General features: G+C 44.2%; 4 protein-coding genes across 11 annotated transcripts; 2 read left to right on the top strand and 2 right to left on the bottom strand.

Annotated features, from left to right (window-relative positions):
• Positions 1-68,463: 68,463 nt before the first annotated feature.
• AASDHPPT (aminoadipate-semialdehyde dehydrogenase-phosphopantetheinyl transferase) lies at positions 68,464-97,436 on the bottom strand. 4 transcript variants are annotated; one of them, XM_084842704.1, is made up of 7 exons: positions 97,261-97,436; positions 95,637-96,026; positions 93,552-93,777; positions 78,352-78,473; positions 73,640-73,801; positions 72,157-72,234; positions 68,464-68,926 (listed from the first exon to the last, which is right to left on the bottom strand). In XM_084842704.1, exons 2-7 carry the CDS (start codon positions 95,817-95,819, stop codon positions 68,768-68,770), a joined length of 930 nt encoding a protein of 309 aa, XP_084698830.1. In that variant the 5' UTR covers positions 95,820-96,026; positions 97,261-97,436; the 3' UTR covers positions 68,464-68,767. The 4 variants fall into 4 exon arrangements, with proteins under 4 accessions (XP_084698830.1, XP_084698828.1, XP_084698829.1 ...); XM_084842702.1 differs by lacking the exon at positions 97,261-97,436 and adding an exon at positions 96,794-97,094; XM_084842703.1 differs by lacking the exon at positions 97,261-97,436 and adding an exon at positions 96,689-96,922.
• A 295-nt stretch (positions 97,437-97,731) lies between these two features.
• KBTBD3 (kelch repeat and BTB domain containing 3) lies at positions 97,732-106,710 on the top strand. The gene is made up of 3 exons (XM_084842701.1): positions 97,732-97,801; positions 102,426-102,673; positions 103,737-106,710. Exons 2-3 carry the CDS (start codon positions 102,450-102,452, stop codon positions 105,328-105,330), a joined length of 1,818 nt encoding a protein of 605 aa, XP_084698827.1. The 5' UTR covers positions 97,732-97,801; positions 102,426-102,449; the 3' UTR covers positions 105,331-106,710.
• Positions 106,711-113,566: 6,856 nt separating this feature from the next.
• LOC146349464 (uncharacterized) lies at positions 113,567-116,029 on the bottom strand. Its single transcript, XM_084842706.1, has 4 exons — positions 115,785-116,029; positions 115,110-115,160; positions 114,855-114,994; positions 113,567-114,432 (listed from the first exon to the last, which is right to left on the bottom strand). Exons 1-4 carry the CDS (start codon positions 115,813-115,815, stop codon positions 114,220-114,222), a joined length of 435 nt encoding a protein of 144 aa, XP_084698832.1. The 5' UTR covers positions 115,816-116,029; the 3' UTR covers positions 113,567-114,219.
• A 145-nt stretch (positions 116,030-116,174) lies between these two features.
• Positions 116,175-129,639, top strand: MSANTD4 (Myb/SANT DNA binding domain containing 4 with coiled-coils). Of its 5 annotated transcripts, none has more exons than XM_084842700.1 (3): positions 116,175-116,312; positions 124,591-125,082; positions 126,495-129,639. In XM_084842700.1, the coding sequence occupies exons 2-3, from the start codon at positions 124,618-124,620 to the stop codon at positions 127,068-127,070; spliced, it is 1,041 nt and encodes a 346-aa protein (XP_084698826.1). In that variant the 5' UTR covers positions 116,175-116,312; positions 124,591-124,617; the 3' UTR covers positions 127,071-129,639. The 5 variants fall into 5 exon arrangements, with proteins under 5 accessions (XP_084698826.1, XP_084698823.1, XP_084698824.1 ...); XM_084842697.1 differs by lacking the exon at positions 116,175-116,312 and adding an exon at positions 116,349-116,390; XM_084842698.1 differs by lacking the exon at positions 116,175-116,312 and adding an exon at positions 116,349-123,605.
• The last annotated feature ends 14,540 nt before the right edge of the window (positions 129,640-144,179 follow it).

Here is a 144,179-nt window from a genome sequence, read left to right as displayed (position 1 = left end):
GCAGAGAGCATTATGGATCTCTAAGCCTCTTTAAATTACTGTTAGCTTGTTTACAGGCCTGGGGCCTTACAAATATGGAACCTACTTTTCATTTCTCATCTTGTTTATTATTTTCACCTTTACTTACTCCCTTATTCACTCACTCTGGCTATGTCCTGTCACCTTCACCTTCTGCTTCCTTCTGACTTTCTCCTTCCCTCTCCAAAACCTGATCTTGACATTGCTGGAGCAACCCACCTTAAGTTACATCCTGATACAGTTTTGGGTTCACAATGTTGTGGGCTCACAACCAATAACTTCAACAGCACTGGTCACCTGGCTGGGATGGATGGGGGCCTGAATACATACCTCCATCTTTGTCGCCACCTTGTATAGTAAATGGGATGGGGAACTGGATTCAGTCTCTTGTACTCCCAACCAGTGCTAGGAACTGTATCCCTTTTTTGCACTGTTCCCAACCCAACAGGTATGAATTGTGGTCACTGTGTATTTAAGAATAAAAATATATACAATGAAGCAAAGAAAAGACTGAAGTCATATAGGACTTGGCTCTGACAAGGAGCTCTTCATCTTCAAAGCTCTTTGGATGGAAATGAATCAATTAATTCTATAGTAATTCAAGAATTCAAACTTACAGTATAGCAGTAGTCAGAAACTTTATATTAATAATGTTACCAATCCACTGAACTTCCAAGCTATGCTAAAAAGGAAGATGTCTTCTGTCAGGAACAAGCTGCTGCTGAAGTATTAGGATAGCAGAGAATGAAAAATTTTAAAAATGAAAAATGAAAAATTATGCATAATAATGTTGTTCAAAGATACATTAAAGGTCAGGTTAAAATTTTGGGAAGTATACTCTCCTGAGCATTCCTTCTTTGAAGAGTTATTGCAAGTTCTTTTGAGGTCTGGGCTTTAAATATTTTTGTCTTTCTGAGTTTCTTTGCCGTGACAATTGTGTTACTTCAGTTTTCTCTGTAGTCACGATGATTTGGTTCAGGGTTTAACTACACAATATAAGGGTTCTATGACTGCCACTCACTTGTGTCACCTTTCCTCCTCCACCATGTGTCTTCCTGGTACCTCTATTAAAAGGCACACACGATGTTGATCAGCTTAGGTTGATATATCAGCTGTGACCCTATGGAAGGAGATAGCCTGGGGACAGTTATCCATGCTCTGGTAACTTCCTGTTTGGCTTACTGCAATGTGTTGTACATGAACAGAAACTTCAGTTAGTTTAAAATAAAGCTGCTAAGTTACTAACTGGGAATGGCTGATATGATCATGTGATGTCAGTGCTTCTGGCTTCCAGATTCCAGTCCATTTTTTAGTCCAATTCAAAGTGTTGCTGTTGACCTTTAAAGCCCTAAACAGCTTAGGACCAGAGTATCTAAAGGCATGTCTCCTCCTGCATGTATTGCTCAGACCCTTAGGTCATCTTCAGAGGTCCTTCTTTGGGTGTTCCCATCAAAGGAAGCTATGCAGGTGGCTAGAAGAGCCAGGGCCTTCTCAGTGATGGCACCCCACTTATGGAATAAACTCCCCAAAGAGGTTCACCTGGCGCCTATGTTGTTTGTTTGTTTATTTATTTTATTAATCACCCATTTGGCTGGTCACCCTGCCACTCTGGGCAATGTACAAAGTATATAATAAAACAGTTTAAAATAATAAAATTCTACAGTAAAAACATTTTCTAAAATACCCTAAGCCATCCCAAATGCCTGCCTGAACAACCACATTTTCAATGCACGGTGGAAGCTCATTAAAGAGGGGGCATGGCGGAGTTCCCTAGGGAGGGAGTTCCACAGAGTGGGGGCCACCACAGAAAAGGCCCTCTCCCTTGTCCCCATCAGTCTAGCTGTCCTTGCTGATGGGACACAGAGAAAGCCATCCGAGGCTGATCTTGTTAGGCACCCTGTCTGCTGTTGCTGGAGGCGCTCCTTAAGATAGGCTGGGCCAGAACCATATAGGGTTTTAAAGGTCAAAACCAACACCTTGAATTTGGCCCGGAAAACAATTGGTAACCAGTCCAACTCCTTCAGCACTGGAGTGATGTGATCTTGCCGGCAGCCACCTTTAATCAGGCAAGCAGCCGCCCTCTGTACCAGCTGCAGCTTCCGAACCGTCTTCAAGGGTAACCCCACGTAGAGCGCATTACAGTAGTCTAAATGAGAGGAGACCAGGGCATGTACTACCGATGGGAGCAGATGGTCAGGAAGGTAGGGGCGCAGCCGCTGTATCAGATGGAGTTGGTACAGCGCTGTCTGGCTCACAGCTGACACCTGAGCCTCCATGGACAGCTGGGAGTCCAAAATGACCCCCAGGCTGTGGACCTGGTCTTTCAAGGGTAGCCGTGCCCCATTCAACACCAGGTCAACATCCCCCAGCCTCCTCTTGTCTCCCACGAAAAGTACCTCGGTCTTGTCAGGGTTCAGCTTCAGCTTGTTCCTCCCCATCCAGCCACTCACTGTCTCCAGACATTTGGACAGGGATTCTACAGCCAACCTTGGTGAAGATTTGAACGAGAGGTAGAGCTGTGTGTCATCCGCATATTGATGACACCGACACCGCACCCGAAACCTCCTGATGATAGTCCCCAGTGGTTTCTTTTCTGTTCTCTTTTCGACGCCAGGCAAAGATATTTCTTTTCTCCCAGGCTTTTAGAGACCGAGTTCTATGTTATTATGGCTGTTTTATAGATTCCTGTGCTGTTTATTGTTTTGCATTAAGTTTGTATTTTATTTGCTTAATTCTTTGTATTGTATTTTGTATTTTTGAGGGTGCAGTCTTATTACTTCTGCATCTGATGCTTGTAAGCCTCCAAACTCAGAGGCTTACAAGCATCCAGTGCAGAGCTGGAGGAGCAGCAGAGGCAATCTTTGCCTCCGCTGCTCCTCCTGCTCTGCATTTCAGCTGGATGGGCTGTTTTTCCTATCTACCTGGGGTGAGTTGGAGGGGGAGGGAAGGAGATTCATTGGAGAGGCCTTGGGATAGCTTGTATCCCAGCCTCTCCAGTCCCGTGCCTGCCTGCTGGAATGCTCCCTCTACCCCCTCTCCGAGATTGTGCTCCCAACCTTGGAGAGACAGACAGCTGGTGCAGTTCTATAGTTGTATGGGGGAAAGGGTGGGGATTCCCATTTCCGAGGTCCGAGCTCTGTCTCCAACCTTGGATCTGGGAATCCAAGGTATCCTATGGCCCCCCAGATGCTGTCTAGAGGCCATAGGACTGCTCGCTGACTGTTCTATGGCATTTTAGTTTTTTAACCGTTTGTAAACCGCTCAGAGAACATTAATTATTGGGCAGATTAGAAATCTAATAAATACATAAATTAATATGTGATGTCATTGCAATCAGTGGTTCCTACCCCTTACAAACAACCAATGTACAGGATCAGGGGCAGGGAAATGCTGAATGCCATCATTCATTCATTCATACATACACACATTTTAAATATTTTCATCCAAAGGAATTCCAGGGTGGTGTACAAAGGCATGAATAAAGTTAATTATGGTAATACAAATGCAATACAATAAAATATCAATAACAATTAGTACAAACAAGAAGCAGCTAAAACTATAAAAACCATAGAGCATGCAGAGGCAAATTTCATTTATTTTTTTCAACTGAATTGATTTCTGTGTATTTTTTTGCCTTGCTGGTTGAAGAGTTGTTTTAATTGTCCTTTTATATTGGACTTGTTTGTTTGTTTGTTCGCTCATTTGTTTTAGTGTTGTGTATATGCCTGATGGATGATGGGTGCTTTATAAATTTTAAAAATAAAATTTAAATTTAAAATTTAAATTTATAAAAATAAATCAATATTACCATTTAAAATGCATTGGCAAATTAAAAAAAAAACTCTTAATCTAGCACCAACAAGACTGTAACGTACTTAAGAACATAAGAACGTAAGAAGAGCCAGGCTGGATCAGACCAAGGGTCTATCTAGACCAGCATTATGTTCACACAGGGCCAACCAGCTGTCGACCAAGAACCCACAAGCAGCACATGAGTGCAAGAGCACCCCCTGCCCATGTTCCCTAGCAATTGGTGTACATAAGCTTACTGCCTCTAGTCCTGGAAGTAGCACATAGCCATCAGGACTAGGAGCCATTGATAGCCTTCTCCAGGTATTTGTCCAACCCTCCTTTAAAGCCATCCAACTTGGTGGCCATCACTACATCCAAAGTCATGGCTCCACCGCAGAAAAGGGCCTCTCGTTTGCAGATATATAACGTACATTCCTTAAGGAAGGTACTCAGAGAAAGGCCTCTGTAGAAGATTGTGAGGAATGCTTCAATGCTTCTTTAACTAGACTAAGGAGATGTATGGGGAACCTTGGTCTGCAGCAGCAGCCATGCATTCCCCTGAACATCTAATGTAGGGGTGCTGAGGGTCAAATTCCAATTCCAAGAAGCTCTCAGGGGCCACATTCCAGTGGTGGATGATGCTGAAGCCAAAAGGGTCTGGGCCAAGGCAAAAGGGGCAGGGTCCAAAATGCCCCCCCCCCAGCATATTTTAGCTTAAAGCTCTTGCTGCCTTAGGCAAAGCATATAAGAATTGGGGGGGGGGGGCTTACAAAAGCTGGGAAACCACCAAGAGATGGGTGGTTGGTGGAAAGGTAGTGGGGCCAGAGGAAGGGGGCGTGGCCTTCTGGGGAACGCTGGAGGGCCAGATTGAGGCCCTAGGTGGGCTGGATTTTAGGGATGTATAGATTGTGTAAAATCTGTTCCATCTGTGTTTCATGGATTGTCAGGCACCTTTCGTTCTGCAGCCTGCCCATCAATCAAATCAGATTTTTTTTAGTTCCTGAATTTGCACTAATGTGCATTTGCACTAATGTGCATTTGTGCAAATTCACGTGTGCAAAAATGCACCAATTCCCCCTAAATGCGCAAATGCCCCAGAATGTGTGTTTTCATGCTTTACCCTATGGGAAAAGGCACATCTTTGCTGCTTTTAAATTTTTGCGTATTTTACCATAACAAAATTTGCACAAAACTGGGAAAGTTAGAAAAATGGTCTTCAAGCCAGCAGAATCCACCCCACAGAGGAAAAGCTGATCTGCTGCAGAATCTGCTGGTCAGATTCATCAAAATCCAAACTCATTTGGGTCCATTGCAGATTTCTCCGACATCCCTACTGGGTTCAGCTCCCAGCCCTGAGGTTCTGCACCTCTGATGTAATGGGACCCTTACTTTGGGTTCAAACCCACTTTCTTGGTGAGATACTCCAGTCCTCAGAGCATTCTTATGATATTGGGAAGATTGCTTCATCCTGACACTTGCACACATTGCCTTGAAATAAGTGAAAATGAAGTAAAATCAGCATGTAAATGTGAAGGCAATGGTGTAGATGAAGAGGATGGACCATTAACACATTCAGTTTAATAAATCCATAGGCCTGTAGCTTGAAAGGCAAGAATCTATTAAACAGAACTGGGAAGCAGACCATTTGCTGGGAAGAAAGCAGAAAGAGAACAGAAGACAATACTGAACATATGATGTGATTGCTGATTTTCAGAGTCACATTCCTATGCATTGGTTGAATGTTATTTGCACAATATATTGAGGCTTCTAAACCTGAGTGGAGGCTGAGGTAATGTACATAAACCAAACTGCCGCATATGAATACATAGGAGACAGAACCTGAAATATTATACACTTATTAAACTGGTTTCAGGTCATGCCTTTTTCTTATCAAGGTGCTGCCCAAAGCCAAAACATGCTTAATTTTAATTTCAAGGTAGAACCCTTTGTTAGAGACAATGTGATCGTTCCTATCTAAGTTGCCTGAATCTGTATTCCCCTCTGTCTCTCTTTGATGAGGCAGAAGAAGAAATGGACATGAGTGGATTGTGCCCAATAATTAAAAATGCAGAATACAGGACTGAAGAACTAATGTGGAAATAGATGGAGAGCCTGTAGGGCAGGATGGTGAAGATGAGTTCTCTTACAGAAAGATACTGATCCTGCATGTGGGTATGTGGAAAAACGTTACTGTGAACATCTGGTAAGAGAGGCAGCCAGTGGTCACCATGTCTGTAGTTAAAAAGTAGAGCCTTGATAGCACAAATGATAATTCAGGGGGTCCAGGGGCCATTTTCACACACACCCCAGACCTCCCCATAGGCTGCACGCTGTGGGGAATTCAGAAAAACAAAAAACAGAAAATGGCTGTGTTACCACTATGGAGCACTGAATGGGCCAAATTTAGCTTGTTTCGCAATTTGTCCCATATAGAACTCCATAGCGGCTATGGAGCACTATACAGGTCAAATTTCACTTCAAAGCAAACTAAATTTGCTTTGTGTGTTGCCCAGCCCTGATGTAGAGGAATATAGAACAGCCTTTCCCAAGCTGGGACCCTTCAGATGTTTTGGATGAGAACTCTCATCATCTCCAGCCACCATGGACAATGATTGTGGTGATGGGAGTTGTAGTCCAAAACATCTGGAGGATTAAATAAATTTTTCACATGCATATTCAAAGCAGCCTGACTGGCCTGACTGCTGGTCCCAAATGTGCAGATTCTCATTTTATATTCTGAGCTGGAGAAAAACTTTTCAGGGAACATTTGGGGAATATCTGTACTCCCTTCCTTCCCTCCCCCATGTCTCTTTCTGGGTGACAATGACAATAGATTACAATTTTTTTATTCTTATATAGCCTTTGACTATTTTACATGATGGCCCGATGGAAGAAAGTTACTTTTTCCAGACCTGGCCACAACTCCGTTGGGTGTCAGGAAAATTCTACCATCATTTTTAACAGAGGCATCTGTGGTTTGTGCGAGATACATATATATATATATATAGAGAGAGAGAGAGAGAGAGTGTTTGTGCCTTCCTGTTCGACCAGGCTTTTCTCTTTCCTTTGCGAGTTTTGATGTTTTATTAATACCTCTGAGAGTTCTTGTAATGCGAGCATCTGAACAGTCCTTTGTGGGAAACCTGCCCAAAGTAACCAATAAAATATGAAGTTTTTATCTTCTTGCTGTCATCTTTAGCTTTAATCATATTTCATTTTGTTCTCGGATTCTGACCTACGCTATTTAGAGAGTCAGCCAGGCTCTTGAGCTGAGCTTCTCTCCCCATTTATATTTCTCTTGGTACTGTAAGATTCCAAGAATGTTGTACTTTAGGGAGGGGGGAAACCCTTATCTGCACGTACGTGACGGAATGCATAGATAAGCAGAGTGGTCAATGGGAATCTTGAGCGAGATGGAGTGTGCTCTGGATTATATATCTAAGATTTTGGTTAAACTGGAGAAGCTAGATCCTGACGTACATCGAACAAAAGGTTATGGTCCATTGACAGTGCAAGGCAGAAAGGCCAAATAAGGCCTGGCATTAGCATCCTCAGGCAGCTGTGCTGATACTTGCCCCCTCAATCCTGCTGTCCTGATCCCCCTGCACCAGGAAGGGTTGAGTGCCATTTTAACCTCCTGCAGTGGCCACAATGTAGCTAGGGTGGCCACTTATGAATCATGGGGGGGATTCATTGCCCCCTCCCCCCCCCCAGAATGAGGACAGCAATTTGCTTAAAAGACACACATGCTATTTTATATGCATATATGCAAATTTAGAAATATTTATTTATTTATTTATTACATTTCTGAACCCACCCCACCCTCTCCTGTGCTGCCTCACAGGCAGCGCAGATAGGCCCTCCACTCTGCATTCATAAGAGTAGTGCAGAGCAGCGAAAACAGGGTGTTCCCAGGGGTGGGCCGGGGCCGGGAGGTTGGAAATGCTGGTATGACACATCCTATGTGTCATCCGGCCACCGCTTCCCGCACTCGGAGGTCCTGCAGCTAGACAGCTGAATCGGCTGTCTAGCTGCCAAATCAGGGCTGGGGGAGTGAAGAGGAGATCCACTCCTCACCACTCCTCCCGCCCTGCACTGGATAGGCGGTCGCCCCTGGGGTCAGAGGCGACTGTCGATCCAAATAGGGTCGCTCCCTCCAATGCCTGGGAAAATAAAAAGGTTTTCACCTGGTGCCAGAAAGAGCACAACATAGGTGCCAGGCAAGCTCTGGGAAGCTCATTCCACAACCAGGGTGCCACAGCAGAAAAGGCCCTCTTCTTCGTAGCCACCCACCTCACTTCCTTTGGCATGGGTTCCCAGAGAACGACTGCTAAAGATCATCTTAGGGCTCAGGCAGGTACCTATGGGAGGAGATGATCTTTATTGAAATACAGTACATCTCACCATAGTGGGGAAGACTGTGACCAGGTAACCTGCCTGTTCAGTCTAACTACTGATGGACAACAGTTGTTATAGTTCTTTAGTTTAAAAACGGAATTGGGCTGGATAGAGGATGGTGCTCTGTAAAAGAGGACACATGGCCACCCTAAGTAGCATTGCTCCGACCTCCACAGCACTGTGGGAAATTTACACCAGGGGCCCTGATCTTTGTCTGGATCCTGGCTGGGGAGGGGATAAACCTCCCCTCTCCATACGCTGCAGTCCCAATGGGAACCAAGACCAGCTGCACCTGTAGTTAATTAAAGAAAAACCTAAGATGTAGCTGCATGCTACATATTTAGCAGCAGATTGACCCTGTGTGTACACAGTTAATGGCAGCCCACGAAGCTAGGACCCGCTTAGGGAGGCAGATTCTCTGACATTGTGGTCTTGAACGTAGCTAAATAATTGTTGGAATTCTTCTCCAGAAGACTTCCAAGCAAAGGAATTATTCCTTAGTATTCTAATCATTCCTAAGAATGCCTCATATTTTGTTAGCTCCATAAGAGCTGTTAATGAAATGCACCCCCATCCTGTTGACTGAATCGACAATACTGCTGTACTAAAATGTTCCATAGAGACATTTTTGATCAATGGCATGGGAGGGGGTGGATTTTATCCAGAAACTGAAACCTTGTTTATACATTTTATTTCCATACAGAGACCTTTTATTCCATAGTACAGGCCCTCATTATTTTTGTTGGTTCTAATCAGATGACTTATTTAAAGAAGAAGCAGAAGAAAGAATAGCCCACAGAGCCTTAATTGCATGGGCTCAGCCCACACTTTGGATGATTCTTACATTCCTTTTTATGAACAAGAAGATTCATTCTCTTGCACAAAAACACCACAACTGTAAACTAATGTAAGATGTTTTACATTATATTTACATGTATAACTCTGTTTTGGCTTCAGTATTACAAAAGAAGCCTTAGAATTAAAATATAAGCATAACTGTTCTTTATCTTACACATGCTTCTTTGTACACAGTTATCAGTATTTGCAGACATGTGTAAAACTTGTCTATTTCCACAGCTATATATACCTTCCCTGATGGCATTGCATTTTGGGACACTCATCTTGCAAAATTCCATTATGGAATTCAAGGCAGCATATACAGGGTTCCTGTCAATGTCCCAATCAGGTATTGACCTCCAATAGGGGTGGGGGAGAAATGCTTTCAGTTCACATTTTAATGCGAGTTAAACTCACTTCGCACTTTTGAACCTCGACGCAAACCAAAACTCAGTTCTTCTCCAAAATTCACCCTTTTCTGAAGTTTGCACTGGAGTCCTCCAATCAAAAAATGTGTCCAGAAATGTATATTAGAAAAAATAATGCGTAGAGAAAATATACAATATATTTGGGAAATTGCTTGCAAAAACTGCACATTAGGCAAAAATGCATATAAAATGCATGTATTGGGAAACATATGCACAAAAATGCTTATATACTGTATTTTCAAGAAAACTTTTTAAAGAATTCTCAATGTTCAGGACGAACTGAACATAAGCTTGCAGAAATTCTAAAGTTAGGGATGAATCAAAAGTAAATTTGGACAAGTGACCTCCAGTGAGTGAGGGCCAGGCACAGGCTACTCTAGAACAATCAGAAAGCTAGACACAAAAAGGAAAACAGGCTATGGAAGGACAAGACTGTCCAGTGGTGGTGACCTGCAAGGTGTGTGCCATGTTTGTTTTCTTGCCTGAGAACAACATGGCCTACACGTACAACAAGTACAAATTGATCACACTGCTGGAAGAAAAAGTAAGAGGACTGGAGCAGCGAGTGTTGACCCTCCAGGGAATAAGAGAACACGAAGAGTTCTTGGACAGAATGGTGGAACTACAGCAGCAAAGCAAAGTACAGGAGGTAGAAGAGCAACAGCAAGCTGAGGCAGAAGAGGGAAATGCTGAGGTGAGGAGAAATGAAGTAGAGGATACTCCTTGGAAATGGGTGACAGGAGCAGAAGAACTAGACGCCACTCTGCACCAGTGGAGGCAGTGGAACTAGGGAACTGTTTCCAAGTACTTGAGGATGAGACTGGAAGACAGCCTGCAGAGGAAGAATCACAGGGGAACCTGCATGAGAGCGAGCAAGAGGCTGAAGGTCAGTCAAGCAGAGGTGATGAAACCAAGGCCTACAACAAGAAGAGAAGAGTAGTAGTAGTAGAAGTCTCCTTGCTGCATGGGATCGAAACCCAAGTATGTCGCGAAGACACGTGGACTCACCAGGTATGCTGTCTCCCAGGAGGATGGATTAGAGACGTGACTGAAAGGTTGCCTGCACTCATAAAGCCCACTGACAGGTATCCCTTTCTTCTCATCCATGTGGGAACAAATGATACCGCCAAACAGAGCTATAAAGAAATCACATCAGACTTTGAAGGAAACTCAAGAATTTTGAGGCCCAGATAGTTTTCTCGTCCATCCTTCCAGTAGTCAGAAGAGGGATAGAAAGGGAAAGAAAAATACTCCAGGTGAATGACTGGCTATGAAGGTGGTGCCGACGAGAGAGATTTGGATTCTGGAACTACGGGCTATACTTCCTGGAAGATGGACTGTTGGCAAGGGACGGTTTGCACTTCACAAAGGCTGAGAAGGATGTGTTTGGCCACAGCATGAAGAACTTTATCAGGAGGGCTTTAAACTGAATCCTACGGGGAAGGGAGATGTAATGTTGGGGTTAATAATAGACAAAGGCTCATGCACCACAATGGAGAAAACAGCTCTAATAGTGCCCAATAATACTCACAAACATGTAGGAAGAAAGCCAGACCATGAAGCACATGGTCTTCATTGTCTATATACTAATGCTCAGAGTATGGGAAACAAACAGAACGAACTTGAACTCTTAATACAAGAGGGAAATCATGACTTGATAGGTGTAACTGAGACTTGGTGGGATGACTCTTATGACTGGAATACAGCAATTGAAGGATATAACTTGTTCAAAAAGAGCAGGAGGAACAGAAAGGGAGGTGGGGTTGCACTGTATGTGAAAAATACATATCTCTGCACAGAAATACAGGAGATGAGCTTGGTAGCCCCATCGAGAGCATCTGGATCAAAATAAATGGAGCAAAGAATAAAAGGAACATGGTGGTCAGAGAGTCTACTACCGGCCACCCAATCAAGGAGAATACAAGGATGAAATGTTTGAAAAGCAAGTAGCCAATGTTTCAAGGAAGCATGATGTAGTAGTAATGGGGGACTTCAATTTCCCCCATATTTGTTGGGAGACAAATTCTGCAAAACGTGGCCCCTCCAGGAAATTCCTGACTTGTGTTGCTGATAACTTCATCCTACAGAAAGTAGAGGTAGGAACTAGAGGATTGGCTATCCTTGACTTGATCCTAACCAACAGAGATGACTTAGTGGATAAAGTAGCAGTTACAGGAACTCTGGGGGAAAGCGACCATGTTATACTTGAGTTCTTGGTTCTAAAGGAAGCAAAAGCTGAGTGTAGCCAAACGCGTACCCTGGATTTTAGGAAAGCTGATTTTAATAAACTCAGAACAATAAACTCAGAACTCAGAAGCAAGGTCTCATGGCAAGCGACTCTAACGAGAAAAGGAGTCCAAGATGGGTGGGAGTTTTTAAAACAGGAAATTCTCAAGGCACAATTACAAACCATTCCAACAAGAAAAAAAGGTGGAAGACAACAGAAGAAGCCAGTGTGGCTTCACAGAAAACTTAGGGATGATCTGAAAACAAAAAAGGACACATATAGGAAGTGGAAAGAAGGCCAAGTAACAAAGGAAGAGTACAGGCAGGTAGCACAGAATTGCAGGGATGACGTCAGGAAGGCTAAAGCTGAGAATGAGCTGAGGTTAGCAAGGGATGCTAAAAGCAACAAAAAAGCTTTCTTCAGCTACGTGCATAGTAAAAGACAGAGGAAAGAAATGGTGGTTCAGCTATTAAATAAGGATGGCAAAACAATAACAGATGACAAAGAAAAGGCAGAGGTGCTCAATTCCTACTTTGGCTCAGTCTTCTCCCAAAAGAGGGTCTATGACCTCCCTGGCAAAGGCAAAGTACAGGCTGAAGGGGCAGGATTGCAGCTTGAGATCGATAGGCATATGGTCAAGGAACACCTAATTACTTTGAATGAGTTCAAATCTCCAGGGCCAGATGAACTGCATCCTAGAGTAATGAAGGAACTGGCAGAAGAACTCTCAGAGCCACTGTCTATTATCTTTGAGAAATCATGGAGGACGGGTGAAGTGCCAGATGACTGGAGGAGGGCTAATGCTGTCCCTACCTTCAAAAAGGGTAAAAAGGAGGAACCTGGGAACTACAGACCAGTCAGTCTGACATCAATCCCTGGGAAAATTCTGGAGCAGATGATAAAGCACCTTGAAAACAATGCAGTGATTACTCAAAGCCATCATGGATTTGTCAAGAACAAATCCTGCCAGACAAATCTGATCTCATTTTTTGATCAAGTAACCTCCCTTGTGGACTGTGGGAATGCTGTGGACATAATTTACCTTGACTTCAGCAAAGCTTTCAACAAAGTGACCCATGATATCCTAATGACCAAACTAGCTCAAAGTGGGCTAGATGAAACAACGATCAGGTGGATCCACAGTTGGCTACAGAACTGGACTCAAAGAGTGCTTATCAATGGGATCTTCTCCAACTGGGGAGAGGTAACGAGCGGGGTACCGCAGGGCTCAGTCTTGGGCCCAGTGCTCTTCAACATTTGTATTAATGACATGGAGGAGGAGGTGCAGGGAACCCTTATCACATTTGCAGATGACACAAAATTGGGCAGGATAGCTAATACTTTGGAAGACAGAAACAAAATTCAAAGTGATCTGGATAGACTGGAGCGCTGGGGAGAAAACAACAGAATGACATTTAATAGGGATAAATGCCAAGTTCTGCACCTAGGAAAAAGAAACCAAATGCACAGTTATAAGATGGGGGATATGTGGCTCAACAAGTGAGAAGGATCTTGGAATTGTTGTCTATCACAAGCCGAATATGAACCAACAATGCGATGTGGCTGCAAAAAAGGCCAATGCTATTTTGGACTGCATTAATAGAAGTATAGCTTCCAAATCCCAGGAAGTACAAGTTCCCCTCTACTCAGCACTGGTTAGGCCTCATCTGGAGTACTGTATCCAGTTCTGGGCACCGCACTTGAAGAAGGATGCAGACAAACTGGAGAGGGTTCAGAGGACGGCAGTAAAGATGATCAGGGGACTGGAAACAAAGTCCTATGAAAAGAGACTGAAAGAACTGGGCATGTTTAGCCTTGAGAAGACTGAGGGGAGATATGATAGCGCCCTTCAAGTACTTGAAAGGTTGTCACAGAGAGGAAGGCCAGGATCTCTTCTCGATCATCCCAGAGTGCAGGATACGGAATCATGGGGTCAAGTTACAGGAAGCCAGATTCTGGCTGAACATCAGGAGAAACGTCCTGACTGTTAGAGCAGTGCGACAATGGAGCCAATTACCTAGGGAGGTGGTGGGCTCTCCCACTTTGGCGGCATTCAAGATGAGGCTGTACAGCCATCTGTCAGGGATGCTCTGACTTGGATTCCTGCACTGAGCAGGGGGTTGGACTCGATGGTCTTGTAGGCCACTTCCAACCTTATTATTCTATGATTCTATCTAAGGCAGCTTCCTATGTTCCTCATATTGTCATATTGCCAATGGTTCTTGCTATGTCAGAACTGAGAGGGGATCCCACATCCAATGCAAGGGACTGTGATGGTCTTATGAACCCTGCTGCAGCCCCTCAGCTCGTGGAACCAATTCGTTAGAAGTTTCTGAAATCATGCATACAAATCGCCTGATTGGACCCTGCTGAAGCCCCCTCCTCCTTGCACTCCTCCATTCTATATAAATGTAGATTACCTCTCACAGGTGCTGAAAGGTAATTTAATTCCAGCTACATTATCTGAATGTTCTCTTATATGTTATGAAAGCCCAGGGCCGCAACAAGACATGATCTCTAATAAAAATAATCCCCTGTGGTGCAACAGTCCATCACAAGTTTCTCTCAGGTGCCCGGCTGCCATCCTTTTTATACACCACAGAACATTATCGCAGCCTGAAGGATTGGGGAGGGGAGTCTGCAAAGCTGAACGATGCCCTCAGTGTTTTGGATCTGGATTTCATTTTTAACAGAAGATTATTCTTTAAGCTGAGGGTTTCAGGCACCACATCACAGAACTTCAAGGGCTGAAATGCCTTCTATCACATTCTATGCAATTGAGAAATAAGATGTTAAGCATGGAAAATAAACTGCACAGAAAGCCATAAACACAGACAATACTCATCATATTCCTTTCTATTTCCTCTTATCCCCCCAAATCATAGCTAGCTGTCTTGGACCCGCAGAAAAAAATGCAAAAGCTACAATAGGGTAATACTTTTATTAAGACCAAAGCAAAAGTCACAAAACAGTAAGCTTCTTCATAACATTTATTTTTTTTTAGGCTGTATGTTAAAAAAATGGAGGTGGGGGTGGAGATGGCTGGCCTTACCCCCCATGACCGCCCCCACATCTTCCCGCTCTCTATTTCCTCAGTATTCATCTTCAGCTTCTTCCTTCACCCCAGATGAGTAGGGATGCAAAGGTGTCATAATGCCATTTTTATATTTTTCATCCCAACTCTCCTGTCAAGTTTGGCTCAAAGTTCCCAGGGGAGCCAATCTGAAGCCGTTGTACTTAGTAGAAAGATGAGGCAGAGTCCAGTCCAGCTATGCAGAAAGGCCAGAACCCTGGACAGATCTATGCTGGCTGGACCTCACTGAGGAGGAGCTGTTGTCTCAGCCATATGCAGAGGCCATATGAAGGCTGGAAAGATTTGGATATGTTGTTAATTGTGCCCCCTTCGAGGAGCTTCCTACTTCTTAAAGGGCCACCGTCAGATTCTGCAGCCTCTGGCTCCTACAGCATGGAGGTGGTGAGAAATGCCTCAAAGGGGTGCCCTCTGAGTCTGGTAAAGTCATGTCATGTAGTGTGGAAGGTCCTGGAATGGCAGATGATTGGTAACTGGTCTGTTGGGTTGGGTGTTGTAAATGTTGGTGTGTTGTTATAGTTATTTAATTAATGTCTACACCACCCAGTAGCTGAAGCTCTCTGGGCAGTTCACAAGAATTAAAACCACAAAGTACAGCATAAAACAATATCAAATATGAAAGCTTAAAACCACAACGTAACAATACAACCAGAATAAAACCTACAGCAATGCAGAGATTTAAAATACAGATTTATTTGTATTTATATGTGTTCTAATATATTCGTTTTATTATTCTATTAACTACAATTTATTTATTTTTTTTACGATTGTTAGCTGCCTTGAACACCATTTTCCTGATGGAAAGGGAGGATGTAAATTGAATAAATAAATACAAATTAATTAAAATAACTGGATGAAGCCTCTTCCCCCTGCGTCCACCTCTGAGTTAGAGGGGGGACTGAAGCCAGAGAATGACACCAACAACCTCTTTCGTCTGCCCCTCACCTCATCCCCTCATCCTTCACCCTCAGAGGTTTGGTTGCTGGTACACAAGAGATAGCCTTCTCTATGGTGGTGGCCAGACTTAGAATTCTTTATCATGGGCAATGCTTTTTGTCTGTCCTTGATGACTTTTCATTTCCAGGCTAAAATTATTTTATTTCAGTGAGTCTTTGAGCTCAGCTGAATTTCTGTTTTTGATATCAATGCCCAGAGCGGTAGCCATGCTAGTTTGCTGCAGCAAAAACAGCAACAAGTCTTGAAGCACCTTGAAGACTAACAAGTTTATTGTGTGACATAAGCTGTCATGCAGAGTCTACTTCATCAGAGGCATCTCATAAGGTGGATTCTAGTCTATGAATGCTTATGTTATAATAAATCTGTTAGCCTTTCAGCTTCAAAGTGTAAGGCGCTGCCAGACTCCTTGTTGTTTTTGATAAGATCACCTAGTTTTTTAAAATGTTGCTATCTTAGTTTATTCTATGTACTTAATGTATTATGTTGTTTTATTTTCCTAGTTATAATGCTCCTTGGGTAGGAATATCATGAGGAATAAAATAGGGGCGTTCACAAAAGTGAGTAACCCTGTTTGATTCCTCATGGGTAGGGTCAAGGTAAACAGCTCAGCCTGACCCATGAGTAGCTCCTCCTCCCGTCCCTACACACACACTGCAGCTACCCCCTTTCCCCTGCCCATCGTAGATCCCACCAACCTTACCTGGGACAGTCAAAGCAGAGGTAGCAGTGGAAGTGGTGGATGCAATGGTGCAGATTCTGGAGCATCAATTCCCTGTTTGGCAGGAAATGAGGCTCATAGGAACATCAGAAGCTGCCTTGAGAATAAAACTGCCAAAATCATGCTGCCCCTATGCAAATCTATGGTGTGGCCACACTTGGAATACTGTGTACACTTCTGGTCACCACACCTAAAAAAAAGATATTGTAGAGCTGGAAAAAGTGCAGAAAAGGGCAACTAAAATGCTCAGAGGAGCATCTCCCCTACGAGGGGAGGTTACAACAGCTGGGATTGTTTAGCTTGGAAAAAAGGAGGGTAAGGGGAGGCATGATAGAGGTCTACAAATTTATGCATGGTGTGGAGAATGTGGGTAGGGAGACATTTTTCTCCCTTTCTCAAAATATTAGAACCTGGGTCATCCTATGAAGCTGATTGGCGGGAGATTCAGGGCAGATAAAGGAAGGGCTTCTTCACACAGCGTATAGTTAAACTATGGAATTGGCTACCACAGGATGCAGCGATGGCCACCCGTTTGGATGGCTTTAAAAGGGGGTTGGACAAATACATGGAGGAGAAGGCTATCGATGGCTACTAGTCCTGATGGCTATGTGCTACCTCCAGTACCAGAGGCCGTGAGCCTGTGTACACCGGTTGCTGGGGAACGTGGGTGGGAGGGTGCTGTTGCTCTCATGCCCTGCTTGTGGGTTCCTGGTCGGCAGCTGGCTGGCCACTGTGTGAACAGAATGCTGGACCAGATGGACCCTGGGTCTGATCCAGGGCGGCTCTTCTGATGTTCTTATGCCTTATTCTGAGTCAGGCTGTTGGTCCGTCTAGCCCAGTATTGACTGTCAACGGCTCTCCGGGGTTCCAGGCAGGAGTTTTTTCTGCCCTCCCTGGAGATGCCAGGGATCGAACCTGGGGCCTTCTGCATACAAACAGGTGCTCTACGACAGAGCCACAGTCCCATGGGCCAAATTTGACCCACCAGGCCGACCTGTGTAGTCCACAGGGCTGAACCCGTTCCATCAGAAGGGAGAGGGGTTTGGAGAGCAACTGAGTTGAATCTCAGGGAAGGTGGTCATTCATTCATTCATTCATTCATTCTTACATTTCTATTCCGGCCCATACCTGAGGATCTCTGGGCAGTTTACAAAGATTAAAAACATTAAATATTAAATTACAGTAAAAATATTAAAACACAGTGTAAAAGTTTTAAAACCATTTACATAAAGTACACAACAAACAGTATACACCAAGACAACATAGAACAGTGAGCCTGTGTACACCAGGTGCTGGGGAACATGGGTGGGAGGGTGCTGTTGTGCTCATGCCCTGCTTGTGGGTTCCTGGTCGACAGCTGGTTGTCCCTGTGTGAACAGAATGCTGGACTACATGGACCCTTGGTCTGCCCCAGCTGAGCTCTTCTTATGTTCTTATGTTCTTATCTAAAAGAGGGATGGATGGACTTACTGGAGTCTGTGCTCGGTGGGCACTTGAGCGAGTCAGGCTGCACAAGCCCTTGGGGCCTGTCTGGGAGTGCACTGCAGCTGCCTGCTCCTCCATGCACGTCGCCATCTTTTACGCAAGGTGGGGCTCTATATTCTGTATATTTACCCGTAAAGGGCCATTTCTAGAATGTTAGAGGCCTTCGCAACTGCTGTTGTGTGCAATGGTAAATATATGAAAATATAGAGCCCGATGGCGACTTGAAAGGAGGATGGGTGGCTGCTGGGTGTGAGTGGGTCCAGTAAGTCCCAGCTGCTCGCACGGCTCAGAGGGCAGCGGTAAAAGCTTTCTAGGTGGATTGTGTGGGGGAAAGCGTTGGGGCAGAAAGCGTTGGGGGGAGTCCGATAGACCCCTGGACCAAGTTGGGCACTCGCACCATCCCTAATCTAAAAATAACATTGAGCAATCAGCCATAAGTTGTGATGGAGCAGGAACCTGCAGGAAAAGCAGCAGAGGAGTAAAGCTGGCTGTGCAGAGCCTGCATAGAGCACCCTCCTGACATCACGGATGATGTCCGCTGACATCATCCAGCCCATGGCGGGGGGAGAGTCCATGGGCAATCTGGCCCCCAGACCCTTAATGGTTCCCTGCTTGTGCTGTATGGGGAAGGGCACTGAGACTATATGTCCCCCATGTAGGGAAAGGCTCATTTTGAACTGTTGGTAACACATTAGAAGACAATGGGTTTCCCCCGCTCCATAGCCTATCTTTAACCAAAAGAACAAATAAACGTATTTGTTTATTTATAGCTGCATGGCAGGCTATTGCAGATTCAATACAGTGTGTGTGCAGTAGGCAGAGAAGAGTCTCCAGGAAATGTATAATAGTGAAGGGCTGCATTCACATTTCTGCTTTTATGTCAGAAAGAAACATATACGCAATATAGGCAGCTTAGATGCCAATGGCATTTGGGGCTTCTTTTTTCTGTGTCTCTGCCAGCACTACTTAGAGTACTCCACTCAGTGGTAGAGCCCTGACATCAATATGCTACATATAGGATAGATTTTCCAGAGGTGCCACAAGACTAGGGATGTTGGAGGAATCTGTCTAGGGGGTGGAGCTCACAAGCTTTCATTAGCTCAGCCCCCCTGGACGTCAGCTCATTTCTTCATAAGCTGGGCCAATTCGATCTGCATCAAGTTGGGTCAGTTTGTGGATTTTCCATTTTTAAAAATTTTTCAAAATAGAAATTTGCATACATTTCAGTTGTGAGTTTTGCAACTTTCAGCCATAATTTGCTTGCATTGCAGCTGCAATTTGTGCAAATCATGCAAATTATGGTTGAAATTTGCACAAATTTCTATTTACAAAAAAAAGGGTTCCTGGATTTTGGGGAAAACCCTCGGTCCAGCTCACACATGCTAGCCGAGCCAGAGGTGCTGTGGTAATCCAGCGAGCCCAAAAAAGGCCATATATCCTGGCCACAGACATTCCTACATGAGATGTGTTGCTTTTGCTGCAACAGACTAACATGCCTAGGCCAGCCCTCTGGCCGGCTGTCTGTAAGCAAGAACAGGCCTATCACCTGCCTGTAAGAGGGCAGTATCATGTCCAGGATGGACTGCAGATGCTTGATGCTTTTAACTGGGGCCTCTAGGGCTGTGTCGAATTTGGCACTGGCACTAACATGAATTACATTGCACTCATGTAAGTGACCTCGAATGCCATGGCAATAGCATGAGATGGCATAACAGAATTCCCCAGAAAACCCATCACATCAGCAAACACTATTGGCATTGTGCTAGAGGTTCCTTATGCGAGCGCAGCATAACTTATGTTGGTGCTATTGAGAAATTGTATACTTCCCACAGGTGACAACAAGTGGTGTTCCATCCCTTTCTCTTCTGTGCCTGTCCTGTATGTATGTATGTATGTATTTATTCATTGATTCATTCATCCATCCATCCATTTCATTTCATTTCTATACCACCCAACAGCCGAAGCTCTCTGGGCGGTTCACAAAAATTAAAACCAAAGAGCACACAATAAAACAATATAAAATATATAAAACATTAAAACAACAGTATAACAATACAACCAGAATAAAACCTAGCAGCAATGCAGGGATTTAAAATACAGATTTAAAACAGCAAAGCTCAAGGTCTAGAAAGCTAAAATGCTAAAATGCCTGGGAAAATAAAAAGGTCTTCACCTGGCGCTGGAAGGCATACAATGTAGGTGCCAGGCGAACCTCACTAGGGAGCTCATTCCACAGCAGGGGTGCCACAGCAGAAAAGGCCCTCCTCCTAGTAGCCACCCACCTCACTTCCTTTGGCAGGGGCTCATGGAGAAGGGCCGCTGAAGATGATCTTAAGGTCTGGGCAGGTACATATGGGAGGAGGTGATCCTTCAGATAACCTGTAGTCGATTATTCCTGCATACCACTCTGACTAATGAAATGGGATGTAGTACATGAAAGCTTATGCCATAATAAAGTGTGTTAGTCTTTAACACGCCACAAGAATCTTTGTTGTTATATATGATATACGTATCGGCAAACACATGCTTATCACATTCACACTCTATGTTTCTAGATGTACTCCCTCTGCCTAATGGTAGAGATGGCCCTATGAAGGGCTGTCCAGTCCAAGTCCAGTTGAAAGATAAATAAGTATAAAAAAAAATAAAATAGGGGCCTTGAAGTTGCCCATCCACAGTTATCACGTGGAAAAGGAGACTGACTAGGCGCACAGGTCATGGACCTCCCCACTCTCATGAGAGGCATCATATTTCTATTTAAATTGCAGGGATAGTTTCTAAATTTACATCTAAACGTATATAAACTAGCACACAATTTTTATGTGAATTGGTGTCCTCTTTTGGGGGGTGATGCATGAGTGGCCACCCGTCCTTGGGGGGAAGGGTTACCCCCAATAAAAGCATGCCTGGAACAGCAAGGCCTTGAAGTGGAGAGAAATAACAGCAGGAGGGTGCTGTTTAGAAGGATTAAAATAGGCGGAGTCTAGTGCAATGAAGTTACATGTTTTCTCTTCTGAGAATACTGTTTGGAGAGAATAGCCATGCTACTTGTGATTAAAGGGATGCAAATAAGTTAGGAAACAGAACCCTCTGAGAGGTGAACTCTCCAACTTGTCTATTGTGATATAAATAAATCATGCATAAATTAGAACTTAATTCCTCCTATTTGCATTTTCTAATAAACTGAGGCAGATGTTTCTTGTACACCGTTAGCCATACATTTGGAAACTCAATACAGTTCAAGATGCCTTCTCTCAGGGGTCATAATCTTCACAGAACAACGTCTTCATTTCTGGCTGTTCTCTGGTATGAAAATATAAAGAGGCTCCCCGCCCCCCCGCCCTCCTCTCCACATCAGACTCGGAATGTCAGTCCAAGAACACTGGAGAAATCACTCCAATTGCTTTATTGCCATCAGTTATTTTGACATGCCAAAAAGGAATAAGAACTTGGTATGAATATTCTGTGGAGTGAGCCTCAATCTATTGCACAAAATGCTCTATAGGTAGGCCAGTTCTCACTTCAATATGCTATGACGGGTCATAGTGTGCAAGAACAATTAAGAAAGAGACAGGAAAGGAAGAAATGTTATTATGATTGAGGGAGCACCATTTTGCCACCATTAAAAGTGGGAGAAAATATTACTATTCAAAAAGAGGGAGTGTGGCAACTGCAAAAGTAATTGAATGTCATCAAACTCCCAGATCATATCTAGGCTGACCATACGTACCGTTTTAAATGGGACAGTACCATTTTTTTTCATATTTCCCGACCGCCCCGTCATTTTAATATAAATGTGAATTTTGTCCCGTTTTAAATTTTTTGTAAAAAACTGAACACATTTATCAGAAGGCTCTATGCTAATCAATGCGTGCAGTAAAACTACTAGCATGACAAAAGAGGAAGGTCTTTTTACTTTATCCAGTGTGGGCCAGGCTTCTTGAGCTAGCAACAATCAGATGCCGCCCCCTGGCTTGTCTGCAGTGGCAGGGAATTCAAGAGGCGGTCGCTAAGCCCCATTCAGCATTAGGGGTGAACGAAAGTCACTTACCTTTTCTCGCAGCTTTTTCGCGGTGGGGGGGAGCGCTTCGCTGCTCCCCCCGCGAAGTTCAGGCTGGGGGGGGGAGGCTTCCCGCCTCGCCCGGCCGAAATTCAGGCCGGGGGGGGAGGCTTCCCGCCTCGCCCGGCCGAAATTCAGGCCGGGGAGGAGGCTTCCCGCCTCGCCCGGCCGCGAACACGAAAGTAACAAAAAAAAACAAAACACGTCCCCTGATAGGCTACGTGACGATTCACGTAGCCTATCATGGCTAGATCTGGAAAGTCAGCCATGATAGGCTACGTGAATCGTCACGTAGCCTATCACGGGTGACTTTAAAAAAAAAAAATAAAGCGCGTACGCGAATGGCGGCCCCCATAGGGAGCCGCCATTCGCGTTCCTTATTTAGTTGCTGTAGTCTACATCAATGTTTACGTAGACTACGGTGAAAATAAGGGCAACGCAAATAGCGTTGCCCTTATTTTCGCCATAGTCTATGTAAACATTGACGTAGACTACAGCGACCAAATAAGGAAGGGGAATGGCGGCTCCCTATGGGGGCCGCCATTATCCGTTCACACTTTTTTTTTTTTTTAAGTCACCCGTGATAGGCTACGTGACGATTCACGTAGCCTATCACGGCTGACTTTGCAAATCTAGCCGTGATAGGCTACGTGAATCGTCACGTAGCCTATCAGGGGACGTGGTTTTTTTTTTTTCTTTCATTGCAATGGCGGGGGCGGCAGCCGGTCGAAAGAAGGAAGGTAAGTCCCGTCCCGGGGGGGGGGTGCGGGGTGCGGGGGGGTGCGGAGGATTTCTCCCCGAAACTTGTTCGGGGGGCCGAACACGTTGGCGCTCGGCCCCCCGAAGTTTCGGGGAGAAATTCTCCGCCATCCCTATTCAGCATGTGGGAGCCAGGAGGGTGAGTCTTATTGTTGTTTCTACCATCATTCCGCCGATAGAGATTCTTTCTGCCCTACATTCAGTTTGATTTGGACTTTTCAGACTCATATTTTGGTTCAACAGGCTGTAAGCTATTTTTTTATTACAGCAGAACTCTCTGGTGGGACATTACATAGCCCCATCCCGTTTTTGTCATCCCAATATCCCATTTTTGTCTCAAGGAAATATGGTCAGCCTATGTGGCGGAAACCCAGGATGCAAGGTTGTACAGGAGAAACAGAAAGGTTTGCATAGGACTGAAAGCATGCCTGAGGAAAGTCATGACAGGGAGACTGGGAAGGAAGATAGTGGAAGTTTGAATATAGAACAGAATGATTTTAGAAAGATGGAGCTGGAAGAGACACCAATAATTACACCTAGAGGAAGAATGGTGAGAAAACCTCTAAGATATGGATATGGAGAATGAGAGAAAAAAAGGGAGATGTAATGATATGTATTTGTATCTGGTTGTGTTGTGTGGGGGGACTCAGTTGAGTGTTATACTGATTGGTATAAAGGATTCACCTGATACTGTAAGGGGGGAATGTAAGTTTGTATTGTGACTCACTCAGTAAAAGCTGTCTTTGCAACCTCATATTTGGAGTGTTCTGTATATGCAAGAACACCAAACATTACAGGTGGGTAAGAACCACAGGCTGCCCAGTTATCTCCTGTCTGCTCCCATCCTGTTGGGTGCAACATTTCAGTGGCATCCACACTTAGACTTTCGCCATGGGCTCTGTACTGATCTGTGTATGGTTCTGCACCCATGACCTTTACAGATCTACTTGGACTGGAGAAAGGCTAACATTTTCAAAAGAGTTGAATGCAATGTTAGGCGGCAAGCCAGAATGGTGTAATAGGAACAGGGAGAACAGGGCTGGCACTAAACCAAATGGTACCCTAAGCAAGGAAATTCTTTGGCACCTCCTTATTTATTTATTTATTTATTTATTTATTTCTATGCCGCCCAATAGCCGAAGCTCTCTGTTTTATAGTCAGTTTTGAATACTTTAATTGTTTCATTGTCTTTGTAGCCTGTTCCATGTCTTTGACTCACCAATGTGCATTAGAGCTGTGCCAAACATTTATATTCAAGCCATTTGGAGTGGGGTGGAAAAGCAAAAAATACTATATTTTTAAAGACTGCCTCAGCATTCTCAGCCAGCAACTGAGCTGTATGTGAGATGATATGTTTAGGGAGCGTGGGACCAGCAAGGGCCAGGAAATGTCAAAGCAGGAGGGAAAGTGTTTCTGCAAATATCCAAATCATAGAATTTTCAAGTTTGAAAGGATTCTGGAGGTCATCTAGTCCCTCCCGCCTCATGCAGGATCGACAATGCAGGATGCAACTACAACATCCCTGAGAGGTGCTGTCCAGCCTCTGCTTAAATACCTCCAGCAAAGGAAAGCCCTTTCTCATCAAGCAGCTTGTAGCAATAGGAAGTTTCATCTTCTCCTATCGTTTGAGTACCAGTCTGCAGCCACAGAAAGCTGGAAAAACATGAGCATTCACAGTATAGACAATGATGGCTTCTATAGGCATAGCTCCCTTAGAGTTCTGACTGGATCTGACTGAAACCCGGAGTGGACTCACTGCCCCACTGGCATCGGAGCCACCAGCCTCCACTACCTTCAACTCCCTGGGGAAAATACACATGCACACACAGAATGAGAGAGAGAGAGAGAGAGAGAGAGAGAGAGAGAGAGATTTATCTGCCTCTAGCCTAAGAGATAGGAAGGCAACAGCCCTGCTTTGCTTGCTTGCTTGCTTGCTTGCTTGCTTATTTTTTTATTTATTTATTTATCAATCACCCATCTGGCTGGTCACCCAGCCACTCTGGGCGATGTACAGAATATATAATAAAACAGTTTAAAACAATAAAATTCCATAGTAAAAACATCATTTTTCTAAAAATACGCTAACCCACCCCAAATGCCTGCCTGAACAACCACGTTCTTAATGCGCGGCAGAAGATCATTAAAGAGGGGGCATAGCAGGGTTCCCTAGGGAGGAAGTTCCACAGAGTGGGGGCCACCACAGAGAAGGCCCTCTCCCTTGTCCCCACCAGTCTAGCTGTCCTGGCTGATGGGACGGAGAGAAGGCCATCCAAGATTGCCAAGACTGGCTCCTTCCAACCCGCACCATGCAAACTATTGATCGGTTAACTACATCTGAAGAAATCCTCTTTACCATGCAGCTGTCGGCATAAGATAAGAAGGCTCCCTGCTTCTTGGACCAGAGAGGGAGGGAGTCTTGAGAAGAGATGGAGGATGGAAGTGGAGAAGCAGCAGTGGAAAGAAGCTGCAAGAAACCAGAGCAAGCTGAAAAGGAGCTACGGCCATCCCTTTCACTTTGCCTTCGTTGTTTTGCTTCCACCTGACTGACGTTGGTTTTGCCCTTGGATGTTTGCAAGAACAGCCCACTTTCCCTCCTGTTTTAACATTTCCTGCCACTCGCTGGTCCCACGCTCCCTCAACATATAATCTCACATGCAGCTCAGTTGCTCTGTGGTCGAGAGAATGACTGAGACCATCAGGCCCCTCTCCAAGGCTATTTTCCAGGGTAAACAAAATAGCAACTTGTAAAGATTACTGATGAACTCTGTCTTCCTCTGGAGACAGTGTATTATCTCAGAGCCAGGCTGTTAGTGTCACCACCTCCCCCTTAACATCACCCCCCCCATGAATTTCCAGGCCAGCCAAGCAGAGCCCCCCTCGCCCCGGTAACAGTACACAAGCTTCTTTGTGCCTGCCGAACACATGGGGAATATCCTTGATTGGAACTGTTTGTTTATTTATTCAGAGCATTTTTATCCTGCCTTCCCTTCAGCCAAAATTCTTTGAAAGCTAAGAAATAAGACAGTCCCTGCCCACCAGCTTGAAATCTAAAAGACATGACACAGAAGGAAAGGGGACTGGGAGGGAGGAGGGGAAAAAAAGTAAATTCGGGCACTAGATTCTTAGTTGCAGAACTGTTGATGGAGACTATTCTCTCTAGAACTGTGAAACCTGCCTCAGAGGGCTGCCAGATTCCAACTAGCAGAGGGTTTCTGTGCCTTTCACACCTGTGTGGCTTTGTCCAGCATTGCAGCATTGTGATGTAAGGTGCACCTATCGCAGCCAACCAGAGGAGCAGGCCTTAGAGCACATCAGACGCTTGTCCATCTCACCTAGTATCTCTAATAGGCAGCAGCTCCCCAGCTTTTCAGGTAGGGAGAGGTCTGTTCCATAACCTGCTATGTGAGCCTTTCAACTGCTGGGGCCAAGGATACAAAGCACATGCTCTATCCCTGAGCTATGGGTACCGGCGGTCTTATTGCTTCCTGCAATGTGACCTTGCCCGGGTTCTGAAGCAGGCACTCCGTCCCAACCAACATTCTACACTCTCTTTTGACAGTGTTGGCTGTGCAATTAAATTTTGTTTGGGAGGATTGGATGGTTGGGTTTTGTTCAGGTTCAGGTTCTGCCTAGTCACTGTTTTCAGGTGTGTATAGAAAGAATTTTAGGTCTTGTTCACTCTGCCATCATTTCTCATGTTGATGGTAGCAGTCATCTCCAACTTGGTCTTCCTGATCTTCTCTACATGCTCTCATTGTGATCATGTTAGCCCTGTTCTCTACATGTTGATCTAAAATAAGTGGTGCTCGGTGCAGGAGGAAGATTCACCAGATATAGGGTTAATTCACTTAAAAACTGACAGAGAGAATAATAACATATGCTAACCAGATCCACTGTCTCCATTGGGTTCCTCCAGTTCCCCTACATATAACAAATCCCAGTCCCTCCAAAATTCTGGATGTTGTGAGAAGCTATGAATATTCTTAAATCTACATTGCCACAGAATTCTCCTTTCAACAAGAGCTTTTCTATATAAGACATTTATTATGCCCTTGTCATTCCTTACTCATGGTTGTTTATGGGTTCTTTAGAAGATGGTGTGACCCTGCAGTTTTGCTTTTTTTTTTTTAAGAGCACTTTCCCAGGTTTTTTTTAGAGTAGGGAAAATAGTATTATTTGTGAAAGCGGAAGGAAACATATTTTCCTATTTGTGTAATTGCCCAATTCCACTATAGCACAGTGCCACCTAAAGGTAATGTAGCAGAAAAGCAAGAAAGGAAAAGCTCTTTGTCTAGAGTTCAGATCTCAGTTCTATGACGAAACCTAAACTAGATATAATGGATTAACAGCCTTGTGTAGAAAAGCTCCAAGTTATCCCTCTGCACAGTGCAATCCTATGCATGTCTACTCAGAAGTAAGTCACACTGAGTTCAATGGGAGTTAGTCCAGGGTAAATGTGTACAGGACCGAAACAGCAATGTCCTGTACAAATTTATCCTAGCAGTTAACAACGTTTCTCAGTTAATCTATAGAACTCTTCACACATTACAATGATCGCATGTAGAAGGGCATATAGGATCATGCCCACTGACCTTGCTCCTGCCTCCTATATTCATTCAGCATATGGTGAGTTTGAGGAAGCTGGAAATCCTTGGGAATATAAGACTAGAAGGAAAATGAAAGTAATAACAGAAAGTGGTGATACACCAAATCTGTATGCAGCTGTCCAAAGTCACTCTCTCTGACCTTTTTAGTGAGTTTCTTATTTCCAGCTCCAAATTGAATTTAGCAGAGTGAGTGCAACTGAGTAGAAGTTGCCTGCCACCCAAGGCTGGCTTTGGTATTATTGATGCATATCATAGCCCAGCAGGTCTACAGAGACTACAGCTTGCAGTGTGGGTCAGGCCCTCCTCTCCACACCCGAAGAGTCATCTAGGAAGGGGGAACCTGATCCGTGCCATGCATACTGCAGACCGCCTGAAGGCCTTGGATGACCATCTCCTACATGATTGGGTCATAGCAGCCTCCCAGAGGGACAAAACAGACAGTACTTCAAATTAAAGCTGTGTTTAGCAGCTACACCTTTTTCATTTTTGCTCTAGAGTAGGTGCAGTGCACCAAGTCCAGATATTAAGAACCCGCTGTCTCCCATGCTAGAGACCCAGTGTGGATTAGGCCCCCTGAAGCTACTCCAGAGTAAAAATGGGTGTGTGTGTGGGGGGAGAGATGTAGCTGCTATAAAATGTTGGGCCAGTTCACATGACACGACAACTCACTGTGGGTTAATTTACTGACAAGGAGCTGCGGTGCATGCCTGCCACCATCATGAATTTGCAAGCCCCAGGCATCTGAACCCAGGTGGCGGGGGTTATTTGAGGGTTAAACAACCCTTGGATAACCTTAAAACAGACCGTGGATTATATGAGGGTTGTTAATATCTTCAAGTAACTCCCACCACCCAGGTTCACACAACACGACAAGCTGCGGCAAACCCCACCTGGGGCTTACATATTCATAATGGTGAAGGGCATGTGGCATGGCACCCAAGGGGTTAATTAACCCACAGTGGGTTGATGTGTTGTCCCAACCAGGTCGATGTCTGTTTTGTCCCTAAATTTAACCAAATATGAATAAATTACTTAGGCAGTTCGACGGAATTGGATTCTGTCTCAGCATACTCCAGCAGTCGGGTAGGGATGGTGCGGGTGTCCAATTCCGTGTGGGAATCTGGTGGAACCCCCACCCCCATCCACCCTCACCCCCAGGCCATGCTCACTGAGCTGCCTGCACACACCCAGGCAGTGGCGGCGAGCTCCTTGATTGCTGTCACGAAGAAAGCAGGAATTTGCATATATGCAGAATGGAGCTGGAAACCACCCATACAGGCAAGATTACAGGTCTTTGCTTGCCTGTAATCTTGCCAATATGGGCCATTCGCAGCCCCATTTTGTGTATATGCAAAGTGCACATTTTGGAAAATGTGCATGTTGTCATATGCACAAATATATGCATTTCTTCAAATGTGCACATTTGCGTATATACAAAATGGGGCCATGGATGTCCCATATAGGCAAGATTACAGGCAAGCAAATGCCTGTAATCTTGCCTATATGGACACAACTCCATTTCGCATGTATGCAAATATTCGCTTTTTCGTGATCTCCATTTTATTTTTCAAAAAATGGTGAACCCGGAGCTCGGTGAGGCCGCCTGCATGAACGTGAGCAGCTCAGTGAGCAGCAGGGAGCTCAAGCATGGGTCTGGGTGCACATGAGCAGGGGCAGGGGCTGGGTGGGCACCCGGAGAACCTGACCGGGTGGGGGGAGCCCGCCCTTCCCTGTTGTTGTTCAGTCGTTCAGTCGTGTCCGACTCTTCGTGACCCCATGGACCATAGCACGCCAGGCCTTCCTGTCCTGCGCTCTCTCCCGGAGCGTGCTCAAGTTCATATTCATTGCATCCGTGATGCTATCTAGCCATCTCATCCTCTGCCGTCCCCTTCTCCTTTTGCCTTCAGTCTTTCCCAGCATCAGGGTCTTTTCCAGGGAGTTTTCTCTTCGCATTAGGTGGCCAAAATATTGGAGCTTCAGCTTCATTATCTGTCCTTCCAATGAGCACTCAGGGTTGATTTCCTTTAGGATGGACTGATTTGACCTCCTTGCAGTCCAGGGGACTCGTAAGAGTCTTCTCCAGCACCACAGTTCGAAAGCATCAATTCTTCGGCGCTCAGCCTTCCTTACAGTCCAGCTCTCACAGCCATACATTACTACTGGGAAAACCATAGCTTTGATTAGACGGACCTTTGTCGGCAAGGTGATGTCTCTGCTTCTTACTATGCTGTCTAGGTTGGCCATAGCTTTCCTCCCAAGGAGCAAGCGTCTTTTAATTTCATGGCTACAGTCACCATCTGCGGTGATCTTGGAGCCCAAGAAAGTAAAATCTGTCACTGCTTCCATTTCTTCCCCTTCTATATGCCAGGAAGTGATGGGGCCAGATGCCATGATCTTAGTTTTTTTAATGTTGAGTTTCAAACCAGCTTTTGCACTCTCCTCTTTCACCCTCAACAAGAGGCTCTTGAGATCCTCTTCGCTTTCTGCCATTAGGGTGGTATCGTCTGCATATCGGAGGTTGTTGATAATTCTCCCAGCAATCTTAATTCCGACCTCTGATTCATCCAACCCGGCATTTCTCATGATGTACTCTGCATATAAGTTAAATAAGCAGGGTGACAATATGCAGCCTTGTCGTACTCCTTTCCCAATTTTGAACCAATCGGTTGTTCCATGTCTGGTTCTTACTGTTGCTTCTTGACCCTCGTACAGGTTTCTCAGGAGACAGGTAAGGTGGTCTGGTACTCCCATCACTTTAAGAATTTGCCACAGTTTGTTGTGATCCACACAATCAAAGGCTTTAGCGTAGTCAATGAAGCAGAAATAGACGTTTTTCTGGAATTCTCTTGCTTTCTCCATGATGCAGCGAATGTTGGCGATTTGATCTCTAGTTCCTCTGCCTCTTCTAAACCCAGCTTGTACTTCCGGTAGTTCTCGGTTCACATACTGCTGAAGCCTAGCTTGTAGGATTTTGAGCATCACCTTGCTGGCATGTGAAATGAGCGCAATTGTGCGGTAGTTTGAACACTCTTTGGCGCTGCCCTTCTTTGGAATTGGAATGTAAACTGACCTTTTCCAGTCTTGTGGCCACTGTTGAGTGTTCCAGATTTGTTGGCATATTGAATGCAGCACTTTAACAGCATCATCTTTTAGGATTTTAAATAGCTCGGCTGGAATACTGTCATCTCCGCTAGCTTTGTTGTTACTAATGCTTCCTAAGGCCCACTTGACTTCACTCTCGAGGATGTCCGGCTCAAGTTCAGTGACCGCACTATCATGGCTATCAGGGACATTCAGATCTTTCCTGTATAGTTCTTCTGTGTATTCTTGCCACCTCTTCTTAATCTCATCTGCTTCTGTTAGGTCCCTGCCTTCTTTGTCCTTGATCATGCCCGTCTTTGCACAAAACGTTCCCTTGAGATCTCCAATTTTCTTGAAGAGATCTCTAGTCTTTCCCATTCTGTTGTTTTCCTCGATTTCTTTGCATTGTTCATTTAAGAAGGCCTTCTTGTCTCTCCTTGCTATTCTCTGGAACTCTGCATTCAGTTGGGTATATCTTCCCCTTTCTCCCTTGCTTTTTGCTTCCCTTCTTTCGTGAGCTACTTGTAAAGCCTCATCAGACAGCCACTTTGCTTTCTTGCATTTCTTTTTCTTTGGGATGGATTTCGTTGCTGCCTCCTGAACAATGTTACGGACCTCCGTCCATAGTTCCTCAGGCACTCTGTCTATCAGGTCTAATCCCTGAAATCTATTCCTCACCTCCACTGTATATTCATCAGGGATATGATTTAGGTCATACCTGAATGGTTTAGTGGTTTTCCCGACGTTCTTCAATTTAAGCCGAAATTTTGCAAGAAGCAGCTCATGATCTGAGCCACAGTCAGCTCCAGGTCTTGTTTTTACTGACTGTATGGAGCTTCTCCATCTTTGGCTGCAAAGGACATAATCAATCTGATTTCGATATTGACCATCTGGTGATGTCCATGTGTAGAGTCGCCTCTTGTGCTGTTGGAAAAGAATGTTTGCTATGATCAGTGTGTTCTCTTGGCAAAACTCTATTAGCTTTTGTCCTGCTTCATTTTGTACACCAAGGCCATGCCTGCCTGTTATCCCGGTGATTTCTTGACTTCCTACTTTAGCATTCCAATCCCCTATGATGAAGAGGACATCTTTTTTTGGTGTTAGTTCTAGAAGGTGTTGTAGGTCTTCATAGAACCGATCAACCTCAGCTTCTTCGGCCTCAGTGGTTGGGGCATAGACTTGAATTGCTGTGATGTTGAATGGTTTGCCTTAGATTCGTACTGAGATCATTCTATCATTTTTAAGATTGTACCCCTGTACTGCTTTTCCCACCCTTTTATTGACTATGAGTGCTACTCCATTTCTTCTAAGGGATTCTTGCCCACAATAGTAGATATGATAGTCACCTGAATTAAATTCGCCCATGCCTGTCCATTTTAGTTCGCTGATTCCCAAGATGTCGATGTTCAGTCTTGCCATCTCATGTTTGACCACCTCCAGCTTACCTTGATTCATTGATCTGACATTCCAGGTTCCTAAACAATATTGTTCTTTACAGCATCGGATTTTCTTTTCACCACCAGACACATCCACAGCTGAGTGTCCTTTCGGCTTTGGCCCAGCCGCTTCACTCTTTCTGGCGCTACTTGGAAATACCCTCTGCTCTTCCCCAGTAGCATATTGGACACCTTCCGACCTGAGGGGCTCATCTTCCGGCGTCATCTCTTTTAGCCTTGTGATACGTTCCATGGGGTTTTCTTGGCAAGAATACTGGAGTGGGTTGCCATTTCCTTCTCCAGTGGACCACATTTTGTCAGAACTCTCTGCCATGACCTGTCCGTCTTGGGTGGCCCTGCACGGCATAGCTTATGGCTTCATTGAGTTACGCAAGCCCCTTCGCCACAACAAGGCAGTGATCCATGAAGGGGATCATGCCCTTCCCTAGCCCTTCCCTAGTAAGGGTTATATTCTGCATCCTCATTACATGTGTTATATACATTTCATGCCTGGCACTTGTTCCCTATGCTTGGCGCCTTAGCAAAATTTATGTTATTCGTGTTTTGCACTCCTACTCTCAAGATGGGTGTGAAAGATGGTTGGACTCACCCCAACAACCCTGCAAGGTAGGACAGGCCCAGCTCAGCCACAAGTTCTCCCAAGATTACCCAGTAGCTACCCTTCCAGGCCAATAGGCACTGTATTTAGCACTGAAGTTATACAGGACACACCACACCAACTGGAAGTTGGATAGAAGTTTATTAGGGGAAAGGAACAATGAGGGAGGGAAAGGAGAGAGGTGGTAGGTTGTACAGGAAATTACAAGCAAGATTAGAGTACTCAAAAGCCAGAAACACCAATCACCTGGACACCCATTCCCAGGAGCAAAACAATAAAGCTAGCTAGTCTATCCTATATACATACTCAAGTATGGGCCTCTCAGGACAGCCATCAAGCAGCAACACACCCCAGTACCATCAGGGCAAAAGAAGAGACACCCCCCCCCACTGGCCCCCTTTTTATTGCCCAGCCCTAGCAATTCGAGGCAGATTTGAAACACCCTGTCATAGCCCAGTTCCAGGACACTCACTCCACCCTCCAAGGAGGCGGGATCTTCCCACCAGACATGGCTGTTATCACTTTCCCAATTGGCAGGAACAGAGTGTGGCCTTGAGCTGCCGGGCTGAGAAATGACCAAATAACAATCAGCTTCCAGGTGACTACTTTGTATGTGACAACCCGATCAGCCATCATGGCTTCTACTACCCTCATCATGGCTTCTACTACCCTCATTCTTGGCAATGGGTTTTGTTGTTATCGCTTGGATTAGATATTTGGGGGGGGGGGTTCTCCCCATTTGGATTCTTCCTACTTCTTCTCCCATCATAAGGATGTAAGAAGAGCCATGCTGGATCAGACCCTGTTGGGAATGTTGTGACCTTGACTGCAAGTTCCTGGAAGGGGGCAGTGTTGCAGTTAGTTAATTCATGGGAATTTTGACCACAGCTAGCCCTAAGGTCTCTATAGCCTTCAGTGTGGTTTCCTGTGATTTCTTCCTTTTGCCCCTTCCTTCCTTCCCTCCCTACCTCCCCCGACCCTGACCTCCTCCATTCCTGGAAGCACATATGTTTGCTGTCTTGCTCCTGCTGGAACACAAAATGAACTGAACAAACTCTTTTTTTGTACCTGCATTGTATATACAACAATATTTGTAGTAAAACTGTTTTCTTCACTAAAGAATGCTGTGGTCCCTATCTAGTCCAGCATTCTACTCCCACAGTGGCCAACCAGGTGCTTATGAGTGTAATGTCCCTGGGGCGGGGTGATTGGGGGGGCTGAGCTTACCTGCTCAGTTTATCTGCAGTCCCCCCACTAGGCTCTGCTCTCCAGGCAGCACACTTCAGAGCCAGGAAATCTCGCAACAGGAACCTCCGTTATTATATATACGAGAGAAGACTAACTCCCGAGTTGCACACCAAATTGCCTTCTCAGTCCACTTTATTTATCTGATGATGTAGCTTTCTGTCCAATTAAGCTCATGCCATAATAAACTAGAAAGCTTCTAAGGCTCCACAACACACGGGTCTTTTTGCAGCTACTGACAAACATAGTGACTCTTCCGGAATTTATCGACGAGATTTGTCTAGGGGCCTTTGTTAGTTTTGATAAAAGGTTTGCAGCGCATGCCTCTCGAGTTTATTCCAACTGTGACTGCATTTATTTCCATCTGCAAACAAGCGTTTAATGAAATTAATCCAGCTATAGAAGTTGTACGATGCCACCAAAGCCATTTCCTACCCCCTTCCAATCGCTCTCTAGTTTACACAATGAATTACATGCACCCAGACTTTTCAGAATAATTCTCTAAGCCAACAAAAGGCACAGTAGGCTTTTGCCATGTGTATCCAATGTATTTGCAGAATGCAACCAGAGATAATGCAGAGACTCTGCAAAGAGAAATATCCCTTGATCTCCTGAATACAAAGGCTTTGAAGGTATATCAAAGCAAAGAGGTATAAAAAGAGAGGCAGAATCTTGGAAGGAAAAGTTAGTTGGAAAAAGAATTAGGGATAGATTAGTCATGGCTCCCAAATGGCTCTATATTTAAATTTTAAACACAGAATTTTAGAAGGAGCACAGGAAGTTAATACATAGGGAGGTCACTCATAATAGCCCCCAGAGATTATTTATTTATTTATTTATTTATTACATTTCTGTGGTGCCCAATAGCCGAAGCTCTCTGGGCAGTTCACAACAGTTAAAACCATAAAATACAACATGATAAAAGATAATATAAAACTTTTAAATGTTTAAAACCAAAGGAAAAAACAGCAGCAGTTTAAAGATCTAAAAATACAACAAAACTTTTAAAAACAACAAAATCTGAAAGACTAACATGCCTGGTGCTGAAAAGACCACAACATAGGTTCCAGGTGAGCATCTCTGGTGAGGACATTCCACATGACCCAAAAGGCCCATTTTTCACCAAAAGAAGAGGATGCCAAATTGCATAAAATTTGCATATGTTAATTTATATTTATAGATACAAATTTAAAAATAATTATTGTAATTTAAATAAAAAGTACATCTTACCATAGTGCAGAAGATTGTGATCAGGAGACCTGTGTGCCTTGCTCAGTCTGCTGTCCAGTTGCTAACTGTTAAAGGGCAAGAGTTCTTATGGTACATTTTATCTTTAAACTGGAACCGGACAGCACAGGCCTTTAAGCAGAGGACACATTCAAATAGAGATCTGTCTTCTTCTGTAAAAGAGGACCCATAGATCTGGCTCACAAGATCACCGCAGCCCACCATAGCTAATTTAAGCCATGACAATCTGTGGTGCGTGCAGACACTAGGTTGCCTATTCAAGTCCCAGTCACAGCTTGTCGTGTCATCTGAACCTATGTGGTAGGGGTTATTTGAGGGATAAACAACCCACAAATAACCCATTGTCTGTTGTAGGGTTATTTGAGGGTTGTTTAACCCTCAAACAACCCCTGCTGCACGGGTTCGGGTAACACAACAAACCATGGCAACTCCCTGCCAGGATTTGAATATTCAAAATTGCTGTCTGCACAAATCACAATCTACCATGGCTGAAACAAGCCAAGATGGGCTGTGGTGATTATGCGAACTGGACCATAGTTACCCTACCTCAAGCAGTAGCAAGAGAAAAAAAAGAAGAAGAAAACAGTGAAGAAACAAAGGCACTGAAAGCAAATCTAGGTACTGAAAATGAATGTGATCTTAACAATGAAATGGCAGTGGAGGCTGGTGGCTCTGATTTCAGTAGGACTGTGATTCCATTCTGGATTGTAGTCAGAACCAGCCAGAGCTCTAAAGCAGCTATCCAAGGTGCTGAACCCTGTTCCCAAAATGGGTTCATAACCTTGGATAGCTCCTTTAGAGATCTGGCTGGTTCTGACTGAAACCCAAAGTGGAACCACAGCTCCACCACAATCAGAGCCACAGGCCTCCACTGTGAAATGGATATGATTTTAATAGACAAACAATGACACAAATGACATTATTTAAAATGCTACAGAACAACGAAAAGAAAAACAAATTACAGACTCCTATCTTGCCATTCTTGGCAGCCCCACAAAGCAGGCAAACAAAATGCTTCAAGGTTAAGCTTTTTTACATTCCTCATAGCTTTTCTCTTTTTTAAAAAAATTGACCATACCTGCATGTGATCCAGCAAAAGGCACAAAGAAAAGTTGTAAAATCTGTACATACTTACTTTCAGAGAGAAAGCTTGGGCTTCATGGTGCACATTCTTTTTCCAAGCCACTTTTTCCCCTTTTGCAATATAAATGGATCTGTAAAAAGTAGAACAAAAAGATCCTTAAATGGAAGTCAATGGAATTTTGCTATTAAGAAGAATTGACACAACATCTTCATTTTCTTCCTAGCAACCATCTTCTTGCTCATGAACCGGCTTGGCTCTTGTTTTGTTTTTAATGGCCACATTGCATTCTGCTTAGTAAAATGCTTACAGCTTCCCATGAAATCTAAGCAATTTCCTTTTAAAATAGACACTGAAATATACAATTGCTGCAGTGGAAGTGAATGAAAACTGACATCTCGATTAATTCTTTTTGAGGCAGCCAAGCATTTGCTCATTCACCGGAAATGGCCAGAGACAGGCTGTTCATCAACTTGTAAGGACATGACAGTGTCTTGTGGTACAGTAAGATATTACCTTTGATTCTGAGATGAGATAGTTGTGTGGATTGGGATTTCACGGAGCTTTTTTCTGGAGAGGGAAGGTGAGGAGAAAAAGGACAAAACATTTTTAGACTCCTTCCATTGTTTTATCCCTCCAGAAGGGCACCAGATCCCCACCTTCAAACAATGCTGCTCAACAGCTGAGCAAATGGCCTCACAAGTGACCACTAACCCTTATGATAAATCCATCCTAGGGATGAACAAACCAGCCATTTTTGAGCTCACTTAAATTCTCCAAAAATCACCACAAAGCTCATTTTGGCTCATTCCTGTTTTCATTTTTGGCCTGTTTTTCAGCTAATTCAAATTGGGAAAGTGCACGTTTCAAATAGGAAAAGTGCACATTTCTATGCATATTTTTCAGAAGTGCACACTTTTTCCCCATTAACTAAAGTGTGAAAATGCATATTTTTAAAAAATGAGCATTAAAAAAATTTTTTTTTTCAAAATACAATCACAAATTTGGGAATTTGCAAACATTTTGCGGGGAAAAAAGTGTTTCCGTTCGTGTTTCTGTTCGGGATTGTGAACAGGACATGTTCACATGATTTGTGAACAGAAATTAAATTGTCATACATCTCTACCCAATCCATTTCTAACCCACTAGACCATTGCGTTGGGGACAAAGAGAACAAGCAATCATCCAGCAATCATTTAATTGAAACCTAACCAGTCCTTTTAAATGCATAACACCTGAAAGCTCCACTAATGCCTGGTAAAACAACAAAACTACAGGAGCAGCATTTGTAAGCTTCCTTTTGTAGCAGCCATATCGGGGGTCAGACTAAGTAGCCTCATGCAGTCTCATGCTTCATGTTCTTGCTGAGCTCTTTCTCCCTTGAATATATTGTTGTAAGCTGACGAGACACAGGAATTCCTTATCTTGTCAAAGGTCATACAATTGTATATCTTGTTCTCGGCTGTTCTCTTCTGTTCTCTCCTTATCATGGCTACCCTATAACCCAGTTCTTGTATTATAAACAATGGTGCTAGGAGGAGAAATGTTGAGGACTGCAACCCCACACGGGAGGGGGAGGAGGAGCCGTTTCATATGTGTCACAATGTCTATAAAAACAATGTGCTGATGTATTTCAGGGCTTCTGGCTCTTTGGAAATGATTCCAGCCTTAAGCCCGCACATTAAATAAAGAATCTCTTTTTCCTTCACTCCGTGGTCTCTCTGACTCTGGGTTCTGCAACACTTTAAGAAACCTCCCTGCAAATGTATGAGAATTGCTCTTTCTGAAACAACATTTGTCTCCAGACTTACATTAAACTTATATTAATGAACACGTTTTGTACAGTAAAGCAGCCAAGCAGGCACAGAGCATCACTCTTGCCCCAGATCAATGGTTAAGCTCATATCTGCTTTTCCTTCCTGTCTGAGTTCAGCAAGCCAAGGCATGGTGTGTGTGTTTGGAACTACTATATATATAAAAGGAGAATAGCACAATTACCTTGACAGGGGCAAAACAACAGGCTGACACCTGCTTATTTTTTTCCTGAGAAACGTCCCTCTTCCCTTCCATCTAACAAAGATTATCTATACCAAGTAATTTTTTCTCTCTCAGTCCGCAAACCCTGTGCAGGGGGTTACAGTTTCAAAAATAAATGGCTTTGATCAATTGCAATCCCTCTTCCCCTGCCACTGAAGAGAACAGCAACCAACTCAGCAAATTCCAAAAGACTATTAATAGGGATGGGGGGAGAAAACTTGCCACATCATACCTTCCTCATATCTGGCACAGCTTCCCACAGTTTTTGTTTCATGCTAATCTATCTATCTATCTATCTATCTATCTATCTATCTATCTATCTATCTCTACACCATTTCAGAGCTTTAAAACCTTTTAAAATGTGCAACCAGATATAAAATGTGCTGCTCGAGGAAAAAAATGTGCAATTCTAAAAGAACATTTGTGCAATTCAAAATTCAAGTCATGCAAAAGTTGTATTATGTTAGCTGATGGAAAGGTGACTGATTATGTGAAAGGAAAGTGAGTAGTCCAGGCTCTTCTAGAACCCCAGACCCTGATCAATTATATTAATTTCTCCCCCCTCTGCCAAAGACAATCCCCACAGACTCTGTCTGTCTGTCTGTCTGTCTGAAATTATTTCTAGGATAAATTTAAGGATGGAACCCTCTCAAGGTGGCATACAATATGAAAACTACACATAGTGGATGCAATAAAACATTCATAAAAACAAAAGATCCCACTGTTATTCTCCACATAGCGTTCACCAATGTTTCCAATGTGGAGTAAACCATTCTAGCACATGAGGACTCCTTTTCCTGACAAGTCACATGAAATTGTCAGTGTTATAAGGGCAGCTCAAACTTTTCCTTAAACAACAACAACAACAACAAAATCTCTGGACAGATTGCAACATTAATTATAGAAAAGATTTAAAATAGAACTACCTCAACGATAAAACAAAGAAAAATTTGATGCAGGATCAAATTCAAACAGCAGGAAATGAAAAGCAGACTACAGAAATTTGCTAGGATACAACAGATTTAACAGGCTATAACAGATTTTAAAAGGGCAAAGAAAATAAAAATGTCTTCACTGAGCACCACGCAGCGCATAGGAAGCCTTGTAAAGAGGCTTCCATGGTCTCCTTTCCTCCCCATCCCAGGACCACCTCCTTTTCTCCATCTCTGTGCTGTGTTTCTGAGCATGGAAACAGGGAAGAACCGTACTGGCTACAAGGGGTAGGGGAGCGCGGTTTCTGGGAAATGAGCTCGGAGCCTTGGCTCTGACCTCAGTTCCTAGAAATCAAAGAATCCTATGGCTCTCTAGACAGTGTCTAGTACTTAATTCATGTATTTCTGAAATGTGGTGGTCGAGGCAATTTACATTAAAACAATCAAAACAATAAAGTACAACAATTCCAAACAAAACTAAACTAAACTAAAACAAAACTGATAAAATACATATATTACAATAGAACAGGAGAGCCTACTAAAGTCAAAGTGTGCCATTAATTAGTAACAGCTCAGCAGAACAGTATAGTTTTTGCAAGCTGCCTAAAGATCAATAACAAGGGAGCCAGCTTAACCTTCCTGGGAAGGGAGTTCATAGAATAGTCATAGAATAGTAGGGTTGGAAGGGGCCTACAAGGCCATTGAGTCCAACCCCCAGTTCCACTAAGTTCCACAATAGCGATCTCCATAACTTCCACTTCTACTTTGTGTTAACAAATGTCCTTGTGCACATGGGTGCTTGACAAGCTCAGAGATATAGTAATCTTTTGCAGACACATGGCGCAGAATCCAATGGGGCACTTACCACCCCACTGATTCTTTTCTGCCCTGCTGATTCCTTTCTATAAGTGGTGAGTCCTCCCGAATGCACTGTGCAAGCAGGACCTACCGCTTATGCATGGGAGATGTAGTGCTTCCTAGGGGAAGCCCTGAAACCAGCAGAAATGCTCATGTTTGGAAGGAGGCAGGTTGGCGGAGGTTCCTCATGTGAGCCACCTCCTTCCAGAAATGAGTGTTTCCATCATTTTGGGTTGCCCCCCAAAGCGCTAAATCGCCATTGCACAAGCTGTGGGGGCCACTTGCACAATGCAGTTGGAGGGGTGGAAGGGAGGTGGTTGCATAAGTGCCCCGTTGGATTCTGCCCATGCAGCAGATCATGCACTGTACCCTGTTAGATTAGTATACCAACCCACTAGTACTACACTGGCAGATGATTTCAACTAGTACTACCAGAGATCAAGAAAGATGGAGGCAGGAATGAGAGTTCTCCAAATAAGGAGCTGGGAGGGGTAGGGAGATGATGAGACAGGGTGTAGAAGGTTATATCTAACAGGAGTATCTTTCCTGGTGGTGGCACAGGGTGGGACACACAAGGGACAGTAGGGTAAATTTACAGCAATTTTAGGAGGAAGAGGAAAAATAGGGTCAATGCAGGTATATTTACTTTGTTTCGGAGTAAGGGGAATCCAGAAGACATCACTTCCTGGTTGGTCACTGGTACATGGGAACTCACAGTGAGCACAGGCTACCCTCTGGTCTACACACTTTGGGTCACAAATTAATTTGGTTGCAAACATAGACTTTGGAATGGAGAGCCTAAAAATGAGGTCTCTCCTTGGATCCTGACTAATCTGAGGAAAATTTTAAAAGATAGAGGCGAGGTAAACTAAGGGAAGGAGAGCTAGGTAAGAGTGTGGGTATGTGGTTGTGTTTGCCATGAGACCCTGAAAAACCTATGCACAATGCCCTAGGCTCTCAGCTTGCCCACAAGTAAGCCACAAGTAAGCCACAAGAATCAGCAACTCATAAACAGTGACATAGCCCACTGAAAGACAATGTTCCCCAGGATTCTAAGAGGCCCACCAAAGAACAGCACCCCCAAGACTGTGGCTGCATACCCAGAATTGGGGGCTTATGAAGGTCCTAGGCAGAGGGACCGAGCGGAAAATATGACTGGGCTGTGCCACTGAGGGCATCTCTGCACCAGCCTAAAATCCTGCATTTAAAATGGGGCTTTCTGCTTCCGTTTTAAATGCAGGATCACGACGACTCCCTTTTTCACGTGCTGCCTTTTCCCTCACCCACTTCCCCCTCGTTCTCCCCGTATCTAAGGATGCATGTATTTATTTATTGCATTTATATCCCACCTTTTTTCCTCTTGCAAGGAACCTATGAAGTCTTCCATTATCTTTCATTGTTCTTGCTCCTCTTCTTGCCACTTTCCCTCTTTTCATGGAGGAAATTGATGCAGAACACAAGGGGGTAGCGATGTCAAAGAATTCCGCAACGGATCTCGGTGAGGCTGAATGCCAGTGCATTTGGCCTCCCAAAATCCATGGCGGAATGGCCTGCCACCCCCCCGCCCCCTGCGGATCCCCCCCGGGACGAGACTTACCTGGGGCAGATGTTCCGGATGACAGCGGCGGCTCCAGCAGTGGCTTCGGTGGCTGGTCTTCCAACTGGCTGCCGCCGCCGCCATTTGCAGTCTGTGTTTTTTTCTTTTTTTCCCCCATAGACGTGATAGGGGGAAAAATAAGGAACGCAAATGGCGGCAGCCATAGCCGCCGCCATTTGCATACGCGTTTTTTTTTTAAACCCAGATGTGATAGGCTACGTAAGTCTTTACGTAGCCTATCACATCTGGGTTTTAAAAAAAAACGCGTATGCAAATGGCGGCGGCTATGGCTGCCGCCATTTGCGTTCCTTATTTTTCACCGTCTTAGTCTACGTCAATATTGATGTAGACTAAGACGAAGAATAGAAAGGGGAATGCAAATAGCGCCCACCACGCTATTTGCGTTCTCCTTTCTTTTCTTCGTCTTAGTCTACGTCAATATTGACGTAGACTAAGACGGCGAAAAATAAGGAATGCAAATGGCGGCGGCCGTAGCCGCCATTTGTGTACGCGTTGTTTTGTTTTGTTTTTACCCAGAGCCCTCCGCGGCCAGAAATCCAGCTGCAGATGGCCCTGGCCTGAGCCTGGCCAGCTGCTCCACGGAGCCGCCACGGAGCACAGCCGGCCATCGAGGATTCCGGGGGGGAGGACCGGATTGCCTCCCCGCCGTCGAGGATTCCGGGGGAAGGGACGGAACGCCTCCCCCCCCACCATGAACAGAATCCGTGAAAAGATAAGGCACTTTCGTACATCCCTACAAGGGGGTAATATGATAGCTCATTATCTGTGATCTATTTAAAAATGGAGCAAAGGGCATGTAGTGCAGGAGTCGCCTTGAATGATCATGGCGTCATGTAAAGAGCCCGCAAACGTCCATGAAGGAGCAATCTCAATCGCAGGATAAAAGTTCAGTGTGAAGGAGCCCTGAATGGAAGCCAGCTAGAAAGCTTCCACAAGAGGTGAAGTTCTATTTGGGATTACAAGGCAGCGAAGTGGTTCAAGCAAGGAGAGCAGAAAAAAATCCTGGGCCTGGAACTGGGCTAGGTATCAGGGTAGGAGAAAGACCGTGTTAAGAAGGATCGTGCCAAATGGACTGTGAGCCAAGTGAACCCTGGGCAATGACTGGAACTGCACAATAGTCTGTCCATGCTGACTGAGTCCCACCATCAAGAAGAGTACTAGGGATGTCAGAGAATTCCTCCACGGACCCCAGTGAGGCTGGATTCTTTTGAATCCGGCCTCTGGAGTCTGTGGAGGAATGGAGTACTTACCTCCACCTCCCTGAGGAATCCTCCCCAGCTGGATCCTCCTCGCCGTCGGCTCCAGAGCACCAGCGATACGGCCGCCATTGCCTTATCGCTGGCTGAGGCTGACTGACTCCTGATGCAAATGGTGTCCACTATGCCATTTGCAGCTGTAAAGTCCTTAGTTTAAGCTAAATGCAGCCATTTACAGGTGCATTTAGCTTATTTTAGGCCTTTACAGCCGCAAATGGCATAGCGGATGCCATTTGCATCCAGAGACAGTCAGTCTTAGCCAGCGATATGGCAATGGCGGCTGTATCACTGGTGCTCCGGAGCTCGCCAGTGGCTCTGCAGAATTGCCGCGGAGCGGAGCTAACCAGCAAGGATTTTGGGGGGAAGGACGGATCACTTCCCCCCAAGGGCAGATTCCCTGGAGGACCAGCAGGTAGGGAATCCACCCATCCCAAAAGAGTACTGGGTGCCAGAACTCGAGGGCAGTTATTGACTCCAAACTGGGAAGACAAAGGGGACAATGACTTTGGGGCAATTCAGGATGGTGTAGAACAAAGGGACCAATAGCTTGACTTTGGGGAATGAAAGGAAACTCAAGGAGGTCCCTGGCTACCTGATGGAAGTAAAACGAGCTGGTGAAACATGACAAAAGCTATGCTTCCAAAAGGCAGGTAGAGGTATGCAGAACAAAAGAGATACCACAAGGAGTGCTCAGGCGATGCTATCTTGGGCTGAGTATGGTTCAGGATTGGATCATGTTTCCCACCAAGGCTCTGGTCTGACCAATGTAAAGATACTCTGGTGGGTTATCCGGCTGGGGTGGCAACTTGGTCGTCAGGAAGGCATTTGCATTTAGTTGCAGGGCAACTCCTTTAATTCAATTACAATGGAGGACGCACAAGGCAATGAATTACACATTACAAAAAAGTCAGGCAGCTGGCATACTACTGACAGGATTCTTTTGCCCCTAGCTGCCAGGGGATGCCTGTCCATGCAGCCTTTCCCAGGACATAAGAAATATTAGACAAGGTGCTAGGGGGTGCCAACAACATACAAAACACCAACTACATGTCAACGAGCGCCATCATGGCTGAGCTGCTAAGTAACAGTTGGATGAAGAATAACTTGAGGCCTGGGCATGGACTGAGGTTTGCTGACATCAGAGGTGGAGTCAGTGTGCATGAACTTACTTGCCCTTCCATGCATTCACTGAATGTGTGGAGGGGAAAATGAATCCCCCCCCTTGTTCAAAATGAACAAGGCTACAGCCAATGCAATAAGTGCAAACATATCTGTTGAGCCACATGTACAAGTGATGTGCTCACTAGGAAGCCATGCCTAATAATGTCCTTCTTATTGCATGCATATGCAGCAAACAAGGCATATTCATTAATTCATTAATTCATTATATTTATATCCCGCCTTTTCTTCCTCCTTAAGGAACTAAAGGCAGCGTACATAATCCTCCTCTCCATTTTAGCCTCACAACAACAACCCTGTGAGGTAGGTTGGGCTGAGAGTCTGTGACTGGCCCAAAGACATCCAGTGAGCTTCCATGGCAGAGTGGGGACTAGAATCTGGATCTTCTGACTCCCAGTCCAGCACTCTAGCCACTACACCACACTGGCTCTCAGTGTGAATAACAATGTACATGATTTTCTTTCCTGCACAGCATCTCCATGATGAAAACTGGTGCATAAAGAATAACTTTCAGTCTTGGCACCACTGCATCTGTTCCCCTCCCCCATTTAGTATCATATACCGTAATATCTAAGTTTTTTTGTCGTTTGTCATTACATTTATTTTATGACTCAGAAATTGTTTCTTACAAGCTGATGATGTTAGAAATCCAGGAAGTGTTCTAACCTCACAGGCAATTCCCCCCCCCCAATATTGGATTATGCAAATCCTGTTTACAAGTCAGCAAATTCAATTTGGTTGGGTAAATTAGGCATTACTTTTAATCACATTCTACAATTTGTTTTCGGCTGCCCTTTTCACACTCATCATTGCATTAACTTCCTAGAAGTTGCTGTTCGAAGGGAGGAGGACAGTTATCTCAAGATGATGTTGCTGGCAACCATCCATTTTCACAAGATGATTGGTTTGTAGCATTCCTCTGGCTGAAAGCAAGGGTAACATGTCCTTTCTCTTGTCTGCTGCACAAGTATGGGCAGTGATCTTGCAATTCAAAGTTGCGCAGGATCTGAGTCCTCTCTTGCATAAAGAAGGGCAGCTGCCAACATATCTGGAGCCAGCTTGGTCAGAAGAGTTTGGTGGAAAGTGTTCACCTACAGCTTGAATGGGCCCAAGCCCAACATTTTTTCTGGATGGACACTGATGTTCCTGTCTCCGGGTTATTCTCCCTCCTGTTTCCACACACTCAAAACTGAAAAATAACCCAACATCTTCCTCAGCTTTGGCCAGTTGTCCACACTGAATCTTAAAGCTTCGGCCCTTTTACCTTGGGTCAAGGAATCTACTAGGTTAACTGATTTCCTTTAACCTATATAGGAGTAGTAACAGGAAAATAGATTTTTCTAATTTGGTAGCATTAACAAATCAAGCTGACACGGGGAATAATACAAATAATAAAACAAATATTTTTTATTATTTACAAGAAAGTTTATAAAGGTTATTATTTAATCATCTTAGGGCACAACAACCCTATCGGGATAGTTGGCTGAGGCGACTGACTATCCAATGTAGGGCGGGCAGAGCACGGATGGGATCTTCTCGTCCGTGCTCCAGCCGCCCTGCATTTGCAGCTAGATAGCTGATTTCAGCTGTCTAGCCATGGCGCCTCGGAGCAGGGATGGGGGGAGGCCAGACGGTGCATAGGAAGCATCATAATGGCACTTTGGCTGCCCCTCCCCTCCGTACCCCCAGGAATGCCCCTTTTTCGGCTGGTCCACACTGCTCTTATGAACACAGAGCTGGGGAAGAACCATGCCATCTACAAGGGGGTGGGGGTGGGGAGGTGGTTTTCTGGGACCCGACTTCGGAGCACTGGCTCCGAGGTCGGTCCCCAGAAATTGAAAAGTTTTATGGCCATCTAGATGCTGTCTAGCGGCCATAGGATTGCGCCCTTATACGTATTCCTAACCTACCTACCCCTTCTAAACCCATCACCCAAACCAATCTCACTGGATGTACATTAACTCGATCCCTAAACCTTATCTGACCATTAAACTGTCAAGTCTTTCTTTTTAAAACCCCTTAGAATTCCATTCACAAGCCCCCCACCCTTCGCTCACACACCAACATTCCATTAACTCTAACTTACCTGGAAAACATCCTATAACTCAAAGGCACACATTTATATCACCATGCATATGTTACAGACTCCCTTTGCCTTAATCTTTCCTGATTTAGCTCACGAAGAAATAGGAACATCACATCATGTGCTTATTTATGGCATCCTGCACTTATCATGTCACAGTGCCATCACAGAATGATATGGGGTTGTTGGAAGCTAAGACATTTTTATTTCAAGGCAAGCGGCCATATGAAGCTGTCATAAGGTTTTGCTTACGTAGAAGAGCAGCATAAGTGGTATATGATAGTTACAGGATGGGATAGCTAAAAGAACCAAAGATGACTAGGCCTGGTGAAATATTGGTACAGTAGATGTAGTTTGTATCAGAGCAAAATTTCAGGAACTATTTGTATGGGGTGGTAGAGTCATTTGTCATTTGGAAAAGAAGTTTAAGAGAACAATTTGTAGTTAATGTACCTTTAGATATGTTGCCAACCACAAGGTACAGAGACAGGATACTTAAGGAGAAATTAGGGACTTTTCAAGTTTCTCTGGAATTAGTCAAAACGTCAGTAAAGACGTTTTCAGAAGGCAGCCACTTAGATTTAGACTAAGGGGGGTTAAATGCCACTGGACTACCTAATAATAACCAGTGAGTAACCTTATAACATAATGGATACCAAGTATGATATAAGATAAAGGGCTGGCAGAGGACTTACAGGCATAAACGTTTTAGCCGATGGGCAAAGTTCCTGCCTTCTATCCCGACTATCAAAACTTCTTTTTGGTGGGAGAGGGGACAGAGCTTCTGCCAGCAGAATCGTTCTAAGTCTATGTCTGTCCTTTCTATTTCTGTATTAAGTGTGGAAGTTGTGTGTGTGAATGAATCTTTATAATAAAAAGTACTTTATTTCACTCTTAACTGGTTGTATGTGTAAATAATATATTTGAATACGAACTCAGAACTTTATTGCGTCAAGACAGTCATATCTCCTAGCCCATGTCAAATTCTAGTAGACAGGAAATAAAATCTTGTCTTGATTCTAATTGCTTTCAGGATGACATTTTTTGTGGTGGCACCTGAACTTCAGAACACCTCCCTGAAGGCAGTAAGACTGGTTCCGACATTGTATCACTTTCGGCACCAAGTCTGAACACTGTTTTTTGTCCAGGCATTTTAAACTTATCATATTGTTTTAGCTGGTTGATTTGTTTGTTTGTTTTTTTACTACCACCTCTCAAATTTTATTATGCTATATTGGATTTTATTGTTGTTTTAATCTTTTATTGATGGGGGGATTTTTTATTTATTAAGCCCTGGGATATGTATCTGGATGGAGGTGTGGTTTAGAAAAAAAAATTAAATAAAATAGGATGCAAGCCTATACCCACTTACCTGGGGCTGAGCTGAATGGGGCTTACTTCTGAGTAAATATGCATAGGATTGCACTGCTAGTTAAATTGTTGGGGTTGACTTTGAAGACAGTCTGGAAGCTTCAGTTTGTTCAAAAGCGACAGCCAGGGTTTTAAGTGGGGCTTGGAGATTACATCAAATAGCTCTGATCTTACAGCATCTCCATTGAATGTTTCCAGGTTCAGTTTGAAGTATTGGTGTTAACAGTTAAAGTCCTAGCAGTGTAATCCTATACATATTTACTCAGATGCAAGTCCAATTGGGTTAAATGGTGCTTACATGTAGGGCCTTTTCTATGGTGGCACCTAAATTGTGAAATGTCATTCAAAAGAAGATCCACCAAACTTGAGTTTAGATGGGCACTTAAGTCCCATCTTTTCCAGCAGGCTTTTTACTATTGACAGTTGCTGCATTTTAATTTTATCTGACTTAGGGAGCAATCCTATGGTCGCTAGTCAGCAGCTAGATGGCCATAGGATATGTCGGTTTCTGGGAACTGACCATGGAGCCTGCGCTCCAAGGTTGGTTCCCAGACAACCAACCTTCCCCTGTCCTGCACTGTGCCACAGGCAGCTCAGAACAGCCCCATGCACTGTGCTTGGAAGAGGAGCACGGAGCGGCCAAAACAGGGCCAAGGTGGAAATGCCGGTACAACACATCCTATGTGTTGTCCGGCAACCACTTCCCCTGCTCTGCCTTCCCACGGCTAGACAGCTGAAATCAGCTGTCTAGCCACAAATGTAGGGCAGCTGAAGCGTGGAGGGGATGATCCCCTCCATGCTTCTCCTGCCTTGCATGGATAGGCGGTCACCTCCGAGTTCGGAGGTGGCTGCCTATCCCAATAGGATTGTGCCCTTATTGACCTGTTTGAGTTTGTTATTTTATAAGTTTTAATGGGGATTTCCCATAAACTTCAGAATCCTGTATGTTGTTATTCAACCTTTGCTTGTCAATAGCTATAGGAAGAAAAGAATCACCACTCTAGCTGTTATACTTTTCATTAAAAAAAAAAAAGCACTTTAAAGTAGCTGAAAATGGCAATCCTGGAAAGAGACTGTAAACATCCCTCCACTGTTTGGCATGATTATGTCGTCAAGTATCGGCACATAGGTGGGTCTTCTTGGGAGTGGCACCCACCCTCTGGAACGCTCTCCCATGTATGGGCTGAGGCAGAAACGGCAGCGAACTTTAGATGACTCTTGAATACCAGTTTACTCAGGTGTTCCTTTATGCGCAGTTGCACTGCTCTGTTTTACTGTTTCTGAAACGTTTTTAATGTATCTATTATTGTATATTGTTTTTATATTGGTATAGAAGTAGTTTAAATAATAAATAAATATATAACTAAAGTCTTCTGCTTCCCCAGCAACTGTGGACATGGCATACATGAGTACAGGTTAGTTTATTGGATGGGCTGCTGCTCTCTTTACTGACTCTTGGGAGGGCTCTATTGTCACCTGTCAGGCACCCCAAATCCTGTCAGTTTCTTAAGGGGAGCAAGTTGAAGTTTTTTAGAGGGGAGGGAGATGCAGGCTCTGTTTTTCTAGATGTGTTGTTGTTCAGTCGTTAAGTCGTGTCTGACTCTTTGTTTTTCTAGATACCGAGCTGGAATTCAGCCTGTCTAGCTCCTGCCTTTCCTGATCAATCCACCACTGTCACTTTTTGTAGGCTAGGAAAATGTTATATTCGACACAGGAGGGCTTTTGAGGAGGAAAAGCTTGCAGCCATTGTAGGGTGGCCGCTTATGCATTTGCAAAAAAAGATAAATTGGATCACCAAAAAGAGGACAAAGGGGTCACCAATTTGCGTCACATTTGCATATTATCTAAAATAATAACAGAGGATGTGTGTGTGTGTGTGTGTGTGTGTGTGTGTGTCTGTCCATCCATCAGCACCATAGTGCCAAGATCATGACACCTAGACCCCTGATACTTGGCATGCATACTAACGGGTGCCCCTTACTATGCACCTCATGGTTATTTTGATTTTAAAAACACATTAATTAATTGTAATGTGCCCATGGGATTGAAGCCTGCAGTAGCAACTTCAGCATCAGACTTCCCTAAGCAGCACACTGCGTTGCAGTCCGTATGGGGGAGATTAGTAGGCTGATAGAGTTATATGCCTGCCCCTTCCCCCTGCTGTTGGGCAGCCCCCCTCAGGGGAATGGAGTGGACAGCCCCTTCCCAGGGGGCTATGGGTGTGTACCATCATAGGGACTGTGCTTAGGGGTGCCATAACGTGTCCAGCCGACAGCTGTGTCCACAGATGTTGGGATAGCAGAGAGCTGATCTCACAATCTTGTCAGGCAATGAAGGGTGGTGGTGGTAGGGAGACATTTTCAGTCTTTGCTGTTGCTAGGCTATGCTTCAAGTACATTTTCTTGTAAACTATAATAGTTAAAACAACAGTTCTTGCTCCTGTGCCTATTTAGTATGTAATTAAATGCAATTATGGACTGATACTGAAACCTGAGAGTTAATGAAAATCCCCATTGTGGTATTTCATTGATGTTTTATTATGGGTTTTATTCAGATGGTTGTTAACTACTTTGGATACACTTGGTAGCAGCACAGCTTTATCCCAGACTTCAAGACGGAAATGTTTTAATGTATATAATTTACACGTGTAGTGATGCATTGTGCCCCTGTATCCCTAAAAGTGTGGGGATTTAGGGTAGAGATTCACTGCCAGCACAGCTGGAAAAGCCAGTAAGGACATTTTGAACCAGGGGCGTTGTTAGATTCTTAAAAGATCTGGGGCACAGGCCCATAACACACACACACACACACACACACACACACACGTCTAAGCATATGTCTAATGTGTGTGTGTACGGGGTGTGTGTGTGCATGCAGTGTGCTTGCATGTGTGTATAGATTACATACATACATAAGAAGTGTGCGCTGACCCCCCAACTCCACTTCAACTCAGACCCCAGTTCAGCATTTTGGAAAACATTCCGCTTCTGCTCTGGCCAATTTGTAGTCAGACCACTTCAGCTCAGCACCAAACCTGAGTCAATGTTTGGAAAAATGAATCTTTATGCTTCCTGTTGACTACCATGGGAAATTAGAAAAAAAACTGTAACCTTTTTCTCTTGATCAGAAATGGATGATAATTTCAGGCATAGTAGCCCCCTAGAAGGGGATTATACCTGCCCAATGTCAGAAAAATGGGTGCAGGGTTTATATTCTGATTTTCTTTTAAAGGGAACTGCCAATAACATTTTAATTCCTTGGAAGAATTGGGTAAAAATTTCAGGATTCATAGCCCCATCAGAGGATATCGTGTCTGCCAAATTTCAGAATGCTACCCACAATTTTTTTTGTGCAAGGGTGGCCTTGACATTTTGAGGTCTCCAAAACAGGACATACTTATCCCCCGATGTTCCTTGTGGAACATTGTTCTGAAAATTACAGACAGCCTACAGTTGTCCCTAAGTAAGAAACCAGAAACGTTTCAGAAGATTTAGGTACAGCGGTTCATGTGGAAGGGAAGTTCTCCAGTTTGGGGGAGGGAGTGATTTGCTTTCCCTTCCATTCACCCCTTCCCGGATAGTTTTTGGGTAATTTTGTATGAAAATGCACAGGTCATTAGAGGTGTCCCCCAGGCAAGAAACTCAACATTAAAATATAGAAGGGGAAGAAATGGAAGCAGTGACAGATTTTATTTTCTTGGGTCCAAGATCACCGCAGACAGTGACTGCAGCCATGAAATTAAAAGACGCTTGCTCCTTGGGAGGAAAGCTATGGCAAACCTAGACAGCATAGTAGGAAGCAGAGACATCACCTTGCCAACAAAGGTCTGTCTAATCAAAGCTATGGTTTTCCCAGTAGTAATGTATGGCTATGAGAGCTGGACTATAAGGAAGGCTGAGCGCCGAAGAATTGATGCTTTCGAACTGTGGTGCTGGAGAAGACTCTTACGAGTCCCCTGGACTGCAAAGAGATCAAATCAGCCAATCCTAAAGGAAATCAATCCTGAGTGCTCATTGGAAGGACAGATACTGATACTGAAGCTCAAATATTTTGGCCACCTAATGCGAAGAGAAAACTCCCTGGAAAAGACCCTGATGCTGGGAAAGATTGAAGGCAAAAGGAGAAGGGGACGGCAGAGGATGAGATGGCTAGATAGCATCACCGATGCAATGAATATGAACTTGAGCACACTCTGGGAGAGAGCGGAGGACAGGAAGGCCTGGCGTGCTATGGTCCATGGGGTCACGAAGAGTCGGACACGACTTAAAGACTGAACAACAACATACATGCATTCTAATTTAGAATGACTAGAATTTATTTACATTTTACCAGTGTCAGCAGCAGGGGACCATGGGTGGGAAGGTGCTATTGCACTCATGTCCTGCTTGTGGCTTTCCCATGGGCATCTGGTTGGCCACTGTGTGAACAGAATGCTGGACTAGATGGACCTTGGTCTGATGCACCACTGCTCTTCTTATGTTCTTAGAGAGTGCCTCTGAGCATGTGTAGAATGTTTTTCTTTCACCACTGAGCACTTACATTCTCCCCCTACCAATTCTATTCCCTTCCATGCAACCATCCCTCCTCATCCTACCAGCCTCCAGCAACTCTTCATAAAAACAGATGTCTTGTTTTGTGCAACTGCTCTCTACCTACTCCTTGTTATGCACAGGATCCCATTGTAGCTTCCTCCCCATAACTTCATTTGTGCCAAGACTTCACCAGGATTCAACCAATGAGTCTGTTTTCAAAACTAGGGCTAAGTTATGGAGCAACTCTGAGCATGTACTAAGTGCCTTTCCCTCACCACTGAAGCTAGAGTTCATACAAAAGAAACCCTAAACCCACATGACAAAACACGCATAGGACTGAGCTGAAAGGGTAGTCATTTCATTAGACAGAATTGGGTAAGGACTGTATTAAGCTTGCAGTACCATGCTCACAACTCAGGACTTATTTCTGAGTAAACATGCAGAATATCAAGGTACAAACCTCCCTGCAAAAGTAAGTTGTGCTGGAATCCTATGCACACTTTAATGAGGATAAGCCTCATTAAACATAATGGGACTTCTCAGTAGGCATACATAGGATTGCATAAATTAGCAATATTAATCTCCCCTCCACTTAAAAAACAAACCAAAGACTCCTTTAAAAAAAAATTAGTTTTCTGTTCATAGGAACATAGGAAGCTGCTTTATACTGAGTCCGACCCTAGTCCATCTAGAATTGTTGACGCTAACTGGCAGCAGCGGCTCTCTAGGATTTCAGGCAGGATTCTTTCCTAGCCCTACCTGGAGATTGAACCTGAGACCTTCTCCATGCCAAGCATGCGTTACCACTGAGCTACAGCCCTTCCTATTGCTGGATAATGGCAACTGACAAACAAAACAGCCCCAGATATGTTTCCCTGCAACCATGTGAACCCACTCTTCTCAAAGGCTTGAGTGAGGAGAAGGAGAAAAGCCAACCCTCTTGTCTGTTTGTGTAAAGTCAAATACTGTTCAGAGCTTCTCTTGCCTGCTGAAGAGAATTATCTTTAAGCATTCCTCGAGATATGCTCTGGGTGGAATAAAGAAGAGAAAGAAAGAAAGAAAGAAAGAAAGAAAGAAAGAAAGAAAGAACAGGATGGGGGAAGGAAGAAGAAAAGAAGAATGGTGATTGGAAATGCGGGGGGAGGGAATTCCCTAAGCCAAGTGGCTCCTTTCAGAGGAATTTAGGAGGCTGTGCAGGGTTTGCAAGGATTGCACATAGTTAAAGTAACTTTATGAGGTGAGATGCTGGAGGGCTTTTTCTAGCTTTTTTTAAAACTGTAGAACCTGTTTAAAAGCCTTAGCAGTTCCTTGATCATGATGCCACATAGTCCTAGCCCTCCTTTTGGAATAATTTGAGTTCTACAGCTATTTAGGAGAAATTAAAGTGGAGGGGGAGAAAGAAGTTTGTGGAGGCTGATCGGATCCATTGCTGTACTGAAGCTACTAAACTTCTGCAAACCAAAGGTTCTGCTTTGGGGCAGTAAAATCAAGTGCTGTGTGAAATACCAGTATTTCATAAGGAGTTCTTTCTTCTCTTCCTTCTCCCTCTTCAAAATTTCATTGCAGGCATGCTCCCAACAGTGAGCATGTAAAAACAGAAAAGTAGGGGGGGGAGAGGTTTTTTGCACCTCAAAACAAAACAAAATCCTACATCAGAGATTAGGGATAGTGACCTCCTAATGGTCACCTTAAACACCTTCTGATTAGGATATCTAGTCCCCTGGGTGACTTGACAGTTTTTAACTTGTTTTCGACTTTGAGAAAAGGAAAATTAACGCATGGCTAGCACAAAAGGTACTGGACCTGTCTGAAATTTGGTAGGTTCAGTCAGCTCCATAGGGCCTGCTAGGTCTCCAAATTCCATGAATATATGTGGAAGCACAAAGAAATTATAGCTCTTTACTTTTGACAGATTTTCTTAGAAAAAGCAAATTTTACCTGTGGCTAGCACAAAAGCCACTAGGCCTAACTGTCTGAAATTTGGCAGGCTCAGCCAGCTCTATGGGGGCTGCCAGGTCCCCAAATTCTATGCACATGGAAGCACAAAAAAATTATAGCTTTTTGCTTTGACAGAGTTTCTTGGAAATAGCAAATTTTACCTGTGACTAGCACAATATCCACTGGCTCTAACTGCCTGAAATTTGGCATATTCAATTAGCTCCGTGGGGGCTTCCAAGCCTCCATATTTCATGTATTTATCATACAAACTAAAAAGTTACCGCCATTTTTTTTCCAATGCAAGTCAATGGGAAAATGTAAAAAAAGGAAAAAAAAGGCAATTAGGACAGCTCAAAAGATCCGGCCCGTGCCCAGGTGGGCCTGTTTCCAACGATGCCCCTGTTTTGAACCATTCGAAGGAGACCATACTTCACAGTTGAAAAAATGGCTACAAGGCAAGATCGTTTTTTATAGTGGAGAGAAGAGATGTAAGGGCAGAATTTCATAGGGATGGCAGAGAATTACACCACGGATCTCGGTGAGGCCGAATGCCAGTGCATTCGGCCCCCCGAAATCTGTGGCGGAACGGCCTGCCACCCCCCTGTGGATCCCCCCTGGGACGAGACTTACCTGGGGCGCAACTTCCGGGCGGCGGCGGCTTCGGTGGCGGCTCCAGCTGGTCTTCCAACCCGCTGCCGCCGCCATTTGCAGACTTGTGGGTTGTTTTTTTTTTTTAAGATGTGATAGGGTATGTAAAGTTTTACGTAGCCTATCATGGCTGGGTTAAAAACCAAACCAAACCGCGTACGCAAATGGCAGCGGCTACGACCGCCGCCATTTGCGTTCCTTATTTTTGGTAGGGATGTACAAAAGTTCCGCCACGGATCTCGGGGGGGCCGAATGCCAGCGCATTCGGCCCCCCGAAATCAGTGGCGGAACGGCCCCCCCCCCCCGGGACGGGACTTACCTTGGGCGGATCTTCCTGGTGGCGGCGGCTCCAGCGGCGGCGGTTCAGCGGCGGCCGGTCTTCCGACCGGCTGCTGCTGTCGCCATTTCCAGGTTAAAATAAAAACAAAAACAAAAAAATGTGATAGGCTACATAAAGATTTACGTAGCCTTGTCACGGCTAGGTTTTAAAAAAACACCGTGATAGGCTACGTAAATGTTTACATAGCCTATCACGGCTGACTTAAAAAAAACACAAAAAAACGCATGTACGCAAATGGCGGCGGCCATGGCCGCCGCCATTTGCATTCCTTATTTTGGCACGTCTTAGTGTATGTAAACATTTACGTAGACTGATGGTGAAAATAAGGGGAATGCAAATAGCGTAGCGTCTACGCTATTTGCGTTCCCCTTATTTTCGCCGTCTTAGTCTACTTAAATGTTTACGTAGACTAAGATGTGCCAAATAAGGAACTCAAATGGCGGCGGCCATGGCTGCTGCCATTTGCATACGCGCGTTTTTGTTTTTAGTCAGCCATGATAGGCTACATAAACATTTACGTAGCCTATCACGGCTGACTGCAGGGACGCAAACGGCGGCGGCTATGGCCACCGCCATTTGCGTCCCAGCTAGCCAGCGGCCGGATGTCTGGCTGGTGGAGCAGGCCGGTGGCTCCGCAGAATTGCTGCGGAGCACAGCCGGCCGGCCAGGATTCTGGGGGGAGGGACGGAGCGCCTCCCCCCCTGCCCAGGATTCCGGGGGGAGGGGCGGAGTGCCTCCCCCCCCACCATCAGCATAATCTGCGAAAGGTGATTTTCGTACATCCCTAATTTTTGGTGTCTTAGTCTACGTAAATATTTACGTAGACTAAGACAGCGAAAATAAAGGAAACGCAAATAGCGTAGCGGGCGCTATTTGTGTATGTTTTTGATTCGCCGTTTTAGCCTATGTAAATATTTACATAGGCTAAAATGGTGAATCAAAAAGGGACGCAAATAGCGCCCGCTATGCTATTTGCGTTCCCCTTTATTTTTGCCGTCATAGTCTACGTAAATATTTACGTAGACTAAGACAGCCAAAAATAAGGAACACAAATGGCGGCGGCAGTAGCCGCTGCCATTTGCGTACGCAGGTTGTTGTTTTTTTTTTACCCAGAGCCCTCCGCGGCTGGAAATCTGGCTGCAGACAGCTCTGGCCTGGGCCTGGCCAGCTGCTCTGCGGAGCCGCAGCAGAGCACAGCCGGCCATCGAGGATTCCGGGGGGAGGGACAGAACGCCTCCCCCCACACCATAAACATAATCTGTGGAAAGGTAAGTACATTTCATACATCCCTAGTTCATGAACTAGTATCTCCATGACTAGCATCTCCTTGTGGTTAATGTGAGCTGTTGACGTTAATCTGCAACTTTTTCCTCCCAATGTTGTGATGTGTGCATTTATATAGACACACACACAAGCAATAGGTAGGGATGTACAAAAGTCACTTACCTTTTCGCAGGGGTGCTTCGCGGTGGGGGGGAGGCGCTTCGCTTCTCCCCCCGAAGTTCAGGCAACGGGGGGGAGCTGTCCCGCCTCGCCCGGCCGAAATTCAGGCCGGGGGGGGAGGCTTCCCACCTCGCCCGGCCGAAATTCAGGCCGGGGAGAAGCGCCCCATCTCCCCGGCCGCGAAACAAAGTGTAAAAAAAAAAAAAGAACACCCCGTGATAGGCTACATAACGATTAACGTAGCCTATCACGGCTAGATTTCCAAAGTCAGCCGTGATAGGCTACGTAAATCGTTACGTAGCCTATCACGGGTGACTTTGAAAAAAGAAAAAAAAACGCATACGCAAATGGCGGCGGCATATGGGCACCGCCATTTGCGTTCCTTATTTGGTCCCGGTAGTCTACATAAATCTTTACGTAGACTACCGGGAACAAATAAGGAACGTAAATAGGCCGCCGCCATTTGCGTATGCGTTTTTTTTTCTTTTTTCAAAGTCACCCGTGATAGGCTACATAATGATTTACATAGCCTATCACGGCTGACTTTGGAAATCTAGCCGTGATAGGCTACGTTAATCATTACGTAGCCTACCACGGGTTTTTTTGTTTTTTTTAACACTTTACCTTGTAATGGCGGTGGTGGCGGCAGCCGGTTGGAAGACCGGCTGCCGCCCCCACCCCCGACGAAAGGCCGACGAACCGCTGCCGGGACCCGCCGCCGGGAGGGACATTCGCCAAAGTTAAGTCCCATCCCGGGGGGGGGGGGCGGAGAATTTCACCGCCGATTTCAGGGGGCCGAATGTGTTGGTGCTTGACCCCCTGAAGATTCGGGGAGAAGTTCTCCGCCATCCCTAGCAATAGGTGCATGAAACAGGAAGTGAAGATGTGTGTGTATGTCTGTCTATTCCCTACATATATGTACACAGACAGGGTTGGATCCTTCCTTACATATATGCGCACATGCAGAGTTAGATCCAGACTTGCTCATACTTCAGGTAGACCCACTCTAATCACTGGGACTTAAGTTAGTCATGACTAACTTGTCATTGATTTCAGTGGTTCTATTCTAAATATGACTAAGCCTAGATCCCACCATGCACGCACACGCACACGCACACTTTATTATCCATGATTGATGTGACAGGCTCTTGTCTAACAAGGGATCATAACACAATACACTTGCTAGTCTCCACAGGACTCTGTAGTTTTTGTTGCAACAGATTAATGTGGTTCTCCATTTGGAAATGGTTCCTTAGGGCTCAATGCTTAGTAGCCCTTAGCTCGTTAAGTCTCCTTTGTAGTAGTATTCATTGTCTACAGAAACTATTCAGCTACTGGATGAAACTCTAGTTACAAACTTCATTAAAGCTAGGCAAACCACAAGACTTGGGTTGGAATCTCTCCTGCATTCATTTAATCGAATGGCAACACTTACATTTAGAGGAGATTGATTTTTATAGCTTATCATAGCTACCTCATTTCCACTGTGTCATAGTTTCTACAATAACATTTGTTTCAACTTGATGTGAGCTTCAGCTGCACATCTGGAGTCACATGCCACTTACAATTACGGGATAATAACTTATTTGATATTTTAGAAATTCATTTTTGGAAAGTACTGCATTCAATTCTCTCTTAATTTCTAAAGTACCTTTTATAATAAAATAAATGTATAATAAAGTGCCCTGCATCTAATGAAGTGGATAGTGTCCACAAAAGCTTGCGTCAGAATAATTTTGTTCATTTTTAAAGAACCACAAGACTCTTCATTATTTTTGCTGCAACAGACTCATGCAGTACTGTTCCAGAAACGTTAGAATATTAAATACTATACCAAAATTTACCACCACTGATATTTGGAAGGGAGGGGGACTTACCAGTCCAGTACATGAATTAATTTCCACTCCATTCAGAAACGTTTTGGCAGCTTGGTTAGTGTAGATAATATACATTTCAACAAAAGGTATGTTGAAGTACATTTAAAATGCTTTCTCTGTGATCTCTGACTGAAGCTACTGACCGCTCTGGTAGAAGAGAAAGCACTCACGACACTCACCAATGCACTAACCAACATTGTTCATGATATTAAGTGATGGATGCTGGGATCAGTCAAGGCTACCCAATAGCCTTGGACTTTAGCTCTGGTCACACTGCCCAGCAAAGGGAGGGACTGTAGTTTAATGGTAGAACATATGCTTTGCAGGTAGAAGGTCCCAGGTTCAATCCTTCGTGTCTGCAGTTAATAGGAGCAGGTAACAGGTGATGAGAAGATTCATCTATCTGAGACCCTAGAGAACTGTGGCCTATCAGAGTACACCAGTCTTCCCCAACCCAATGTCCTCTAGATATGTTGCACTGCAACTTCCATAATTCTCAGCCAGCATGGGCATTTGCAGTCCAACTCATTTGTAGAGCACCAGGTTCAGGAAGGCTGGAGTGGATGAGACCAGGCTAGATAGCCAAGTAATCTCACCTGGTATAAAGCAGCTTATGTTTCCATTATTTGACGCAGAGCTTACACCCACAGTGGGCATGGCTGTATAAACCAAAGTGTAGCCTTGCCTACTTGTTATGCTTATGACCTTGCAAGCACAATCCAGACCAAAAGTGAAGACCTACAAGGTGCTGGAATTGAGCCTATGTTTGCATCCATACACAACATTCCCTGCCAAATCACACAGTGGAGGGAGCAATCCTATGGCCCGCACTCCAAGGTCGGTTCCCAGAGAACCGACCTCCTCCCACCCTTCTGCGCTGCCTTGCAGGCAGTGCAGAACAGCCCCGCACTCGGAAGGGGAGCGTGGAGCAGCCAAAACAGGGCATTCTGGGGGGTGTTCCAGGATGGGAAAGGCGAAAATGCCAGTACGACATGTCCTATGTGTTGTCCAGCAGCCTCCTCCCCCACTCCGCCTTCCCATGGCTAGACAGTCGAAATCGGCTGTCTAGCCGCAAATGCAGGGCAGAAGTGCAGAGGGAATGATCCCCTCTGTGCTTCTCCTGCCCTGCATTGGATAAGCAGTCACCTTGGAGTTCGGAGGCGGCCGCCTATCCCCATAGGATTGCACATTTAACTTCATTACACAGCATAGGTTTTCACCCTCCTCCCCCAAGGGTCAAAAATGTATCATCTTAAACAGCCACAGCACAGGCTAGGGAGATACACACATACAGCCGGAGGTGCCTTGCAAATGTTTAGGGCAGCCAATCACCAGTGGATTTTAAATGGAAAAGTGGCTTTCCCCTTCCATCAGGGGATTGGCTGCAGCTAGGGATGTATGAAAGTCATCCCTACCTTTCCGCGGATTATGTTCATGGGGGGGAGGTTTTCCATCTCTCCCCCCGGAATCCTCGACGGGTGGGGAGGCGAAAGCCGGCTGTGCTCCACGGCGGCTCCATGGAGCAGCCAGCCAGGCCCAGGCCAGGGCTGTCCACAGCTGGATTTCCAGCCGCGGAGGGCTCTGGGTAAGGAAAAAAAAAACCACGCGTACGCAAATGGCGGCGTCTACGGCTGCCGCCATTTGCGTTCCTTATTTTTCTTCGTAAAACATAAATATTTACGTAGACTAAGACGAAGAAAAATAAGGAATGCAAATGGCGGCGGCCGCAGCCGCCATTTGCATACGCCTTTTTTTTTTTTTTTACACAGACGTTTTAGGCTACGTAAAAACTTACGTAGCCTATCACGTCTCTGTAAAAAAAAAAAGATAAGACTGCAAATGGCGGCGGCGGCAGCCGGTTGGAAGACCAGCTGCTGCAGCTGCCGCCACCGGAGCCGCCGCCGCCCGGAAGATCCGCCCCAGGTAAGTCTCATCCTGGGGGGATCCGCAGGGGGGCAGGGGGTGGCAGGCCATTCCGCCACAGATTTCGGGGGGCTGAATGCACTGGCATTCGGCCTCACCGAGATCCGTGGCGGAATTCTCTGACATCCTTAGCTGCAGCACACACTTTAAAAATGCCTCTCCCTATCTACTTATTCCAGCCAATAGATTTACTGACAGTGAACTTCAGCTTGGGTGAGTTTGGACTATAACTCCCCAGAGTGAAAAACCTCACCCCCACTGTTCTGGGGTCTGGAGCCAAGACATTTTGCTACCTGTGGCTAAGCCAAGACACAGAGTACCCAAAGCCAGGGAAGGTATCATGGCACGTGAGGCAGAAAATGCCACAAGCACCTCCCTCCATCCGTGGCAGTAAAAAGAAAACAACTAATTAAATAACACAATTTGCTGCCTTTTCATGACACCAGCGATGCAATGCAGCCAGGGCTCATAGGGACGCAGCACTGGCAACTTTTTTTTTTTTATTAGCAGGGATGCTGGTGTCATCTTCCACCACCCCCTTCAGACTTCCCTGCTCCCTCTGAAATACTCACAGTACCTAGAGGGAAATTAATTTTCCCAGCAACCATGTCCTTTGTTCGTTTGTTCCCTGTTGTAATGCAAAGTATTCGCGGGTGGCTTGGCCTTGAATGGGCAATTAAGACCCATTAGCTTTACAAAAGACCTGCTCCTAGTGGAGATAAAACTGCTAGAACTAGTTGTTGATAATGATATGGTCAACAGAGCTTCCTAAATCTTTGGACTCTCGTTGGAGTTGTGGCTATGGGGACGGTCATGATGAGCATCTACACTTCAACACTGACACCCCGAACTGCTACCTGAGTTGGCTGCCTCTCTATCTAATGGTAGGGCTGCCCTGGCTCCAGGTCCCAAAAAGGTTGGCTCCCACTGCTGGCCAGCGCTGCCCTGCTAATTACCCCACCCCCTTTAAAGGAGAGGGTCATCAGATGTTGTAAGGGCTTGCCCAGCACAGGGAAGATTTTGTTTGGCCTCTCCTGAACTGGAAATGACACTCTTGAGTCTGCCAAGGAACATACCCTCACTCCCAACTATGGGAATTGCAAGAGAGGAAAATAAAGTGCGAATTTAGAATTATGACTTCCGTATTACCTGCCCCACCCCATGTCATGCGATTGTGATATTTAGTTCCAAGCAGGGCTTGCATGATAATCTAAGTGACAACCTGTCTGTCAGCAAGTTAATCGTGCATAGAAATAAACAGCTCATTTCAGGTAAATGGAAAGTTGCCCTTTAGCAATCTTGAAAACTCTTATTATCTAAACAGTATTTATAATGTTTATCTAAATGCTAATGAGAACATTAGTGTTCATGTTCATAGTTCTCACCACCATATTGCATTACGTGTTGTGAGGCAAATGTTCACAGATAAATTCCACTCCCGTCAGCTCAGCTTGCAACATGAACTTTCTAAAGAAAGCAGATTGACAATTTCATACATTTAAGCTTTTTAGGTCAAAGATGTAAAATCTTATGCATCTACATAGACTAAAGGGTTGGATCAAGACTTAGTCATACTTATAATAAACCAACTGAGATCAATGGGACTTAAGTGAATCATGACTTAACTTCAAGTATGACTAAATCTGGATCCAGTCCTTAAGTCACAACTGTTTTACTCTATGTATGGCTAAGTCAAGATTCAACCCAATGTTTGCAAATATGTGTATCATACAGGTACATCACTCTGGAAACTCTATTGGTCAGTTTGTTGTGGAGGGTACACTTGATAGCAATCATGGGTTTACTTTTATATAAATGAGTGAAGTGGGCCAGAAAAGATTTGTATCTAGTTAACTTGGTCATTAAACTCCAAATTACAGGATTACTATCCAAGCTTCCATCCATCCGTGGGTGCCATTTCAGGAAGAGAACACCCTGGATTCCACCTCTCTCTCTCTCTCTCACACACACACACCCCTACATTTCTGAGCACATGAAATTAATGCACATGGAATTATCTTTAGAGAGCCAGTGATCTGCCTAGTAATACAGCAAGACACAATCCAGTGGAAAATTCCCTTGAGATTAGAAAGCCCTGCTGAAACAAGTGGGAGAAGCACCAAGACCTAGCCTTTGCCTTCGCTCAGGAGGGTTGGGGACGGGGCAACCTGTGGGACTGGGTCTCAGCTCAAATTATGACACAGTTTCAAAAGTCTTCTGCAAGCAATCTATTTAGACCTCTGGCAAGATTGATCCATCCTCCTGGTAGCCTGCTGGTCAGGGGATAAGAGAGAGAAAGGGGGTTGCAGAGAAAGAACCAGTGGCCCCACCCACTGCTGACCCTGGGCAGTATCCAACAGTGTCATTCTGCAAACTCAAGTAATGCTAGCAGAGCTCTGCCAAATCTTTCCATTGCACAAGCAGCTGCCCATTATGCTTGTGCAACCGGTTGTGCAACCCATTACACAAGAAAGTTCACAAGCTTTGTAATGCACAACCACTTGCACAACTGCTGGTACAAACAAAACTTCCGTTGGATGCACATAGTTCAGCACTTGCGCATAGTTCAGCACCTGGTTTCCTATAGCGCAATGACACAGTTCGATACTGCCCTCTGTCTCCACCAACCACTGGCATGAAGTCCCTTACAGAAAGCCCCTGAGGGAACATGGTCCTTGACAGGACAAAAAAAAAAGCCTCCAGCCCTCCCCCTGCATTAGGTAGTATGCATGGCAAAAGGCAAAAATCCATTTCTATGAAAAAAAGAATGTGACTGTGCTGCTGTGTGAATAGTATTTCTATGGTTATTGTAAGTATTAAATATAATCACAACACTCAAGATGGGCTACTGTTTCTCATTACAAATGTATGCAACAGTGGAACTTTGCAGCTTTGCTGTGCATCCTGTCTGTCCTTTTTGAAACCATTTTAAATAGGGATGGCGGAGAATTTCTGAGAACTTCTCCATGAATCTCGGTGAGGCCGAATGCCAACGCATTCGGCCCCCCGAAATTGGCGGTGAAATTCTCCACCACCACCCCGCCACCCCTCGGATGGGACTTACCTCGTGCGAATGTCCCTCTCGGCGGCGGGTCCCAGCGGCTTTTCGGAGGCGTTTCGGCGGGGGCGGGGGCAGCGGCCAGTCTTCCGACCGGCTGCCGCCGCCGCCATTACAAAATAAAGTAAAAAAAACACAAAACCCCGTGATAGGCTACGTAACGATTAACGTAGCCTATCACGGCTAGATTTCCAAAGTCAACCGTGATAGGATACGTGACAATTATCACGGGTGACTTTGGAACAAAAAAAGAAAAAGCGCGTACGCAAATGGCAGCGGCCCATGGGTGCCGCCATTTGCGTTCCTTATTTTGGCACGTCTAGTCTACGTAAAGATTTACGTAGACTACGGCGAAAATAAGGGCAACGCTATTTGCGTTGCCCTTATTTTCGCCGTAGTCTACGTAAATGTTTACGTAGATGAGACGTGATAAAATAAGGAACGCAAACGCGCTCCCCCCCCCCAAAGTCACCCGTGATAGGCTACGTGACAATTAACGTAGTCTATCACGGCTGACTTTGGAAATCTAGCCGTGATAGGCTACGTTAATTGTTACGTAGCCTATCACGGGGTTTTTTTTCCACTTTTTGTTTCGCAGCCGGGGAGACGGGGCGCTTCTCCCTGGCCTGAAGTTTGGCCGGGTGAGGCGGGGCGCCGCCCCCCCCGGCCTGAATTTCGGCCAGGCGAGGCGGGATGCCTCCCCCCGCCTGAACTTCGGGGGGAGAAGCAAAGCGCCTCCCCCCCACCGCAAAGCCAAGCTGCAAAAAGGTACGTGACTTTCGTACATCCCTATGCTTGACCCTTTTCCTACAGCAATGTGTAAATGGGACCCTTGAATACAAATACAATGCTATTTTTCCTATAAAAGATAGAAAGCTGCAGTAATAGAAACCAGAGTTTTCCCCCCAGTCCAAATCGCCACTGCTGTTCAACTAAAAGGATGAAAAAAAGAAACCCCTAAGGATTTTTTTTAAAAAAACAGAATATTTATTTTCGTTCCAAATACTAAAACCCTTCAATTAGATTAGGACTTTTTGTGTGTGTTTGCATTGAGCAATGTATATGCTGTCATTAAGGATACAACAGGAATTAGCGACATGAACTAAAATGTCACTTCCTCAAGGAACTGAAAGCTTCGCTGTGGATAAATGAGTTGCCACTGAAGTTTAAGCCAGGAAATCTCACAGGGGCTATTCTGCCTTTGTGCAGTCTTGAATTTAGAGTTATTGAATCACCCAGCTTAACCATTCCAGAGTACGAAGAAGAGATTTACAGTTTCAGCGCCTTGTGCTTTAAGTGATCAATGAGTGCAATAACAGAAGATGAACTTCTTAAGGATTTGCAAGAACCAAAGCAGCAGCAGCAGCTCACTGGAAAACCTGGCAAAGAAGGGAACGTTGTTTTTTTTCTGAGAAAGCAGTAACAGCCTCATCTAAAATCTTGTTATGATAAGACACTTCAGGCAACCCATTTAGAAGTCCTACAACTCCCAGCATTCCCCCAGCCAGCCGAGTTGTAGGACTTTTTTTCTGTCTAAACATGCATAGGATTGCACCCTTAGATTGCTACTGTTTAGAAAAAAGTTACACATACAAACATATGGAGCTGTGTTATCAGCCCACTGCCTCATGTAGTCCAGTATTGTCTGCTCCAGTGGTGGGTAGACTTCAGGCTTGCAGGATTTACTTTGGTTTTTACTAGGACTGCAAGATCCAACAATTTAGTTGTGCTAAATTAAGTCCCACTTATTTGAACGAGTCAACTCCAAGCATATGCCAGCAAATTTGGAAAACACAAGAATGGCCACCAGATCGGAAAAAATCAACTTATATCCCCATACCAAAAAAGGGAAGCACCAAAGAATGTTCAGACTATCGAACAGTGGCACTTATTTCACATGCCAATAAGGTAATGCTCAAGATCTTGCAAGGTAGACTCCAGCAATTCATGGAACAAGAATTGCCAGATGTACAAGCTGGGTTTAGAAAAGGCAGAGGAACTAGAGACCAAATTGCCAATATCCACTGGATAATGGAGAAAGCCAGGGAGTTTCAGAAAAACATCTATTTCTGTTTTATTGACTATTCTAAAGCCTTTGACTGTGTGGATCATCACAAATTGTGGCAAGTTCTTGGTGGTATGGGGATACCAAGTCATCTTGTCTGCCTCCTGAGGAATCTGTATAACAACCAAGTAGCAATGGTAAGAACAGACCACGGAACAACGGACTGGTTTAAGATTGGGAAAGGAGTACGGCAGGGTTGTATACTCTCACCCTACCTATTCAACCTGTACGCAGAACACATCATGGGACGTGCTGGGCTTGATGAAGCCAAATAGAGGGAGAAAACGTGGAGGCAGTGACAGACTTTGTCTGTCTAGGTGCAAAGATTACTGCAGACGCTGACTGCAACCAGGAAATCAGAAGACGTTTACTTCTTTGGAGGACAGCAATGACAAATCTTGATAAAATAGTGAAGAGCAGAGACATCACACTGACAACAAAGGTCTGCATAGTGAATGTGTAGCAGCCATATCGGGGGTCAGACTAAGTAGCCTCATGTTACTGCCAAGTTATTGTTTAGCAAAACAAAAATGTGGAAATCTCCTGACTTGTCAGCAAGGCTAAGGTTAAGTCAAATTGCATATCATGTTCCTGTTCTTTGCTTATTGTATATCATGTTCTCTTCTGTTCTCTGCTTATCATGGCTACCCTATAACCCATTTCTTGTATTATAAACAATGGTGCTAGGAGAAGAAATGTTGAGGACTGCAACCCCACACGGGAGGGAGAGGAGGAGCCATTTCCTATGTGTCACAACATCTATAAAAACAATGTGCTGATGTAAATCGGGGCTTCTGGCTGTTTGGAAATGATTCCAGCCTTATGCCCGCGCGTTAAATAAACTCTTTTTCCTTCACTCCGTGGTCTCTCTGACTCTGAGTTCTGCAACAAAAGCAATGGTATTCCCCGTAGTAACCAATGGCTGCAAGAGCTGGACCATAAGGAAGGCTGAGCGAAGGAAGATAGATGCTGTTGAACTGTGGTGGTGGAGGAAAATCCTGAGAGTGCCTTGGACTGCAAGAAGATCAAACCAGTCCATACTACTAGGGATGGACGAAAGTCCCTTACCTGTTATCGAAGCTTGCTTCGCGGTGGGGGGGAGGCGCTTCGGTTCCCCCCCCGAAGTTCAGGCGAGGAGGGGGAGGCGCCCCGCCTCGCCCGGCCGAATTTCAGGCTGGGGGGGAGGCGCCCCATCCCACTCCAGCGAAATTCAGGCCGGGTAGGAGCGCCCCGTCTACCCGGCCGCGAAAAAAAAAGTAAAAAAACACACACACACACACCCGTGATAGGCTACGTGACGATTTACGTAGCCTATCATGGCTGACTTTGGAAATCTAGCCGTGATAGGCTACGTAAATCGTTACGTAGCCTATCACAGGTGTGTGGTTTTTTTTTACTTTACTTTTTTTTTTTGCAATGGTGGCGGTGGCAGCCGGTCGGGAGACCGGCTGCCGCCCCCGCGACCCGCCGCCGAGAGGGACATTCGCCGAAGGTAAGTCCCATCCTGGGGGGGGGGAGAATTTCCCCAACACTTTCGGGGGGCCGAATGCATTGGCGCTCGGCCTCCCGAAGATTCGTGGAGAAATTCTCCGCCAACCCTACATACTACAGGAAATCAAGCCAGACTGCTCACTTGAGGGAACGATATTAAAGGCAAAACTGAAGTACTTTGGCCACATCGTGAGAAGACAGGATACCCTGGAGAAGATGCTGATGCTAGGGAAAGTGGAAGGCAAAAGGAAGATTGGCTGACCAAGGGAAAGGTGGATGGATGATATTCTGGAGGTGACGGACTCGACCTTGGGGGAGCTGGGGGTGGCGACGGCCGACAGGAAGCTCTGGCGTGGGCTGGTCCACGAAGTCACGAAGAGTCAGAAGCGACTGACCAAATAAATAACAACAAAAAGCCCAAAATTGACTACTCTAACTGGCAGTAGCTCTCTGAGGTGCCAGGAAGGGTTCCCCGCCCCCCGCACATCACCTGCTACCTGACCCTTTTAACTGGAGATCAGTTTTGGGACCTAGGGCTCGACGCTCCTTGCTTAGTGACTGCTCTTGCTGGACCCGCTTCCCACAATCCTGGTTTGGCCCTGCCAAGCCTGGGCACATCTCGGGCTCCACTCCAACCCTGACAACAGCAGCATCTCCTAGTTCTCCACATGCACATCCATTTGATCTGTTTTTTAAATAACAAACAACTCCAGGGAAGTGGAGTGTACAACAACCCAGGGCAACCAAATCTTCTCGCCACATCTGTTTTGCTGGAGTTTCTCTCCAACATTCCCTGGAAATATGGAGCTCAGACTCTACTAGCCTTTCTCCATTTCCACTTTTGTATATCCATCTCCAAGCCAAGCCACTCTTTTATTTATATTGACAGACCTGGATCAGGGCCTGGCTGCTACACTGAGGGCCTGGCTGCTACATTTCAGACAACACCATCATTAGCTCTTTGTGTTTATTTCAGTTTTGCGGGAGCCTCTAGAGACCCCTTGTTTTCTTGGTGACGGTAACAAGATTTTAAACATTACCATACACTACGGCAGGGGTAAGAGCTTTGGGGGTCTGTGGGCTCATCTGGCAATTTGAGAAACTGTGCTGGGCACCACCGCTAAATGGGTGTGATGCAGAGGAAAGCTTGGGCCTGCAACCACCTGCCAACTTCATTTCCTACAACTGTTTCTGGGCCCGGCGTGTGGCCCAGGGGCATTCACAGGACCAAAGATGGGAGTTGCTAGAGGGCCCCACGTTGCCTTGAAGTTATCCCATCTGCCAGAAAGAAATTTTGCTATAAAAAATACAGAGGGCTAGGGCACCCAGAAAGGTGTCTGAGGACACCACATTGCCTAACCCTACGTAAGTGAACAAAAAAGGTATTTTCTTTTTCTCATTCATGTCTAGTAGTAGGATGGGGGGGGGGGGGGCAACTGCAGATGCAAAGACGTAAAGCCAAAAATAGCAACTGACTTATCAGAGAAGTAAAGGCCCGGTTCTTCGTCATATATGACTCTAACACTGTGTTCCTTCCTTAGGTGGAGAAGTGAGCACGTGTCCTTCTGCTATGCATCTCCAGAAACTAAACCAGGGTTCTTGGGTACTGCTGAGCACGGGATTGCTCAAAGACCTGGCCAGAGGGCGGGGGAAGGGGCAATTGCATGAACTGGGTTACTACATAAAGAGCCGGGGGAAGGGAGAATCAGATTTAACAGGAGACGCCTGGCAGAGGAGAGGAATGTGCTAACTCCTTTATTATAAGTAGGGACTCAGGACTGATAACTGCATGAACATAGTCCAAATACAGAAAAACCTCCTGTTTTCCTCTTCTAAATCCAGTTTCTCGGGAGATCATGAGTCCATACAGAACAGCCAAAATGAACGCAAAAGGTAATTTTAAGATTTTTCCAAGAATTCCCCCCCTCCTCACACATAGATACACACAAACACGCCCATTAATGGCTGGTAGAGGGGCAGTATGTGGCCTCTGAGTGCTTTCAACTCCTTTACTTGTAAACACAGCCTCTCTTATCTTGGATTAGAACTCTGTCGTGCTGGCGATTCCTGCCTAGAACAAAAGTTATCCCAGCAGGCAGGGTCTTCGGGTGCAAGAGGAACAGCAAAGGCAACTAAATCATCAAAAGTCAGTACTGTAAATGGAGTCTGGGTTACATCGGTAGAGAGCACCTAAGAGAAAACAAACAACACAAAATGATTAGAGTCATGGAAGCATGACCAATATTTCTATGTCTGAAGAACAAGCCTGGGATTTCTTTTTTTTTTTAAGTTACCTATTTTACAGATTAGAAGTATAAGGCAGAGAAAGACAAACATTTCCAAGGCCTTGCAGTATGTTCATACTTTATGTATTCTCCAAGGTTCTGAAGGACCAAGGTAGGAAGGAGCAGACTTCCCCCACTGTGGTCCATTATTGTTCTGCTGGTTGGCTTTGCTCCTCCCCAGAAGAAGTTGCAAGAACTTCTAAAAATTGGCAGATGCACATTGTGCTTTATTTTTCAGGATACAACCTTTCTCTTCCTTACAGGTTACATATATGAATCACAGCGTATGCACATGAATTCACTCACGTTGTAAAAAGGAATCTTTTTATATAAATAACTTCCATTTATTTAATATGGGATGATAATTTGGGATAACACGGCTTGATTCTGTTTTTGCTTACCTATTCTTTTTAAAGGCTTAATATTTTCACTACAGTCTAAGGCAGCCTTCCCAAACCTGGCGCTCCCCAGAGGCATTGGACTGCAGCTCTCATAATTCCCAACCATATTGGAGGGCACCAGGTTGGGGAAGGCTAGTCTAAGGACACATGATGCAGCCAATTTGCTGATGCTAAGCAGGACTGGGTCTGGTCACTGCCTGGATGGGAGACCACCTGGGAACCCTATGCAAGCCACCTGGAGTTCCATGATGGAAGAAAGGCGGGATATAAATAGACTGAGTAACGTACTCCATAAAATAAATAAATATATGTTCTAACAGGTGCTGTAGTTTGAACCCCCCCCCAATATTCTTATTATAAACTTATGAATAGCTCCTCTAACAAATTTTGTATTATACGAAATCGTTTAATACTTCTTTCATATTTTTATTAACAACTTTGTATTGTATGGTTAGCTTATTTAAACTCTAAGAGTGCAATCCTATGCATGTTTAGATGGAAATAAGTCCTACATGGTGGCTGAGGCATGCTGGGAGTTGACTTTTTCTGTCTAAACATGCACAGGGTTGCGCCTTAGGACAACTTGACATCTCTCTTTTCTAGTGTACATAATGTGTCCTTTATGCGTCCTGAGCAGTTTACGACTAACTTTATCAAGACACACCCAACAGTTATACAGCCCTAAACTTGGGGACGTCACCATCTACTAGTCTGATGCACCTCACATGGTGAGGGGGGAAGTATCAAGTTTCTTGGAGCAATGATGAGATATAAATGTAATTTATTCGCGATTTTATTCTAATTAACAGAGCCAGCCTATGTCCCCTAGACAGCATCCGGGGCGTCATAGGATGCTGTGGATCCCCTCCTCCAAGGATGGAGATAGAACTCCGGCCTCGGAGGAAGAGTGCTGATCATGGATCTCCCCACCCCCTCTGCAGCCCCTCCCAACCAACCTCAGGAAAAGAAGGAGGGAGAGGGCGTGCCGATGGGTGGAATGGGAAGGGGAGAAGCTGGGGATCCACTAGATCCAAAGGCCTCTCAGGCCCGAGCCCTGTTCAGATGCCTGTCTAAAAGAACTCTTTACAAAGGAGGATGAAAAGGCTATAAAAGCCTCCGCTGTTCCTCCTGACCTGAATGGCTCTTGGTAGTGGGCCACTGGATAGGTGGTGGGCTCCGATCTCTGAGTCCTCTGTCTAAAGAATGGCAACTCTAAGTCCGCAACCCTATTGGGATGCCTGTCAGCCTCCAAACTCAGAGGGTGATGGGCATCCGAGGCAGTGCAGAGGCCATCTTTGCCTCCATGCTCTTCCCACTCTGCATTTTTGCTAGACACGGGTTTATGACTTGGATGAGGAGGTGCAGGAAATGCTGATAAAATTTGCAGAGGACACAAAATTGGGCAGGATAGCTAATACCCTGGAAGACAGAAACAAAATTCAAAGTGATGTTGATAGGCTGGAGCGCTGGGCAGAAAACAACAGAATGAAATCTAATGGGGATAAATGCCAAGTTCTGCACTTAGAAAAGGAAACCAAAAGCACAGTTACAAGATGGGGGATACTTGGCTCACCAATACAACAAGTGAGAAGGATCTTGGAATTGTTGTAGATCACAAGCTAAATATGAGCCAACAATGTGATGTGGCTGCAAAAAAGGCACATGCTATTTTGGGCTGTGTTAATAGAAGTATAGCTTCCAAATCATGTGAAGTACTAGTTTCCCTCTACTCAGCACTGGTTAGGCCTCATCTTGAATACTGTGTCCAGTTCTGGGCACCACACTTTAAGAAGGATTCAGACAAACTGGAGAGGGTTCAGAGGAGGGCAAAGAAGATGATCAGAAGACTGGAAACAAAGCCCTATGAAGAGAGACTGAAAGAACTGGGCATGTTTAGCCTTGAGAAAAGAAGAATGAGGGGAGGTATGACAGTGCTCTTCAAGTACTTGAAAGGTTGTCACAGAGGGGAAGGCCAGGGTCTTTTCTCGATCATCCCAGACTGCACGACACGGAAGAATGGGCTCAAGTGACAGGAAGCCAGATTCCAGCTGAACATCAGGAAAAAATTCCTGACTGTTAGAGCAATACGACAATGGAACCAATGACTTAGGGAGGTGGTGGGCTCTCCCACTCTGGAGGCATTCAAGATGAAGCTGGACAGCCACTTGTCAGGGATGCTTTGGCTTGGATTCCTGCACTGAGCAGGGGGTTGGACTCAGTGGTCTTATAGGCCCCTGCCAACCCTACGATTCTATGCTCATCTAGCTGGGGCTCTGCAGAGCAGGAGGGAAGGAGGCTGGAGAGGCCAGAGAATTCTTTGGAAGCTGGCCTCCCCAGTCCCATCCTGTCCCCACCCACAGAACCATTCCCTTCCCCTCCTCTCCAAGGCTGCTTTTGCGAGTTTGGAGAGGCAGCCAGGGAAGTTCTCTCTGCATCAGCTGCAGTGAGAAGGGGAAGGGGGAGCGGAGCTTGGATTCCTGGCTCTGAGCCTGGACCGCTGTCTCGAACCTCGGATTCAGGAATCCGAACTATCCTATGGCCCCCCAAACTCTGTCTAGGGGCCATAGGATTGCTCCCTAAATGTGATATATACATTTTAGAATTCAATATTCAGCAATGGCTTTCATCAGACAGAAGACACAATATCACAAAACAACTAACATTTCTGCTTGAGAGCTGCAAGTAATGTTTACACAGTACAGATTTTAAAAACAGTAATACCAGAACGTCTTACCCCAGCATGCTTCTCCTCAAACCCTCCTGTCTTTCCCCGAGCGACTGCAATATGGTGGGAGTCATCTAACCGGGTTTCCTAGACGGCAATTAAAATAGAAATGGTACGCTGAAGGACCTGCAATGTTTCTCAGGTTGTCTATGCTAGGATAGTAATCAACACAGGATAGTAAAAAATAAATACATTACAGATTGACAAACTTTCCTACATGTCCCTATTATTGCTAAAGGCTTCAGAATATCTGATGAAGTGACAGCCTAGACAAACTGATTAGTTGGGATATCAACCCTCTTACATAATAAAAAACCCACTACAGTTAGTTAAAGCACAATTTCTTTTGATGGAGAGGAACACATTTGGAAAAGAAACTGTTCTCTGGGGTTGGCGTCAGCACTTGGCATCCCTGGGCAGCTGCTGAGGCCCTAATGACGCAGCAGGGCTCATGTCTGTGACTTGCCCAGAGATCACATTTTTTAAAAAAAACATTTGCGGCCTGGCACTCTGAGTAGTGCTAAGTGCCTAGGTCTAGCCACCATTTTAATTTCCCACAATGCCCCTTCATTCTAGGGAATTGTAGGATACTTAAATAGTGAGTAGACCTAGCTGCTCAGCACTGCCTGGCAGGGCCAGCCCTTCCATGTGGCGGGGTGAATGCACTACCTCAGGCGGCATATCTTGAAGGGCAGCAGATCCTGTGCCACCACCAGGACAACTATATGCCCTGCATTCCAGGAAGCCATGTTGGCGCCTCTCCTGCTGTAGCAAATGCTGCTAGCACAACTCTCTGGAGCACCATCTGTCCGATGCCTCGCTCTGATGACCCCTCAAAGCATGGCATTGGGAAGGCTGACCCTCTGGGAAGCCCCACTGGCTGCTCAGAAGAGGGACTGGCCAGTGTGGCTCTCCAGAGAGCCTGGTGTAAATGCCTCGCTGGGAGGGGATCATCCTTACAGCAAGGCATCGGTGGAGAGGTGGTCTCGGAGACTGCCTGTGCTGTCACAACACAAGCAGTCTCCAAGGCCACCTCATGGCCAGTGTCTCAATCTGAGGAACGATCCCTCACATCGAGGGAGAGGCATGCCGCGCAGTGGCACCACCGCCATGGGGGAGGAAGGAGGGGGCGGTGGCTGCCGTCAGTAGCGGGGAAGAAGATCAGGCAGCGTTTGGAAACGTTTGGAAACGTTGAATTTCTTTAGGAAAGTTCCCTATTCAACAATCACATAATCATTCCAAAAGTCATGGGCTAAGATCTAAATCCAGGCAGTACTTCATTATTTCTGGCAGAGAACAAAAGTTTTTTATTTGTTTGCTGCTCAACGTATAGCATCACACAAACTCAAAAAGATGAAAGACTTTAGTTGACGGGGAGGGTAGCATTAATAATTCATACATGATAACCAGTTCAAGCATTTACACTAACACAAATATATTTTGTCAGTATATATTACAAACTTAGGGAGCAATTTGTAGGTTGAAGTCTTACCTCGAAAGTCCACTCCTTTTCTTCTTCGCCATCCAAGAGCAGAATTGTCTCATTATATGTTTTTCCCACTTCCAGCTGCACCGGGGAGACGTTAAACTCAATCCTTTGAAGGTCAAAACCTATTCCAACACCAATGGCTTTTATAAAACTCTCTTTTAATGCCTAAAAGTAAACATTCAAACCAAGGTGGTTACCCCATGTATAGTACTTTTTTGTAAAGTGCGTTGAGTGAAATCACAATCACTGTAAAGAAGCCCTCTAAATCTCCATATTTTCCTCCATACAGAAATCAAGGTAGATACACAACTCCCTTCGTGTATACATTTAAAATTCTCTGTGCCTATACTGCTTTGATTATCAAACCAGAACATAATCCCTGGGGTTTTTCTCTCTCTCACCTGTATGTATAGTGAATTTCCATGGCTATATGACGTAAGCACAGAATGACAAGAAGAAACCCTGAACAACAAAGAAGGCCTCTTGCAGATCCCTGAATCGCAAATGTGTTCACTGAATTAATTGGTTACAAAAATCCGAGGGCTGTCAATGGATTTTAGCTGATTAGTCGTATGTTGATGATTTTCTTCTCATAATTCTATCCTATTCTCCCTATGGGAAAATCAGACTGGCTTGTATCTGGATGTTACCCAGTTTCCTCCCCTGGCACCTTACAGAGCCAGACCTGCTTAGTTTTAGCAGTCTAACTGCTTCATTGTCAGGGTGGAAACCGAGCCCATAAAGCCCCAGAGCAGTTCTGATTCTGAGGAGGAACAGCAATCCGTGGGAGAGGAGCTTGCTCATCTCTCACAAGCACAGCAGCTGGCAGAGATTCCTCCTGCCAGCATTCCTGGGATAGATAGTGACCCTGGCAGTGAGAGAGCACTGGAGGGGGGCTTGCTGGATGCTCAGCGCAGACGCAGGGAGCGATGACAGATGGAAGGCGCCGAAAGGAGGCGCTCCGCTCGTTTGGCGCTCAAACAACGGTCGCGTCCCGAGGACCAAAGGGAAACAGGGAGGATCTCTCCATAGCCCATAAGTTCAGAGTCTTCCCATGGTTCTCCCTCAAACGGGGACCAACTGCCTTACCTGGAGCTTAGGCTACTCTGCTATCTACCCCAGTGCAGTCCCTTGCTTAGTCGCTAGTGATTAGTATCTGTAAGAGTCATTAAGTAATAAAGGAATAAAGTCTTGGAAAGAATCCTCGTCATCTGTGTCTTGAGTTGGCTACTGGAGGGGACTGTAAGAGGCAGCTAGGGCGCTCCTGACAATCATGTGTCTTCAGAGCATTCTCTGGGCCTGATTATTAAGAGTACAATCCTAACCGGGGTGTGTGTGTGTGTGGGGGGGGGTATAGCAAAGTGGTGCATTGCCTGCCACTTCCCAAAACCCGCTGTTTCATGCCAGCCAGAGGCGGCCATGGTGGTGATAGGGCAGGCTTGCATCTTTTTTTTTTCTTTATCTCCAGCGCTTTTTGATTGTTTCTCCTCTTGTTGGTCTCAATGAGAAGGAATATGGCACCTCTATCCCATCCCAACCCCCCTGTACAGCCATCTAAGGAGGTTAGAGTTGTTCTGCCAAGATAAGATAGCGCCCTTCAAGTACCTGAAAGGTTGTCACAGAGAGGAAGGCCAGCATCTCTTCTCAATCATCCAGAGTGCAGGACACAGAATAATGGGCTGAAGTGACAGGAAGCCATATTCTGGCTGAACATCAGGAGAAATGTCCTGACTATTAGAGCAATACGACAATGGAACCAATGACCTAGGGAGGTGGTGGGCTCTCCCACACTGGAGGCATTCAAGATGAAGCTGGACAGCCATCTGTCAGGGATGCTCTGACTTGAATTCCTGCATTGAGCAGCGGGTTGGACTCGACAGTCTTATAGGCCCCTTCCAACCCAACTATTCTATAATTCTATGAAATATAAATTAAACCTACATAATACCAAAATCTTATCACACATCCTTTTTGTGATAAGGAAGTGTGAGATAACTTATAACAAACAACAGCCTTTTTTTGTCAGGTCATCATCAGGTTTTAAATATTTTCGTTTCTCCTCCCTGTTACAGCAACACACCAGATGCAAGTAGCTTAGAACAGAATGAAACAACACAAAACAGAAACACAAGGGTGTCTTTAACTCACAGCCCCATTTATTAAAATTGGTTGCTACCAATCAAATTCAGTTGATTAAATCTTTTAGACCTACACATTTCTGTTTAAACAAGCCGGCTGCAGAACACTGAGAATTAGTCTCATTGGCCTCCTAAAGTTTTAAATGCTTAGAACACTGAAAATGTAGACTTGCGAGTTGTAATTTCTACAGTATATAAATTACTTTACAATTTGTATCTCATTTATCACAGTGAAGGTGCTCTCTCATAGCTGTCTATTTTTATTCTGGACTCTACTGCTGAAACAGTACAGCACTATATTCTGCCACCATCCCATCTATAACACAAATGTAGCTTCAATGCACACAGTTATATAAGTGAAACAAATCCATATTACCTGTTCTCAGCCAGTGCACTTTGCTAAACACAATAGTTTTTGAAAAGTTATCAATGCATCACACTAACAACGCAATCCTGTACATGTCTAGTCAGACATGTCGATCAGTTTATTGATCCAGTCAACAGACCTTACAATAAGACCTATATAACAACTGACATGGAAGAATAAAACACAAAAGCCATCACTTAACTTACAGAAGTAAAACCCTAAAACATGGGTCAGATATCCCTATTAATACAAAAAAAAAAAATCAAAATTCAGTCCAGTTAGGTTATATTTTAGATCTCATTGCTCCACCAAATATTTAGCTACAATTTCTGTAATAAACTCTTTGTATCAGGAAGAAGGAGGAGGAGGAAGAGGAGGAGGAGGGGGCGGTGGTGGCGGCGGCGGCACAGTATTCAGACCATCTTCCAGGAAACAGATTAATGGGTTAACTAACTCATTACGGAGATCTCGGTAAAAATTACAGAAAAGAAAAACATGGTTTACTGTTTTGATTTCTTCTGAACAAGGACATAGTCTGTTGGAATAAGTTATCCCCCTAAGTCTCCCATCCAAGAGGGCTGAGGATATCACATTAAAATGTGCAAGAGTAAATGCCCTCGTATACTTTTAGATACTTAATACTAGCAGGTATTTGGCTTGAGAATTAACAGAAGCTGGATGAATGCCAAATGCCAAAGGAGAGCCAGTCTTACTTGCTGCTGTGAGTGAATCTTGGAAATATGGAGCTTTAATATGCTGGATAATGACTGGTCTAAGGTTACCTAGTGAACATCATGGCTCCCTGGGGATCTGAACATGGGTATCTCCACTCCAAGTCCAACACCATACTGGTTCTCTGCTTGTTCCTCTGATGATCTGTTTCTGCTCAACTCCTAAGATCTCAAATAGCTCAATGCCTAAGACTCTAAGGAACAAATGGCACATTTTCTACATACTGCTACTTTGTTCACATGATACGAGGTTACCTCAAGAAATGTCGCCCCTTATAGCAATGCCCCCAGGCCACTACAATCTTCAGGGCAGGTCCTGTTGTCTATGCCATGGACTACAGATAGGCCTTTTCTGCAGTGGCATCCACCCTGTGGAATGATCTCCCTTCTGCTCTAAGTTAGACTGCAATGCTGGCATGTTTTAGGTGTTTATTGAAACTTACTGTTTTTTATTTTGTCTCCCCCCCCGGTTATGGACTGGTTCGAATTCTCTCTGATATTATTCTCTTTCAACTGGATTGTTTTCTTGTTTTGTGGTGGTGTTGTAAACCTCTTCAGGATTTGTGCAAATGAGAAGTGGTATAGAAATATTTCTAATAATCATAATGAAGTTACCATATTAGATAACTATGACTAAACCTTCATCACCTTAGGCTGTAATCCTGTACCCTCTTATCTGGGAACAAAACTCATTGACCTTAGTGAGACTTACTTCTATAGATAATGCGCCTAATGTTGCCATTCAGCGTCTCTTCTATTCTAAAGGGGGCTGCCATATCCCCTCCATCTTTCAAGTTTTCACAGCCAAATCACTTGCTCAGCTTTTATATGGCATTCAAATTTGGGTTTCAAACAACAATTCAGACAATGAAAAAGTCCAAAGGGCAATTTTTGGTGTTCCCAAATGTGTGGCAGCTGTAGTTTTGAGACCTAAGGTAGTCCTGGACTCTATAGAAGCCCAGGCTCAGTCTCTAGCTCTAGCTCTGAAACTTTGAATTTGCTTAACGTTTCCTTTCCTGTTCCTTCATGCAGCTATTTAACATTAGTTCACTTAGATCAGTATATAAGTTTATGGATGAAGATGCTACATTATAAAGTATATGATCTAGGGTTTTCTCCATCGCTGCTTTTCTCATATAGCCCCTAGATCTCGCATTCTCTCTCAACCTAATAATGTTGTTGAGAGAATGAAATGGGAAGAAGCCTGTGTATGCCACCCAGAGCTCCTTGGAGGAAGGCAAGGATGCAAATGTGACAGATAAAGATACCTCTATTGAACTAGCTTGTGGTAAAAGTGAGATTTTGAAGTCTCCCAGAATTCTTCTTTGTAGGTTTAAAAGCCAACATTTTAAAAAAGAGATTGTGATCTAATAAAGATGAGTGTTCTTAAAACAGAAGGTGCTCAACGTTTTGAAAAGAGCCTATGTTTGTTAGATTAAAAACAAAGAGAAATATTTTTTGATAAAAATGAGCAATTACCCAGTGCCTATGAAACATATCCAACTGAAGCCATTCATTACTCCTGGACGTGATTACTCTCCACTCTTCCTTCGTAAACTGCCTCTTCATAATACGAAAGAAGTCGGGAATTGAACCGCTTCCTGAAATTAGAAAATAAAATGACAGTGGCTGGTCACAAAACACTCATGTCCTAGAAGGCAAACAGGCGAGATTAAAAGAAAAGAAATCTGCCTAAGAACCTAAGCACCAGGCAGAGGTGGGGCCCGAGCTTCAAGACACAAAATTATTTTTTGAGCCCATATTTTTCCACTCCAACATCTATTTCACAGAAGGCAAACCAATGAGGCTCAGAGACAAGTAACTTGGCCAGGAAACTGCATAAGAGACAGAGGTGGGGGTCTGATCCCCAAATGCCAATCACATAATGCCATCACAAAGCACAACAAAATACCTATTTCACAGAAGATAAACAGGAGATAGTGATGCGCAGAGAAACACGTGCGCACACAGGCCAAACACGCACCCATACCACAACCCCCCGCAACCCAAAGCAAAACACACACCACACCAAAAACAAATCAGATAACACACACACACGCACACACAGGGAAAACACACACACAGCACAGGTAAGACACCCCCTTGCTTCCTACCCACCCCCCATTTGGGCCCCCAGGATGTCCCTTCCATCTCTTCTAGCCCCCTAGGACAATACCTACCACCTTCAGCTCACCTTTTTGCTTTTTCTTCTGGGAGGCTGGGCCCATGGGAAAAACAAAGCACTGAGCTACAGCCACTCGCCTATCAGATCTTAGGGGAGAACACCCAGGCTTCTGCTGGAGTAAGGGTCGGCATTTATTTCCTTTATGGAAAATACAGAAGCCAGCACTTCACTTTGCTCCATGCCAGCCTCCCAGTTTAAAAATATATATATTTAAAAATAAAATAAAAACCAGGAGCCTGCAAGTGCCCAGAGAAGTGTCCATGGGCACACTGATGTCCATGGATACCATGGTGGAGACCCCAGGCATAATCCTGGGTTAAAGGGCATCCTGGTTAATGGTAGTATCAACAAACCATTAATCACATTCAGGACAGGAAAAAGGCCGTATTTCTTCACATGATGAACAATTAATTTGGTTAGTTACCACGGACCTATGGCCAGATTGGAGTCCAACAGGAGAAGAGCCTTCAGCGTGGTGGCCCCCCTTCTTTGGAATTCCCTGCCCCTGGAAGTCAGGCAGGCACCAATACTGTGCTGTTTCCAGCACCTCCTGAAAACAGCACTGTTCCAGGAGGCATTCCTTAATTGACCAGTCATGGTTTCTACAGGTATTGTTTTTAAAATAGCATAATTTTAATCTGGTGTTTTAATCTTTTTATGCTCTTACTGTTTTATCCTTCGTGTTCACTGCTCTGAAATTTGTTCTAGGTATAGAACGGTATACAAGTATTGTAAATAAATACATAAAATAAATAATTTATGTAATTCAGGGCTGCAAGATGTCATGAAAGCCATGGGCCAGAAAACCACAGAGGAAAGGTCTATCATTAGCTATTAGTCTTGATAGCTTATTTGGAACCACCAGGTTCACAGGCAATATTCCTATGAATAAAAATCAGCTTGGGGGCAACAGATAGGGAGGGCTACAGCTTCGGGCACAGCTTGTGGGCTTCCTGAAAGCATCTGGTTAGACAACTTGTGAAGCACAATGCTGAATTAGATGGACCTTTGGTCTGATCCGCAAGGCTCTCCTTATGATCTTTAAGGAGGGAAGTAAGGAACTTGCTCCAGGGAAGGAAGGGAGCAGGCATTTCCGAGACGGGCTCCTGACAAGTCAACCATAGCAGGGAGCCAGTGTTATATCTGAACCAGCCATAGGACACCTGCTGAACCCTAAGCTAGAGGCCTGAACCCTTAGATCAGCATCCCCCAAGCTGGTGCTCTCCAGATGTTTTGGACATCAGCCCCAGCCTTCATGGCTAAGGGTCAGGAAAGCTGGGAGTTGTAGTCCAAAACATCTGGAAGGCACCAGGTTGGGGAGGGCTGCCTTAGATGAAGAGGTGCAGATTAAGGCAAGTGCAACATCAAATACACAGAAGGAAGGAGACAGTGCAGACTAATGCGTTGATCCATGGCCAGAGTCTGAGGTGGGTTAGCTCAGGCAATTTCCAGAATCCAGGCCCATTAAGGGGCCCATCCATCTTGGCTCATGGTGCTACGCTGCAAATCATCAACCAACTGTTTCCGAAATGCTGCATTATATTACAATCACAGCACAAATTTGCCACTGACACTCATTCCTGTTCCAGGTAGCATTTTTTTTTAACCTCAAGTGCTGCTTTTAAACACGCTTGAATAAGCCTGTTTCAAGTGGGACAGGAAGAAAGATCACAAAGTGCTTGTATTCAGTAGCGTACAGTTTTCAAGTGAGGCGAGATACTATTAACTGACAGCTTCTTTAATGTAGGCCTTTCTCCAACTCAGCCCACGACCTAGCTTCACCGAGTTAAATTATATAGCAAATAGAAAAAACAAAGAGAACTTCTTGGGAAGACTGCAATGTGTTTCAAGACTAATAGTATGCCAAAAGAAATGAACTATCGCTCCACTGGATGTCAAGATTGTGTGTAAAATAGGTGGAGTGAAAGCATTATCATCATCATCATCATCAAAGGAGCTTCACTAGCTTCCACTTTTATTTTACCTATAAAACCTGAAGTAAAAATAAATAAATACAAAAGTTAATATCTGTAGGGTTCACACAAGAGGTACCTGCAAGAGATGCAAGATGCACATTCAAATGGAAGTGCATCACAGTTAACAAAGACATCTTTTGTATCCCTAGAAGTTAAATGATTTGAAGAATATACTTGCGCAAGGCACAGAAGGCTGGAGGCCAATTCTAGTTTTTTATCCCATTAGGTTGAAAGCAATTTTGATTACTGCTCATGGTATGCACAACTTAACCTTCTTCTGCCTGGGAAAACAAGTTTCACAAGTTTCTTGAGTTGCTTTAAAACTTGAAGAACCTCTTTGATAAGTAACTGTAAGACAAAAGAAAGTGTGTGTATAAACCATGGGGAGTAAATCCTCTGTCGGACAACTATCTACTTTATTAAAGATGTCGGTCTTTCTCCATGCAAATTAAAAATGTAGTTATGGCTGTCATGTTCTTTCCTCCTCTCCTTTCGCAATCACTCCAAGATACCAGGCTTCAGGCTCACTACTTTATTGCTTTATTAGTTAACGACCAGGTTCTTTACAAATGCAAATTCTAGGAAACTCTCAGGCTACAAAGGAAACAGCCACTCCACACAATTACCAATACCAATAGAAGAGCCAAAGTGGAAGTTAGAGAAATTGCTGGCAGTTTGAACAAGAACTTCTTGGTTAGACTAGCTTAGAGGGGGATGCCCCTCCCTTCCAGTGGCTCCCGCCTACGTAGGCTATCACGCATAGCCAACCTGGAGGAGTGTCTGAGCTCTACCTCTAACGTTTCCCGCTTCGCTCTGCAACAGACCCTAGCATCCCTGAAGTCACACCCCTCACTCTCCTCCTGCCCCGAGACCTGGGTTCTCATGGAGGAGGGGGCAGGGTTCAGGTTGAGCCATCTGTGCGCCAAGGTCTTGAGAAGAAGGCCTTGCCACATCTGAGCTCGCTAGGGAGGGAGCCTCCCCCGGTTCTGGCTGTTCCTATTCTGAGTCTGAACTGCTAACTATCTCCACATGCTCAGATTCTTTCCTGACATCGGCAGCCTAAACCCAGTTACATATTATGTTCTAAGAATTTGCACTAGTTAGACCTCCTCTGGAGAATTGCATCTAGTTCTGGGTACCACACTTTAAGAAGGATGTAGGCAAATGGGAACAGATTCAGAGGAGGACAACAAAGATGATTAAGGGTATGGAAAACCTGATATATTTAGCCTGGAGAAGAAAAGATTGAGGGGGGACATGATAGGCCTTTTCAAATAACTTAAGGCAAGGGGCGGGCAACAAGCTTGCATGCAGCTCGCCATGGCCATTTGCCATGGACACCTCAGTCCCTGCTACCACCACTGCAGTGATTCTGCTGGGAAACAAAACATGCAGGAATAGCTGATTCTGCGGAGAAACAGAGTGTGCGAGGATGATGTAGTGGGTTGGTTGGTGAGCAGAAAATGTGGACTTCACAGGGTCCTTAAATGCAGAGCCCTGTGTAGTTTAACACAGTTAGTAAAGCTTAGCAGGCTTTAGCTAACAGAAGTAGGCCCCTTGATGAGGTAGGGGTGGTGGTGGCTTCTATAGCCTCTAACATATGTTTAACTGGTATTGAGCATGATGCCTAGTTACCTCACTAGTCTGAGATAGGGAGCGGTATCTCATCTCACTCCTGCGCTGAGAAGCCCACCCTTTATTCCTTGGCTCTGGGGAGCCAATTAAGTTCTCAGGCTGGGATGTTTTGGGTGAGGGAAGCCTCCCTACTCCCTGAGTAGTTGTTGAGAGGGGGAAGAGGCAGTTCTTGCCAACTCCTAAGTTTAGAGAGAGGCCTATAAGACGAGGCCCCTGGACTCCCTATCTCTCGTCTCACTTCAAGGGGAAATACATGTTACCAGCTTGGAGAACCTTTGGCCCAGGATCAGCTTCCCCATCTTTCTTGGGGACTCACATAGACATATCAGCTTGTGACAAGGGTGCCTCCTTTGTCCACTGAGGGGAGGTGTGAACTTTCTTTGTATATATATTCTGCATCTATTTTCTATCAATAAATTGTCATCTTTTTGTTCAAGTGGCTTGACAGTAAGAACAATCTGACAATGGAACCAATTACCTCAAAGGGCTGTGGGGTCTTCCTCACTGGAGGTCTTCAAGCAAAGACTGGAAAGCCATGTGTTGCAGATGCTTTAGCTCTAGCTTTCCTGCATCAAGCAGGACATCTACAAAGCCCCCCCAACTCTGTGATTCTTTGAAAATGTATGCAAATGATGATGACGACAGTGAGGATGTCTATAGATGTTTTTATGGAGCAGTAAGTAGTAAGTAAGTATAGTAAACATCTATAGCAATAGATGTTTTTATAGAGCAGTAAGGAAAAACCAATTAAAAAGCTCCGTAAAAACAAGTAAAAGCTCACTTTTACTTTAAATGCATAAAAATGAAAGAATATACGAACAGTTGCTAGGCAAGGATAATATGGTCTTGAGTGCTGTTTTTCTTGGTAGAAAGACACAGTACAAATCAAATCAATAAATAAAACTATTAGCAAATGTTCAAAATAATGTTATGTGTTTGGGGTCAGTCTATATTACCTCCATAGCTCCCTTACCATTCAGTACAAAGAGACTGAAGATTTTCCCCAATACAGTCTTTAGGGCAAGTTACTCAAAGGTTATCTTGAACTGGTCAACTTTGTTCTACAGGGCCTGAGGGAGTAGGAGGAAATAGATTCACCCCTACCCCAGATCCAAGACAAAAGGAGAGCAGCTTCTGTCTTGCAGAAGAAGATCCCTAGGCAGCTGAGAGGAAGCAGGGATTGTTTGGAGTGGTGAAGCTGTAGGCCTGCATCCTCAGCACAGTGTAAATAAACCTTTATAAAAGAAACACAAGTCTCCAGCGCCCTCCTTCCAGGAAACTGAAGTCTGCGTAACCGCTGAAGCCGCTGCAAGTTATCCCCTCTCAGGACTGGGATGCAGGAGTGCAACAATAATTTTCTCTTTGGTTCAGTATTTCCACAATAGAACCTTCAGGTTATTTTGTGACCTGTGTTATATTTTCATGGGGAAGAGCGTTTGAAGCTAAATGTCTGGAAAGAAGTGGGCAGAGAAGATGACAGCAAGCCAAACTCTATGCAAATGCATCAGAGAATTCTGAAGGCAACAGCAGCGTCAATTAAAAAAATCCCTTCACAATACACTGGGGCAAGTGGCAAGATGATGATGATGACGGAAGTATAATATCAGGTCACTGCAGAAAACACGCACACAGCATTAAGAAGGGCCCTGTGGGTTTGTGGCTTGAATTTGCAAAGCTGAGAATGTTAGGAAGTTAATAGCGGGGTTTTTAATCTGGAAGAAAAAACAGTCCTAGTTCTTTTCCCCAGTTCACTATCACTACAATCCCACCAGCCACATTAAAAAGAGGGCAGAATAAAATAAGACAACTGCTACAGAATCGCATGCTTTAGAAAGTCAATTTTTCAGCCTCTTGGCTTGTTAAATTTTTTTTTTTTTTTAAGAAAAGAGGAAACGGACTTTCATAATATTCTGGCACAGCGGTCCCTGGGCTGGAGCCCTCCAGAAGTGTTGGACTACAACTCCCAGCATGCCCTAGCCAGGTGGGCCATGCTGGGAGTTGTAGTCCAACACATCTGGAGGGCTCCAGCTTGGGGACCGCTGTTAGCTCTTGCGGTTTCATGCAGAAGTTCTCCCATTCATTGCTCTACTTTGGCCATCCGCAGAACAGAGGGTAAAATCCAGCATGAGTCCTACTTAAAGTAGTCCCATTGAAATGAAAAGAACTTAACTTGGTCATGACTAACTTTAAACCCCGTTAATTTCAATGAGTCTACTCTACATAGGGTGTATGTTGGATTTTACCCAGTATATGGAATTTGAAGATTCAGAGGGGTAGCTTGACTCCTCATTCTGGAACTGGCACCACTATTTGCCTAAAGCCCTTAAACCACGCTGTGGAAGAGGACAGCCAGTCTGGACATCTTCCTCATGGCTAGATCACTCTGTTTTCTTTCTGTACTGAGAAGGGGGCAGCCCTTCTATGTGCAGAGTGAAAGGAGAAGGACTTGGGTGTGTGTGTGTGTGTGTGTGTGTGAGAGAGAGAGAGAGAGAGGGAGAGAGAAATGAGAGAAATCATTGATACAATCATATCAATGTGTATATGATTGATACACAATCATGTGTATGATTGGGTTGCAGAAGATGGAGGGGGGTGGGAATAATTAACTGCTGCAACATGCATATTTCTATGCTCTTCTGCAAACAGCATAATGCAATCAGATTCTTCTTTTCCTTAACTAAATAACTGCTGCCAAAGCAACGCTTTACTGTTAGGGAAGCACATTTTTGTAACGTCTTGCTTTGTTAAAACTCTGTTTCCTCTAGAATGAACTATGACAGAGCAATGTAGTCTGGCTCCCCTCCCTGCTTCCAGGAAGATCTGCTTCACTTTTAGTGTGTAACTGATGTCAAAACACTGAACTGGTTCATCTAGAACAGGGTTCGTCAACCAGGCACTCTCCGAATGTGTTGGGACTACAACTCCCATCATCTCTGGGCAGTCGGGCAGCATGGGTGATGGGGGTTGTAGTACAACATGTGTGGAGGACATCAGGTTAGGAAGGCTGCCACAGAAAAATGGAAATCTTCAACAGTTCAGGATTTCTTTTCTTAAAAAAAATCTCTTACTTTAATCTCACACACAACTTATAAAAAGCTAAGACAGAAATAACTTTGGTTGAAAAAATAAGAAAAGTCTGTCTTATTTATCTGTTATTCTGCACGTTATACAGACTTTGGGGTCAAGAAAACCTAGACATCAATTCCCTATTTATAAAATATGATAAAGTTACAGGAAATTCTGTTGTCAGTGTCCATGTTGCAAAATCTCTCATTAGCAACATAAATGTAATTAATGAGTTTTATCTGTTACGAATTCATTAAAAAAAGCAGTTGTGCAGCTCATACTCCTTATGTTCCTGCTTGAAAGTGACAATTTGTTATCTCTCCTCAAACAGAACAGCAACAAGGGCTGTTTTCTTTTGCTTTCCGTTGGGTGAAGTCAAATACTATATTTAAAATCACCCCAGGCACTAAATAAAAGTACTAGACATCTCTTAATGCAGCAACCCTATGCACCCTTACCTGGGAGGAAGACCCACTGAATACATTAGGATCTACTCACAAGAAACTATGCATAGGATTTGGCTGGAAGAGCAATAATTGGCTAGTGCAAGCTTCATGTCTAATTTCCTTCCATATGAATCATATCAGAATCCCACACTCTCTCTAGAGTGTTAATTTCAGAAAGGGGACAATCCAGCTTTGCGTCAGCAGTTGTAAAATTAATTCTAACTAATTTTTAATTGATTTCCCCTGGCAAAGGATAGATGACAACCATTAACTGAAGGAGTGGGATAAGCCCCAAGGACACATGATAATATTAATGGAAGTGGAGGCTAAAGTGTAAAGGGGGAAAAGTAACATGCATTCTGAAGGTACTGAGGGGAGGTCAGTGTATGTGTTTACATTCGTTCTAGGGCCAAATTTCAGAAACAAATTTAAAAACATCCAAGACAATATCAAAGTTTTAAGAACTTGCAGCACCCTTCCCCAAGCATGCTCCAGTTGTTTTGGACTGCAACTCCCATCATCTCTGACCATTGGGCATGGTGGCTAGAGCTGCTGGGACTTGTAGTCCAAACATCTAGAGGGTACCAAGTTGCGGAAGGCTGGCTTAGAGACACACACCTGCAGGATGCTCAAAGTGTGGTGTAGTGGTTAGAGGGCTGGACTGAAACTCAGAAGATCCAGGTTCTAGTTCCCACTCAGGGACAATTGGCCATGGTTTTTTGTTGGGTTAACTCTGGGTTGTTTGACCCATTAACAACCCGGAGTTTCTAGGTTTGCACACAAAACCCAGGGTTTCTTGGTTCATTCCTGGGTTGTTTCTCGAAATTGGAAATGGCTCACACGCTCCACTCGTCACTGCAATTGCTGCTGTGACATGCGAACCAGATCTCAGCCTAACTTACCTCACAGGGTTGTTGTGAGGATAAAATGGAGGGGAGTAGGACCATGTAAGCTGGCTTAGTTCCTTGGAAGAGTAAAAAGGTGGGATATAAATGTAATAATAAATAAAATGAATATCAGTCTGCAACATACAGCTAAGATTCTTATGAATCATTGCAGATCTAGTTAGTGGATACCCATTCTTAAAGGCAAGGTGGTCCACGCATGTTCACTGTCAGTTCTGAGAGGCAACAGGGCAGAGGGTTGCAATTTTTCTCCCTTTAGCAGAGCTCCTTCAGCCTTACCAGCTGCACATCAGCCAGAAATTCAACTGGGATACCTTTCTTCCATTGGAGTCCCATTCTGGGAAAGGCTACCCTGTTGAACTTCAATCTATGTTGTTTTTATTTTTTTTTATTCTAGGAAGGTAACACCTCCCCCCCACCATTTTAAAAGAAAAAGCCTGCCATTCTGTTCCTGTTTATGATCCACACACCACATCTACTGCATGGCATTGTGGCTGGACCAGTCTTCCTTAATCTGGTGCCCTCCAGATGGGTTGGATGGCAACCCCCATCACTCCCAGCACATCTGGAGGGCACTAGGTTGGAGAAGACTGGACTAGGACATGGGAGGCCAGGCTTCAAATCCATGAAGCTCACTGGCTTACCCTCGGCCAGCCGAGACTAAGCCATCATTTCAGCCTAGCCTACCTCACAGGGTTGTTGAGAGGATAAAATGGGGAGTTGGGGGTGGGGAATATAATATCAGTCACTGCCCTCTTTGCTGAGAGGGTAGAATAGTAAGGCAAGGCGAGGTTTAAATAGATAAAAGGAAACCACAAGTTAGGAATCACTGCCTACCCGAGACTGAACCCACAGACTGCACTGTGGGTTGATGGGGTGAATTTCCACATGACCCCATTTTAAGGAGGGGATTGCACTTCTATGGGCAGCAGATAGTGGAATGGTCCCCAGTGGAGGTTAGCTAGCTGAGAAATGAGCAGGGAGCCCTGACGAATAAATGTCCATGGATCAATGGAATAGCGTGGTGGATTTATTTGGTGGATAAAATGATCTCCCTAAGAAACCTCCAGCCAAGCCCCCGGCACCACCGTGGTGGGGCAAGCGCCAGCCAGCACAGATAACAAGGCTGCCACCACAACTGCCTTATGGGAGTTAATCTTCAGAGGGGTGAAGGCCAGTGGAGGCTGGTGGCTCCAATGTCAGTGGGGTGCTCCGGCTTTCAGTCAGAACCAGTCAGAACTCTATAGGAGCTATCCAAGGTGCGGAAGCTTCCGCACCTTGGATAGCTCCTTTAGAGTTCTGACTGAAACTCAGAGCGGATTCACCACCCCACTAACATCAGAGCCAACAGCCTCCACTGGTGAAGGCTGAAGGAGTCCAACTACAACACGATCAAAAGCTGAGTGGGGGCCAAGAGAGGCTTTCTTTGAAATGCAGATAACCGCTTCAGGGAGGAGATTCTTACCGGGGCCACGGCAGAGCTAAAACGTCCCCTCTCTGCCTCCTATGGCAGTGGGGGGACATGACACTTTTTTTTCCTGTCGGGGATCTAAGTCCCTCAGGGGTAATCCACAAGGGGCCGCAAGCCGTCAGCGGGTGGGGCCATAGCCAAAAGTGGGTGTGGCCACCATAACTCTCTCTCTCTGTCTTAGAGAGATGTAGGATGGCGGTGGGGGGGAATACAACACATAAAAATGGGAGAGGTTGTTCACCCCTAACTCACGGTCCTGAGGCTATTCAGGTTTCCCTAAAGCTGCTATTTACATAACAAAAACGACGCAATTAACATTATGTCTAGTTCAGCCCTCACCCCTAGGAGCAGTCCCATTCACCACAGCACCTCAGAAGCAGATTTCAGCTTCACTACTAAAAAAGTCCATCAGCTACAATGGCAGACAGAAAAATCAGAGCACAACTGAATGCTATCAGAATGAAGAGCCCCAGTTCGGAACCTTCCATCCTGCCACGCTTCACAGCTCCCACAAATAATTTTGCACGCACCGCCACTCATGGAAGGTAATTTGAATGCAATTATTTCCATAAGCCAATACAAAGAGCTCAATTTTTTTTCTTGCTTCACATGACTGAAGAGCTCACCAAATTCCAGTTACATCACTGGCGAAATGTGTTGATAGGAACATGATGCAAAATAAAAGGGGGAAAATGAAACAGTGGAATAACTTATTTGAGGGAACTGAATGCTTTAATTCCATCGAAGCAGGACTAGGTAAGCCTATTACAACAGTGGCATGATAGATAATAGAGCAGATAAAAAAAATAAAAACACAATCCCCTCCCACATAATGGATAAAGACTTCCCACTTCTATTATCTGCTTTTCACAGCAAAACTTTCATAGTTCGTTAATCAGAACAAAAATGGCAATATAACATAGATGCAGATAAGTCTGTTCTGAATGAGCAGTACTTAAACACTGGAAAAATGGTCATTGCTATTCCACACTTATGAGCCTATACTCGGAATATACGACCTGTGTAAGATCCGTTCCACCTGTGTTTCATGGATTGTCAGGCGCCTTTTGTTCCATTGTCCTCCCATCACCAGAATCAGATTTCGTTTTTGTTCCCAAAAATGCATATTTGTGCAATTTCACATGTGTGAAAATGCACAATTTTTCCCCAAATGCACATGTTCAGGCTTTAGCCCATGGGGGAAATTAGCAGTTTTGGCCGTTTTTTAAAAAAAATGTGTATTTTTCTAGGACGAAATTTGGTAAAGTTAGAAAACCAGCCTGCAAGTTTGCAGAATCTGCGGACAGGGGGAAAGCCAGTCTGCTGTGGAATCTGTGGGTTGGATTCACAAAAATCTGAACTCATTTGGCTCCATCGTAGATTTCTCAGACATCCCTAGCCTAATCCCCCACCCCACCCCTTGCTCCCTACTAAATACATTTAGGACTCTTGATCTCCACGAGGAACAGGGGGCAGGGGGACAAAGCATATGCTTAACTCTCACTGAAATTAAAATAGTGTTTAACTCTAGCTGCATCATATTCTTTCTCAACGAAGTGGCCCACCAGAACAGCCATACATCAAAGACTTTCATGTGAAAAGGATACTGCACAAGCTGCCTAACACTCTATTGAAAATAGATAAGAATAGACAGGATTTAATTTACTAAATCATACTGCAAACATTTATATATGCATAAGCCAAATGGACAGCTGGGAAATAGGAGCACCCACGGGCATTCAAGAAATCCTTCCAGCATTCACCTTTCTCAGGTAAAGGCAAAATCGGCTAGATATGACAGCTGGTACTGGTCTCTTAAAATGCAAAGCCTTTGACAATTTATATCTCTGATGGGGCTGATGGGAGCTGAAATCCAAAACAAGCGCTAAGACGTAAGTGCCTGAGGCCAAGTCTGATCATTCATGACCTAGTCCCTTCCAGATGACTGTAATGCACTTTAGCAGGGCAGATAGTTTGGAACCTTCAGTTGGTCCAAAATGCAGCTGCCAAAGGCGCTAAAGGAACACCCCTCTTGTCTGTCTTTTTAAAATGTTTCTGTTTCGTTAGGTAGCACAATGAGTATCTGAACTAGGGCATGAATGATCGGACCTGGCCTCAGTCACTCATGTCTTAGTGCAGCTTTCCTTCAACCTGGTGCCCTCCAGATATTTTGGACTTCAACCCCCATCAGCCCCAGCCAACATTGCAATGCTCAGGAATGCTGGGAGTTGTAGTTCAAAATATCCAGGAGGCACCGGGATGGGGAAAGCTGCACTAGCGGAAAGCACTTCTGCTTGCTCAAGGCAGGGCACTCTCTTTTCGCCAGTCTCCCCTGCTCACTGCAGCCTCCCCAAAAACGTTTTGTTGAAGGTTGGGGAATCATATGGAACTGTACGGGGCATCACTCAGAGGGCTGCAGTAGGTAAGGGGGACTGATGAAAACTGGGTGCCTTACCTTGCACAAATGGAAGCACTTTCTGTTGGCACAAAGCCACCACTGGATAGAACCCACCGTTTGCCGCCTTGATTATTTTAACAGAAAGGTGAGATATCGATGCCTGAAATAAATAAATCTTTGCTAATGTTACAGGGAATCACTGGGAAACTTACAAACCCCCCCCCCCATACTCAACTCCACCCCGAAAATAATAAAGTGGCCCAACCCTAAGAGCAGATCTGCACTCTAAAGGTATTCATTCTTTATCAGTTTCACTGCCATGGCTTGTCCCAAAGAATGCTGGGAATTGTAGTTTAGTGAAGGTGCTGAGAATTCTCCATTAGAGGTCTCTATCTATTCCTCCTTCACAGAACTACAGTTCTTTTAAGGAAGAGAGAATGAACTTATTTACACTTATACTAAGGGTAGTATAAACTTTAGGGGTTCTGGTGCAAAAATTTACTTTACCTATTAAAAAAAAACATCCCTTCCTCAGTGCTGCAGATCAGTTTTGCAGATGGCCCCCTACAAGGGATTAATATTTTGAGATCTGAATCTGGCTTGACCAGGTGGTTAGAAGTCTTTCACAAAGCAATAGCACCACCCCGTGGCAGTTCTTATGATAAAAGGAAAGTACTGGTATGTCATTCCTGTACTCATTCTAAAGTCTCTTCGTCTTGAGTTTTTAAAATTTTTTAAACACTTCATTACATTTATATCCTGCCTTTCCTCCAAGGAAGTCAAGGCAGAATATATAGTCCCCCCGCCTCTATTTTATCCTCACAACAATCCTGTGAGGTTGGTTAAGCTGAGAGGTAGTGGCTGGCCCAAAGCCAACCGGTGAGCTTAACAGCTCAGCAGAAATCAGGTCTCCCCTAGTGCTTTTACTAGCGCTGTGCCGAAGTATTCAGCTCAGGCTTATAGGAGGGCCGTAGCTCAGTAGTAGACACCTGCTTTGCATGCGGAAGGTCCCAGTTTCAATCCACAGCATCTCCAGGTAGGGGATGAAAAGTTCCTTCCTGAAACCCTGGAGAGCCATTGCTGCCAGTCAGTGCAGACAATACTGGGCTAGATGGACCGATGGTCCAAAACCCTGGAGAGCCATTGCTGCCAGTCGGTGCGGACAATACTGGGCTAGATGCACCGATGGTCCGACTCAGCGTATGGCGGCTCCCTATGTTCTGTCCTCCTATACTCTGAAGTTCCCAACCGTTTTGGACTTGTGGGCACATCTGGGAATTTGAGAAACTGTTGTAGGCACTACCACAGAATTGCTCCCATGGAGGATGTGGCTAGTCACATAATAGCTACCGTAGTGGTGGTGGTGAGGAGAAACAACAAGGCTAATGGCTAGGAAGGAGTGGGAAGTAGAGGTGAGAGAAAGAGCGAGGCCAAAAGGTGGGAGCGGGGAGAAACAGCAAGGTAACGGGTGAGTGGGAGAGAAAGTAGAAGGCTAGAGATGGGGAATGGAGATAAACAGCAAGAAAAAGGGTTAGGTGGAGAGAAATAGTGAGGCTGGGAGCAGAGACAGAGAGTGCAAAGGGGAAAGGTCTGCTGGGATAGAAGAGGACTGCGTGAGGCCAAGAAGCAATTATTCCCTCCTCTTCCTGCCTGCTGACAGCTGATCAGTGGCAGGTTCAGGAACGGGAAGGAGAACCTAGTGCTCTCATATTTTTCAAGTTTTAATTAACAATAAAATTCTGAAGGGGGCAGGGAGTGGAGAGCTTCACAGGCGCCACTGGAAGTGCCTCTGGGTGCCACGTTGGGGACTCTGGGATACATGAACATACGAAGAAATTGTTGGATCCTGCAAACAAGAGATGAGGCCAACAGTCCTCTCGTACTGTTGTTCCCCAGCATCTGGTATTTAGAGGCATGCTGGCCTTGATCTAGAAGGTAGCAGATGGCCATTGTGACTAGGAGCAATTGACATCCTTATTCTCTATGAATGTGTGTGATCCCATTTCAATGCTATCTAAGCTGATGGTCATCACTACGTTTTGGGGCAGCAAGTTTCATAGTTTTAACTAACACACGTGCAGCTCTCTTCTCTGCCCATCCTGTCTCCAGTTTGCTTTCTTCCTCTCAGGCTCCTCCCTTAGCTTTCTCCCCTTCCACTCATTCTCTGGACTATTCCCTGTACCATGTTTCCCTGGGACTTCCTACTTATTCCCCAGCCCCTTCTGCCTGATCTGTCCCTTTCTAAAATCTGAGCAGTTCAGCCAATGGGAAGTCAGAGGCCCTCTGCTTGCCCCAGTCAACTACAACAGGCCAACAGCTCAGCCAGTCACTGGTACCACAAAAACCCTTTAGGACAGAGGTGGAGAATATATGTATGGCCCTCCAGATGTTGTTGGACTACAACTCTCATCAGCCCTTTCCAGCATAGCCAATGGTGACGGATGATGGGAGTTGCGGTACAATATCTGGAGAGCCATATGTTCCTCATCCCTGCCTTACAGTGTTACAGTGCAGATAGGTGAAGCAAGCAGAGAGGTTGCTCATTCCTGTCCTAGCACATTAACTACATAGATGTGTTAGCCACTAGAACGCATTACCTGGCAAACTAGTCTTTGTAATATCAATGCCAACTTGACAGTCAGGCTCAGCGGCAAGAACAGCATAATTCCCTTGATGAGAAACATTAAAGCTGAAACTGGAATGGGAGCTGCTTAAGTCATTTGCAAGAAAAGGTTTGCCTTTTGAAGTCCTTTGTAACTCGATTTCGTTCCAAGGAATCTTCAGTTTTTCTGCAATTAATTTCCTTAACAGCAGACGACCAGCCTACGAAACAAAATGAACAAATAACGCACAGTGGGTAACTGTTCACTTATTACATTTAAGCAAATGTCCATGTAAGAAAAGCAATTCATTAAAACGCTATTTGCCTTTAAAATGTTCAGGCAGTCCTTCACGGAATAAAGCTACATTTAACTTTTTTTTTTTTAACAAAGCAAATACGCAACCTGAATAAATATTACTGTTACTTTGGCTTTTATTTATATTTCTCACATTTAAAATATTCCGCCCTTCCTTCCAGGAGCTCAGGAATGTGTACACAGGGGCTACCCCTATTCTACCATCACAACAAACTTGTGAGGTAGGTGAGGCTGAGAGAGCAAGCGAAGATGACACAGGGAGCTTCATGGTTGCGTAGAGATTTGAACCCAGCTCTCTCTAGTGCACAGAGTAGTAGGCAGCAGTATTGCAACCGAAACTCTCCCCATGACCTGAGTTCGATTCCAGCAGAAGCTGGGTCCCAGGTAGCCGGCTCAGGTTGACTCAGCCCTCCATCCTTCTGAGGTCGGTAAAATGAGTACCCAGCTTGTTGGAGGAAAGGTAGTCACGACTGGGGAAGGCAATGGCAAACCACCCCACTATAGTCTGCCATGAAAATGCCAGCGAAAGCGGCATCGCTCTAGGAGTCAGCAATGACTCGGTGCTTGCACAGCAGGAACCTTTCCTTTCCTCTCTTGTCCAAGCCCAATACTCTCTTACCAGAAAGAAACCATACTGTTTCTTTCTTAGTTGACTTGAAACAAAAGTATTCTATTGTGCTCATAATGATGAAATGTACGCACTGTAAGAATGAGAGAAACAAATATACAATGCTCTATTCGTTAGGAAATAGATGACTTCTATTATATTTTGGAATGAAAAATTTAATGATGATATATGCCCATATGCATAGTGCACTATAATTTAGCAGTGGATCTGTAACTGAGATTTAATGATATTTATCAAATGAATGATCGGCTTGTATTTTTCTTATTTTTATGATTAGGGAAATATTAAAGCTATTGTGCTCATATATTATCTGTTGAGCATCAGCACCTCCTATAGTATTGTAGGGCATGTAGATACTACTTCTTAAGTAGCATACAGAAATCCCATTTCACACCTCATTACTGGCGTGATTAGAATACCTCAAGGTTCTACAATGACTTGACCTGATTTACATGTCACTTATTTTAAAACGTTGGCCAGAATGAGATGTTACAAAGCATGAATGGATGCTACCAAAAACAGGAGCCCAGCTGTTTCTCCTCCTTCCGGTAGCATAACTCTTTCATGCCGTTACATAATGACCAAGTGGAACGATGGTTGTAGGGGCATTTCTGGGAGGAGGGGGGCCAAACAGCAGTTGGTCCTAGTTGAGAGCTGGTTGAGGAAGGCACCGGCCTCTCATGTTTCCCTCTGATGCAGCCAGGAGGAACAGTCACTGACATTTGGTATAGCAGTTTGGCTATCCACACAAGAGACTGGGCACAGACTCCACCTGGTTCAGAGGTATAAGGTGTACCAAATTCTACTGGTTCGGTGGGCAGTGAGAAGCGTGCAAAGGAAAACTTGACTGGCGCTAAGAGCAGCCACTCTTCCCAGCACTGGTGGAGTCCCCCCACCCCCTGCATCCTCACTATTATCTCCAACCTGAGATAGGAGATAACAGTGAGGATTCCTCCAGCAGGAGGCCCCACCTCCCTGGAAAAAGCCAAGCAGGCAGGATTAGGGCCAGGGGCTCTCCACCCGTTCTAGTATTCGCAAAAGCCTCTGTCTGGAAACACCTTTAAGCTCAAAGAACTGGAAGGTAAACATTTCTATCTCAGCAAAGTACACCTTTCAGCAAGTTCATAAATATATACCATGGCAGCCTTGGCATCACGGCGGAAGACAAACTGTTCAATGCGCTCTTTCTCTTCAGGTTGTACGAGGCACATGGCCAGCAACCAATCCTTGCGACAAGGGACCCAGGCGTTATAGGAAAACGCCCAACGTATGCTCTCCATAGCAAGACGTTCCAAGGAAATCACAGGGTGCGAGAACATACATACGTATAGAAATGATGATGTGAGGGATACACAGGCACACAAAACAGAGTTTTGGAGGCTGACAAAACTCTGGGACTGCTGAGCTTCGGGTTCAAATCCCAGTTACAATGACACTGGATGGATTATTGTCCTTTAGTTTAACCTCCTCCCTCATAGGGCTGTTGTAAAATGGGTTAAAGCCACCACATACACCGGTTTGAGGTCCTTGAAGGAAAGAGCAAGGATACATACATACAAACATAGATAGCCCCGTTTTTGTCACAGAGGATCAAACTCCTCTGTCCAGCCTCTTAAAAACTACTGAGAACATTTGCATAAAAGGTTCAAACGGCATGTACGTCCCCAACTCTTCCTCCCAAGGGCCAGGCTTCCGTGCCACCCCAGGTACTGCAGTGGCTCTTGTCTCAAAAGCTGCTCTTTGGAAGGCACCCGACAATATGCCTAATTTGCATACGCACATACATATTTACGCAAATATACCCGCGCCTATATATTCTCTAGTCGGGATTCGAACCAGGTGCTTTCCCTGATATGCAGCTTGGCAGGACTCGATGTCCCCTAGGGGTAACAGCGGTCCTTCTAAGCCTTAGATGAATAATAATAATAATAATATAAAGGTAAAAGGTAAAGGTGTCCCCAACCAGTCGTGTCCGACTCTAGGGTGCGGTGCTCAGCCCCGTTTCTAAGCCGAAGAACCAGCGCTGTCCGAAGACGCTTCCGTGGTCATGTGGCCGGCATGACTGAACACCGAGGTGCACGGAACGCTGTCACCTTTCCCGCCGAGGCGGTACCTATTTATCTACTTGCAATTTCTTGCTTTCGAACTGCTAGGTTGGCAGGAGCTGGGACTGAAGACGGGAGCTCACCCCGTCAGGCGGCACTCGGGTCCCGAACTGCTGTCCTGCCGACCTTCCAGTCTGCAGTTCAGCGTCTTAACCACTATAGAAATACAATAAGTCATAAATTAGAACCTAAGGGAAGATGCCGACGGTTGGGCTTGTCCATCCGCGGCAGGGCACTCAGCCTACGCGCCTACGCCGCCCCTCGCGGGCTGCAACGAGCCTGCTCACGCTTCCCGGGGAGGAAGCCCCGCTGACGTCAGCGAGGCTTGCTTCCGAGTGAACATGCGATCGAGCCCCCGCTGCAACCCTGCAGCATCGCCGCAAGAGGGAAGGAGAAGCGCGCGCCTCTGCCTGCCTCCTTCGCCGCCCCCTCGCCGCGCGGGAGCCCTTTCCTCCGCGCGCTGCAGTTGCCCGGGGTCCCTTCGGAGAGGATTCGGTAGGGGGAAAGGGGGCGGAGAGGCGAAACGCCGCGGCCAATCGAGAGCCGGAGGCGGCTCCCTTTGCGAAGCCGAACGCGCCAATCAGCGCCACGCACCACCCTGCGGGGCGTTCATAGAGAGAGAGAAAAATTGAAAACGGTGCGAGCGTACACGCACCGCTCGCTTCTGAATTCCACTTGACCGCCGCCGCATCCGGAGCAATGGGACAACGCTCTCTCCGGGGGAGGCCGGTGGCTCCGATGTCAGTGGGGCAGTGCATCCGCTCTGGGCTCTAGTCAGAACTCTGCGGGTGCTGAGCCCTATCCCCTTCTGGCTGTCTCTGACTCGAACCCAGAGCGGGTTGTCTGCCCCACTGACATGGGAGCCACCAGCCTCCACTGGATCTCCCCACAGCTCTATGGCGCCCTGTCTTCTCGCTTTGCATTGCTTTGCCGGCCCATCCCCCACCCCCTTCCGTGGATAACCTGAAGTGTCTTTACAGCTGCATTGAGCTTGAGACTCTTCGGAGCGCCCTCCTCGCGCTTGACAGCGTCGTCTGGGCGGCGGTTACGAGGGGGAGGGTTTTAATAGGGTATTGACACGCGCTTACACCATTCACAGCGCAGGATTTCTTGGACTGACAGAAAGGACAGCCAATAGGAGAGCCACGGCGGATTTTGTGTGGCGGATGGTCTCGGAGCTACTGTGATGGGTGCGGGTGAGTAGCTGGCGGCTCGGCACAGGGGAGAGTCGCGTGGGCAAGGAAGCCTCCTCGGTTTATAGGAAACCAATTCCTACTGAGGGGTGCTCAACTCGAAGGGTGCCTGCGGGCCTCGAAGCTGGCTCGCTTCCGAGCGGGGTTGCCTGAGGGAGGGAACGGGCTCTTGGGGTTGAACATCGGTGCTGATGCCGAGCATGCGCAGGATTTTGCGGACATGCGCACTACCACCTCTGAAGCTGCCACGCAAAGTGTGCCCTTACTTGTCATCGGACATTCCTCCCTGGAGCGGAATGGTTTAAAAAAGGGGGAGCAAGGGCGTGTCAGAGAGTACATTCTCCTTGGTGCTGTCCAGATGTCTTGGACCTCAGCCCCCTTCAGCCTCAGCCAGCATGGCCAGTGGTCAGGAATCCTGGGAGTTGTAGTCCAAAAATGTGGAGGGCACCAGGTTGGGGAAGGTTGGTCTAGAACAGGGGTGGACAGAAGGTAGATCTCTGAGTGATTTGCAGTGGATCGGCAAAGACTATTGTCTACCAACTGTTTAACAATAACAGCAACAAAACGACACCTCCCCCCCCCCCGTACCCTAAATTATCCTGCTGAAATTAAGGAGGCTTTGAGTAAATCGCAGAAAAGCTGATTCCTTTTTTAAAAAAAAATCCGCTACTCCTCCATTCACTTCTCCTTCTGTTGTCGTGGAGACACAGTGCTGGTGTGTATAGTGCCACAGTAATGAGGACTGACTGTAGCAAATCCAGGACAGCTAGAACTATTTGTGGAAGGCTGAGCACCGAAGAATTGATGCTTTCAAACTGTGGTGCTGGAGAAGACTCTTACGAGTCCCCTGGACTGCAAGGAGGTCCAATCAGTCAATCCTAAAGGAAATCATTTCAATTGATTTCCTTTAGGATTGACTGCTCATTGGAAGGACAGATACTGAAGCTGAAGCTCAGATATTGTGGCCCCCTAATGCGAAGAGAAAACTCCCTGGAAAAGACCCTGTTGCTGGGAAAGATGGAAGGCAAAAGGTGAAGGGGACGGCAGAGGATGAGATGGCTAGATAGCATCACCGATGCAATGAATATGAACTTGAGCACACTCCGGGAGAGAGCACAGGACAGGAAGGCCTGGCGTGCTGTGGTCCATGGGGTCACAAAGAGTCGGACACGACTTAACGACTGAACAACAACAAAAGAACTATTAGATATTCTTTTATCTTATTTTAAGTGTTACCATTTACTCTTGAATGTAAATTTCAGGAGCAAATCCTCAAAACATTTTTTTTTATCAGAATACTATAAACACATGAGCTTGTGTAATTAAGCAGGAAGCTCCCCTGCCTCTGGAATGCCTCTAGGAACCAGCTGGATTTCAGTACCTCATGCTGGTACCAAGAAGCACAAAAAACTTTCAAGTCAGCGCCTCATAAAATAATCCTAACATGTATTGTTAATAAATGTCAGGTTTTATGAATTCATATTTCAGAATATCAACAGTAATTTTGTGACTGTAAACAAGTGGCTGAATTAATTATGCATGTAGTTGTGTTATTTATGAAGGGAAATTTCAGTGTTTAGTTTGGTCTTAGTAAATACAAGAGAGTTCTTTATTGCATTAGCCATGAGCCATCAACACAGAAGGTGTAGTCCACATATGCATGGCAGAGGGTATCAATTGCCTTGCCAGGGCCTGGCACAACAGCAGTAGCCTTCACACCTTGTCTCTGCCCACTGAGAGCAGAGACTGATAAGAGGGTTTCAGTGCAAGCTGGTTTTGCTTTCAATAAATTTGTGGCTGGTATATGATCCACCATAATGATGACAAGTATTTGACCTAAGTACAAAAGGGGAAAAAATGCAACATGTACCCAGATCACTCGAAGGGCCACCTTTCATATTTTTACTGACTCAGGAGAGCCACATCTCTATGCTAACTGTCATAAACAAATTTTGTCACGTTTTTTGACTCGGTGGCTACTTTCGCATGCAATGAGAAATCCAGAGAATCCTGGCTTATTGTTTATGAGCTGTATCCTGGTGTATGCAATCCATTCACCTCTGCTTGGCATTTCGTGCCAGCAGGAACAGCTAAACTAACCCATCAACTGACATGTGGGAAGGAAGGAGTGAGGGAGAACAAGAGCAGGCCAGAGACTGCTGGAACCCTACTTGTTTTTTTTCCTTTTCCCTCCCTATTCCCTTTTCCCTGTGTATTGTGTCATTTTAGATTGTAAGCCTGCAGGCAGGTCTTATTTTACTGATGGATTGTAAGCTGCTCTATGAGCCTTTCTTTTGGCTGAGGAATGGGATAAAAATACTTTAAATAAATAAATAAATAATAACCAGGAATTTATTTATTACATTTCTATACCACTCAATAGCCAAAGCTCTCTGGGCGGTTTACAAAGATTAAAAACATTACAGATTCAGTGTACAGAGATTAGTAGCCATGTGCATAAAATCACACACAGACAATATACACAATAGAACATATACCTAAAACAACTTCAAACAAGCAATCTCAAGCAAACAACCATAACCATAAGTCAATCCAGGATCGATTAAAACTTATCATATGCTGCAAAGTGCCTGGGAGAAGAGAAAGGTCTTAACCTGGCACTGAAAAGATACCAATGTTGGTGCCAGGCGGGCCTCGTTGGGGAGATCAGTGTGTCATCTGAACTAGGGCTTCTGGCTTGTCGTTCCCTCAACAAGCCAGAATCGCAAACCTAGGTTTGTTCTTGTTTTACAATTCCTGGCTTGTTGGGGAGTGACAACCCAAGAGCCCCAGTATGAATGACACACAGCTAAGCTTTGAATTCCTGGTTAATTTAGCCACTCCCACTGTTGGGAAGAGCCAAGCAGGAGTGAATGGGATATGTGTACTAGCATGCAGCTTGTGAATGGAAAAACCAGGACACTCTGGAATTCTGACTTTTTGGTTTAGGGAAAATGCATCCAGTGTTTCCTTTATAATTCATTCCTTTTTAATCCCCCCCCCCCCCGCTTCTCTCTGGGCCTCATGGCACATCACTTTGCATATCCATAGGTCTCATTGCTTGTCCATTCCTCAACATCTCCCTTATTCATCCTTTGGTCTCTCTCTCACACTTTTGTTGCTTTTTCTGCCCATCGATTCCTCTATTCCTGTGGCCTACAAGGCTTTCAGTTTCCCAGAAATTCACATGGTGAGGGAGGTTCACACATAGGTGGGTCATGCAGTGTGACTGGATGGCTGCAACAGGTTAGAAAAACTGGCACCCATTCCACATTTGCCTTTGAATCCAGGCAGAGGAGAGCCAATTTATTATTGTTGTTTTTGTTGTTATTATTTTCATTTCTGTACCATCCAATAGCTGAAGCTCTCTGGGCAGTTCACAACAATTCACAATAAAATATAACATAAAATTTCAGTATACAAAATCTAAAACATTTTAAACAGCTAAAAACAATTTCAATTAAAAAAAACCCTAGACCTGTTAAGACAGTGACATAGATGCCCCATCATATGCCATTAAATGCCTGGGAGTAGAGGACAGGCCTAACCTGGCGCTGAAGAGATGACAGTGTTGGCACCAGGCAGGCCTCAGTGGGGAGATCATTCCATATTTGGGGGGCCTTTGTTGCCACCTTCCGAGCCTCCCTTGGAGGTGGCACTCATAGGAAGTCCTCAGATGTTGATCATGGTGGCCGGATAGGTTCAGGTTGGGAGAGGCATTCCATTAGGTATTGCAACCCCTAGCCATGTAAGACTTTATAGGTTAAAACCAGCACCTTGAATCAGGCTTGGCAACATACAGGCAGCCAATCAAGCAGGCCGGATATAGATATAATGATGCAGGCATTCTTAGTTTTGAGGGACTTGGGTGGGCCTCGAAACCTCCCACAAAGATGTAGGCATGGGGCACAAACAATGGGTACTTGGAATTACTCTGCAGGGCTGAAAATAGGTTGGAAGGAAGCTGCAATCAGCCCCCAGGCTGAATGTTGTACAGGTCTGATTTAGTGGAAGAATTAGTTGTTACCTTTCTACAAATAACTGAGCTGCAATCTTATACATACTTCCCTGGACATAAGTCCCATTGAACTCAATGCAATTTACTTCTAAGTAGATAAGCACAAGCATTGGACTGCACAGTTAATTTAGTTAATTGTTCTTCTGCCAACAGGCCCCCAACAATATGTGTAGGTTCTAGCTAAAATCACGCAAGAAAATAAATAAAAGAATGCAATAATAGTTGCTAAAATAGTGAAATATAGTGTAACAGAAAGGACATATAAGAACATTCAAGCCTTACGAACCCATGATAATTACATACTCCAAACCAGTACAGAAGCACCTTCTGTGTGGATTCCTTTAGTTCTGTATTGGAACGCATGTTGGCAGGATACAAATGAGATTCTGACCTGTATGGAAGCATTTGGAAGGGAATATGCATTGCCCATCTATGTTTGCATTTATTGAAAACATGCATGCCCCACGTTTTCCCTTTGCTTGGACCGCTTGTGCACATGACCTGTACATACCATGATCATGAAACAGGTCTTTTCACTCTCATTAAATTGTGTTGAAAACATTTGTGTTATAGTAGTATCAATAACTTTTAAAATATTATCTCCTCCAGCAATAAGAATAGAGTGAAGAAGCCATGGACAAGCGATATGATTCCATTAGCACCGCAGCTTGCAATGGAATTTCAGCACGTGAGAAGAAAATCAGCTCCTTAGTGGCTGAAGGCCATGGCCAACAAATCTTAAATGTACTCCAAAGCTTCAGAGATCAAAACATCTTTTTTGACTTTAAAATACTTGTGAAAGATGAAGCGATCCCATGTCACCGTTGTGTACTAGCTGCATGTAGCGACTTTTTCAGGTAAATCTACTTATAATGTTGCTTTCGTGCTCGTGGATTTTTAAAAAACTTTATTTGAAAATCATAGCTGAATCAATTCATGCGACTCAAAATATAGAATTCTTGTTTTATTTTGACCTTTAAAAGTATGAGAAATGTGCATAGTTATGTAGATATCCAGACTTCAGTAAATCCAGTCAGCTGTGAAACAACAGCCATTTTAAAATTATCTGTTAATAAGTTAATATTAGTGGGCTGCACTCCAAATAAATAAATGGGTCAAATTTAGGTTGCAAACAAGCTACATTTGACTCTTTTGGCATTTCATAGGGCTAAATCTGCCATTTGTTTTATTTATTTCTTTATTTATTTTTAATCTGCTGCCGGAGAATTCTGTGGCACAGTGGAAGGAGGGGACGACAGGGCTGGGTGTTACCTACCCCTGTTCTAAGGAATCTTACTTACTTATTTATTTCTATACCGCGCAATAGCTGAAGCTCTCTGAATCTTAACCTAAGAATGCATCCTTCGAACATCTTGGTGAATAGCCACTTATATTGCTCTGCTTTATAAAGTCCAGAGAACTATAGAACTCATTCAATGAGCCAAGAGAATTTAGATTTGCTTTTTAAAACAGCAGTGCTGTTTATAACTGCTTTTGACACAGAGAGTTCCAAAAGTTGTTTTCTGATGTGACATGGGGATGGAGTCAGTTGTTAATTTCCAAGGAGCTCTTTAGTTTCTGTTCTGTGGATTGATCTAATTTGGTTTTGAGGATTATATATACAATTTCTCATCGAACTCCAAGCTGAGTTAGGCCTAAGATTATTATACTAATTAAAAGTGGTGAAAATGTTATGATGATGAAATACTGCCACTTCTTTAATGTAGTATTTGTACTATATTAGTTTAGTATTCACTCACTGAAAAAGTTATCCACAGTGTTGTCCAAAGTATCTGTATTGAAAATGTTGTCCTTCACTTTACTCAAATTCTGGGATTTGGTTTTATTCTCTTCATATTGAGATGGCACAAATATTGGTGATGATTTATTGTATGTTCATCTTCTGTATTTTAATTGCAGAGCCATGTTTGAAGTTAACATGAAAGAGAGAGATGATGGGAGTGTTACTATTAGTAATTTGTCACCCAAGGCAGTGAAGGCTTTTCTAGATTATGCCTACACGGGAAGAACTGAGATAACAAATGATAACGTAGAAATGTTCTTTCAGCTATCATCGTTTCTTCAAGTTTCACTTCTTTCAAAAGCTTGCAGTGACTTTCTGATTAAGAATATTGATCTTGTCAATTGTTTGCAACTATTATCCATTTCTGAAAGTTATGGGTCCACTCAGTTGTTTAATCATACACTTGAGTATGCACAGCACCATTTTTCCTTGCTGCTCCAGTCAAACGATTTCCTGGAAATGAATTTTGAGATACTGCAAAAATGTCTAGAAACTGATGAGTTGAATGTCCCAGATGAGGAGTCTGTGTTGAAAGCTGTCTTTTGGTGGACAAAGCATAACTTAGAAACAAGAAGGAAGCATCTTTCTCACTTGATGAAAAAAGTAAGGCTGCATCAGTTACCTGAGAAGACACTCCGGGATGTTTTGCACTCTGAAGAACAGTTACTTGAGAGCACTGGCTGCTTAGTAATAATCAGTGAGGCAATTAAAAGTGTGGAAAAATCCAGTGGGCTGTTTCCAGATGCTCGCCCTTCAACAACAGAGAAATACATATTGGTTCACAAAACTGAAGAAAACGGAACCCATCGACATACATTTTGTTATAATATTAAAACTGATCAATGGAAAGAACTGACACATACACATATAATTGATCTGCCAGGATCAAGTTTATCTAGTTACGGTGAAAAATTATTTATAACTGGGGGATGTGAAGGGAACTGTTTCCGGACTATTAGACTTCATATTGCCGAAACATTTCACGATGCCACTGATCAAACTTGGTGTTACTGTCCAGCAAATGATAGCTTCTCATCAGTGTCAGCCATGAAGAAGCCAAGGACAATGCATACATCTGTTGTGACCCTAAATCAACTGTTCGTAATAGGAGGGAAGACAAGGGCATCTCAGGGTATCAAAAGTCTTTTGGATGTGGAGGCATATAGTCCTCTGTCTAGAGAATGGAAATCTGTGAGTCCATTACCAAGAGGCATCTACTATCCAGAAGCAAGTGCATGTCAGAATATAATTTATGCACTTGGTTCTGAAGTAGAAATTACTGATGCCTTTAATCCATCTCTGGATTGTTTCTTTAAATATAATGCTGCAACTGATCAGTGGTCTGAGCTGGTAGCAGAATTTGGGCAGTTCTTTCACGCAACCTTAATCAAAGCTGTTCCAGTGAACTGCACATTGTACATCTGTGACCTTTCAACCTATAAGGTTTATAGTTTTTGCCCAGAGACATGTGTCTGGAAAGGGGAAGGCTCTTTTGAATGTGCTGGCTTTAATGCAGGAGCAGTTGGAATAGAAGATAAAATTTATATCCTTGGTGGGGATTACGCTCCGGATGAAATCACTGATGAGGTGCAAGTCTACCATAGCAGTAGGTCTGAATGGGAAGAGGTTTCCCCCATGCCAAAAGCCCTAACTGAGTTCTATTGTCAGGTGATTCAGTTTAATAAATATAGGGACCCATGGTTGCAATAGCAATGTGATAGCATCAGTTATAAGCAACTGCACATGTTTTAAAGATGCATCTGATTTAATTTGAAGGAAACTCAACATTAGGGGCACAATCCACCAAACACGGTTTCCACCCACTTTTCATTTCAATCATAGAATAGTAGGGTTGGAAGTGGCCTACAAGACCATCTAGTCCAACCCCCTGCTCAATGAAGGAGCAATGCTTGGTAGATTGCACCCATAATGATAATACACTAAAATAACTCTTTTTGAACTTTGGTAGTATGAATTCAGCTTTTTTTCTGGGGGATTGACCATCAAAAGAATTGTAAGCCCAAGAAGGTTTTAGATTAGTTTTTCTCTTAATGGTAGCCCTCCGTATCTCATGGCAAATTTACTTTTGATATTGAAGTGAGTTTTCAGAAGCAGTTTATGTGGCTTTGGGGGTCAGCTGTTCAAAGAAAAAAAATGTAAACAATTGCACTGGACCAGTGCAAAAACTCAGTGGGAGTCTAAGCAACTCTTTGGATCCCAGCCCAAATTTTCAAATGTAAGTGTTCTCAGTTTCTACATTCATCTATCTACAAGCTTTATTATGTAATTTGAGTAATGGAAGGAGCAATCCTATGTCCCCTAGACAGCATCTGGGGGACATAGAATGGTTCAGTTTCCTGGCCCCAAGCTCGAAGACAGGGCTCCAAGCTTGGAGCCAGGAAATAGTGCTCCACTCCCCCTAGTAGCTGGTGTGAACTGTGCCACCTACCTTTCCACTCTCAGTAAACGGTGTGTGGAGACGGGGGCATGCCTGGGGGTGGGGCAGAGACTGGGGTGGCTGGCTTGCACCTTTTCCTATTGATACCCCAGCCTCCGCTCCCCCTCCCTGAAGCTTCCACTAGATGGGTGAAATCACCTGTCTAGCTTAAATGCAGTACTATCTGCATTTAGATACACATAAGACACACATTATGTGTATCTGCGTTGGATACACATAAGCCTCCAAGTTTGGAGGCTTACATATACCCAGGGCGCAACCCATAGCCCTTAACTGTGATTAACACAGTCTTAGGACAAAATAATAGTAACCAGATTAGTGTTTTGGTATGCATGATTACTTTTGATATTCATGGTTTTGCCAATAGAAAACTGAGCCAAAAATTTGAAGTTTTTTCTTAATATGTAATGGACTAAAGTAGGCTGAATTATGCTACATTCCAATAATCAACAACTTAACTATTATGCTTAGGACACTGATTTCTGGATTTAAGCTTAATTCAGCATTTATTTTCTCCGTTAGCTATTAACAAAAACGTCAATTATTATGGTAGGACTACTGCATCTTTGATTATTCACAGGCTGTTTTTCTTGACCTAGACTAATGTGGCTCAAGTAAAAAACATGCTGGCTAAGTAATTTGCTCTTTCAGTTCAGTATTCAGTACTTCTACCGGTGTAATGTCTGTTGATGTGAATAATAGATCTTAACTTGGGTTGTCTGGTAGCCATGAACTAGGGGTACACAACCTTTTTGGCCTTGAGGGCTTCATTGGGCTAAGCCAAGGGGCCACCCATGGAAGCACGTGCACGCACCCCCCCCCCCCAGGGTTTCTGTTGCTAGCACTAGCAAGAGTCTGGTGGACTGCCAGAAATGCCTTGGCTGTACTTTTTGCACCATCATCATAGACAGTAGCCAGGAATAAGAAAGGGCCTTTATCCTAATGCAAGTGATAGTAAGCATACAGCAAAGTTTTTATTTACTTTGTCTAGCAAGTAAAATTACAGGATGCTATAGATGAATATTTCCCAGTGCTTATTGCATCAGGTTGTATTTCAAGTCACTCTGACATAAAAGCATGGAGGAATTCTATTAATACGTTATTAATAACACCAATGCATAATTTTATACAGTCAGTTATGCAGTCTTCCTGTTGCCTCTGAGGTAGTATAGAGGCAGTCTTGAAGATTAGTTATATATAATGTGCCATCCATGTTCACAGCACTTTGAAAAGTAGAAGAGAACTAATCCCTGCCCCAAGCAGCTTATACTCTAAAGTTTGCCATGGGGTAGACAACAGAGGAAGGAGAGGGCTATAATTCTAATTGTGCAAACATCTACTCTCTAAGGTTAGAATTCTAAACACTTAATTGGAAATTAATCCTATTGAAATCAAGGGGCTTGCTTCTGAGTAAACATTGTAAGAATGGACTGCAAGAATACCATGTTAATTAGGAAGTAATAAGTCAAGCCTCATTTTAAAAAAACCCACAAGTCATGATGTTGATAAATTGTAATTAGTTTTAAATGAATTAGGACATTTCATAATATGCACTTTCTCACAATTTAGTTTTGATATAAATTCTTACTCTGATGCTTGAGAAACTTTTATATCTGAAGTGGACTAAGAAACTTCATGAAGGATGGAAAAGTAATGCAAACAGTAACAGTTGCATTTGGAACCTGGTAGAACTCACAAATATGAATATTTTCCATGACAGCTAGATAGCATTCCATGAAACAGCCTTTCCTAACCTGGCACCCTCCAGATGTTTTGGACTACAGCTCCCATCAGCCCCAGCCAGCATAGCTGATGGTCTGGGGTAATGGGAGTAGTAGTCCAAAACACCTGGTGAGCATGCTTTTGGGGAAGGCTGCATTAAACAGACTAGGGCCCTGGATCTGGAACCAGATGTTCCTGTTGTTCATATAATACGCATCTCTCAAATTTAAGCAATGTTAACAAATAATCAAGCAAAATCCCTGTCAGCTTCTATTAACATCATTTATAGGCTGCTTCTTCACACAGTTACTCTAAATGCTATACAGAATTTGAAGCCATGAATAAAAGCAATGGGTTGCATCCAGACTTAGTCATGCTTAGAGTGGACCCATTAAAATAAATGAGATTTAGTCATGACTAGCTTAAGTCCCATAGATTTCTATCATCTCAATCATTTTATTATTTTAACAATGTTATTAAAAGCTTATCAACACTGGACCTACATTCTAGAGTAATATTAGGCAACCTGGTGCCGAGATATTTTGGACTGCAATTCCCATAATCCCTGACAATTGCCTATGCTGGCTGGGATTTATGGGAGTTGTAGTCCAAAACATCTGGTGGGCACCAGGTTGCCTACCCCAATTTTAGGGCACAATCCTAAGCACTGTTAGACAGAAAAAAGTCATACAACTCCCAGCATTCCCCAACCAGCCATGCTGGCTGGGGAATGCTGGGAGTTGTTGGACTCTGTTCTGTCTAAGCATGCATAGGATTGCACCCTTAATTTCTTTTAATAAATAAACTAAGCTTTATTTCCACAGCCAGGAATGCAGTCAGCTCTCTTGCAAAACAACTTCTTTTTGTCAAAGCCATTAGGATACCCTGTAGGGAGTTCAGTGAATATATAGAAAGCTGAAAAATTATTCTGTACAGAATATTCTTTCTCAATCAGGTGCCCTTCAGATGTTTTGGACCATACCTCCCATCAACCCCAGCCAGTTGTGGTCCAAAACATCTGGAGAGCACCAAGTTAGGGAAAGCTGCTGTACAGGACTGTTGAGCTCTTTATCAATGCATCTTTAACTACTGAAATTTAGTAGGTCAAGAACTGGAGTTGCATTTCATGCATCTCATTGAAATGCTTTGTTAAACGTCATTGCTATACCGTGTCTTCCCTTGACTGGGGCTGTAGGAACCACCTATTGACAATTGTGATATTTATTCCTGTCTCTTTCAAAAGGGTAATCTTTCCATTTTTCTTTTATTCTCTTCTCTTTTCTTCCTTCCTTTTCCTGCTTATGTTCATGCATTTCACAGCAATTACCTTATAGAGGCAACACTCAGTTTGAAAACCATGGCTCTAAGGATGTCATTAATATTAGTATAACAAGATTTTTGTTTTACATAACCTCCAGATTGTCCCAGTGAGACAGGCACTCTTCTCTGAACCCATGTAGACTTGAAAAACATATATATTGTGAATTCTCACCCTGTACTAAGGTGAGCATGTCCTTGACATCAAATAACCTTTTATTCAAAAACATAGAGCATAAAGGAAAATTCAGCTGGACCGGAGCTATAGTGAAAATTGATTCATAGTATGTGTGAGCCCGGTTCTATAAAATCTACTGATTAAGCAGTGATTTCAATATAATAATCAGAAAGGACTATTTTATGAAGAGCAACAGTTGGATGATTGAACCTCAATCCATTTCTATTATGATATGCAATTATTAATTTTATGCTCATTAATAGGGTTCATCCCCAGCAAATACGGCTAAATGGCTGCCTAAATCATTGCCATTCATTACAGATTAAGCTTGAATTTCTAGTGCACATTTACCTGGAAGTAAGTACTATTGAAGACAGTGGGATTTACGTCAGATTAAACATATTTAGGATTGCAGCTGGGTTGATGGACTGTATAATATAATGACTAGCAGTTTGCCATTGTCCATGCCTATATTTTGCCCTCCATCTCATGTACCGGATAAAATATGTTTGTACAACACACTACATAAAGAGAGGGACAGTAAATTTTCTAAGGCTGCATTGCTGTGCACACTTATTGTGAAGTGAGCCCCACTGAAATCAGTGGGTCACATTACTGAGTAAACATCATGTAAGGTATTCTCGCCAACATTTTTCAAAACTCAAGCACAAAACACAAACTAGAGGCCAAAATAGTAACTGTAAGAATGCAATGTTAAGGAGGAAGTATTATTTTGTAGTCTAACAGATTATTGCTGAGATCCAAAGAAGTACTTTAAGCATGTGCTATTGGTGTTGCACTAGAGGTTGCTTATGCTAGCGCTACGTCAGCAACATAGCAGCAGCATTGAGTACTGCTTATCTAGTGGAATTTTTGGCTTTTCCTCCTTGAACATCAGGCACCCCATGTCATATCAGAAATTGCTTTTGAAAGGCTCCTCAGTTAGAGGGGGTGGGGTTACAAGTCAAGAAACAAAAAGCACAAGGACACATTGTGCATGAAAAAGTGCTTTTGCAGTTATTTGGATCCCAGTCTATATTATAATGTTGTCTAAGAGTATAATCCTATGCATGTTTACACAGAAAGAAGTCCTACAAGTCCTAGCATTTCCTACCCAGCTGGAGAATGCTAGGAGTTGTGGGACTTTTTTCTGTCTAAACATGCATGGGATTGTGCCCTTAGGGTGCAATCCTATGGCTGTTAGACAGCATCTAGATGGCCATAGGATTTTTTGTTTTCTGGGAACCGAGCTCAGAGCCCACGCTCCAAGGCCAGTTCCCAGAAAACGGACTCCTTGCCCCCTCCCCCACTGCCTCATAGGTGGCACAGTTTGACCCTGGCTCCGCAGTCATGGAGCAGCCGAAAAGGGGGCGTTCCTGGGGGCAGAGCCGGCAGAAGAGCTGTTACAATGCTTCCTATGGACCGTTTGGCCTCCCCCTGCCACTCTGAGGTGCCCTGGCTAGACAGCCAAAATCAGCAGTCTAGCTGCAAATGCAGGGCAGCCAGAGCGCAGAGAAGATCCCCTCCATACTCCGCCTGCCCTGCATTGGATAGTTGGTCACCTCTGAGTTCGGAGGCGGCTGACTGTCCCCATAGGATTGTGCCCTTAATGAATCAGTTGCATGTCAATATATCTTATCTTATTTGTATTAAGAAATGTAACCACACCAAAACAGTTATATTATTTAGATATTGTATTAAAGTAAAGGCAGAATATGGCATGATCTAATGAACTTTAATATAATGTATGTAATTTCTTCTTATGATCAGTCCTTTTTCTTGAACTATTTGCTATCTGGTTATTAGTATAATAGATATTATTTTGCAGTCATCACAAATGTCAAATGTAACAAAGCACTGTTTTGGATGTTGTCATTTGCTATTTTATACCGCTATGCCATGTCTATTACAGTACAGGAAATGGAATGGGAATATTCGACCACGTTCTCCCTGTTTTAACTAATTTTACTCCATTAACAAAGCTTGGTATTACTTTGAGCAAAACACATCTTACAAACAAAACTACTTCATTTATCAAATAGGTTAGATAAGGCAGAAAAAATGGATGTGTAGGATCCCTGAATAATAGACATTGGGGGGGAAGAAGAAATTCTGCTGTAGGATGCGGTGTCACAAACGCACCTACACAAAAATGTTTAAAAGGTCTTAAATCCATTTAACTATCATGGCTTCCCTGAAAGTACACTGGCAATTGTAGTCTAATGTTTTTGTCTGTTGTTGTTTTACTAAAGATTCCTAGTCCCTTCACAGAACTACAGTTCTCAGAGCGCGCTGACTGGGAGCTTTAATGTCTTAAAACCGATAGACACAAAATGCAAGAAACAGACATGGAGAAATTCATCTGAGTTTTGAGAAACTTCAAATTAAGCAATGGCACACTAAGCAGCATTATTTTATTTATTACATTTCTATACTGCCCAATAGCCGAAGCTCTCTGAGTACTCTTTGGACTCTCTGAAGTATCTTCAAAGTACTTATGACTGTGAAAACTAATTGAAGCAACAGAAATACATGTCAGTACAGAATTATAAAACAAGGCTGTAAATTTATGTTCCAGGGTTTTTCACATTGCATCTCATATTCTATCTCAAAACAAGTACAGGCCAGTATTACTGGTATCTCATCATTCAGTAGGTTGGTGCTTTGTGAGGGCCACCATTGTGCTGAAGATTAGCCATGATGCACACTAGACTTTTCATTATTAATAAAAGCACTCAGCGTTTGAATTGGTATGCTACACTTATGGTATATCTCACAATGAAGAATCACCATCATACACTTTCGTTTTCTTTACAGTGAAGAATGAAGGCTGCAAGTCTTAAGTACACTTACTTAAATGTGCTTAGGCATAAATGTGTGAATAAATGTGCTTAGGCTCTAGCTGTAACAGTTACTTGATGTCCAGTGGAATCAGGAAAATGTACTTCCAAGTAAATACACTTGGGATTAAGCTGTACAAATCTCAGATGGGAAAAAGTCTGGGTTGGTGCTTGAAAAAGAAATAATAAAATCTTTTTAACAGATTTGTAAGTCATGGAAATGCTACTCAGCACATTTTCATGCTACAAACAACATTTGCCCACTTCTTTGGAAGTTATGGGAATGACTATTTCTGAAGCCCTTCTTGGTCTATAAAACACTTTGGGAGCAATCCTATGGCCGCTAGTCAGCGGCTAGATGGCCATAGGATATGTGGGTTTCCAGGAAACGACCTCGGAGCCCGTGCTGCAAGGTTGGTTCCCAGAGAACTGACCTTCCCCCTCCTTCCGCGCTGTGTCGAACAGCCCCGTGCTCCACACTCAGACAATGAGCACAGAGCAGCGAAAACGGGGCATTCCGGTGGGCATTCTGGGGCGGGAAAGGCGGAAATGCCAGTACAACACATCCTATGTGTCATCTGGCAGCCTCCTGCCCCGCTCTGCGTTCCAATGCAGGGCAGGAGAAGTGCGGAGGGGATGATCTCCTCCGTGCTCCTCCTGCCCTGCACTGGATAGGCGGTTGCCTCCGAGTTCGGAGGCGGCCACCTATCCCCATAGGATTGTGCTCTTTATATTTCTTATCTTTTCAAACAACCCTGTGAGAAATGTTTTTAGTCTCAAAATGAGAGACTTCCTATAACCACCACTTCCCGCCTGGAAGGCCCCATTAAGCTGCAACCTTATGTACAGGTATGGGAAAAAGCCCCTTTGGAATAAGTGGGATTTAGTGCTGAAAAAGATGTCCAGGACTGAGCACCACCTTGCTCTTCTGGACCACTCATTTCCATGGAAAACTGAGGCCACATCAAGTAGCCTCACATGTACCTCTGACTCAAAAGGAGCTTCTTGGTATCCTAAGTGAAAATCTATAAATTAAAAGCAAATAAAAGATACAGCACCATCCAGACCATTGAAAGAACCCTAATACATCCTTCAAGATTACCAGGGCCAGTGTATGGGGGTGCTGATATCTCTGAGTAGCTGTTGATTCCCCAGTGGTTCAGGCAGACCCTCTGACACTGACCAGCTACGACCCCTGGGGGATTTTGGCCACAGTGAGGGAGACCTGCTCTGTGCCCTGCCAATCTGGGCCATACAAAACAACACCACCTCTTACCTCCTTCACCTTACCCACTTCATAGGGCAGATGCCGCTTTTGGTACCCACAAAAGCAGATGAGTGGTTGCTGTAGCTTCCAACCACTCTGAAAATAGATTAGAATTTTAGCTCTATTGAGCTAGTGGTGGAAACCAGAAAGGATCAGTCAGAAGATAAATTTGAAAGATTTATTTAATGACAAATGATAAAGATGTGCAGACTCAACAATGAGATATGAGAGCAGTATATAATGGGAAAGTAGATACATGTAATGACTGACTGGAGGAAAATGTTAACATGTAAATAAACTAAATATAACAATAATAGAAACAGCATAATGGGTATAAAGACAGAAAAACGTATACATGAATTTAAATCTCATCAAACAGCTACCAATAAAGCATGTATATTACTAAGCACTAATCTGCATCTTCGTAAAACTTCCACCAGGTAAACTTCAAAACCAGTTAAAGCTTGATATATTCTCAACTATACAGTAGTTTAAGGAAGGAAGGAAAACTCCTTCTAGGCATTGGAGACACACTCGTGTGAACTTGGATTAAAGCTTTATAAATCAAGCCATGAGCCAGACTTCTCTTGACCAAAGTTTTCCTAGCTTCTCTCGCCATCCCCCCCCCCCCCCAGGTAACCTGAGCTACATACTCACCTGTCCTCTCAATTCTGGGAAGCGCAAATGTAAGGACTAGATCTGCTGAGGGGGCCACTGTTTGTTCCTTTTCTCTCTCTGCAACCCAGCAGGGGGAACTGGAGCCAGCGAGGCTCCCCATACATGAACCAGAGAAGGCATCGCTGCTTTTCCTGCATATTCAGCCTTTCTCCGGGCAGTTCAGTGGGAAAGACTGATGCCCATGGCACTGATGAGAGAGGACTAAATGGGCCCAATCCCTATCTTCACGGTGCAAGCGGGCAGAGTCAGCTACTCTTTCAAGGTTCAGCCATCTAGTCTCACTCCGCTGCACTCTCTCCACGTGGATGGGGGCTGGGTGCCTGGAGACCAATTCTTCCTTCTGAATGGAAGGCTGAGGCAAGAAACAAAGTCTGAGCAAGCAAGCAGAGACTGCTCCTGTCCCCTCGCTTGTGGCAGCCCCACTGGGCCCAATCCTCAAGGCCCTGCTGTCACCCAAAGAGAGAAGGTGAGTGAGAAAGTAGAGCCTCCCAGAGAGGGTGCACTCGAGTGATCAGAAGCAGTGGCCGCCATGTCTTGCAAAGAGAACAGTGGTGTAGCTACATTATTTTAGATCGTGGATGTAAAGGTCTTTTGTGGGGGGCCCTGTATACAGCCACGTGTATTACTTCAACTGTGAAGTACGTAACTGATTATTCTCTTCCCTACCCCACCTCCCGCCATTCCATACTTTAGAACTGCTTCTACATTCCTTATATTAGAACAATAACAAAATGACCACAGGGATACAAATTAAGCCCATGTTATCCTTTTCACCTGTAGCTCTCTGTCTATGTGGTCATTTGGGCCCGTCCTCGGCTGCGGGGCCCTGGACTTTGGTAACGCATAAGCTGAAGTGTAGAAGCAGCGCCTGCTTCTGGCAACTGCAGCTGCTGCCTTTGCTTCCTCGCTCACCCCTTAGGGAAGAAAAAAGACAGGATAGCTGCACAATGCCTTCTAATGCTGCGCGCTAGCAGCCCTCCCTCTATCTCTGGCCTGCATGGAGGACCCGGTCTGCTTCGGAAGCTTTACCTGCTCTTTCCCTTTGGGCAGCGCAACTGGGACTGTCCAGCAACTGGATGCCTGTTCAGAGAGAGAGAGAGCAAGGGCATGGCAACCGCCGGTCTGCTTCATGCAGAAGCCTCTGCCAGAATGCTTTCTGGGTGGCAAGGCAGGGAGGATCGATGGGGCTTGCTGGGCTGGCCCAAACCCTACTGTTGAATTGCGAGGGGGTGCGCGCACTCCTCATTTAGAACTTAAGAGCCATGCAAGATCAAACTAAGGGTCCATCCAGTCCAGCATTCTGTTCACACGGTGGCCAACCACGGGAAACCCACAAGCAAGACATGAGTGCAACAGCACCCTCCCACCCATGTTCCCCAGCAACTGGTGTACCTAGGCATACTGCCTCTGATACTGGAGACAGCATATAGCCATCAGGACCAGCAGCCACTGATGGCCTTCTCTTCCAGGAATCTGTCCAACCCCCTTTTAAAGCCATCCAAACTGGTGGCCATCACTGCATGCTCTCTACCCTTCTGGGCGCTGCAGTGGCGGGGATGGAGCCCGGCCCTCCCTGCTGTGATGCCCAGAGAGGTCGGGGGGGGGGGGGATAGTGAGTGGGTCGAGGTAGCAGCTTGCACGCTCTCTGCTAGCCAGCTGCAGGGGACCCAATCCTCTCTCCATCATGCTGCCCTCTCGACTCACCATCCACCCATCTCCGGTCATTTGACCCCATTCACTGTCTCCGTGGGGAGGGCGGGCTGCCTGGGGCCGACAACGATCCAGCTGGCCCCGCACGTTGCCAAGAGTCCTTTATCGCTTGGAACGAGCCCTGGCACGAGCGACTGAGAAAGGCGCACCTCTGGACAGCGGAAGAGAAAAGGCGGGGCTTGCCCGGCTACGCCCCTCCCACTCCACCCGCCGTCTCGTCTGATTCCCTCTCCTTGGAAGGCGACATCGGGGAGGCGGGACGGCGAGCAAGAACCTCTCGCGCTTCTTGCATTCGCGGCCAATGATAGTGGCCGCCTCCGGTGACGAGCAGCTGCTCGGACCAACAGCCGGGAGTTAAGGAGTGGGGCGCGGCGCGAGGGAACGCGGGAGGGAGGCGAGCGGCGGGCGAAGTTGCGCGAGCGGGGAAAAGGGGCGGGCCAGGGGAAGGCGGTTGGGGCCGCTGAGGAGCGCGAGCCGCTGACGAGCGCGCGGCGCGGCCCAATAGGAGCGCCGCGTGGATGGGTGAGTGACAAGCGGGCTCGCCCGCGGCAGGGGGGTGGGTCAAAAGGCCGGCGTTCGGAGGGGGAGCGTTGCGCGCAGGTGAGTCGCTTTTGCGCTACTGAGGGAGGGTGGAAAGGAAGGGGAGAAGGAAGGGGCGGAGCCGCGTCGGGCAGATCCTCGCGCCCTGCTCGTGAGGGGAGCCCGGGCTCTCGCCTCTGCCCCCCCCTTGCCTTCGTTCACACGCCGCTGTTTTCCGAATAGGCTTCGTTGCTCCCCCCCCCCCCCCCGAGGCTCAGCCGCTGACGTGAGGGTGTAGGAGCCGCTCCTTCCGCCCCCGTCGGCTGAGGGGAGGCAGGCGCGCCTCCCTCGCCAGCGCCGAGGAAACGCAGAGCCGCAGTGCTGGAAGGGGCCTGCGAGACCGTCGAGTCCAGCCCCCTGCGCAAGGCAGGAACCCCAGCCAGAGCCAGGGAAATACCCCCTCCCCCCCCCGCCAGCTCTGAGAACACCGCACTTTCGAATCCAAGGAGAAGGGCGGACTCCCGTTCCCCTTCCCCAGCCCCTAGTCTCCCCAAGCGGTCGAAATAGCTGGCTCAGTCCTGACTCCTGAGGTGGTGGAATGGACTGTTCCACCGCAGGTAGGGGGGGTGCTGTTTTTGTTACGTATTCCGGTGGATTCGTAGCCTGCTTCTGGACGAGAGAGCTGGAAGTGGCATGCAGCGTTTAGAGAATGCTATGGATGCTCGGAGAACCACACGTGCGAAACAAACACCACCAGCCCCTCTGGAGCAGGAGCCACTGTCTGGTGGCAGCCCTTCCCACAGGGCAGTTGGTGACAGATGGGGAGTGGGAAGGGTTGTATCTGGAGCAGCCACTGATGTCTTCTTTGCCTGTGTTCCTTCCCTGTATACATTTTTATTTTTAATGATCTCGTATGATGTTTATACACACGCATCCTGCAAGCAGAAAGCCAGCACATCAGGAAGGAAGGTCATGGGGCGACTCACCCTGCTGAGTTAGTTTTCTACTTGCAAGGAGTTTTTCAGGGAATCGTTTAAAAAGTGGTTTCCCACTCCCACCTGAAGTGATACAGCCCACTCTGTTCTGCCACATCTGTAGCTCTAGGCTCAGGTTTGAAGTCAGCCATCCAGGTAAAACAACAACAACATATTTTAATTTCCCCGACGTTCTCTAAAGGCAAATGATTCAGACTTTGGATTCAGAACAAATGATTCAGACTTTGGATTCAGCCTGTAGCCCTCTAGATCAGTTTCAAATTTGACCAGGGTGATTTGGGATGTAATCCATGTAGATCCATGACAGTCTCCCTGAACCAAGAGTTACAACCTGAGATTACCAAACTTCATTGCCATCTCCGGTTTATTCTCAAATTTAGGATGATTCTTCATCAGTATTGTGGGCAGAGGGTAAATTCTTTGTAGTTGCACAATGATCAAGAGAGTACTGAAGTGTGCTTAAAGGGGACTCTGAAGATTATGACTGGACTGGATCTTGGAGCAGAAGAAAAATCTAAAAAAATGATTATGATATTCAGTACTGACAATATGAACCAGGAAAAGAACTTCAAGTATATCTATGGAATGTTAAATTCTAAGTTAGCTACTGCTAATCAAGAAAGATATGTTGGAATTATGGACAGCTCCTTGTGAAAACATCAATGCAGGCATCACAATGATTTTTTTAAATAAAGTTTTTACATAGATTGTTTGGACATACAGAACTTGTCAGTTTTCATTCTACATTTGGCAAATCTCTGTGTGTGTGTTGTCAAAAGGAGGGATCATGAGGGATTTCTGGCTGAGGAAAGGCTATGAAGTCTTAGTTTTGAAACTTACTGTTTTTATTTATTGTTACATTTACATCCTGCTGTTTTTCATCTTGCAAGGAACCAAGGCGGCTTACATGATCCCCCTTCTCTTCATGTTATTCTCACAACAAGCCTGTGAGGTAGCTTAGGCTGAGAGTCAGTGACCGGCCCATAGGCATCCAGTGAGCTTCATGGCTTGATGGGGACTAGAACCTGGATCTCCTGAGTCCCAGTCCAACCCTAACCATGATAGAGAAAAGCAAATATAGGGTAGTATCCAATGCAATACTAATGCTAATTTAATTTACTTTGCTCTAGCTGACGCAAATGCTGTTGGTGTTGCGCTACAGGTCGTTTACGTGAGCACAGTGTCATTTACATTAGCAGTGCTGTTGCATTGCATACTGCCCATTAAATATAATACTGGAGAGAGCACCTAATGAAACTTAGATACAGTGGCCCAGGTCCACAGAAAAGTATTTATACTTAAAATCAATTTCAACCAGATTTAAGTGTGCCTAACCTTTTCTGGATCTGGATGAGTAGGTTTAAAATAAAAGACATCTTTCATAAAATAGACATGATCTGTGCAAGTTATTCTAAGCAGAAGATTATTATGATGTTGAATAGCCATGTTGAAAAAAGTAGCCATGTTGAAAAAAGAGTAAATGCAAAATATGACAATAGTAGCAACTAGCAGTATAACCATGAAATAGGGATCATAGGATACTAAAAGTAGAGAATAGTAATTATCAAGGCTGCCCACACAATCATCAAAGCGGGAGAACCAGGCAACTTTTTATAAGCCCTCAACTACAGTTAGCCTTTTATAATTTATATCTTTAATCCTAAGCATGTTCTGCTGAAATACATTTTCTCAGTCCCATTGAATTAGGATCTGAAGGCTCAGTTGGGCTGTAAACTTTAAAAATGTGGACCTTGACCAGATAAAGTTACTTTTAAGTTGCTTTAATTTTAATGAGATAAATTTAAAGCATATGTTGACCAATTGGTGCCAGTAAGAACATTTTAATTTGGATTGAATTGTGCTCACGATAATTTATTTGTTATGACATCCAGTCTTGATTGTCAATCATAGTTCAAATTTGTTGTTGTTCAGTCGTTCACTCGTGTCCGACTCTTCGTGACCCCATGGACCATAGCACGCCAGGCCTTCCTGGTAGTTCTCAGTTCACATACTGCTGAAACCTAGCTTGTTGGATTTTGAGCATCACCTTGCTGGCATGTGGAATGAGCGCAATTGTGCGGTAGTTTGAACACTCTTTGGCGTTGCCCTTCTTTGGAACTGGAATGTAAACTGACCTTTTCCAGTCTTGTGGCCACTGTTGAGTGGTCCAAATTTGTTGGCATATTGAGTGCAGCACTTCAACAGCATCATCTTTTAGGATTTTAAATAGCTCAGCTGGAAGACTGTCATCTCCGCTAGCTTTGTTGTTACTAATGCTTCCTAAGGCCCACTTGACTTCACTCTCGAGGATGTCCGGCTCAAGTTCAGTGACCGCACTATCATGGCTATCAGGGACATTCAGATCTTTCCTGTATAGTTCTTCTGTGTATTCTTGCCACCTCTTCTTAATCTCATCTGCTTCTGTTAGGTCCCTGCCTTCTTTGTCCTTTATCATGCCTGTCTTTGCACAAAACGTTCCCTTGAGGTCTCCGATTTTCTTGAAGAGATCTCTAGTCTTTCCCATTCTGTTGTTTTCCTCGATTTCTTTGCACTGTTCATTTAAGAAGGCCTTCTTGTCTCTCCTTGCTATTCTCTGGAACTCTGCATTCAGTTGGATATATCTTGCCCTTTCTCCCTTGCTTTTTGCTTCCCTTCTTTCCTCAGCTACTTGTAAAGCCTCATCAGACAGCCACTTGGCTTTCTTGCATTTCTTTTTCTTTGGGATGGATTGAGTTGCTGCCTCCTGAACAGTGTTACGGACCTCCGTCCATAGTTCCTCAGGCACTCTGTCTATCAGGTCTAATCCCTGAAATCTATTCCTCACCTCCACTGCATATTCATAAGGGATATGATTTAGGTCATACCTGAATGGTTTAGTGGTTTTCCCTACGTTCTTCCATTTAAGATGAAATTTTGCAACAAAGAAGCTCATGATCTGAGCCACAGTCAGCTCCAGGTCTTGTTTTTACTGACTGTATAGAGCTTCTCCATCTTTGGCTGCAAAGGACATAATCAATCTGATTTTGATATTAGCCATCTGGTGATGTCCATGTGTAGAGTCGTCTCTTGTGCTGTTGGAAAAGAGTGTTTGCTATGATCAGCGTGTTCTCTTGGCAAAACTCTATTAGCTTTTGTCCTGCTTCATTTTGTACACCAAGGCCATGCCTGCCTGTTATCCCGGTGAATTCTTGACTTCCTACTTTAGCATTCCAATCCCCTATGATGAAGAGGACATCTTTGTTTGGTGTTAGTTCTAGAAGGTGTTGTAGGTCTTCATAGAACCCATCAACCTCAGCTTCTTCGGCATCGGTGGTTGGGGCATAGACCTGAATTACTGTGATGTTGAATGGTTTGCCTTGGATTCGTACTGAGATCTTTCTATCGTTTTTAAGATTGTACCCCAGTACTGCTTTTCCCACCCTTTTGTTGACTATGAGTGCTACTCCATTTCTTCTAAGGGATTCTTGTCCACAGTAGTAGATATGATGGTCACCTGAATTAAATTCGCCCATGCCTGTCCATTTTAGTTTGCTGATTCCCAAGATGTCAATGTTCAGTCTTGCCATCTCATGTTTGACCACCTCCAGCTTACCTTGATTCATTGATCTGACATTCCAGGTTCCTAAACAATATTGTTCTTTACAGCATTGGGTTTTCTTTTCACCACCAGACACATCCACAGCTGAGTGTCGTTTCGGCTTTGGCCCAGCCGCTTCACTCTTTCTGGCGCTACTTGGAAATACCCTCTGCTCTTCCCCAGTAGTATATTGGACACCTTCCGACCTGAGGGGCTCATCTTCCGGCGTCATATCTTTTGGCCTTGTGATACGTTCTATGGGGTTTTCTTGGCAAGAATACTGGAGTGGGTTGCCATTTCCTTCTCCAGTGGACCACATTTTGTCAGAACTCTCCGCCATGACCTGTCCGTCTTGGGTGGCCCTGCATGGCATAGCTTATGGCTTCACTGAGTTACGCAAGCTACGCATAGTTCAAATATGTTCTTACAGATACATTATTTGTGTCTTATAGATTTCTACATAGCAACACACAATTAAGCCATGTCACCAGCATTGTTACAGTTCATACTGATTTGAGTCAAGCTCTGAAAAAGTGCTCCCAGATTAGATTTTTCCTCCCATGTTTCACTGAATGTTTTGGGCCATTATATGATTTAATAGTTAGAAAAATGTGAAAACATGACAAGTGTATTTTCAGTCTCTCAGAATTAAGTAGATATATATAATCTCAAATGAGTTTTCAGATTTCATGATTTATCAGAACTTCCCATCATTTTTTGAGAATGAATATTTTTGTATATATTTAGTGTCGTTAATGTGTGTGCTAGCTGTGAAATTCTACTTGTTAGAGGAAGCTCCTTAACTTTCTAGCAATCATTCTGTAAAAACAATTTTTTTTAACACAAGTCAAAAAGTCCATGTGAATGAGTTCCTGTGGTTTGTACCCTTTACTACTTCAGACCTGAATAATTTCCTCCTTAAAATGAGGAAAAAAGAAGAGCAAGACAAATACAATATAATGTAATGTAAAAAGAGCATTAGAAATTTAATTTTTAGGATGGAATTCTAACTAAGGATATCATGTACTGATCAGGTAACTTTAAATTTATTTTCTTCCCGCCAACATACTTGATCCTTAATGAATTCTTATTGTAATACTTTTACGGACACAAAGATACAGTAAATTGAGCTAAAGCGATATAATAATACTGTTGTACTCTCCATCAGAGCAGAGCGTCCCCATAAATCATGTTAACTTAAACTGCTGATTGCTTTGATCCATACATAGTCTAATAATTCATGATGGAAAATGGAACACAAGGAGCCACAGAAGTTATAATTTAGGGAGGAAATTCCAAAAAGCTTCAATTAACTGTGGAATATGTTCAGCCTCTCTGTCTCTGCGCATGTGTGTGTGTGTGTGTGTGTGTATGAATTAATGCTTCAGGGTTAATCCATCCTTTTATAAAAATCATCAACTTGGTAAATAAAAGGAAGAGATTATGTTTGTATCCTGGGTTTCTGATTCTCACCTTTTAAACAGATTTTTATTCTCCAGTCACTTCCGGAATGGGCGAGAGCTTAGGAGAGGAAAACTGAGTTGTGCTACCACCCAAATGTCATATTAAAGATACACAAATTTAAGAGCAGACTATTGGCATATTTACAATTGGCATATGGAACATACGGACATTAGAGGAGCCTTTCTGGATCAGGGCAAAGGGCACCTAGTCCAGCATCCTGTTTTGAACAATATACAGACAAGTGCTTCTGGGAAGTCCAGAGACAGGGAATAAAGGCTTCCATAGCCACTGCGGATTTAGCTGCCAATACACTATTGTAACAGTGCTCTTAAATGGCTTGCTTTGTCTCCATACAAATTACACAGAACAGAGTCTCGGGGGCCTTTGCCTTACCAGGAACAAAAGGGGAGGAGAGCTCAAAGGTGCACAGAAGACCATCAACTCTGAAAACTCTGATTCACTTCTTTCAGAGGAAACTCAATGTCTCCCACTTCATCTCAGTAACGTTACTGAGCAAGGAATTGGCTTCTGTGCATGTTTGGAGGCTCCTCCTCTTTCATTCCTTTATTTCAGGGGTGGGCATCTTGTGGTCCTCCAGATATTTAGGCCTACAAATCCCATCAGTCTTAGCCAGCATAGCCAATGGTGAGGCATGATGGGAGTTGTAGGCCACAACATCTGGAGGGCCACAAGTTGCCTAGCTATGCCTTCCTCTTTTCCTTCCTTTGCCTTAACCAAGCCAAACTTCATTTCTTCCTACCAGAAATCAAATATTTTTCTTTGCACCTAAGGCACCGCTTAAACTTGTGTTTTGGTGCCACTACAGTCACCTCCTGTTCCCTCCAGGTTGCTGGTTAACATGACTGGCAGCATCCACAATGATGAAGAAAATAAGCCAATAGCATGAGTTATATGGAGAACTCTAACAGTATAGATTGACAGCCTATAATATCAAAGTATGAACCTGCTATATACAACAGCATACTTGGAGAAATTTGACCCTACTTCTGGATGTGGAAACAGAAGGAAATGAGTGTAAAGAGGAGCTGCTTCAGGAGCGGGTGGTCTGCCAAAGAAAATATGAGCCCTTCACTCTAGCTCATATCTCCCTAGATTTTTCTGCACCCCTAGCCTCTGCAGACGCAAATCCAGTATATACAGAGACCATCACAGGAAACACACCTTTATCTTGCCTGGTACTTCAGAGACTGTGCCTCATGCTCAGCACTCCTTTGCACTACATAATTATTTCTGGTCAAGGTAAAATATGAATAGTTCTCTTAGGATGTGTCTGATCTGTCTGCTCCTAATTTCTCTATACTAAAACAATTCCTTTTAAAAACAGTGATGATGTGGCATGGTATTGCTGTGCCAGCATTGTCCCTACCAAGTACATAAACCCTGTAACCCACAGTGACAACAAAACAGCCCACATTTATCAGCACAGTCTGCAATCCCTGTGTATCTTGCAGATGCATAGATACAGCATATCCAAAGTAATTTAAAACAAGGTGCATGCAGACACTATGCAAACTAAAATTCAACATTGAGAATTTCAGAAGCTCTATTGACACTTATATCTGGTTTAATAAAATATATGCAAATGAACAAGTTTTGTTGCATAAGTTCAAAAACAGTATTAAACCATTTCCTACATTTTTCAAGTCTGTTTTATTGGATTGGTTGTAATTATATATGTGTTAATAGTGCATCTGTGATTGCATCTTTTTATTTTCAATGTTTAGTTTTGTCAAAATTGAGAAATGTCAGGATTTTATGTAGTGTATACACACTAACTATGTTTACATTATTACAAATATTTTTAAACAAGTGTCTGATGGCTAAAACATTCTGGAGCAAAAGCATCTAATTCAAAAGACAGTTAGTTTTGGTTAGCCAACATCAGACACTTTTTGTCCTTTAGATAAAACCCATGTGCCACATAAAGTTAACTATTTCTGCTATGTATTTTATTTTTTGAAAAAAGATACATTATTTTTGTCAACGAAATTAAGGCTCTCTTAATTCATAATAATTCTAAAATCAGCTCCATTAAATAATTACATTGGCTAAAATGCAGCCTGTACTTCTCTTTGACATTTACTTTGTTTGCTTTTTACTATTATGGTGTTTAAAGGGAGAAAGCTGAGATGTTGAAGTGGGAACTCACTGCTATGCAGGAACAAACTGAGTTCCAGGATTAATGTTAAGGATCAAAGGCACTAATCTCTTTTGTCTGCTACAGAACGAAGTACACTGAAAGTTGGAAAAAATGAAACAACTAAAAAGAAAAAGAAAAAGCAATTTTAGTGTTCAGGAAACTCAAACACTCCTTAAAGAAATCCGAAAGAGGAGGGAAGTGCTTTTTTCCAAACAACTAAATTCAACCATTAATGAGATGAAGCGGAAGGCTTGGGAGGAAATAGCGGAGTGTGTGAATGCTGTAGGTGAAGGAGAGCAAAGGACAGGGACAGAAGTCAAAAGACGATACCTTGATTGGAGGGCCCTTATGAAACGAAAGCGACTGAACACCAACATAAAGCTGGTGGGTGCTGGCTTTCACCTTCCTTCGTCTGATTTGGATGACTCTCTCAATGAAGATATTGATGAGAAAATGGGGTTTCCAAATGAATTTAGTTTTGAATGGCAGAATATCACAGACTTCAGAGAAGCAGGCGGGTCATTAACAGAGGTCAAAGTGGAAGAGGAGGAGGAGGAAGATCCACAGAGTTTTGAAGTAAGTAGTTTCCTGTACAGTAGATTATTTAATATGCGTAAATTACCAATTGCAAACCTTCCTAGCTGAACTACTATATCATTTCCAATGTACAGTAACAATTCACCCTAGAGTCCCTTAGATTTGATGAGAAAGCGATCTTAATTATTGTCCCTGCACATAGTTTGGATAATAAAGGTACATAGTGACGTGACCTTAATGTTTGTTCTACCCCTTCCTTCCCCCAGAGACTCACAAAATCCTCAGCCTGAGCCTCTTTCAGAAGTGATACAAGACATTTCTACTTGAGCTGGTGGCTAGGATTGGACTTTTAACTAGGAATGACTTTTTAGTGTGTATATATTTAGCTTGGTTTGCAACTGGAAGATTTATTCTGCATTGCAACAGATTTCAGATTTTAGTGATGGGTGCAGATTAGAATTTTTAACAAGTTCTGACATTTGTGTAAAGAAATTCTGTTTCTTAGGGTGCAGTCAGATTTAGTGACTGTTCTGCTGAGTACTTCTACTTCTCCTTTCCTTGTATTGCATGGAATGCATTTGTTATTCCAGGGATAAGCAACATGGTGCCCATGGGCACCAGTGTGCTTCCAGATACCTTCCCTGGTGCTCACTGAGACACCCTATTCCTTCCAATTTTGATTTAAAGATCTTTTTATATTTTCCTACTGGTAGTTGGGCTTGCTTCAAAGCAAAGTGGGAGCTTCTAGCTGCTGTCATCTTAATTTCCCATGAATGCCCCTGGGCAGGTTACTGGTCCTTTGCAACTAGCCACGCCCACCCACAGCAGTCCATTTTATGATTATGACCAGTTTCTCAAATTTCCAAATGTGTCCATGAGCCCAAACAGTTGCCTATCTCTGTTTTAGTAAGATGTAAAATCTGTATGGAGTTTAAAGCATGTTTTTGATAGACAGCTGATGTCACCTTACCATCATACTCCTGGAGACATTTCAGGCTAAAATTAGAAGCTATGGAGATGATGTGGTGGCAGGTGCAAGCCATAGCATGTATTTCCTCCCCCTCCCTCCCCAGTAATATTTAGTAAACAATAACATGCTACATGATAGTATTGTGTTGCAAGCTTCTCCACTAAGCAGCAGCCGATGGACAGATGTAGGGAAGCTTGCAAGGTGATGATGTCTCGTCATGGATTTTAGTTTAGTAAATGTACTTTTAGTAGAGAGAGAAGAGGGTAAGGCATAATGCTGTTGTGTTTTAGAGCAGCCACACCATTTTCACAACACGCATTTTTCAGCCTCAAATTATGCTAGTACTCTTTCTCTGGAAATGCAACAAGCATAAATGTGTGGGCTGTCCCTGGAAACTGTGGGTCCTCTTACTTTATTTAAAGATAATGGGTGTATCTTATCTATCATGGAACAACGCTACATTTCTGATTAATTTCCTTAGTTTCCTACTGAGGAAGAAGAGGAGATTCTATCCTCAGTGTTGCCAGATTCCAAAAAGGAAAGTGACCTTCCTGATTTCACCTACATTGAAGAATTTGGTAATCTAAGCTCTGCTCAAGCTAGGCTGGCCTATGAGGATTCCCATTTGCTGATTAGCTTGGAGAAACAGAAACTAGAGCTGGAGAAACAGCGACTGCATATTGAAGCAGAACGACTGCAAGTTGAGAAGGAGCGCCTGCAGATCGAAAAAGAGAGATTGCGACACATTGACCTGGAGCATGAGAGGCTTCAGGTGGAAAAGGAGCGGTTACAGATTGAGCGAGAGAAACTAAGGCTTGAGGCTCAGCATGCTGAAAAACCTGCCCTGGAGAATGACCACAGCCAGTCTGAAAAAACTGTTTTGCAACCTTTGGATCTAGAAATGGAAAAACTGAAAATTGAAAAGGAGCGCTTGCAGCTCGAGAAGGAGAGGCTGCAGTTCCTGAAGTTTGAATCAGAGAAGTTGCAAATTGAAAAAGAACGTTTGCAAGTGGAGAAAGAGCGCCTTCGAATTCAGAGGGAGGGGCACTTGCAATGAACTTGGGGAAACCACAATTAACAATGCTGTGCTTTGCTGTTTGTACTTTTCTTAAAGGGTGGCTTGATTTCAGTAAAAGTGTTAGATAGTCTGGTCTTCAAAGCATTTCACCATTTATGAAAACCCTGCTTTACATTGCTTTGATACTTAAATCTCAACAGTACTTTTTTTGTTTGTTTTTTGGCCAGAGTTGAACATTCATGTGTTCAGGTTTTAAAAGAAGCTGAGAAATGGTGCTCAGTAAGTCAGTGTGCCTGTATAAATAGAGCTTATGTGTGAAATTGCGTTGCAGTGTAAGAGAAGTGTTAATGTCCTCTTGCATTATGTTCTGTTGTATAGCTTTAGTCCACATTACGGATCAAAGCTTAGCTGTATGTTGTCGTTTTAAACGTGTTATTCTAAATCCATAGGAGCCTTCAACATAAATTTGTATTTGATCTGAAGGAATGAGGTTAAAGCTAGGTCTTGCGCATTACGTAGTGTTAACCCTGAAAGTAATGCCTTTTAATATGAGGTGTGTTTTTCTCAGGAGGAATTTCAAAAGGTCAAGACTTTGAAGCTCTCACTAGTTTTCCTACTCAGTATGTTTGCTTGTAGAAAAAGAATAAATGAAGCTTCATGTATGAAAACACATATTTCACAATTTATTTCTAAGCCAGACCGTAGAACCTCTGGCTTCTATAGATAACTTTGGTAGCCCACTGTGAGCTTAAAGTGTTTGAGCAGGAATATATCTTGTGAGATTTACATAGGTTATTTGTACATGTCAGTTTATTTATATCACTATGTAATTACTTTTATTTTGCAAATAAAGTGTTATTTGTTATTACTGAAATAAGTGTGACTCTACAGTGGGAGGAAAACCGGGCCTATTGCAGATTATTGTATTCCCTATACCTACTAATTTTAAATTAAAGAATCAAAGCTCTGAATCTTAGTTAATAGTATTAAAAGTTGATCTGTCTGATGCTTTGCCAACACAAGTACACTGGCAACTTGTATTACTGGTGTTGCAACGGGGTGGAGAATGGCATACATCGACTGGGATTTCACTGTTGCTTCTGCCATTACCCATATGAGCAGTCTGTTGTCAAAGACCGCAACTGTTGTGTCTTCACTAGTCGCTAGGTGCACTTCAATTCCGTATGTAACTAGACTGTGGAAAACTGTGCCTGGTGCTCCCACTTTCTTTCTCTAATTGTACTACTCAGTCATCAGTCAGTTGGTTCATAAGGCGTAAAGCAGAGTTGCCAGTTCATTTCATGCTGTGTAACGCAATACTTCTAGGCTAGTAATTACATTACGCTAGGCTTATGATCCATCCTGAGATAGCTCACTCTTGATGGATGGTACCATCAAAAGTGCAGAAGAGCTAGAATGAGAAGGAGGAAGGCTAAAATTTTAATTTGGCTCTTCTGTCCATTTAGTAGTTTGAACACTGCTTTTCAGTGGAATAGTTATCTCATGGAGATGGGCTAAGAAGATTAAGGGAATGAGAGCTACCAGAGTTACATGTGCTGCAAGTCAATTTTAACTTTTTTAAAGTTCTGGTTTGGAAAACAGTGCTGTTAAGTGATTGTTTTCATAAGTGACAGGGAAGCTTATAGCATTTTAATAGAATCCATTTTAATGGAAACAATTCATAATGTTGCAAACAAGCCATGTCATTTAAGTTGGGGGACCATCATAAATTTGCAACATGGTTGTAGCAGCATTTGCTGTCATCCCCCCACCCCCATTTGGAAAAATTGCAGTGGCCACATCTATATCTCTTTTATTTGTTGGTGGTGGTTCATATAAATGGTCCCTTACGTGAGCATGGCCTAGTTGCAAACCAGATGGTGGCCCTGCCTTCTGCCTGATGTTTGCTTGAAGGCTGATGGCATGTACAAACTGGTCCTTGGTAGGAGTTTAGGTATTTTCACTGATGTTTGCACTCAGAACCTGATTCCCATCACTTTGTTTCTCAAATACAGTTTGAATTTAGGGAGAGTTCACAGTTACATTATTTCTGTGATAAGGATGCAATCCTATGGTCCCTGCAAGGGCATCTCAGAGGTCATAGGTTACCGTGAACACCCCCCTCCACAGGTGGAGATGGAGGTCTACCTGCAGAGAATGAGGGCCACTGAGGAGGTTCTGGCTTGATGGTGGTGGAAAGCTCTGCCATTCTCATTGCTTTTACAGCAATATGGACAAAAAAGAAGCAACTTGGGGGAGGCTTTGTATCAAAGCCCCCTCTTTCCCCAAAACTGAGGTAAAACTACACCAACCCTGGGAAGAAAAAGGAGAAACAGCCCCTCCCACCTTCTGCCCTGCCCAGCACAAGCCCGATAGGGCTAAAGTGGTGGCTTCTCCACCACAGACTCTCGCTTTCCCTGCATTGGATTGCTAGGTAAAGATGATAAATAGATCTTCTATCACCAAGTGTGATAGATCTTTGGAAGTTTCTGTCTCTTGCCCAACCAAATTATCAAGCAAAGGGTTACCAGGGAGATGATAAATTCATTGAGGACTGATGGGTGAACAGGGCTTGAGCCCATGGAGATTGATGAGGTGTCCTATACATAATGATTTTCTGACAGTAGTTTTAACTATGGTAGAGCATGGGACCATAGTTAAAACTACTGTCAGAAAATCATTATGTATATGACACCTCATCAATCTCCGTGGGCTCAAGCCCTGTTTACCTGTCAGTCCTCTACTATGGTAGAGCATGGGATATGAACTTGAGCACACTCCGGGAGAGAGCGGAGGACAGGAAGGCCTGGCGTGCTATGGTCCACGGGGTCACGAAGAGTCGGACACGACTTAACCACTGAACAACAACAGAGCATGGGACAGTGTTCTCTATGATCAAATGTGTTTGTATAGAAATACTGGTAATTATGTCATCAATTATCACTGGGAGCAAGTGTGGTATGGTGTGGGTCCTAGACAAGGGAGACAGTGATTCAAAGCCAGGCTCAGACTAGAGATGTTGCTGAGGCTCAGAAATGTGCATTTTGGGGACTCATAATACTGGAATATGAGGTGAGCGTTATAACTATAATTCTTCTCCAGCTCAGATTGTCATTCAAGCTGGAGAAGAATTCAACTCCTCCCTGCCTTACCCACCTATTGCCCAAATCCATTCCAACCCATCCACCAACAACCCTCAAACTCCTTCCCTTTTCCTTCTACCAACTTACAGGCAGTTGCTGATGTTCTGGCAGCAGGAAGTGGGAGACAGAAAAGAAGAGAGTGAGTTTCCCTTTGCTTCCAGCTGACCTTATGAGCAGAGGACTTACCTTCTTTCCTTCCCCCTGCTTGCTGCTGTGGCTGGAGCAACAGCCAAGCAAGAGGATGGTAGGAGATTCAGGAGGTTGGGAGGGAAGGGAATTTGGGGTCTTATGTGTGGGAGGGCAAAGGAGGCTTTTGGGAAGGTGAAGAAGGGGGAAGAGATCTGGAAAGCACATGAGGGTGGGGGTCCACTGAGTGACTGAATGAATTCAGACTGGCAGGTTATGCTGAGCTGTTTCCTAATTTTGGAGGGAACTCAGTTTATTCTGACCCAATCTAATTTGAACCATGTGGGGAGTCATCCATCACTAGTTCATACATGGATCTCCCTATGGGAACATGGAGTAATTGCTGTGAGGAGCAAATGGTGGTGGTTGGGCAATGTACACCACCTGAAAAAGAGTGGGATAAAAATATAATTAGTACATGAATAAAAAAGGTGTTTTATCATCCCCAGTATTCATTTTTGTAAAAGAGTCTGTCCATTAGAAGCACATCTGAATATTATCCATGGTTTATCACTCATGCTAATCTTATCACTGTGGATCAGGTGGAGAATAGCTTCTCAGTGAGGTAATATACTGCTGATAATATTTTGTTGTATACATGGAAATATGGGAGCCTATGAACTGAGCTGCTGTATAATATATCATACTCATTTTTAAGCCAGGTGTAAAATACTCTTGAAAGCATCAACCCTTCCAAATCTCTTTCACCTTGATGAAAAATAAATCACCTTGGAGAACCAAGCTTAGAAGTCTTTACATTTTAATATTTGCTGCTAATGTATGTTGATGTCTTCAAATGCCCTGGAGCCTCAACTCGTCTGTTTATCAACAGAACAGATTTGAATGGCTGACAGCAGAAGTATCTTATCTGCGCCATTCTGACAGCCTGCTTCCTTCCATAACCAGGAAAAACGTAGGTGAGATTCACATCTCAAGCTCCCTTGTCAACCTGGAGCAAGACTGTGAATGCTGACATTTACACCTGTGCGAGATAAGAATCTGGCATGCCGATTCAACCCGCCACACTAGAACCTGGGGGCTGGTTGCCCATTCACCAGCTAAAGATCTAGTGGTATACATGCCAACCCCACTGTGTATATGTGATGTGTGATGTGACAACTATGTGAGTACAGAAAGGACAAACATAGCCCCAACTGGTGCACTACTAGAGTCAACTTAGCCCTGACTGTTTTTTGGGGGGCTGCATTATTATAGTATTCCTAAGATTATTACTTTTTTCCACATTTCAAGTTACATTTCCCAATTACAAATTTTATCTTCCCCGCCTCAAACAATGTCTTCCGGAATAAAAAGAAAGTTCCCCATTAGTTTTCTGAATAGTTACATAGGAAGCTGCCTTATACTGAGTCATGCGATTGGTCCACCTAGCCCAGTACTGTTGACACTTCCAAATCCCGGGAAGTACTAGTTCCCCTCTGCTCAGCACTGGTTAGGCCTCATCTGGAGTACTGTGTCCAGTTCTGGGCACCACACTTTAAGAAGGATGCAGACAAACTGGAGAGGGTTCAGAGGAGGGCAACAAAGATGATCAGGGGACTGGAAACAAAGCCCAATGAGGAGAGACTGAAAGAACTGGGCATGTTTAGCCTTGAGAAGAGGAGACTGAGGGGAGATAGGATAGCGCTCTTCAAGTACTTGAAAGGTTGTCACAGAGAGGAAGGCCAGCATCTGTTCTCCATCATCCCAGAGTGCAGGACACGGAATAATGGGCTCAAGTTACAGGAAGCCAGAGTCCGGCTGAACATCAGGAAAAACTTCCTGACTGTAAGAGCAATACGACAATGGAACCAATTACCTGGGGAGGTGGTGGGCTCTCCCACACTGGAGGCCTTCAAGATGAGGCTGGACAGCCATTTGTCAGGGATGCTCTGACTTGGATTCCTGCATTGAGCAGGGGGTTGGACTCGATGGCCTTGTAGGCCCCTTCCAACCCTACTATTCTATGAATCTATTCTATGAATCTATGACACTGGCTGGCAGCAGCTCTCCAGGGTTCCAGGCAGGATTCTTTCCTCGCCCTGCCTGCAGATGCCGGGGATTGAACCTGGGACCTTCTGCATGCAAAGCAGGGGCTCTGCCACTGAGCCATGGCCCCTCTCTGCTTAAAAACAGAGGAGACCTGGAGAGCCTCGTCATGGAGTTCTGTAATAAGGGTGCCATCACTTAAAAAACAAACAGCTCATCATGCCGATCGATCTCACCTCAGACAGCTCATGTGGACTACTCATTTGAGTATTCCTAAAATGCTTCAGGAAGTATTCTTGCCTTAACTCTTTGGGCAAATGGTTACCGGTTTTCACCTTATAATTGACAATGTGTGTTTAGCTTTTGCTTTAATTTAAACTTCTTAAGCTGTGAAACAAGATGAATTCAATTCTGAGCAGTAATCACAACAGTGTTTGCTTGCTCCCACCCTAAGAGTCAGAATCCAAGTGGATTGCTATGATATTATTTACCAACCGTGCAATACTGCGCATGACTACTCAGAAACAAGTCCCACTGAGTTCAATAGAATTTACTGCCAGGTAAGCAGGTATATATTTGCAGCCTAAAGCACTTGTCTTGGTAGGGTTAGGCTAGCAAGCTTTTGAGCTGAACAGAGATCTTCAAGCAGGTTCTGTGCAACACAGCAGCTCACTGTGCTTCCGTCAGGCACTGCTTCGATTTATCCAAAAGTTTAATTCTAACATGAAGTCTAACATGGAACAGAGAAAAATATCATATAGGAATCAATGTTAAAGATTGAAAGACATTTCCAAAAACCAGTCTGGTGCTAAAAAAGCATTCTTTGCATCTCCTCTCTGTAATCTGTTGTTTAACTTACCTCAGTTCCTGATATCATGGCATGGAGCTTTCCCACCCCACAGTCTGTTAATCCGGCACTGAAAGGGCTAAGTAATTTTGCTGACAGAAGATTGAAGAGGCTGCTTCAAACCTCAGATGGCTAATTTGATCTGGCGTGGTGGGATAATCTGAGGGTTTTGGGGAGACCTACAAAAAGACCACCTAAAAGAGCCCAGACCAATGGGCAAAAAGACCCCGGACTTGTGGTTTTGTGTTAACTAATGTTATGGCACTATAACACCTCTGACTCAAAGCTAACAGAGAGCTTACACTGGAAAAGCACAGTAGACTTTGCTATACTGTGCACATTCTCTCTCCAGAGCAATCGCAGGTCAATAGTGGGCTCCGCTTTGGTTAAGACCTTCCAGCTGCTGATAAGAGGAGCATTGATGCACACTCAGACATCAATTAAGAGGGAAAACCTTTGCTGACTGGCTCATGTTATGCACCTGCAATGATATAAGATGGCTACAGTGTCCTTACTCGATGCCTGTTAGATTGGGTAGCCATAACAATGGTATGAACAATGGCTGGGAAGAGGCGCAGATCATGTAGATGATTTTCTTAATTATCTTGATTTTCTTAATTATTTTTGTATGATTTTCTTAAAGCATTTAATATGTTTCAGTGTACTCTTGAGTCTGTGGGTAACCAAACCTGTTCGGACTTGGCTTGGTTACCCACTGGGGTTTCTCTCAAACCCAATTGGTATAGGTTCTGAAGCTGAACAGGACCAAATTAAACATGGTCAACATCATTAGCTGTCATTATTTGGGTAGGGAAAAACTTGGTGTCATGACATCAGGGCCTGAGACACATTAAATAGCATGTTACAGAGGGAGAGGGGGAAGCTTAACACAGGGCTGCTATTTTCACCAGTGTAATTTGAAATTTGCATTAATATTACCTTCAGATGTATTTTTACTTGTTGTAAGCCACTTTGGCTGTTCTATACAGAAAAAATGGTATAAAATACTACTACTACTACTATTGCTAATATTATTAACACCAACAACATACTATACAATGCGGTATAGTTCTGCCTTAAGCTAGATAGAAGCAGGATAACTTGTGCCTCCATAAGTAATTTCAATGAACAAGGATATTCAAGCAAACCTAATACAGCTGAATTGACTACTTCTATTTTCTGTCTTTAATCAACCAATTAGATTGGTTAAAAAACAAAACGCAACCTTTGAATGAGCTAACAAGGTGTCCCCAAGGGGTTGTTTTTGTTGTTGTTTAAATTGGGTTGGATCCAGACTTAGTCATGCTTAGAATTGTTGTTGTTGTTCAGTTGTTCATTCATGCCCGACTCTTCGTGACCCCATGGACCATAGCACGCCAGGCCTTCCTGTCCTGCGCTCTCTCCCGGAGCGTGCTCAAGTTCATATTCATTGCATCGGTGATGCTATCTAGCCATCTCATCCTCTGCCGTCCCCTTCTCCTTTTTCCTTCAGTCTTTCCCAGCATCAGGGTCTCTTCCAGAGAGTTTTCTCTTCGCATTAGGTGGCCAAAATATTTCAGCTTCAGCTTCAGCATCTGTCCTTCCAATGAGCAGTCAGGGTTGATTTCCTTTAGGATGGACTGATTTGACCTCCTTGCAGTCCAGGGCACTCGTAAGAGTCTTCTCCAGCACCACAGTTCGAAAGCATCAATTCTTCGGCGCTCAGCCTTCCCTATAGTCCAGCTCTCACAGCCATACATTACTACTGGGAAAACCATAGCTTTGATTAGACGGACCTTTGTCGGCAAGGTGATGTCTCTGCTTCTTACTATGCTGTCTAGGTTTGCCATAGCTTTCCTCCCAAGGAGCAAGCGTCTTTTAATTTCATGGCTACAGTCACCGTCTGCGGTGATCTTGGAGCCCAAGAAAGTAAAATCTGTCACTGCTTCCATTTCTTCCCCTTCTATATGCCAGGAAGTGATGGGGCCAGATGCCATGAACTTAGTGTTTTTAATGTTGAGTTTCAAACCAGCTTTTGCACTCTCCTCTTTCACCCTCAACAAGAGGCTCTTGAGATCCTCTTCGCTTTCTGCCATTAGGGTGGTATCGTCTGGATATCGGAGGTTGTTGATAATTCTCCCGGCAATCTTAATTCCGACCTGTGATTCATCCAACCCGGCATTTCTCATGATGTACTCTGCATATAAGTTAAATAAGCAGGGTGACAGTATGCAGCCTTGTCGTACTCCTTTCCCAATTTTGAACCACTCGGTTGTTCCATGTCCGGTTCTTACTGTTGCTTCTTGACCCTCGTACAGGATTCTCAGGAGACAGGTAAGGTGGTCTGGTACTCCCATCACTTTAAGAATTTGCCACAGTTTGTTGTGATCCACACCATCAAAGGCTTTAGCGTAGTCAATGAAGCAGAAATAGATGTTTTTCTGGAATTCTCTTGCTTTCTCCATGATCCAGCGAACGTTGGCGATTTGATCTCTAGTTCCTCTGCCTCTTCTAAACCCAGCTTGTACTTCCGGTAGTTCTCGGTTCGCATACTGCTGAAGCCTAGCTTGTAGGATTTTGAGAAAACCTTGCTGGCATGTGAAATGAGCGCAATTGTGCGGTAGTTTGAACACTCTTTGGCGTTGCCCTTCTTTGGAATTGGAATGTAAACTGACCTTTTCCAGTCTTGTGGCCACTGTTGAGTGTTCCAGATTTGTTGGCATATTGAGTGCAGCAATTTCACAGCATCATCTTTTAGGATCTTAAATAGCTCAGCTGGAATACTGTCATCTCCGCTAGCTTTGTTGTTACTAATGCTTCCTAAGGCCCACTAATGCTTAGGAAGCATTAGTAATTAATGTTACTAATGCTTCCTAAGGCCCATGCCTGCCTGTTATCCCGGTGATTTCTTGACTTCCTACTTTAGCATTCCAATCCCCTATGATGAAGAGGACATCTTTGTTTGGTGTTAGTTCTAGAAGGTGTTGTAGGTCTTCATAGAACCCATCAACCTCAGCTTCTTCGGCATCGGTGGTTGGGGCATAGACCTGAATTACTGTGATGTTGAATGGTTTGCCTTGGATTCATACTGAGATCATTTTATCATTTTTAAGATTGTACCCCAGTACTGCTTTTCCCACCCTTTTGTTGACTATGAGTGCTACTTCATTTCTTCTAAGGGATTCTTGCCCACAGTAGTAGATATGATGGTCACCTGAATTAAATTCGCCCATGCCTGTCCATTTTAGTTCGCTGATTCCCAAGATGTCGATGTTCAATCTTGCCATCTCATGTTTGACCACCTCCAGCTTACCTTGATTCATTGATCTGACATTCCAAGTTCCTAAACAATATTGTTCTTTACAGCATCGGATTTTCTTTTCACCACCAGACACATCCACAGCTGAGTGTCCTTTCGGCTTTGGCCCAGCCGCTTCTCTCTTTCTGGCGCTACTTGGAAATTCCCTCTGCTCTTCCCCAGTAGTATATTGGACACCTTCCGACCTGAGGGGCTCATCTTCCGGCGTCATATCTTTTAGCCTTGTGATACGTTCCATGGGGTTTTCTTGGCAAGAATACTGGAGTGGGTTGCCATTTCCTTCTCCAGTGGACCACATTTTGTCAGAACTCTCCGCCATGACCTGTCCGTCTTGGGTGGCCCTGCATGGCATAGCTTATGGCTTCACTGAGTTATGCAAGCCCCTTCACCACAACAAGGCAGTGATCCATGAAGGGGATGCTTAGAATAGAACCACTGAAATCAGTGGGATTAAGTATGATCTACACTAGTGCTTTTTATCAATACTGAAGTGCATTGATAACTGCTGGGGCACATTACATATTCTGAATACCGCTTTTCTCCTGCTTTTTATTCCATATTATTCAAAATACTGTAACAGATATCACTGTGTGTGCTACAAGGTATAAGTGCTCAAGAAGCGTATAGTGTCACCGTGATGGCATCATATCGATATGACACAAGGTGTAGATCTGCCCTAAGTCTGGATCCAATCCATTATTTTTTTTAATACAAATACTTTAAAAAAACCTGCACATGGGAAACACTGTCTTAAAGGGACATCCCCCCTTTTCTCTCACACAGAAAGGAATGCCTCTTCTAAAACATAAGAACATAAGAGGAGTCATGCTAGATCAGACCATGATCCATCTAGTCCAGCAGTCTGTTCACACAGTGGCCAACCAGCTGTCCATGGGAAACCCACAACAGGACATGAGTGCAACAGCACCCTCCCACCCATGTTCCCCAGCAAGTGGTGTACATAGGCATACTAATACTGGAGGAAGCATATAGGCCATCAGGACTAGTAGCCAATGATAGCCTTCTCCAGGAATTTGTCCAATCCCCCTTTAAAGCCATCCAAGTTGGTGGTCATCATCACTCCATCTTGTGGCAGTGAAATCCATAGATTAACTATGTGCTTATGTGAAGTACTTCTTTAATATCTGTCTTGAGAGGGAGAAAAATGTCTCCCTATCCACTTTCTCTGCACCATGCATAATTTTGTGTGCCTCTATCATGTCTGCCCTTACTTGCCTCTTTTCTAAACTAAACAGTCCCAGAAGTTGTAACCTTTCCTTGTAGACGAGTTGCTCCAGCCTTGATAATTGTAGTTGCCCTTTTCTGCACATTTTCCAACTCAATAATACAATTTTTTAGGTGCAGTGACCAGAACTATACACAGCATTCCACATGTGATTGCACCATAGATTTGTCTAAAGGCAGTATGATATTGGCCATTTTATTTTTAATTCTTTTTCTAATTATATCTAACATGGACTTTGCCTTTTTCACACTGGGTTGACTTTTTCATTGCGCTGTCCACCAGAACTCCAAGATCTCTTTCTAGTAACTAACTGGTAGCTCAGATCCCATCAGCATATACATGAAGTTGGGATTTTTTGCCACAATGTGTATCACTTTACACTTGCTTACCTTGAACCAGATTTGCCATTTTAGTGCCCATTCACCCATTAATTACTAAACCCCATGCAATTAATCAACTAAGATTTCTTTAATCATATGACAGCCCTAATAACTTAACCCTTTCTCTTCCATTTCACTAGAGCCAAAGGGGAAGATAATATAAGAAGCCAGAAAGAGGTTGCTGCTTACTGGTGAAGTCAGAAAATGATTAACTGCTTATCTCCCCCAAATGCATTCCAGGCATAGTGTGCTCAGAGGACAAAACAGCCCTTCTCCATTGTGAAGTGCTCTAAGGAGGAGACGGTTTGTAGTCGGAGAAAGGGAGTGCTTAAACCATGCCCTGCTAGTCGCTTTTCCCTGAATCCTCACTCATTTTACTCACTTGTGGCTTTTCAGATCTGTGTTTGTGAAATGAACATGGGCCCAGTACATAGGTGAGGGTTAAAGCAATGTGGAGGGAATATGATTAATCACAATCATTATCATCATCATCATCATCATCACAAATGTGACCATTCCGAGGGAACTCTCAAGGGAGAAGGTGTAGTTTGCCCCTGAGGCTGTGATGCAAGCAAGGGTCCTGGGTGCTCAGGAAAGAACCATGTGAGTGTGAAACTGGGTGTCAGGGTGGAAACTGAGCCAATAGAGCCCCCAAGCTGTTCTGATTCTGAGGAGAAACAGCAATCCGTGGGAGAGGAGCTCGCTCATCTCTCACAAGCACAGCGGCTGGCAGATTCCTCCTGCTAGCATTCCTGAGAGAGATAGTGACCCTGGCAGTGAGAGAGTGCTGGAGGGGGGCTTGTTGGATGCTCGGCACAGATGCAGGGAGCGGCGGCAGATGGAGGGCGCAGAAAGGAGGCGTAGCGCTCGTTTGGCGCGCAAGCAACAGTCGCGTCCCGAGGACCCAAGGGAAAGAGGGAGGATCTCTTCCTAGCCCATAAGTTCAGGTTCTTCCCGTGGTTCTCCTTCAAACGGGGACCAACTGCCTTACCTGGAGCTTAGGCTACTCAGCTATCTTTTCCCAGTGCTGTTCTTTGCTTTGGCGCTAGCGACTAGTATTCTGAAAGAGTCATAAAGTAATAAAGGAATAAAGTCTTGGAAAGAATTCCTCGTCGTCTGTGTCCTGAGTCGGCTATTGGTGGGGACTTCAAGAGGCAGCTAGGGCGTTCCTGACACTGGGGCATTGTTTTCTGCTTATGCTGCCGCAGTCCCAAGCATTCTGAAGACACAACTGTTCAGCTAAAAGAAAAATAGTGGCTGGCCTCTTTGACAATGGGAAGTGCTACAGTGAAGAACGCACACTGATCTTGGTGTCGTCGTCCCCACCGCCCGCCCCCCCCCCACACGCACACACAGGGAGTGCTTCTTTGGATCCAAGACAGAGAAAGCAAATACGTCACAAATACAATTATAAATACATAGATACACAAATATATGCACATAAGTAAAGAATAAATATCAATATAAAAATGAGTTGGACAATCCTCAGTTCTATTGTGCCATGCGGCTCTCTGCCTCTTCTCATCTATTCACTAAGCCATTCCTCTGCAATCCCCCCCAAACCACTTATTTGACAACACTTGTGTTGAACTGCTGCCTTTGTCTTGCCCATACCTCCACTATGTAACTTGAGACTCCATACCATGCCTAGGAGCCAGGATACATTTATACCTAGTAGACTCTAACTAGAGGGATGCTGCTGAAAATCCTCCTTTTTCCTGCCATAATATCGAGAAGCACTCACCAGAGATATAGGATCACCGTGTTACAAGTTTCCTCATTCCTGTCAGCAGCAACAAATGACATGGAACAGAGGCAGGGAAACTCACTACCGAGATACTGGAGTAAGGCATCTTAAATGTTATAGCATCAAGGAAGGAGAGACTTATCAGAGAGCTAGCGTGGGGGTGGGAGTGGGCAGCATCTCTGTGGTAGGTGAAATGTGTTACCTGACATTTGTAATTCCCTAACTTTTCTCTTGTCTCTTGTTGATGGTATTATTTATTTAACTTCCCATCAGGATAAATTAAGCCTTCTAGACAAGGACTTGCCTGGTCTGACTAGTCTGTTCTATTATTATTATTATTCTCCTATTCTATTAGTTAATATTCTATTAGTTCTATTCATTCTGTAAGTAGTACGTAATTCAATAATTTCATAACTATTAATAGTAATAATTAGTACTACATCAGAGTTAAACAGCAGCAGTAGTAATTACTGCATTTGAGGTTAATGTGCAATGCAGAAAGTACACTGAGCTCAATTTTTGAAGGAAAGCCACACTATAAAGTTGATAAGGGAGAGGAAACAAGGGGACTTTGTCATACATTTGCGATACGCAAATACAAAATGGCGGTGCTACAGGGAAGGTGCTGGTTCTAGATTTTCTCTGTAGGTTTGGGTGTATTAGCAACGGCATGGGTTTGAGGAATGGTTATCTGTCCCAATAACATTTACACAAGAGAATGCCCTGCATTGCACTGAAAATGGCACCCCTATCGCATTCCTGTGGGTTCCTTGAAAAAAGAAAAAGGGTGGGATCTAAATAAACGAATAAAAAAGTAAAACCTGTGTCTAGCTGAACGTGGTCATTTCTGCATTCCAGCGTGTAACACTCCAACAGGAGCATGCAGCACAGGTGCACCGTTACCTATAGCCCGTACTGGTTTCCACACTGGACAGTATAAAATAAATCAGCAGCTTAATAGAGAAATGGATGGGCATTTGGCTTGGGATGTTTCCTTAGTAGCGTCCGAAACCACTTTCAAGTTGCTTTGGAGAATTAGCATTAGGAATGTAAAACCAGGTGGGTCTCATGGAAATCTTGGTTCAGGATTCTTCAAATGTTGAAGAAAAGATACTGAATTAAGCCTCAGAGGTTATCTTTGACCCTCCAGTATTTTGACAGGGAAATACCTAGTCCAATGCAGTATTCAGGAACAGCATAGTTCTTCCCTTTGTTGCACAGAAGGAAAAGAAAGGTATAGAATCATAGAATAGTAGGGCTGGAAGGGGCCTACAAGGCCATCGAGTCCAACCCCCAAAAGGTAGATGCGACTCCCTTTGCCTCATTTCTCCTAGACCAGAAAGACAGAGGAGACTTATAGGCAAACAAATAAACATCCCCCCTGCCCCCAGTCCCAAAGCATTAAAAAAAAATAAAAATCCTTAGTTCAGTGTAACAAGGAAATGAAATTTTTGTTGGGACACATAACCCAAGCTTCCTTTAAAACACAGATTTGCTGGTGATAAGGAGAAAAACTTCAACAAATGGAAAACAAAAATGGGGTGCGTACAAATATACATATACTGAGCAGTGAATCCACTATAGACATGTACTCAGTGCATTTTTTTTAGACTTATAATCTCTCCTGAATAGAGAACAGGGCAAACTAGTTATCTGTTTACAGCAGAGTGCACAGTGCTGACTGGGTGACAACCAGTGATGTCACTAACCCTCCCCTTCTTTCCCCAAGACTGTTTCAATGTTTTAATTGAATAAGGCTGCAATCCTATGCACACTTACCTGGGAGTAAGATCCATTGAATTCAACAGGACTTCTGAGAAGACATGCATAGGATTGTGCTGTAAATGTACATGTAGTACTTAAATATATATTTTTAAAGATAGACTGTCTTCCTGAAGGATGGGGTGAAGTCAAGACAGACTACCAAATCCGCATTTGATTCACTGGCCTGTACATCTGTCAAGTGGGATGTGACAGTGGGGAAAAGCTGTGCTCAATCTGTGGGAGGAAAAAAAATGCAGCCAGTCCCAATTTGCATGCCGATTTGTACGTATGTTTGGTCCTAGGGTAAATGTTCAAAACAAATAATCCAGAAATTTGGTTAATGGGCAGTCCAAAAGTGCAATAAATAATCTCCCCTTAATATGCAGTTTCAGCATGGTCCGAAAGAAAGATACGCTCAGGAAAGTGGAAAAAATAGTCTTTCCTGAAGCCTTAGTGGGAAGGGACCGGGGGGGGGGGGGTCAAACCTACTGTGAATATCTGATATAAGTTCTGACTGTTAGCAAGTACTACCTGCCTATCTTTTACTTTATGACTGATTACCTTCTGTCAGAGCTTGTGAATATAGTGAAATTCTGCAGAAGTCCAGCAGAAGCTGATAAGGTGGGACTTTCCTACATGAGGCTTTTAACCCACACCTTTACCAAAGCTTCTGCTTCCGGATTCTTTGCGGGATTAAAATTGGCTCCTTTACACATATTGTTGTCTGTTGTTGTTGTTTTCTTTGCCGTTCTATATGTTTCATTACACAACCACTAGGTGGCGCTGTGGTGTAGTGAAATTGTACAATTACATTACATGACGGTTCTATAACGCCATTGAGAAAAAAGTACTAGACTTTCCTTGTTAGGAAAAATACTGCAGTAATGGTTGTAAAGCATGGGAGAGGCCCTGGAGGATGACGAGGTCATGTAAAGGACCTACAAACTACTGTAAGTGAGGAAGCACAAGCGCACAATAAAAGCCTTGTGTAGAAAGGCTCATGTTTTGGGCAGAGAATGCACGAAAGGATGTGGACTGTGCCAGGTGAAATCTCAGAAGCCAGAAATGGCTGAACAAGGTTTGCAATGTTCAGGGGTGGGGCTCCACTGCTGTACATAGTTCCTTGCTCCTCCCTATGACAAGCAGAAATACAATACATTATGCAAAATAGTAAACAAAATGCAGAGTAAATTATGCAGAAGATGAGAAAAGAAGCACACTTGCTTAATTTGCATAATGTATGAAAGTTGCAGAATAGCACATTCCTTCTCACAGCATTTGGGTTCCCTAGGAGCAACGTTTTTTTTGTTGTTGTTTTTTTAAAGCACAGGACATGCATAGCCCTGCCTGTTCTACATGTGATCACGATGGAGTGAACCAACGGCAAAGCCGAGAACGGTCTGTTGTTTCTCTGTCCAAACAGTCAAAAACTCATGCTTGGTCACACTTCACATCATCGGGACACATGTTCATCTCGGTACAAATCACTCTCAGCTCTGTTGACCTGTTGTGAACAGCATTCCTGATGGTCAGAAAACCACTCCAGGTCAGTAGGTATTATAAGAACGGTTGTTGTTTTATTCTTTTTTGGTGTGTACAAAAACCACAGTTTCTTACACAGAACAAGATTATAAATAATATCGGTAATATGAGTGACCCGTAGTCTCTTCGATTCTACACTGCAGACTGATGTTGTTCTCTAAACGTATTTGTTGGTTTCTTGTAGTTAGACAGATGCAAATTCGTGGAACACTGAATGATGGAACAGGATGACGATAACAGCAAATGAGAGGATGACCAACAATGTTTATATAAAAAAAAAGTCTTTGAATTTTATTACAGTGATGGCATTTTATATCAATTATTGCAATGAATTGTTCCCTAAGATGGTTAGAAAAAAGAATTGTGTTGTCCTCTACTGAATTTACATCCGTTAAAAAGCAAGCATGTTTCAATATTCCTCTTTTTTCCCAAAGAAAAAGTAATTTATTTTTTTTTCACAGGATTTACATATTTATTTTCTTATCACAGTTTAGTGACTTGTTTCCACAGTTGGATATTCTTCCCATTGTTGATCGTTTGGAGACACAGGTTAGCATGTTCATTGACTTCTATAGCAATTGGTTCCCCACTTTGCCAAGACAAAGACCAAAAGATCGTCTTTCCTCAAGTGTGTTCTTCACAGTTTTAATGCGCTAAATTGGCAAGTCTTATTAGTTTTTAAAGTCCACTCAAGTAAAATTTGTTGCTGTTAATATTCTTGTCCCAATCCCTCCTCCCCCCAACAAAACTAAATTATGATCTTTTTTTTCCTGATATAAAATCTGAGTTTGGGTTTCCGAGCTGAGACCATGCACACATATGTTGCTGATGATGTCTGGCACATTTGGACGCCCTTCCCATACTCAGCCCGTTTCAAAGTTCATCAGTGACATTTCCCGTGTCATGTTACAGTCCGTGCTGTATTCCCATCAGTCACTGACACAGTTTAATTAAGGCACTCGATTTTTTTTTTGGTTTTTATGGTAGGTCTGATGCAATTACCGCCAAT

This window comes from Heloderma suspectum, chromosome 3 (assembly GCF_057233095.1).
Source record: "Heloderma suspectum isolate Gila_16-S chromosome 3, 16-S_ref, whole genome shotgun sequence".
Lineage (NCBI taxonomy): Eukaryota > Metazoa > Chordata > Lepidosauria > Squamata > Helodermatidae > Heloderma > Heloderma suspectum.
This window is presented reverse-complemented; position numbering and strand designations above follow the sequence as displayed.

What these genes read in the sequence shown, in the direction of transcription:
- LOC146349464 (XM_084842706.1), bottom strand. Translation starts at nt 115,815, where the DNA reads ATGGGGTCAAATGACCGGAGATGGGTGGATG. An exon ending in TGACCGGAGATGGGTGGATG is followed by an intron (nt 115,161 to 115,784) that starts GTGAGTCGAGAG and finishes CTCTCTGAACAG; the next exon opens with GCATCCAGTTGCTGGACAGT. An exon ending in ACATAGACAGAGAGCTACAG is followed by an intron (nt 114,433 to 114,854) that starts GTGAAAAGGATA and finishes TTCTTGCCTCAG; the next exon opens with CCTTCCATTCAGAAGGAAGA.
- KBTBD3 (XM_084842701.1), top strand. Translation starts at nt 102,450, where the DNA reads ATGGACAAGCGATATGATTCCATTAGCACCGCAGCTTGCAATGGAATT. An exon ending in GCATGTAGCGACTTTTTCAG is followed by an intron (nt 102,674 to 103,736) that starts GTAAATCTACTT and finishes TTTTAATTGCAG; the next exon opens with AGCCATGTTTGAAGTTAACA.
- MSANTD4 (XM_084842700.1), top strand. Translation starts at nt 124,618, where the DNA reads ATGAAACAACTAAAAAGAAAAAGAAAAAGCAATTTTAGTGTTCAGGAA. An exon ending in AAGATCCACAGAGTTTTGAA is followed by an intron (nt 125,083 to 126,494) that starts GTAAGTAGTTTC and finishes TAATTTCCTTAG; the next exon opens with TTTCCTACTGAGGAAGAAGA.
- AASDHPPT (XM_084842704.1), bottom strand. Translation starts at nt 95,819, where the DNA reads ATGTTCTCGCACCCTGTGATTTCCTTGGAACGTCTTGCTATGGAGAGC. An exon ending in ATATGTTTCATAGGCACTGG is followed by an intron (nt 73,802 to 78,351) that starts GTAATTGCTCAT and finishes GTTTACTTTTAG; the next exon opens with GCATTAAAAGAGAGTTTTAT. An exon ending in TTGAGGAGAAGCATGCTGGG is followed by an intron (nt 68,927 to 72,156) that starts GTAAGACGTTCT and finishes GTTTTCTCTTAG; the next exon opens with GTGCTCTCTACCGATGTAAC.